Source organism: Bufo gargarizans, chromosome 1 (assembly GCF_014858855.1).
Source record: "Bufo gargarizans isolate SCDJY-AF-19 chromosome 1, ASM1485885v1, whole genome shotgun sequence".
NCBI lineage: Eukaryota > Metazoa > Chordata > Amphibia > Anura > Bufonidae > Bufo > Bufo gargarizans.
Window position 1 is genome coordinate 159486906 of NC_058080.1, and position 144179 is coordinate 159631084.

Consider the following 144179-nt stretch of genomic DNA (forward strand, 5'->3'; position numbering starts at 1 on the left):
TGGCCCCCTGTACCGGCCATCATTCCCCGCCGTGGCCCCCTGTTCCGGCCCTCATTCCCCACCGTGGCCCCCTGTATCACTCCTCATTCCCCGCCGTGGCTCCCTGTACCGGCCCTCATTCCCCGCCGTGCCCCCTGCACGGGCCCTCATTCCCCACCGTGGCCCCCTGTACCGGCCATCATTCCCCGCCGTGGCCCCCTGTTCCGGCCCTCATTCCCCACCGTGGCCCCCTGTTCCGGCCCTCATTCCCCACCGTGGCCCCCTGTATCACTCCTCATTCCCCGCCGTGGCCCCCTGTACCGGCCATCATTCCCCGCCGTGGCCCCCTGTTCCGGCCCTCATTCCCCACCGTGGCCCCCTGTATCACTCCTCATTCCCCGCCGTGGCCCCTGCACGGGCCCTCATTCTCCGCCGTGGCCCCTGTACCGGCCCTCATTCCCCGCTCCGTCCTTGGTCAGCACTCCTGTGCAGTTCGGCTATATCTGAGGGAAGTGTTCGCAGTGACAGGAAATGTGCGAGCGAGAAGGAAGGGGAGGGCGCGGCGCGGCGCCGCGCACACAACAGCCCTGCTGAGACCTCAATGAAACCCAACGTGACCGAGTCAGGAGGATGGACAGGCCCCGCCGGCTGCTGCTGGATGTAGGTACACTATGGCGGTGCAGGGGCCCCTATGCACGGCTACAGCGCCTTCTCATACACTCGTCTCCTTCCTGTGTGTCACGTGTGACGGTGTATGCTGCGGTGCCTCTACTTCCCGGTGAGAGCCGTACACCGTGCAGCCGCATCATGTGATCGGCCGTCACGTGACCGCGGTCTCTCTTTCCCTCTGTATACAACCATCTCTTCCTAACGTGTATTGTAAGAGCGGCTTCTCCCGTCAGGCGGCGCTGTCTGCCACTGTATGGGCTTTCAATTCATTATACTGTATGGTTTCTGTGTGAAGGGTTAATTGCTGATCCTCAGGATAGATCAGTGGTGTCTGGTTGGTGAGGGTCCTGCTCCTGGCACCACCATCAGCTGAAGGAAGAGGCTGCGGTGTACCAGTCAGTGCCACAGCTTACCCTGGGCCAGTGACATCACGTTTATCGGTCACCAGGGGCGCAGCTAAAGGCTCATGGGCACTGGTGCAAGCGTTCCTCAGGATAGGCCATCAATATCAGATCGGTGACTCCTGGCACCATCGCCGATCAGCTGCTTGAAGAGAAAGCGGCACTCGTACAAGCTCTGCCTTCTCTGCTCTGTTTACCTGCTCGCCGCGGCAACCGCAGTGGTGAGCGATGTAGTTACAAGTATGGCGTCCTCATTCACTTCTATGGGACGGCTCTGTGTTCAAGTGAATACTACAGAGGTGAATGAGGATTTTTCACGCAACGCACAAGTGATGCGATAAAACCAATGCTCAGGTACACAGACCCATTGAAATGAATGGGTCCGCGTTCCGTGGGGCACAATGCGTTCGCATAACTCATTGCACCCGCGCGGAATACTTGCTCGTGTGCAAGGGGCCTAAGGCTTGCTCCATGTTATGTTATGGGGCTGAAAACTATCCCTGCATTGTGTTTCATTTTAAAATTTGCGTTCCGCAGCGTCAATAATGTTGTGTTACGGATTTTCTGTATCAGAAAGCTCCATTCAATTCAATGGCAAGTTAAAGGGGTTATCGAGTTCTAAAAATGCCCCCCACAATGCCCGAGCTCCTCCACTCCACGACACCTGCGTCACTCCGGATCCCTGCGCGGCCGCCGCTGGTTAACCCCTTTAATTCTGAAGTAGAAAACGCTGTGGTAAAATGCGCACTGATTTTGTTTGTGATCTCTCTTTCAGATTTTTTTCGCAGTGTTTTCCACTGCAGAATTAATTTCCAATTGAATGGAAAGATTCTTATACAGAAAATCTGGAACAAAATCTGCACCATAATTCACCCCCCAAAAATTGGCAGATTTTGGGCAGAAAATTCCGCCACCTGTGAGGGCACCCTTTTCACACGCGCAAGCGAGATTTACCCAAACTGGTGTAAAGGCAAACAGTCCTAGTTGCCCATAGCAACCAATCAGATTCCACCTTTCATTTTCTAAATGAACTCTGAAATTTGAAAGGTAGAATCTGATTGGTTGCTATGGGCAACTAGGACAGTTTTCCTTTACACCAGTTTTGATGAATCTCCCCCAATGTGTTCAGGAAAAATGGCAGCATGTTCTATATTGTAGGTTTTTCACGTATCCCCGGTTCCATAGAAATGCTTGCGTGAAAAATAGAAGGCGTCCAGATGCAATGTTTTTTTCACTGACGGTTAATAGAAGACGTTGAGCATTATCCTTCAGTTTTTCTGCACATGTGAAAAACACCTCAAAACTGATTGCATCCGCACGGAAAAAACGCACACACAGAATGCAGTCACAGACAAAACCGATTGTACTTGCCTGCAAAACCATCAGTTTTTTCCTGAACAGATCCTGACAACAGCCCGTATGGCTCCTGCGGAGGCCTTGGGGTTTGCAGGGATACTGAAGAAGATATAGTTAGATTGAACTACTAGGGAGAATGTGAGGTTTTATCATTAGGAACAGTATAGGGGCAATCTAGGGTCCATTCACTGGGGATTGCGGATCCGAAAAACATAGCCGACACTTTGAATAGAAATGCCTTTTCTTGTCCGTGTCTGCGGACAAGAATAGGGCATGTTCTATTTTTTTTTTTTTGCGGAACGGAAGTGTGGATGCGGACAGCACTCAGTGTGCTTGTGTGCTGTCCGCATCTTTTGCGGCCCCATTGAAAATGAATAGGTCCGGACCCATTTTGGACGTGTGAATGGACCCTTAGCCTGTAGCCAGGGCTGGAGCAGATCAGAAATGTAGCTGAGCTCAAATGGACTCTGATAACACGTGTCTGTGTTATCTCGTGACAAAAGCCGTTGACATCCATAGAAAAAGACAACATGTTCTTGGCGTTGTTTACTTAACCACTTCAGCCCCGCTAGCTGAAACCCCCTTCATGACCAGAGCACTTTTTACACTTCTGCACTACACTACTTTCACCGTTTATCGCTCGGTCATGCAACTTACCACCCAAATGAATTTTACCTCCTTTTTTTTCTCACTAATAGAGCTTTCATTTGGTGGTATTTTATTGCTGCTGGCATTTTAACTTTTTTTGTTATTAATCGAAATGTAACGATTTTTCACTTTCAGCTGTAAAATTTTGCAAAAAAAACGACATCCATATATAAATTTTTCGCTAAATTTATAGTTCTACATGTCTTTGATAAAAAAAAAAAATGTTTGGGCAAAAAAAAAAAAAATGGTTTGGGTAAAAGTTATAGCGTTTACAAACTAAGGTACAAAAATGTGAATTTCCGCTTTTTGAAACAGCTCTGACTTTCTGAGCACCTGTCATGTTTCCTGAGGTTCTACAATGCCCAAACAGTAGAAAAACCCCACAAATGACCCCATTTCGGAAAATAGACACCCTAAGGTATTCGCTGATGGGCATAGTGAGTTCATAGAACTTTTTATTTTTTGTCACAAGTTAGCGGAAAATGATGATTATTATTTTATTTTATTTTTTTCTTACAAAGTCTCATATTCCACTAACTTGCGACAAAAAATAAAAAATTCTAGGAACTCGCCATGCCCCTCACAGAATACCTTGGGGTGTCTTCTTTCCAAAATGGGGTCACTTGTGGCGTAGTTATACTGCCCTGGCAATTTAGGGGCCCAAATGTGTAAGAAGTACTTTGCAATCAAAATCTGTAAAAAATGACCGGAGAAATCCGAAAGGTGCACTTTGGAATGTGGGTCCCTTTGCCCACCTTGGCTGCAAAAAAGTGTCACACATCTGGTATCGCCGTACTCAGGAGAAGTTGGGGAATGTGTTTTGGGGTGTCATTTTACATATACCCATGCTGGGTGAGAGAAATATCTTGGCAAAAGACAACTTTTCCCATTTTTTTTATACAAAGTTGGCATTTGACCAAGATATTTTTCTCACCCAGCATGGGTATATGTAAAGGTGCCCAAATTCCTTTTAGGAGGGCATTTTTAGACATTTGGATCCCAGACTTCTTCTCACGCTTTAGGGCCCCTAAAAAGCCAGGGCAGTATAAATACCCCACATGTGACCCCACTTTGGAAAGAAGACACCCCAAGGTATTCAATGAGGGGCCTGGCGAGTTCATATAAAAAAAATTTTTCGCATAAGTTAGTGGAAATTGATTTTATTTATTTTTTTATTTATTTTTTCTCACAAAGTCTCACTTTCCGCTAACTTAGGACAAAAATTTAAATCTTTCATGGACTCAATATGCCCCTCAGCAAATACCTTGGGGTGTCTTCTTTCCAAAATGGGGTCAGTTGTGGGGTGTTTGTACTGCCCTGGCATTTGAGGGTCTCCGCAATCATTACATGTATGGCCAGCATTAGGAGTTTCTGCTATTCTCCTTATATTGAGCATACAGGTAATGAGATTTTTTTTTCCGTTCAGCCTCTGGGCTGAAAGAAAAAAATGAACGGCACAGATTTCTTCATTCGCATCGATCAATGTGGATGAAAAAATCTCTGCCAAAAAAAAAAAAAAAGGAGGGGAAAGGCGTCTGCCAGGACATAGGAGCTCCGCCCTACATCCATACCCACTCAGCTCGTATGCCCTGGCAAACCAGATTTCTCCATTCACATCAATCGATGTGGATGAATAAATCATTGCCGGGATTTTTATTTTTTTTTACATACAAAGTGTTTGCCAAAGCATAGGAACGCCGCCACCTCCTCAGCTCGTATGCCTTGGCAAACGTATCTGTTACTGCAGAGGAGAAATCTCGTCTTGCAGCGCCGCATACACCGACTTGCGTGTAATCTGACAGCAGCGCAATGCTTCTGTCAGAATGCACATCAGTGCTGCAGCTAGTCGATCGGTTGGTCCACCTGGAAGGTTAAAAAAAAAAAAAAAGAAGAAAAAACCAGGCCGCAACGCAATAATTTTATTAACTTTGGAACAGAATATATAAACTTTAACTTTTTTAACTGAACATTAACCTTTTTGCTTACTGGTGCTTTTTTTTTTTTTTTTTTACCTTTTATAGAACAAACCTCTCCTTCCTCATGGGTCAATGTGCAAAGCGCAAATCGCCCAAAGATGTGGCGAAGTGCGTTATGCACTTTGTCCCAGGTGAAAGGAGAGGTTTGCAGCAGCTGTGTGAGTGAATGGGCCCTAATAGCCCTGTGTGCCTATCCTGGTGAGATGATCCCTATGCTAATAGTGTACCTGTGAGTGGTATTTCCGGAAACACTCTCCAAAGCATAGGGCAGGGTGGTCAGGACAGTCAGGACAGAAATAGCGGGTGTCACGCCTTATTCCACTCCTGCTACAGACACAACATCTTTTTCGGGGTGACGGTTGGGTTGAGGTACCAGGAACGACATTGGGGAAATTTCGCTCGTGTAGACGGCTAACTACACTGGTGGATGGGGCCACGGAACCTCCTGGGTACAGGAGGTTCTCGATGATCTCTTCCTGAAATTTGAGGAAGGATCCAGTTCTCCCAGCCTTACTGTAGAGAACAAAACTATTATACAGAGCCAATTGAATTAAATATACAGACACCTTCTTATACCAGCGTCTGGTTCTGCGGGAAACTAAATATGGAGACAACATCTGGTCATTGAAGTCCACCCCTCCCATGTGAAGGTTATAGTCGTGGACTGAGAGGGGCTTTTCAATGACACGGGTTGCTCGCTCAATTTGTATTGTCGTGTCTGCGTGAATGGAGGAGAGCATGTAAACGTCACGCTTGTCTCTCCATTTCACCGCGAGCAGTTCTTCGTTACACAGTGGGTCCCTCTGCCTCCTTGCAAGACGGGTGCTAACGAGCCGTTGGGGGAAGCCCGCGAAGACTAGTTCGCGCGGTACCACAGGCGCCAATCCGTTCTAGAAACAAATGCCTAAAGAGGGCCACACTTGTGTAAAAATTGTCCACATAAAGATGGTACCCCTTGCCGAATAAGGGTGACACCAAGTCCCAAACTGTCTTCCCACTGCTCTCCAGGTAGTCAGGGCAACCGACCGGCTCGAGGGTCTGATCTTTTCCCTCATAGATCCGAAATTTGTGGGTATAGCCTGTGGCCCTTTCACAGAGCTTATACAATTTGACCCCATACCGGGCGCGCTTGCTTGGGATGTATTGTTTGAAGCCAAGGCGCCCGGTAAAATGTATCAGGGACTCGTCTACGCAGATGTTTTGCTCTGGGGTATACAAATCTGCAAATTTCAGGTTGAAATGGTCTATGAGGGGCCGAATTTTGTGGAGCCGGTCAAAAGCAGGGTGGCCTCTGGGACGGGAGGTGCTGTTATCACTAAAGTGCAGGAAACGCAGGATGGCCTCAAAACGTGCCCTGGACATAGCAGCAGAGAACATGGGCATGTGATGAATTGGGTTCGTGGACCAATATGACCGCAATTCATGCTTTTTAGTTAGACCCATGTTGAGGAGGAGGCCCAGAAAAGTTTTAATTTCAGAAACTTGGACTGGTTTCCACCGGAAAGGCTGGGCATAAAAGCTTCCCGGGTTAGCGGTGATAAATTGTGTGGCATACCTGTTTGTTTCGGCCACAACTATGTCTAAGAGCTCCGCAGTCAAGAACAGCTCAAAAAATCCCAGGGCCGAACCGATCTGAGCTGTCTCAACCCGAACTCCAGACTGGGCAGTGAAAGGGGGAACTACAGGTGCGGCTGAAGTTGGGGACTGCCAATCAGGGTTTGCCAGCACCTCAGTGATTCTAGGGGGTCTACGGGCCCGTCTTTGCGGTGGCTGCAATGGGGTCACTACTGCTCGTGCCACCGTACCAGCTTCAACTGCCCTTCTGGTGCTCGCTACTTCACCAGGTTGTACGGCAGTGCTGGTACTAGGTCCAGGGAGGGCTGGGCTGCTGGTGTATGCCTCACCACGTAATCCGACAGCACCAGCCCCACTCTGCTGCTCTTGAAGCGGATCCTGCGCAACCTGTGGTCTAGCGACACAGGGCCGGGTACGCCTGGTGCTATCAGGGACCTCAGCCTCCTCGTCCAAACTTTGGGTCAGAGAGCCACTGCTTTCTACAGGTTCGTATTCTGACCCGCTAGATTCATCAGATGAGGGTTCCCATTCCTCATCCGACTGGGTCAGAAGCCTGTAGGCCTCTTCAGAAGAATACCCCCTGTTTGACATGTGGGCAACTAAATTTAGGGGTATTCCCTGAGACTACCCAAGAAAAAAAAGCAAGCCTGTCTTACAAAGGGGAGGCTAGCGAAGTACCGGAGGCCGCTGCGGTTGATAAAAAAATATCAAAACTGATTTTTTTTTTATCGCCGCAGCGCGTGTAAAGTGAATGTGCAGCGATCAAAAAAAAATTTTTTTTGTCACTGCGGTGGGGCGGGTGTGGGCGAACGCACGTGTGGGCGACCGATCAGGCCTGATCGGGCAAACACTGCGTTTTGGGTGGAGGGAGAACTAAAGTGACACTAATACAATTATAGATCTGACTGTGATCAGTTTTGATCACTTCCAGATACTATAAAAGTACAAATGCTGATCAGCGATACGCTAATCAGCGAATAACGGACTGCGGTGCGGTGGGCTGGGCGCTAACTGATCCCTAAACTACCTAACCAAGGGGCCTAAACTATACCTAAAACCTAACGGTCAATACCAGTGAAAAAAAAAGTGACAGTTTGCACTGATCGCTTTTTTCCTTTCACTAGTGATTGACAGGGGCGATCAAAGGGGTGATCAAAGGGTTAATTGTGGTTCAGGGGGGTGATCTGGGGCTAAGTGTGTAGTGTTGGTGTACTCACTGTGTAGCCTGCTCCTCTGCTGGATCCAACCGACGAAAAGAACCAGCAGAGGAGCAGGGCAGCCATATAACAGATCATATTTACTAATATGATCTGCTATCTGGCGCTCTGATTGGATTTTTAAAAAATCATCAGCTTGCCAGCCGCGATCATTGGCTGGCAAGCTGATGACGAATTACTCCTCGACGAAATGCCGGCCCGAACTGCGCGGGCCGGCATAGCGCGTCATCTCGCGAGATGACGCGTATATGCGTCAGTCTGCGCAGCGATGCCGCCTCCGGACCGCACATCTGCGTTAGGCGGTCCGGAGGCGGTTAAAGGGGTTATCCAATACTATAAGGTTTCATTCACACGACTGTATAATTTTATCCGCATCCGTTCCGCATTTTGCGGAATAGATGCGGATCCATTCATTTCTATGGGTGAATAAAATGTGTGGACAACATTCAGTATGTTGTCCGCATCCGTGTTTCCGCATTTCTAGTCTGCAAAAATATGAAGCTTGTCCTACTATTGTCCGCACACATTGGTCCCCAGCCCCATTCAAATCAATGGATCCGCAAATTGTGGATGACATACGGCATGGATTCCGTATGTCATCCTTTTTTTTTCGGATCCGTTTCCGTATTTTTCAAGGTATAAATAATTCTTTATTTTTTTTTTCTTCCATTTTTTGCGGACCGTGAAAAATGGAAGACATACGGAACACAAGCGGAAGTCATTTGTCCGCAAACTGCGGACACGCGATTCCGTTATTTGTGGACCGCAAAACGGAAAGGATTAAACACGGTCGTGTGAATCTACCCTAAGACTAGTTCCACACTGGCGGCATCCTGTTCCGGCGGGGGAACAGCCTGCCGGATCCGTGCTGCCGCTAGTGCACCGTGCCGCCGGCAAACATGCCGAGAGGCGACCGGAATAAAACTACACGTGTATAAACTACAGTTTTTGTAAGAGGCGTATTTTAGTTTGTCAGCAGCAGTATGATGACGTATATATTTGTTGCACTCAGGGGACATCCAAGTGGACCTTTTTGCTGTTTTTCAATTTTTCTACCCTTTATAAGTGCACAGATAAGTGTATTTTGGGGTTCAGGGGTTGTCTAACTTGTTGGAAATTTTCCTCATTTAATAATCGGTGTACCAAACCTGTGACTTCTCATTGTTAAAGCGCACTACGCTCCCATTCGCTTGTATGGGGAGCCGGCTTGGAGGAGTCCTCCAGCCTCCACTTTGTGGGACTCCATTCTCTATATAGGTGCGGGTCCCAGCAGTGGGAGCTGCACCTATAAGACAATAGGGGCATATCCTAGCGCTATGCCCCCATTGTCTATGAGGAGACAACCCCTTTTAAATAGCTTTTGTAATAAAAGGTCTTATAAACAGAGTGGGAAATTAAAGGGAGTCTGTCACCACTATATGACCATATACAGCACTTACATGGCGCTGTAGCACACCTATACAGGATTGTAACGGTACCTTTGTTATTTTCTTTAGACATCCAGAAGCAGGAAAAACCACATTTATTTCATATGTAAACGAGCACTCGCAAGTGCCCAGGGGCGGCATTCAGTGTGTAGGAGCCCAGGCTGCTCTGCCTTTTTAACCGTTACTCCTCCCCCAGCCTCTTCCTTTGCCCGCCCTCCTATTCCCTTGTATCATCCCTAGGTCCGGCCGAGATCCTGCGCCTGCGAACTGTTTCGCTGGGGCATGCACACTGCAATGCCCATTTTGGGTACGGCATCAATTCAACTCGTGCACATGCGCCAGCCGGCGAAGCAGTGCGCAGGTGCAGGATCTCGGCCGGACCTAGGGATGATACAAGGGAATAGGAGGACGGGCAAAGGAAGAGGCTGGGGAGGAGTAATGGTTAAAAAGGCAGAGCAGCCTGGGCACCTACACACTGAACGCCGCCCCTGGGCACTTGCGAGTGCTCATTTGCTTATGAAATAAACATGGTTTTTCCTGCTTCTGGATGTTTATAGAAAATAACAAAGGTACCAATGTATAGAATCATGTATAGGTGTGCTACAGCGCCATGTGGTCATATAGTGGTGACAGACTCCCTTTAAAGACCTGTGCCAGGTCATCCGAGTGAGACCGTGCGTGGCTATAGTAGTGCAAGAAGCAGTAGCGGCACCAGCCATCGGGCCAGCAGTAGTAGCAGCATGCCAAAGTTCTCCCTCATTGCCGTAAGTGACAGATTGTTATTGAGGACAAAAAGGATGACCTTGTGGACTGGATTGCTCCCTTATCTTCTCAGTCACAGCAGAATGATGTCAATGTCACCTCTGAGTCTAAAACTGTGCTTTTGGGCCAGGAGTCTGTGCATTCCTACTGCTTGCGGCACCAGAGAAGTCTTTCATTTGCAAGATCTGTCCTTACTGTCCCCTCCCAGTGGGGTGCTTTATTTTTTCTGTAAGAAGAGCTAACAACACCCCATGTGCTATGGAAGATACTTCAAGATAGTCTCCCTGTTCCATGAGACGGAGGTTCAGGCGGAGTACCTGATGACTATCTGTCTTGGTAGTAGTAGTGGCACTTGTAGCCATGGTGGGGGATTATGGGGGCACTGGTAGGTGCGGTGACATTGGCACTTGGGGCAGATACAGAGGAGGGAATTGTGAGTGGGGGGGGGGGGGGGGGGGGGCAAGGGTGCCCATGAATACACATCACAGTTTGATAACAGCGCCAGGGCGGATGAAGACTATAATGGCGATTATGTGTTGAGCAGGATCTGGCAATCGAGGAAAGTGTTGGCTGAGGTGGCAATAAAAATCTGATCCAATATATGGCCAAAACATATGTATGGCAGAAACATAAAAAACTGCCAGGGCCACACCTGCTTCCAGCTCAGGAATGGGTGATGCTGCTGATACGATTGATGCAGGCTTAAAATATGCCAGACCTAGGACAACCTCAGATGCCACTAGCTCCGTGCGGGCATCTCCTGTATGGCACTTTTTCTTTACAGTGCAGACAAAACCCCTGCCATGTACAATATCTGAAGGATGAAAACAAGCGGTAGGCGTTCAAGCTAGGGTTGAGCGAATTTAATATTTTGAAATTCGTTTTCGGTTTGGGTTGTGGTTTAATGTGAATTGCAGTAACTGATCCGTCCGGTTTCCGTTTTGCTGGAGTCCTTTCCTACATAACAGAAACCGGACGGATCTGTTATGCAGGTCATAGACTTCTATTGTGACGGAATGCCTCGTCATGGAATTGCATTATGGTCCGTGGTAACGTAATCCGTAGCGCAATTCACATTATACCACAACTCGAACCGAAAACTAATTTTAAAATATTAAATTCGCTCATCCCTAGTTTAAACATGGGCACCACGTGGCTCTATTGCAGCCCATAAAGTGGCCTCACCAGATCCAGTGGGAAATTAGAACTGGCCAGCATCCGGTACAAGACTTTCTAGCATCCGCAAGCAGTACAGTGTATTTTTCATGTTCATGATCAGTTACTGCTTCTCACGCTTTTACCCTTCGCCCTCCACTCCGTCTCCAGAAAATGCCTTGCATGAAATACTCAGATGCTTATATCGGAGGGGGAGACAGACAACCCCTTTAAAGTGCATCTTCCTGCCAGTTGTGTATGGTGTTCAGCAAAAATGGCAGGGACATCGTGACTGCCCTGCATTTGGAGGAAATGCATGTTCTGTCCATGGCACATGGGATATATTTAGTGGTGTAAGGCCCCTTGCAGATGAGCGTTATGCTGACATAATGCTGTTAGTGTCATCTAATACATTCCAAAACTGTAAGGGTTACATAGCATCATAAATCAATATACAGGTCCTTCTAAAAAAATTAGCATATTGTGATAAAGTTCATTATTTTCTGTAATGTACTGATAAACATTAGACTTTCATATATTTTAGATTCATTACACACAACTGAAGTAGTTCAAGCCTTTTATTGTTTTAATATTGATGATTTTGGCATACAGCTCAAGAAAACCCAAATTTCCTATCTAAAAAAATTAGCATATTTCATCCGACCAATAAAAGAAAATGGTTTTTAATACAAAAAAAGTCAACCTTCAAATAATTATGTTCAGTTATGCACTCAATACTTGGTCGGGAATCCTTTTGCAGAAATGACTGCTTCAATGCGGCGTGGCATGGAGGCAATCAGCCTGTGGCACTGCTGAGGTGTTATGGAGGCCCAGGATGCTTCGATAGCGGCCTTAAGCTCATCCAGAGTGTTGGGTCTTGCGTCTCTCAACTTTCTCTTCCCAATATCCCACAGATTCTCTATGGGGTTCAGGTCAGGAGAGTTGGCACGCCAATTGAGCACAGTAATACCATGGTCAGTAAACCATTTACCAGTGGTTTTGGCACTGTGAGCAGGTGCCAGGTCGTGCTGAAAAATGAAATCTTCATCTCCATAAAAGATTTTCAGCAGATGGAAGCATGAAGTGCTCCAAAATCTCCTGATAGCTAGCTGCATTGACCCTGCCCTGGATAAAACACAGTGGACCAACACCAGCAGCTGACATGGCACCCCAGACCATCACTGACAGTGGGTACTTGACACTGGACTTCAGGCATTTTGGCATTTCCCTCTCCCCAGTCTTCCTCCAGACTCTGGCACCTTGATTTCCGAATGACATGCAAAATTTGCTTTCATCCGAAAAAAGTACTTTGGACCACTGAGCAACAGTCCACTGCTGCTTCTCTGTAGCCCAGGTCAGGCGCTTCTGCCGCTGTTTCTGGTTCAAAAGTGGCTTGACCTGGGGAATGCGGCACCTGTAGCCCATTTCCTGCACACGCCTGTACACGGTGGCTCTGGATGTTTCTACTCCAGACTCAGTCCACTGTTTCCGCAGGTCCCCCAAGGTCTGGAATCGGTCCTTCTCCACAATCTTCCTCAGGGTCCGGTCACCTCTTCTCGTTGTGCAGCGTTTTCTGCCACACTTTTTCCTTCCCACAGACTTCCCACTGAGGTGCCTTGATACAGCACTCTGGGAACAGCCTATTCGTTCAGAAATTTCTTTCTGTGCCTTACCCTCTTGCTTGAGGGTGTCAATGATGGCCTTCTGGACAGCAGTCAGGTCGGCAGTCTTACCCATGATTGCGGGTTTGAGTAATGAACCAGGCTGGGAGTTTTTAAAAGCCTCAGGAATCTTTTGCAGGTGTTTAGCGTTAATTAGTTGATTCAGATGATTAGGTTAATAGCTCGTTTAGAGAACCTTTTCATGATATGCTAATTTTTAGAGATAGGAATTTTGGGTTTTCATGAGCTGTATGCCAAAATCATCAATATTAAAACAATAAAAGGCTTGAACTACTTCAGTTGTGTGTAATGAATCTAAAATATATGAAAGTCTAATGTTTATCAGTACATTACAGAAAATAATGAACTTTATCACAATATGCTAATTTTTTTAGAAGGACCTGTATTGCTGTGACCCCGTCAGTGCTGGGAAGTCAGGACGGGAGCTGTCCTGCGGACTCGCAGCGTGACATACACTCGTCTGCAAGGGGCCTAACACTTTTTATAAAAGTATTGTGGTTTGCAGAAAATGATGGCCATGTCCAGGAAAGTGTTCTTTTGTTGCTAACAACTACCCTCCTGGACTTACTGTGACAGAGTGGTCTGCCTTTGCATTGCTTTATCTGTGACTCCACCTTGCATACGCTGGAGCATCCGCATGTAAAGCGGTCGATGGTTACATCATTCACAAGACCACACACAGTATGTGTTATTTGGAGCCCTGGCAGTGGCAGAGCTCCAAATAACACATACTGTGTGTGTGGTCTTGTACTCAATCCTTTCAAAGACGCCACCAGATTGGTCAGTAAGGACAACAGCGGCATCCCCCAGATTTTAGAACAAACTTTCACTCTCTTGCAACAAGGGTTGGTAGAAGAATAACCGCTTCCACAACTCGCCTGCCACCCTGTTGTGGACCTGCATGGACAAAATCCTGTGGATGAGAAGCTACCACTGGAGGAGAAGGTGTTAATGGTGCAGGAGGACCCGCTTATGGCCCTGGCCATGACCAGTCGTTGCAGTGGGTGATCGCTATCAAAGCAGAATGAGGGATGTTTTTCTGATGACAAAAAGGATTCAAAATTGTATTACCCCGATTCGGCCGCGGTTTTCTGCTGGAACTAATAGCGCTAGCCTTATTCACTGAATTGAGCTTTTTCTGGAACACTTCACCACCCGGCTACAGGTTTACCTGCCATAACATTGCAATACATGAATGGCTGCACGTAAAAGTAATCTGTAGTCTGTTCCAGCTTGTCATAATGGTTTACCTATTAACTGAAGCAGTGAATGCAATTTAAAGCCCGAAGGTGCATTGTATGTGCTTTCTTGGAATTCAAAAACAGAAGTAATGTCTTTCCTATATCCTTCCCCCTTTATAGTCCACTCTTGACATTCACTTCAAAAGCGCCAGAAAATGTGCAAGTTCGGATTTGGATGCAAATTTCATTGTGACTTTTGATACGGATTTCTGTGTGAATGGCATCCTCCATTGAAATGAATGGAGACCGCTTCAGTAAAGCCATAACTCCTCGTTATTTAGATTGCAGAATGTTGGCTACGTGAGAAGCTGCTCCCATGTCCTATTCAGAGGTCCAGAGCTGCTGGGCAAGGTTTGCACTAAAGAGATGATGACTCACCTGTCTGTCCCATAGGCTGATTCCAATTTGTGCAGGTATAAAGCCTCATTCACACATCAGTGTTTTGGTCAGTGATTGTGAGCCAAAACCAGGACTGGAGCCTCCACAGACATAAGGTATAAGGGAAAGATCTGCACTTGTTCTGTGTTTAGAGCCACACCTGGTTTGGGCTCAAAATCACTGACCAAACACTGATGTGTGAATGAGGCATACAGCTGAAGCCTGCACTCCGTGTATTCAGTGGAGGACATTTGGCACCCGGAGAGGTAAAATACAGAATAGTCTCAGCATGCATGTGGAACCTGCATTCCCTGAATTTAATGGAGGCAAGTTGGCACCAAAAGAGGTAGCATTTAGTGTAGGTTCCTGTCCAAAAGAGATCACCGTGCCGAGGTGGACAGGCACAAATGATTTTGTACATAATGTATTTGCCAATAATTATATTTATTGTGGCTGCAGTAAAAAATTATTTTAGAAATTGAGTATTCTACCGATTTTATTCTTACAATTAATCGAGTAATCTAATAAGAAAAAATGAATTAATAGACTGTTTTCCTTTATAAAAACTCATAAGACCCCTTGCCATCAGTCCCCAACACCCTTCGTTCCCCTCTGTGCGATCAGCCCAAGTGCATCAGTCCCCCCCCCCCCCCCACTCAGATGCCATCAGCTCCGTTTCCCCCCTCCCCCCCCATGGTGATTCTCTGGTTGGAGCCATTCATGGGAGCACTCTGATTGGCACTATACAGAAGGGTGCTCTAGCTGCCATATATGACACAAACTTGCAGTAGTCATAGAAGCACTCTGCACCCTTATTTTTTTATTGTGGGCACCCTGGCTGGCACTATTTATGGGCACCTTTATTTCCTTTCTTGTATTATCCTGGGATCTCGAGGACACGCTCCCTGCAAGCTGGAGCTGCAGCTACCACACAGAGCTTCTGTCCCAGCACCCAGAGCTGTGCCTGTCCATGCAGCCTGCCCTCCTCCTGACACCCGGAGTGCACAGCGTCATTGGTTGCTGACTCTGTGCATTCCGGGCGCTGGCCATAGTCGCGCCCCCACCCCCTCGCTGTCCCCAACTTACCTTTCCAGCAGGGGTGACACCGACACTCCATCGTTCCGCGCTGCTCTGGGCCTGACGTCACACAGCGCGTCAGGTCACGACATGTGTACGTCAGGAGGTCAGTGCAGCGCGGGACCATGGAGTGTCCGGAGGTTCCCTGCTGGAAAGGTGAGTATTGCAGGCTAGCAGGAGACCACGGAGCGGGATTAATAGCAAGCTCTTCACTCCCGCTCTATGGTCACGTGACACAAACGAATCCTCAATGAAAATGTTTTGCATCAAGGATTTTTTTTTCAAATTGCGGTACTTGTTGCAGCCCTAATATAAATAAAATGGTGAGCTTCAAGCGGTAGTCACCTGAAATGGTTTTCACTTCACAGGTGTGCCCTGTCAGGTTTAATAAGTGGGATTTCTTGCCTTATAAATGGGGTTGGGACCATCAGTTGCGTTGTGGAGAAGTCAGGTGGATACACAGCTGATAGTCCTACTGAATAGACTGTTAGCTGCTTTTTTCCTGCTATAATACAAATTCTATAAGTCTATTCAGTAGGACTATCAGCTGTGTATCCACCTGACTTCTCCACAACGCAACTGATGGTCCCAACCCCATTTATAAGGCAAGAAATCCCACTTATTAAACCTGACAGGGCACACCTGTGAAGTGAAAACCATTTCAGGTGACTACCTCTTGAAGCTCATCAAGAGAATGCCAAGAGTGTGCAGAGCAGTAATCGTCACATATTGTATGTACTTCATGACACTGGTAAAATTTAGTTAAAAAAAAAAATCATTTTTATTTATTAAAAAAAATACCAAATTTCCAAAGATTTGGAAAAATTTCCAAGTTTCAATTTCTACCTACAAAAATAGTTATAACTTTACATTCCCCGTATGTCTACTTCATGTTAGGATCATTTTGGGAATTACATTTTATTTTTGGGGGACGTTACAAGGCTTAGGCCTCATGCACACGACCGTTGTGTGCATCCGTGGCCGTTGTGCCGTTTTCCGTGGACCCATTGACTTTCAATGGGTCCGTGGAGAAATCGGAAAATGCACCGTTTTGCAGCTGAGACCGTATTTTTTTGACGGACAACGGTTCACGGACCCATTCAAGTCAATGACACGGACCCATTCAATGAAAGAACACGGATGCACACAAGATTGGCATCCGTGGCCGTAGGTTACTTTCATACAGACGGATCCGAAGATCCGTCTGCATAAAAGCTTTTTCAGAGCTGAGTTTTCACTTTGTGAAAACTCGGATCCGACAGTATATTCTAACACAGAGGCGTTCCCATGGTTATGGGGACGCTTCTAGTAAGAATATACGATGAACTGTGTACATGACTGCCCCCTGCTGCCTGGCAGCACCCGATCTCTTACAGGGGGCTGTGATCCGTACAATTAACCCCTCAGGTGCTGCACCTGAATGGGTTAATTGTGCGTATCATAGCCCCCTGTAAGAGATCCGGGGCTGCCAGGCAGCAGGGGGCAGACCCCCCTCCCTCCCCAGTTTAAATTTCATTGGTGGCCAGTGCATCCCCCCCCCCCCTCCCTCTATTGTAATAATAACATTGGTGGCAGTGTGCGGCCTCCCCTCTCCCCAAGCTCCCCCCCCTCCCCGATCATTGGTGGCAGCGGAGTTCCGATCGGAGTCCCAGTTTAATCGCTGGGGCTCCGATCGGTAACCATGGCAACCCCAGGACGCTACTGCAGTCCTGGTTGCCATGGTTACTTAGCAATAGTAGAAGAATCATACTTACCTGCTGGCTGCTGCGATGTCTGTGTCCGGCCGGGAGCTCCTCCTACTGGTAAGTGACAGCAATGCGCCGCATAGACCTGCATGAGGCCTTAGAAGTAAATCTTGAAATTTCTCAGAACTTTTCAAAAAACCAACTTTTTAAGGACCAGTTCAGGTCTAAAGTAACTTTGTGAGGCTTACATATTAGAAAACACCCCAAAATGACCCCATTCTAGAAACTACACCCCTCAAGGTATTCAAAACTGATGTTACAAACGTTGTTAACCCTTTAGGTGTTCCACAAGAATTAATGGAAAATAGAGATACAATTTCAAAATTTCACTTTTTTGGCAGATTTTCTATTTATTTTTATTTTTTTCCAGTTACAAAGCAAGGGTTAACAGCCAAACAAAACTCAATATTTATAGCCCTAATTTTGTAGTTTACAGACACGCCCCATATGTGGTCGTATACTGCTGTACGGGCACACGGCAGCGCGCAGAATGAAAGGAATGCCATACGGTTTTTGGAAGGCAGATTTTTCTGGACTGTTTTTTTATTTTTTTATTATGAATTTATTTATTATGAAAACACCATACTCCTACAGCTCTGTGGAGTCTGTAAGCCAAATCTATGATTCAGGCTCCTACATTTTATGACTCCGACTCCCTCATAAATCGCCACTAACTTAATAACAGATTTCCTGTAGTAAAATGGTGACATTAGGCTTTTTCTCACCATCATGTAAGGCTACTTAGATTAAATTAATTGAAATACATACTTAGGCTACTTTCACACTAGCGTTTGGGTGTCCGCTTGTGAGTTCCGTTTGAAGGATCTCACAAGCGGCCCCGAACGGATCCGTACAGCCCTAATGCATTCTGAGTGGATGCGGATCCGCTCAGAATGCATCAGTATGGCCCCGTCTGTCCTCCGCTCCGCTCAGCAGGCGGACACCTGAACGCCGTTCTGAACGGATCTAAGCGTTTGCATTATAGGTGCGGATCCGCTCCGAACGCAGGTGTGAAAGTAGCCTTACCTGCTATCTGAGCTCTGGTCCTGTACACTGCCTCCCGTGTGTCTGTCTTCTGGTCCAAGGCTTGTTCACTTCCTTTCCGACATGAGCATGATCATCTTCTCTGCAGCAGCCAATGACTGGATTCAGCGATGACATGTCCACAGCAGATGATCCTACTGGGGACTAATTAAACAAGCCACAGACTGAAATATGGACACGCAAAAGCCGACACTCTGGACCGGAGCAGCAGGGAGTAGTTAAGTATGATTATTTCCATAGCAGAGGCAGGGTGTGGGCACCAATGAAAGGTTACCAAAAAAGGGTAGAACATCCTTGTGATGTCGATGCAGGTTACGTGACTGTGTCATCCATGTATTCTCACCAGGGCCAGATTAACGTAGGGGTGGATGGAGCTGCAGCTCCAGGCCCCTGCGTGAAAATAGGCCCAGCAGCCTGCTAGGCTGCCTCGGCTCGCTGGCGGATCCAGGGGGATCTGGCGGCGCGGCCCTGGTGAAAAGTAGGTGGTGGTGACGTCAGGGCACAGGGAGATGAGCGCTTTCTCAGGACAGCGATGGATACAGATGGCTGTGCTGCAGCTGGGCAGGGGAGGGAGAGGCGTGTCCCTTCCCTGTGTCTCTGATAGGCTGCTGGCTAGTGCCGCCAGCCTATCAGAAGCCGATGCAGGCGGCGCAATGACATCATTGTGCCACCTGAGCCGTACAGCGCGGGACACAGGCCGGAAGAGGCCTGCATCGCATCACTGACATGGAGGTAAGTATAAGTGTTTTTTTTTAATATGTACAATTACAATACTTTTACTGGCACATGATGGGGGGGGGGGGGGCTTTTGTTACTGGCACATGATGGGGGGGCTCTTGTTACTGGCACATGATGGGGGGGTGGCTCTTGTTACTGGCACATGATGGGGGGGGGCGCTCTTGTTACTGGCACATTATTGGTGGACACTATAGGGGCATCTAATGAGGCCGCAGAGAAGGGGTATTTTATATGGAGGGCTCTGTACAGTAGCATTTTATACTGGGACACATTATGGTGGGTACTATGGGGTCATCTACGGGGGGCACTAAGAAGGGGTATTTTATACTTGCAAATTATAGGGGACACTGAGGGCATCTACTGGGGCACTATATATGGGGCATTATGGGAGGCACTAGGAGGAAGGGGGGAGAGGAGCGTTATTGGGGCATTTAGTGGGGGCACTATATAGGGGTATTTTATACTGGCACATAATGGGGGCACTATGGGGTCATTAGCTCACCTGGGGGCATTACAAGGGGGTATTTTTTGCACTGTCACATTATAGGGAAAATTATTTCTACTGGGGGGGCATTATGGGGGGCTTTATCACTCCCCCATGGTATGACCCCCTAGTAGCAGCACCAGTCTCTCTCTGCTCTGCTATCCCTCTGCCCCGTCTTTCTCATTAGGATAAAACACATCAGCTCCGCTGAGCCCTCCGGCCAAGTGTTGAAGTGGCGTCCGAGATCCCCAAGGGCCAAGCCAAGTAATTGTATGTTTTCATGTGAAATATCTTTGTTATACACATATAGGATACACTGTGTCACACAATATACAGTATACCTCTACACTGTGTAGTCTGTTCTATAAGCACCATTGTTTTTGCCCTGTGAGTTCATGCCTGCACCTTTTTTGACACACACACAAATCCTGTATGCGCTGTGAATGGGGATTGCGGTGCATGCGCAGTCTCAGGTTCCTACAGACTCCACATTTGTGTACCGCAATCCCCATTCACCCATTGATGGCACATGCGCAGGATCTCAACACGTCGCTGTCAAGTGAGCCGTTGGTGTCAACCAAAGGAGCGGGCGTGACTTCACATGGGAGAGGTGTTACGGTCAGGAGGGTACAGAGGACCCCCTGCCACACATCTTTTGACATTCTGGGCCCCCATAAGTGTTTACTTAAACATTTTAAATATATATATTTTTTTTAAACTAAGTAAAGGCTAAAGAACAGATTCTATAAAGGTATGCAAGGTATCGATACATCAACATCTATTCAGCTATGCTGGGGATTTCATATACGTAAAACATATGACAGATGCACTTTATTTGTGTTTTAAAAATTTGCTCTGCGTTGCGTTTTCATTTTCTATAAAAAGGCCTAATAAAATCTTCAGCACCAGGCCCATGATGCTCTTAACCCGGCCCTTATTCTCACAATATGTTTATTTGCATGGTGCCTTCAGGAGACCACATGGGCATGATGTGCAAGAACATTAAACGTGTTCAAGAATGACCTGGATGCTTTTCTTAGAAGTGTGGTATATATACCAGTGCCAGTTTTTAATGTAAGAGAACTTCGGAGCTGTCTTACATTTAGACCATTTTCCACACCTAAAACGGTTATAGAAAATGGTAAATGAAACGGGCCTGTCGGCCCTTAACCGCCCGTGATGCACCCACAATTTTAGACCTGGCGTGAGCGGGGACAATGTAGCAGATAGTGGCCATCTGCGCCTGAGATGCGCCTAAGTTAGGCGTATTTCAGTATAGTAAATGACCCCCTATGTGTGTTATATTTTTATTTTTTTCTTGACACATTGTACCACATGTTAACTGTAAATTTGGGATGATATTTTTTACCTTAAAAAAATAAATACATTTGTAATTTAATTTCTCTAAATTGGCATTCACAATGTGTCCACTGTATGTTGGCATCATTTTGTATATGTAATTTTATTTTTTAGACTGTTAGAAGGCTTTTAAGTTTAGTTTTCAAGAAAATCTCCAAAACTGACTTTTTAACAGATTTAGTTCTAAATTGACTTTGAAGGGCTTGCATAATAGAAAAGACCCATAAATGACCCAATAAAAAAAAATAAAAAAAATTTAAATTATTCTAAACTACATTTACAAACTTTGAACACCTTAGTGCTTCCTCAGGAATTTCGCTGCCAGTGGTGTTTGGGCAATTTGCACCTCTGGTAGCCAGGACAAATTTTTGCAGTTTTGACATGTAAAATTATGAAATTTTAAAAATGACCCCCCCCCCCCCATACTCATGTTTTCTGAAAGTAGACAACAAGCACATTGTTAAAATGCCACTCAGCTGTTTATACGCACACGTTCATGCAATTTGGCAGCAAAATACAATTTTTCATAAATATTGCATAAAAGTTATTATTGGCTAAAAGGGTGACTCCAGCTGAAAGTTATGGGGACCACGCATGTTAAATTATAACATGTGCAGAGATCATACATACCACTGGAAAGACCTAAAACCTGGTTTTCAGCAGGAAATATAAAACGTTAGCAACATGTAAAATATATGGATTATAGTCCTTGAAAAGTGCACCCCAAAGCCTAATACAGGAATTTACACACAAAATCTATGTAAAAATAATGAGGTGTGTAAAGCTCATATATACCACAAGTGCATAAACGAATAAGAGCTTGTGCTCTTAAAGGACATCTGTCAGCAGATTTGTACCTATGAAACTCCCTGACCTGTTACATGTGCACTTGGCAGCTGAAGGCATCTGTGTTGGTCCCATGTTCCTATGTGCCCGCATTGCTGACAAAGATGATGTTTTAATATATGCAAATGAGCCTCTAGGAGCAACGGGGGCGTTGCTTTTACACCTAGAGGGTCTGCTCTCTGCAATTGCTGCGTCCTCTCCATTTTGACAGGGCCAGGAGGTGAAAACGTCATCACTGTCTGGACCTGTCAGAGAAAGCAGAGGGTCTAGGAGTAAGGGACCCCATTGCTCCTAGAGGCTCATATGCATATATTAAAACATAATTTTTCTCCTCAAAGCGGGCACATATAAACATAGGACCAACACAGATGCCTTCAGCTGCCAAGTGCACATGTAACAGGTCAGCCAGTGTCACAGGTACAATAAGTACAAATCTGCTGATAGATGCCCTTTAAAAACAGAGCAGCCAGGGGTTGTTGGGTGACTTTAAAGGGAATAGGCATATCATCTCCTTGCTGGGTCAATTATTAGCGGCTGCTAGGATCCTCATAGCCTTTAACTGGAAGAGTCACGGGGCCCCTTCTATCTCCCAGTGGACTGCGAAATGTGATGCGCTTTACAGATTGGAGCAAATTGCTGGGTGGGAATCCAAAAGATCTCAAGTGTTTGAAGCCACATGGTCCCCATGGAAAAAATTTAGAGGTTTCTCGTCCTAATAGTGGTTAGGGCTATACAGTATTTGTATCTGGGTTGTAGGATTTTTCCCCTTCCCCCCCCCCCCCCCCCCTCCCTATCCCCACCCCATTACTCACCATACCGTCTTACTTTCTTTTTTTTTCCTCCTCCCCTCCTTCCCCTATTTTGATGGTACTTAAATATGTTTTCATTTTTGGCTGTACGGCAAGTACCCCAGTGTGGGGTTTATGTATCTTTTGTATTTTCTGCTCATGACTCAGAATAAAAATATTTTGAAACTTAAAAAAAAAAAAAAAACAGAGCAGCCATGCAATATTTGGAAGTCCTCCACAAATGCATTAAAATAAATACTGTACACGGCAAACGGCTACCATGTTACCAAAATCTAAATTTTTTTGAGAGTGCGCAGCACACCAGGTATAAAATTATAACCTAATAATTAAAACGGACACCTGTCATGCCCGTCTCTGACTATTTGTGGAGATCGGCCAGAATAGCAGCACGTCTTTAGTGTTTGTTTTGGAGTCGTGCTGGATCCGCCTCCCATCAGGTGCACTGGGTGGGGTCATTAGTTTAAATGGCTCTCATTTCCAGTGCTCTGAGCGGGTTTTAGAAATCAGTCTGGCCTAGGAAGCAAGCAAGGAAGGTTTTCTGTCCCAGCTCTGTTAAGATAAGTGTGGTTTCTGTTCTTGTTTGCTGTTTTTGTTGTGTTGATATCTTCTCTCCCATCCAGGTTCTGTGCGAGCAGGCTGCTCCTATTTCCCCTTTTCACCATCTCAGGGAAGTTAGGGTGTATTAGCCTAGGCACGAGGACACAGAATTCCTACCACCAAGGTCTGCCTGTGGGCTGAGCAGTGCAGGGAGATTGGTCAGGGATTAGCTAGGAGGTGACCCTTCCCCTGCTTCTCGCTCAGAGCCTGGTTGTTGGTTTTTCTGTGTGTCTGAGTGCTTGTCCGCCGTGACAACACCACCTTATGATAAATAAAATATAGTCTGCAAAAAAACTAAGATGTGAGGAGTTCATACGTGACCCACATGTCTAAAAGTCAATACTGCACGTGTTAGAGTCGAGCAAGACTCATATGTGGCACCCGTAGTATCCACCAAAAAAACCTGGTCATTGTCGGCCACGCTGTAGGTGCGAACATGTTAATACATCAGCCCCAGTTTCTGTACTCGCGGAACTTGAGCCCTATGCCATAGCTAGAGAGTAAGGGCACCATCACACGAGCGGATTCAGTGCGAGTAATCCTCTGCGTGAAAGAGAGCCAAGCCTCGTTCCGGACAGCAGAGACATGGAGCAGTAACATGACTGATAATGCTCCATGCATCTCTGTGATCTTTTTACTACAAAATCACAGTGAGATAGTGGTCACCGTGATTTTGTAGTAAAAAGGTCAGAGGCATGGAGCATTATCAATCATGTTAATGCTCTGTGTCTCTGCTGTCCGGAACGGGGCTTGGCTCTCTTTGACGCAGCAGATTACCCACACTGGATCCGTTCGTGTGAAAGAGCCCTAAGTCTCTGGCCTTATTTCAAAAGAGAGATGCGGAATGAGTCGGGGTCTGTGCAGTGAAAAACTGATGGTTTTGCCTGCAAGTTGACTCTGTTTTGTTTGCGATTGCCTTCAATGTGGCACATTTACTTGGACTGCTTTTTACACTGGTCTTGGTTTCCTCCTTGTGCTGCCATTAGATTTGTCTAATTCTGGTTTTGGTGCACATCCGATCTTGTAGATTGGATGCGGACCCATTCATTTCAATATGCTGTCCACATCCATATGTCTGTTCCGCAGTCCCTCAAAAGAGAGAGAACATTTCCTATTCTTGTCCGTTGAATAAGCATTTTACAATGGGTCCACAGAGAAAACAAATGCAACACAGACGTCATCCATATTTTTTGCGGATCCGCATTTTGCAGACCACAAAATACATAGTCATGTGAATGCACCCTTATTAATGATCACAAATATGGCAGTTTTTCGCCAACATTTAGACCTATTTCCAGGCATAAATGTTAGTAAATTTGACAGGGCCGGAGTCCCAGCACGGGAACTGCCGCTGACACTAATCCCCATTCTACGCTCTTTCTGTTCCGCCCTGGCGCTGAACAGGTTGTGAACCCGGCAGTGCGACTACCGTAAATATTGTTGCACAGCCGGTTAAAAAAGGGACTTGTGACTATTTTATTTTAGTTTAAAAAAAATACCTTAATAAAAGACCCCCATTGTTTGTTTTATGTCAGGATTGCAATAGTTTTACATCCACCTGAAGTAATTTCGAGCAATCGGTGAAGAACAGACTGCATCCGGATGCCATCTATGTGCTGTCAGTTTTTCATTTTTTTTTCCCATTGATCCATTGACTTTAATGGACCGATCCTGCATGAAGAACTGATGAAGGCTTATTTCAAACAAGTGTTTTGCAGATTGACAGAATTCTGACTGGTGTATGCACATGAGCATTGTTTTTCACTGGCCATCTGCCTGGTCAGGAAACATTGCATCTCGTTGTATCTTCCTCCATTTTTCACGCAGGACTGGTCCATTCAAGTAAATGGGTCAATGAAAATAACTGAAGCACACTGAAAGACTGTCCATTTTTCACTGATGGTTGCTGGGAGATGCTGAGTGTTAAGGTGGATTTAGACGGGTTATTTTCGGGCAGATTATAGGGAACTAATATTCTAAACAACGATCTGCTGCCCCGAAACCGTGCAGCTGTATGAGGATAGGCAATCGCAATAGCAACCGCTTATCCTCATACAGTGGAGGAGATCATGCATGTAAATGCAGCTGTCTCCTTCACTGAACAATCAGCTGACTGTCGGGAAGAAAAGCTTCTTTGCCAGCAATCTACTTCTAGATGCCCAGTGTAAATCAGCCTTTATTTTCCAGTTATTTTTTACATGCATGAAAAAAGATATAATCCTTATGGGAAAAACTGAAACCCTGAACACAGTCAAGTAGGTACGCAATTGCAGTCAGTTTTGACTGCGATTGCATTCTGTTGTTCAGTTTTTATCGCGCGGGTGCAATGTGTTTTGCGCGTGATAAAAAACTGAATGTGGTACCCAGACCTGAACTTCTTGACTGAAGTTTGGGTTCAAGGTTGTGTAGATGTAATTATTTTCCCTTATAGCATGGTTATAAGGGAAAATAATAGCATTCTTAATACAGAATGCTTAGTAAATTAGGGCTGGAGGGGTTAAAAAAATAAAATAAATTTAACTCCCCTTAATCCACTTGTTCACGCAGCCCACCTTCTTGTCTTTCTTCAGGACCTGGGTAAAGGACCTTTGATGACCTCACTGCGCTCATCACATGGTCCATCACATAGTGATGGGCCATGTGACAGACCATGTGATGAGCGCCGTGACGTCACCACAGGTAATTTTCCTCCTGCACAGCAAAGAAGAAGACAGAAGATAAGCCGGGCTGCGCGAACAAGTGGATTAAGGGGAGTTTAATATATATATTTTTTTTAAACCCCTCCAGCCCTATTTTAGTAAGCATTCTGTATTAAGAATGCTATTATTTTCCCTTATAACCATGTTATAAGGGAAAATAATATATTGATCGGGTCCCCATCCCGATCATCTCCTAGCAACCATGTGTGAAAATCGCACCGCATCCGCACTTGCTTGCATTCATTTCTATGGCGCCTGCGTTGCGTAAAAAAAACGCAAAAAGTAGAGCATGCTGTGATTTTCATGCAACGCACAAGTAATGCGTGAAAATCACCGCTCATGTGCACAGCCCCATAGAATCAAATGGGTCTTGAATTAAGTGCGGGTGCAATGCATTCACCTCACGTATTGCACCTGCGCAGAAATCTCGCCCGTGTGAAAGGGGCCTAAGACTTTAAGCTAACATCTGGAGGTGGCACTTTAACTGCACAAAAAGTTTTAAAGTGTCAAACTTCAAAAATGCCATAAAAAAAAAAAAAAAGTTAATCCAGCCTAAGGCCTAGTTAACACGTCAGTGATTTCCATCAGTGATTGTGAGGGGGGGCTCAAAAACCCAGAACAAGTTCAGAACTTTCCATTTATACCTCATCTGGTTTTGGCTCACAATAATTGATGGAAATCACTGACCAAACACTGAAAGTGTGAACTAGGCCTAAACCTTCTGTGTCACTGTCTTTAGTGAACACAAATAAAACATGGCTTTTTAGTAAAATATATTCCAGTTTTGAATGATGTTAGGCTTTACCCAGTTTATTAAAAGTTGAGGTGAATTCTGTTGGGATGTTTCTAGAATTTCTCCCATGTGAGCCAGTGTTCCTGATGTTGGCCCTCTGCAGTGGCACAATGCTGGTTAATATCTAACTCCATTTTAGAACTCGTTGGACGTGACTTATGACTCATATGTTACCTGATTGAATTTGACTGAAAACCAGTTTAAGCGGTCCACTCTGGATTTAACAAACCCATGGAGACTATGATCTGATAAGGTTTTTGAAGTTCTGAAGGAACGTTCTAGAATCTGAATGTCTTGTTAGTAGTGCTCTGCATTATCTCAGCACTCCATGCAGTTCAAATGTTACCCAAGATAGGGCGACGTTTCCTAAACTGCTCCATGCATCATTATTTGTTCCTTACCAGTGCTGCAGTAAATCATATACGGTCACAAGGGATGAGCGAATCGACTTTGGATGAAACCTTGCATAATAACTTCAGAAATGAATTTGTATTGTAAAAAAAAAAATTCCCGAACTCTGGTTCGGTTTCAAGTGGTATCTTGGAACCGAACCTCAGTTCGGGAAATGGTTTTTTACAGTACAAATTCATTTCTGAAATTATTATGCGAGGTATTAACTTCAGAGCCAATACATTCTAATACTGTACGGAGCTCCTGCTTCGTACAGTATTGGAACTAAGTTTTATGCAAATCGACTTCGGATGTTTCATCCCAAGTCGATTTGGCTCATCTCGAACAGTCACATCAATGTGTTTTCTCTGGTCTCTGAGAAGATGTCAGATTTTTCTCGGCTGGCTAATTTATGAAAATGACTCCTGATGTGCAGAGAATTTGTCACTCATGAGCACACTAGTGACAGCTGGGACATTACTGACGCTAAAATGTTACACAGGCTTTTGTGGGCATCACGCAAGCATATGTCCGTTTTACCACCAGCAACATGGAGCTTTCAGGGACAGACACCGAACATTATCATTTCTCTATCTGAAATCGCCCATCTTGTTAGCCTTGCATTTTCTTCCAATCCGAATTAATATGGATGCCTTCACATGCGGCAGATTTTGCTGCAGAAAATTTTCGGCGACTGAGAATCAATTCCGGGGTTTGCAGAAATCCATGTGCTTCCTACCAAAATGACCCTGTTCACATGAATGGAACGGACTTTCCGTCGCTGAAAATTTTCTCCACACTGTATTGCAGTTGTGGTCCGGTTCTTGGGCCTCCTGTACACTACCATGGGGCTGCCATGCCTGTGTTACGGTCTGCAAAACACGGGCATCTGCTGTGTGCACTCCACATGGCGGTGTGGACCCGTTGAATTCAGGATGCGATGAAAGAGAGGCTGTGGAGGCACAGACACTGAAGCACATGGAAGGGCTTCCACGTCCGTGTCTCCGCACCACAAAAGATAGGACATTTGCAGACTGATTGAAGTCAATGGGTCCACACCATGATGGTCAGTGCCCGTTTTTTCAGACCCGCAGTGTGCCTCATCATACATTAGGCTTCCCTAGAACAGTCTTATGCCTGGAAACAGGTTTTTTAGGCCAGGCACAATGTTACTAAATTTGCCAGTGCCGGAACATGCTCCACTTTCCTCCATGCCAACTGGCGTAAGACTTAATATAGTCGCACCACTAGCCAACAAAGTTGCAAGTCCCTTGGTAAATGACCCCCAATGTGTACATGCAATTTGGCAAATCTCAATCACTTTTCTTGTACAGTATTACACTGTCATTTACGTGCACGAAAATCTGCACTCTAAAACCACACATACCATAATCTGCAACGTGTGGCGGTACCCATAGGGTACTTTCACACTTGCGGCAGAGGAATCCGGCAGGCAGTTCCGTCGCCAGAACTGCCTGCCGGATCCGGCAAAACTTATGCCAACTGATTGCATTTTAAGACTGATCTGGATCCTGATCTGTCTTAAAAATGCATTGCAAGAACGGATCCGTCATATGGACAAACGGATCCGTTTTGATTTTTATTTTTTATTGTTTCGGTCTGTGCATGCGCAGACCAGATGGATGGATCCGATATTTTGAATGCACTAATACATTCCTATGTAAAAAAATAAAAAAATTCCGGATCTGGTATTCTGGTAAGTGTTCCATTTTTTGGGCCGGAGATAAAACCGTAGCATGCTGCGGTATTATCTCCGTCCTGATCAGTCAAAAAGACTGAACTGAAGACATCCTGATGCATCCTGAACGGATTACTCTCCATTCAGAATGTATTAGGATAAAACTGATCAGTTCTTTTCCGGTATAGAGCCCCTAGGACGGAACTCGGCGCCGGAAAAGAATAACACTAGTGTGAAAGTGCCCTTACTGGTGGGACCAAATATTCAATTTACCACGTTCACATCTGGCAGATTTGTTGCAGAAGCTTCTGAATACATCTGAGGTTCACTCTGCAGCATTTGCAAGGAGTTTCATAAACCCCATTCAGATGTTTGGGACAATTGCAGAAGTTTCTGCAGCAAATCTGCATCGTGTGAACCTACATCTAGTACATATGGGAATCGCAGTATTCAACAGAAATCTAAAAATAGAGGAGTTTTCAGGAATGGCTAAAGACTTCTTGTCAGGTCTCTTGATTCATCTTTATACAAAAAGGGCGATTTATCAAGAATGGTGTTTTCCACATCGGTCTTCATGTAGAGAGAATGTGCTTAAAGGGAACCTGTCACCAGGATTTTGTGTATAGAGCTGAGGACATGGGTTGCTAGATGGCCGCTAGCACATCCGCAATACCCAGTCCCTATAGCTCTGTGTGCTTTTATTGTGTAAAACCCCCCCGATTTGATCCATATGTAAATTAACCTGTGTCCTGTACATGAGATCACTCAGGGACAGGACTCATCTCAGGTTAATTTGCATATGTATCAAATCGTTTTTGTGTTTTTTTTACACAATAAAAGCACACAGAGCTATGGGGACTGGATATTGCGGATGTGCTAGCGGCCATCTAGCAACCCATGTCCTCAGCTCTATACACAAAATCCTGGTGACAGGTTCCCTTTAATGTGCAGAATGAGAATGTGGCCGGCCGCCATGTCATAAATAAAGCGCATCCTCTGACAGTCTGCACACCTAGAATAAAATCTACGCCAGCTCGTAGCCAGAAAACTGGCTTAAATGACGATGGCAAAGGTGGCGTACAAACGGTGCGGGTCAGTTATAAAGACGGGCGTTTTAGAAGCTGGTCTTAATAGGCCCCTGCGGTAGCGGTGGATCTGCCGAAGTTATGCAGAGCCCTGACCTCTAGATAACTTCAGCGTATCCAGTGCCTACGTAGAAAATGATGACGGAGACGGTCTGCCGGTCCCCTTCCACACCACTCCTTTTTTTTTTTTTTTTTTAGACCTGGTGTGAGCAGGGAAAAGTTGCAGATTGCCAACTACGCCAGAAATACACCTAATATAGGTTTATTTCTGATCATAAATGACCCCAGATGTGCACAAACATTTAAGAACCCACAACCTGGGATTTGTCATTTGTGACTTTTCTTATGCTAGTTTTCTGGCATATAGGGTTAATTAAATCTCCCCCCAAAGCTTTTTCTTGGTAGTTTTTGCAGTGTGATCTCTGATTAGAGATGCATTTCTGATAGTATACTGACCTCTAGTGGGGAGAACATAGACTGCATTTAAACACTTTGATAAACGAATTGAGCTATGGAAGTAAAGTGACATGATTACAAACTGCGTGCCGTGTTTCCTGCTGCTTGCATTCTGCAAATCGGAGCCGCTGTGCAGTTGCATTTTATGTTTTCTTGTGGTTTCCGTTTTAGAAGAGTATTGACCTACACTGCTCGTTGTAAAGTCAGAAAAAGATCTGTACATGGCAGGCATATGCCTAAAGCTCTCTTCTGGTATTGATTCTCTAGTATATAAACGCAAAAACACAAAATGCAATCGCACTCTGCAACCAGCACTCTGCCCTGCCTTTATGCTGGATGTTGAATAAGGCATTGGTGTACATTTTGGCCAAAGCATAATAAGCCACTCACCACGTCAAGGTCGCCTTAATGAGTGGTCCCTAACACTAGTTCCTACCTGTTATGGGCTATGACAGCCACACAAAGTCCAGGGAGTGCAGGTACAGCATGCATGCCAAGCACACTCTGCGTGGTGATCTCCAAGCAGTCATGTACACCTGACCAGTTTGTATGCCCTGGAGGCTGGTTTTAAAGTCAGTATAAAACTGAGTCTGCTTTATAGCGCCTACCAGTAGCCATTAGGCTCCAGGAGAAGTATATAGTGGGCTCAGCATGCATGTTGGTACTTGCATCCCTGGATCCGATGAAAGCTGTAATGGCACCGGACGGGGTTAAAAGCAGAGTGTGCTTGGCGTGCATGCTGTACCTGCACTCCCTGGACTTTGCGTGGCTGTCATGGCCCATAACAGGTAGGAACTAGTGTTAGGGACCACTCATTAAGGCGACCTTGACGTGGTGAGTGGCTTATTACGCTTTGGCCAAAATGTACACCAATGCCTTATTCAACATCCAGCAAAAAGGCAGGGCAGAGTGCTGGTTGCAGAGTGCAATTGCATTTTGTGTTTTTGCGTTTGTATCTGTATTTCGCCATAGCAATCTGCACCTGCTAGGGGTTGTGCGGGCTGAATCCCCCATATTCTCTAGTATATGCCTGGATTGCCTTATTTTTTTCACATTTATATTTGCTTTCCTTGTCTTGAAAAGTATCCTGAGATCACCATGATTTGTAAAGTGCACTTATCATTTCAGTCAAGTCAGAAGTTATCACTGGGTGGGAGAGGACTGTGCCAGAGACCCGCTTTCGATCACTACAATAATGGGCTTTGTGCCAACTGCCGTCAGTTCAATTAGGTAGGCCATACGATATACACTCACCTAAAGAATTATTAGGAACACCATACTAATACGGTGTTGGACCCCCTTTTGCCGTCAGAACTGCCTTAAAGGGATTCTGTCACCTCCCTTAAGCCAAAAAACGATTTTAAAGCAGCCATGAAGCACAGCTTACCTGGATTAGGCTGTGCTCTTTTATCTTGAAATCCGTCCAGCAGTTACTGCAAAAAACGACTTTTATTGATATGTAAATGTATCCTGAAGGTGCCCAGAGGGGCGTTTTGTTCCCCTTAGAGAGCCCAGTACCGCCCCTCTTTCAGTGCCCAGCCCGCCTTCCTTGTACTGTCTAACCGCCCCCAGCCTGCCACAGCCTCTCCTCCCCCTCCCTCACGCCGAACGAACTCTCGCACAGGCGCAGTACCCACTGAGGGCTGCGCCTGTGCGATCAGCAGGAGACTGAGGGCAGCAGCTTCATCTTCGTCACTGGGCATGCGCCGAGCCCAGTGACGTCCGATGCTCGCTCTTCCCTGCTGACTGAGGGAAGAGCGAGCATCGGACGTCACTGGGCTCGGCGCATGCCCAGTGACGAAGATGAAGCTGCTGCCCTCAGTCTCCTGCTGATCGCACAGGCGCAGCCCTCAGTGGGTACTGCGCCTGTGCGAGACTTCAAGATATCAATCAAAGTCGTTTTTTGCAGTAACTGCTGGACGGATTGCAAGATAAAAGAGCACAGCCTAATCCAGGTAAGCTGTGCTTCATGGCTGCTTTAAAATCGTTTTTTGGCTTAGGGGAGGTGACAGAATCCCTTTAATGCTACGTGGCATTGATTCAACAAGGTGCTGATAGCATTCTTTAGAAATGTTGGCCCATATTGATAGGATAGCATCTTGCAGTTGATGGAGATTTGAGGGTTGCACATCCAGGGCACGAACCTCCCGTTCCATCACATCCCAAAGATGCTCTATTGGGTTGAGATCTGGTGACTGTGGGGGCCATTTTAGTACAGTGAACTCATTGTCATGTTCAAGAAACCATTTTTCCAGACTTCAACAGTCCAATTTTGGTGAGCTTGTGCAAATTGTAGCCTCTTTTTCCTATTTGTAGTGGAGATGAGTGGTAGCCGGTGGGGTCTTCTGCTGTTGTAGCCCATCCGCCTCAAGGTTGTGCGTGTTGTGGCTTCACAAATACTTTGCTGCATACCTCGGTTGTAACGAGCTGTTATTTCAGTCAACGTTGCTCTTCTATCAGCTTGAATCAGTCGCCCCATTCTCCTCTGACCTCTAGCATCAACAAGGCATTTTCACCCACAGGACTGCCGCATACTGGATGTTTTTCCCTTTTCACACCATTCTTTGTAAACCCTAGAAATGGTTGTGCGTGAAAATCCCAGTAACTGAGCAGATTGTGAAATACTCAGACTGGCCCGTCTGGCACCAACAACCATGCCACGCTCAAAATTGCTAAAATCACCTTTCTTTCCCATTCTGACATTCAGTTTGGAGTTCAGGAGATTGTCTTGACCAGGACCACAACCCTACATGCATTGAAGCAACTGCCATGTGATTGGTTGACTAGATAATCGCATTAATGAGAAATAGAACAGGTGTTCCTAATAATTCTTTAGGTGAGTGTATATCCTATGATCCATATTCGGCTCTCCCACCAGAAGCTGAATGGCTACTGAGAACCGTACCCACTTTCTTTTAGTCATTGGTAGAGGCACAAGAGATGCACATAAATATAAGGTGTAATGGGTGTATTTCCATCTTTAGTGGGTAGATTGGTAATAATGACTCTTCTTTTCTGTTGCAGAGTTCTGGAGAGCTGACCCAGAGTGCAGATGACGACTGTTTACTGGACGCCCCTCTCCTACCTTCACAGAAACTTTATTCTGATATCCGACCATTGTTCTACCCTGTCCCTACAGTCACTGTCACCGTTATTCTTCTACTAATACAGGTACTATTTTATTACATTGCATGCAATTGCTCCTAGACCATGCAAACACAAAGTAGTCTGAAGCTGAGCAGCTGCCTAGCAGTTACTGTGTCCTCTGTAGTAGGTTCACAGAGAGGATCCTCCACGTATCGGACGGCAGAAACTGCTGCGGTTTCTACCCTGGCTTTTCATTATGACCTGCTGTAGGCGTAGCTTCATTGAATGGAGCTAAACTGTGAGCAGGCTCCCGCTGCAGCTTTGTGAGGGGTCCGCATAGTTACCGTGCCAAAATGGACCTATACGTTATTGGCACGGTCTTGAAAACTGCGCAACATAAACCCTAGGCTGCATGCACTGCGTTGCAACCTCCATTGAAGACAGTGGGAGGCCTGGTCTTTGGCACAGAATCGGTGCTGAAAACCCTCCTATCCTTAGAAGACTGCTTCTTTCTGACACCTGGTCGGTCACAGCGCCCGGCCTCCCCCCTCAGTCTTGTCTGACCACGGGTGCGATTAGACGTCCGGCAGGGGGAGCTTGTGCCAGGTGCACCTGGACTTCCAGTCTATATAGCCATGGCAAATCCAGGTGCAGCTGGCAATGAGCGGTAAATTGTGAGTGCTAGCCACGGCTGTGTAATGGCACCTTAATCATCAAACATGGGGATAAGTGAATCGATTTTGTCTTTTTATCAAGAGCTCTTCACTTGTGAGGGGCTTGGTGACTAAGTGCCCACCTGTGTGTTCCGTGGCCATAGATCTAGCCTAGATCTGAATTTGAGCTTTAGCGCTTGCATCGCTACTCGGAGCAGCAGCAGCACAGGGACCAGATTCTCAGGGCCAGGAAAGATGTCTGGGCGTCTCAATCAAAAGGCAGGTGGATACTGCTTCACCTATGGGGACAGCCCCTCACAAGTGAAGAGCTCTTTATCATGAGATAAATCTATTCGCTCACCCCTAGCTCCTCACGTATCCCTCAGAACAGTGCCGAGGCTTGCTTAAAGTGTGAAATGTGACCAGGAATCGGAGAGAAATGCTGGCTGTGCAGAAGCAGGAGTCACCCTGCTGCTCATGTCCTCGAGGATCTGGGTGGTTGTCCTGAGCTTCTATGCATGTGTGTTCACCAGCACTGGACACATTAGGCTGGGGTTCTGAGGGAATCCAAGGTATGTAACAGCAGTATCTAGACATGGGTATGTAACAGTAGTATCTAGACATGGGTACGGAACAGCAGTATCTAGACATGGGTACGGAACAGCAGTATCTAGACATGGGTACGGAACAGCAGTATCTAGACATGGGTACGGAACAGCAGTATCTAGACATGGGTACGGAACAGCAGTATCTAGACATGGGTACGGAACAGCAGTATCTAGACATGGGTACGGAACAGCAGTATCTAGACATGGGTACGGAACAGCAGTATCTAGACATGGGTACGGAACAGCAGTATCTAGACATGGGTACGGAACAGCAGTATCTAGACATGGGTACGGAACAGCAGTATCTAGACATGGGTACGGAACAGCAGTATCTAGACATGGGTACGGAACAGCAGTATCTAGACATGGGTATGTTCACATCTGACTGATAAGCTGCAGAATTTCTGCTTGTAACCTGCAGCAGTAGAGACCCAAAGGTGCATTTTTGTCACCGATTAGCCACAGATTTCGCTCTTTGCATTGGAGAGGGTCATATCCGTAGTGTAAGGGCTCATGCACACGCCCGTATGTATTTTGCGTCCCGCAAAACAGGGATCCGCTAAAAATACGGATGTATTTGTGCCTTACGTATTTTACGGAAAGGAACAGCTGGCCCCGTAATGCAGACAATAGGACATGTTCTATCCTTTTGCGGAACGGACATACGGAAACGGAATGCACACGGAATGCTCTTTTTTTTTTTTTTGGGCGGAACCATTGAAATGCTTCTGCATTCGGTCTGAAAAAAAATAAAAATGAAACGGACACGGGAAGATAATATGTTCGTGTGCATGAGCCTTTAGTTGACAGCTGCAGATTTGAACTCTGCACCACTGTGGAATCTTTCTGCCATGTGTGAACAAGAATTGCTAAAAATTCATTCATTTTGCTGTTCCTGTCCAACGCTGCAGATTTGCCTTATGAAAATCCGTGACAGCATATTATAATAATAATATTAAGAAAATGCATCAGAAAGAACGCCAGACCTGAGCCTCAGATCAACTAAATTAAAAACAGCGTTTTAACCACTTCAGCCCCCCTAGCTTAAACACCCTTAATGACCAGACCACTTTTTACACTTCTGCACTACACTCCTTTCACCGTTTATTGCTCGGTCATGCAACTTACCACCCAAATGAATTTTACCTCCTTTTCTTCTCACTAATAGAGCTTTCATTTAGTTGTATTTCATTGCTGCTGACATACTTTTTTTGTTATTCATCGAAATTTTTGCAAAAAAATGAAATTTTTCACTTTCAGTTGTAATTTCTTTTTTTTAAAACTACATTTCTATGTAATTTTTTTTTTAAATGTATTGTTCTACATGTCTTTGATTTAAAAAAAAAAAATACAATAAGTGTAGGAGTTATAGCGTTTACAAACTATGGTACAAAAATGTGAATTTCCGCTTTTTGAAGCAGCTCTGACTTTCTGAGCACCTGTCATGTTTCCTGAGGTTCTACAATGCCAGGACAGTACAAACACCCCACAAATGACCCCATTTCGGAAAGTAGGCACCCTAAGGTATTCACTGATGGGCATAGTGAGTTCATAGAACTTTTAATTTTTTTTCTTTTTTTTTTTTTTTTCTTACAAAGTCTCATATTCCACTAACTTGTGACAAAAAAATGAAAACTTCCATGAACTCACTGCCCATCACGAAATACCTTGCAGGGCTCCAGATGGCGACCAAAATGGTCTTGTCGCCATTTGCAACTAAACCCGCCACCGCAGCTCTGCCGTTGAACAGCGGCGGGCACAGGAGCTGATAGTTCTCTGCCCCGCCGCCGATGTTCTCCTCAGTCTGAGTCAGTGAGTCACAGCACACAATAGCAGAGCCGCTGGCAGCAGGGAGGGGAGGGGCTCGGGAGGAGTGTAATCTGATCCTAGAGTGGAAGCTGCTTCTGCCAGCCCCTCCCCTCCCCGCCCACCAACCAATCAGAGCTGAGGCAATGCAAGCACTAGCAGCTCTGAGTCACTGACACAAGTACAGGGAGTCAGAAAGAATCGAATGAGTCACAGGTTAAAAGAATCTAAAGATCCGACTTGGTTAGAGACTCATTTGATTCTTTGAACCGTGAGTCAGACTCTAGAATTCTCAGCAGCACAGTGGAGAAGGAGTCTCTCCCTCCCCCTGTGCTGCTTCCGCCCCAATAAGAAGAGAGATGGGAGGAGGAGGAGGGGAGGGGCTGTGGCCACTGCACCACCAATGAAGATAACTGACCTGTAATACAAATACAGGAGACGGGTGCCGGAATCAAATAGCCGGCACCCGACCTCTGTGACAGGGAGCTGCGATGAGCGGCAGTTGAGTTAACCCTTCAGGTTCGGTACCTGAGGGGTTAACTGCGGCTGATCGCAACTCCCTGTCACAAAGGTCGGGTGCCGGCTATTTGAGTCCGGCACCCGCCCCCTGTATTTGTATAAGAAACATTGGTGGCACAGTGCGCCCCCCCCCCCCCCCCCAACACCCCAGTATAAGAAACATTGGTGGCTCAGTGGGAAGTGCCAATGAGGGTTAAAAAAATAATAATACACTCTCCTCCTCCAGTTGATCGCGTAGCTGCCGGTCTCCTGTTCTTTCTTTAGGACCTGTGGTGACGTCACTGAGCTCATCACATGGTCCATTACCATGGCAATGGATCATGTGATGTATCTTGTGATGAGCACAGTGATGTCACCACAGGTCCTTTGACAGGTCCTGAAGAAAGAACAGGAGACGATCAATTGGAGGATGTGAGTTAATCATTTTCTTTTATTTTTTAACCCTCATTGGCACTGCCCACTGTGCCACCAATGTTTATTATATTGGGGGGCGCACTGCGCCACCAATGTTTATAATATTGGGGGGGGCGCACTGCACCACCAATGTTTATTATATTGGGGTGTTGGGGGGGTGCACTGCGCCACCAATGTTTATTATATTGACCTTCTACTATGCATTCTGTATTAAGAATACTATTATTTTCCCTTATAACCATGTTATAAGGGAAAATAATACAGTGAATATACTTTCATCCTAGCAACCATGCATGAAAATCGCACCGCATCCGCACTTGCTTGCAATTTTCACGCAGCCCCATTAACTTCTATGGGGCCTGCGTTGCGTGAAAAACGCACAACATAGAGCATGCTGCGATTTTCATGCAACGCACAAGTGATGTGTGAAAATCACCGCTCATGTGCACAGCCCCATAGAAGTGAACGGGGCCGGATTTAGTGCGGGTGCATTCCGGTATTTTGAATGCCAGATCCGGCACTAATACATTCCTATGGGGAAAATTGCTGGTTCCGGCATTCAGGCAAATCTTCAGTTTTTTTTCGCCGGAGATAAAACCGTAGCATGCTGCGGTTTTATCTTTTGCCTGATCAGTCAAAATGACTGAAATAAAGATATCCTGATGCATCCTGAACGGATTTCTCTCCATTCAGAATGCATGGGGATATGCCTGATCAGTTCTTTTCTGGTATAGAGCCCCTAGTACGGAACTCTATGCCGGAAAAGAAAAACGCTAGTGTGAAAGTACCCTAAAATATTAAGTTTAAATCCCCCCTTTCCCAATTTTACATATAAAATATATAAACAATAAATAAACATATTACACAGCGCTGTCCAAACTATTAAATTATTAAAAAATATCTCCTATGCGGTGAGCATTCAACATTTTTTTTTTTTTTGTCACCTTGTCACCCCAAAAAATAGGATAGGACTGTTCTATTATGGGCCAAATGTTTCATAAAATGCAAAATGCACACAGCTTTTTTTTTTTTTTTTTTTTTTTTCGCAGTATTGAGTATCACAATACTTTTTTATGGTGACGAAAGCGAATCAAAATTTTGGTATCAAAACAACCCTACGTCGATCTGATCGGCGTAGTGTTGTCACGATACCAAAATTTTGATTCGGTTTCGATTTGGCGACTAAAAATTTGATTTGGCTCCTAAATTTTTCAGTTCAGGAGCCAATGGGTACTAGGTATTTTTTTTTGTCTGGAGCACTGCCTTGGGGTGTCTTCTTTCCAAAATGGAGTCACTTGTGGGGTAGTTATACTGCCCCACAATTTTAGGGGCCCTAATGCGTGAGAAGTAGTTTGAAATCCAAATGTGTTAAAAATGCCCTGTGGAATCCTAAAGGTGCTCTTTAGAATTTGTGCCCCTTTGCCCACCTAGGCTGCAAAAAAGTGTCACACATGTGGTATCGCCGTACTCAGAAGAAGTAGGGCAATGTGTTTTAGGGTGTATTTTTACATATCTCCATGAAATATCTCTCTAAAAGTCTTCTACTTCTCCTGAGTATGGCGATACCACATGTGTGACACTTTTTTGCAGTCTAGGTGTGCAAAGGGGCCCAAATTCCTTTTAGAAGGGCATTTTTAGACATTTGGATTCCAGACTTCTTCTCACGCTTTAGGGCCCCTAAAACGCCAGAGCAGTATAAATACCCCACATGTGATCCCATTTTGGAAAGAAGACACCCTTGCATCAGTCTGGCGGCGTTCAGCCTCCACTCCGCTCGCCTCCGGACGGCCAGGCGTGCAGAGGCGTGCGGATCCGTCCAGACTTACAATGTAAGTCAATGGGAACGGATCCGCTTGAAGATGACACCATATGGCTCAATCTTCAAGCGGATCCGTCCCCCATTGACTTTACATTGAAAGTCTGAACGGATCCGCTCAGGCTACTTTCGCACTTAGAAGTTTTTCTAAGTTATTAATGCAGACGGATCTGTACTGAACGGAGCCTCCGTCTGCATTAATATGATCGGATCCGTTCAGAACGGATCCGATCAAGCGCAAGTGTGAAAGTAGCCTTAGCGGAAATAGATTTTATTTTTATTTTTTTTATTTTTTTCTTTTTATTCTTTTTTCTTTTATTTTTCCGCTAAGTTGTGACAAAAAGTTCAATCTTTCATGGCATGGACTCAATATGCCCCTCAGCGAATACCTTGGGGTGTCTTCTTTCCAAAATGGTGTCACATGTGGGGTATTTATACTGCCCTGGCATTTTAGGGGCCCTAAAGCGTGAGAAGTCTGGAATACGAATGTCTAAAAAAAATTTACGCATTTGGATTCCGTGAGGGGTATGGTGAGTTCATGTGAGATTTTATTTTTTGTCACAAGTTAGTGGAAAATGAGACTTTGTAAGAAAAAAATAAATCTATTTCCTCTAACTTGTGCCCAAAAAAAATCTTCTATGAACTCGCCATGCCCCTCAAAAGTGATCTTTTTATAGTGCCGCAGTGATCAGAAAAAAATATATTTCTGTCACTGCGGTGGGGCGGACTGAACGCAAGTGTGCGCACAAGGGCGAACACTGTGTTTTTTTTTTTTTTAGAGCCTATAGAACATGTCCTATTCTTGTCCGCAATTGCGGACAAGAAAAGGCATTTTCTATATAGTTCTGGCAATGTGCGGATCCGCAAAATGCGGAAAGCGCATTGCCGGTGTCCGTGTTTTGTGGATCCGCGGTGTCCGTGTTTTGCGGATCCACAAAACACATACGGACGTCTGAATGGAGCCTTACAGGGGGTGATCAATGACAGGGGGGTGATCACCCCATATAGGCTCCCTGATCACCCCCCTGTCATTGATCACCCCCCTGGAAGGCTCCATTCAGACGTCCGTATGTGTTTTGCGGATCCGCAAAACGCATACGGACATCTGAATGGAGCCTTCCAGGGGGGTGATCAATGACAGGGGGGTGATCAGGGAGTCTATATGGGGTGATCAGGGGGTTAATAAGTGACAGGGGGGGGGGGTGTAGTGTAGTGGTGTTTGGTGCTACTTTACAGAGCTGCCTGTGTCCTCTGGTCGTCAATCCAAGCAAAAGGGACCACCAGAGGACCAGGTAGCAGGTATATTAGACGCTGTTATCAAAAGAGAGTCTAATATACCTTTTTAGGGGTTAAAAAAAGATGATGACGAGATGATGCCCCGGCGCGTCCAGGAGGAATAACGGGGCTGGAGGGGTTAAAAAATATAAAATAAATGTAACTCTCCTTAATCCACTTTTTCGCGCAGCCCGGCTTCTCTTCTTTCTTCTTCTTTGCTGTGCACAGGAAAAGGATCTGTCACTACGCTCATCACATGGTCTGTCACATGATCCATCACCATGGTAAAAGATCGTGTGATACGGACGTCTGAATGGAGCCTTCCAGGGGGGTGATCAATGACAGGGGGGTGATCAGGGAGCCTATATGGGGTGATCACCCCCCTGTCATTGATCACCCCCTGTAAGGCTCCATTCAGACGTCCGTATGTGTTTTGTGGATCCGCAAAACACGGACACCGCGGATCCACAAAACACGGACACCGGCAATGCGCTTTCCGCATTTTGCGGATCCGCACATGTTATAAGGGAAAATAATACAGTCTACACAACACCTAACCCAAACATGCCGATTTTTCTCACGCGCGTGCAAAACGCATTACAATGTTTTGCACTCGCGCGGAAAAATTGCGCATTTTCCTGCAACGCCCGTGTGAAAGAGGCCTATTGTCTTATTGGTGGAGGCAGGCAGCTGAGCTCCCATCACCAATCGCTAGAATTGGAGTGCTCTCGTCTCCCCTTCCAGATGAATGAAGCAGTGGTTGAGCTTGAACGCCACCGCTCCATTCATCTAAGGGACTATCGGAGATAGTGGAGTACTGAACTCCAACAGAGAATGGATGGAGCGGCAACATGCTTCCTCTACTGACTCTACATTCATACCGGGGTACACAGGTTTCCAGCAGTTGTCCTCCACCAAGCACCTATAGCCTATCCTGTGGAAATGCATTTAAATCCTGGGACAAAAGGGTGGTCCATCCTCAGGACATCCCATTAATATCTGATCAATGGGGTCTGACATCCAGCACTGACACGGGATGTGGTGTCATGGACCCACCAATCAGATATTTATGGCCTATTCTGAGAAAAGGACTGGAAATCCCCTTAATTTCTCCCATTTTGATGTCCGTATTTAACCAAACTTCACAACTTTCCTTGTTTATAATGAACACAATCTTGAAAAGGCAGGAGTCTGGAGCATGCATATAGGTTTCGAGAAGAGAGATTGCACTTGGTTACCGTATTTTTCGCCCTATAAGACGCATCGGCCAATAAGACAATCTAGGTTTTAGAGGAGGACAATAAGAAAAAAAAAATATCATTAGACCTCAGCTCACACCCCCAATCAGACCCACAATCAGATCCCAATGTGAATGACCCCCAATCAGACATCAGCTAACAGCCCCAATATAAATAAGAACCCCCCCCCCCCATTAAGACCTTAGATGAGACCCCCATACCTCATATCAGCCCCCGTGCCTCAGATCACACAAAATGAAAAATCCACTTACCTCTCCTGCTCTGGATGCCGCCTCTCCTCAATTCCAGCGCTCTGTCTTTCTCTTCCTGCCGTCGGCTGTGCTGTGACACAGAGCGCCCTCATGCTGTGTGCAGCCACAGCACAGCTGACGGCCAAGGACCAGGAAGCGGTTGGTACAGAGACTTTACCGCTTCCCGGTCCTCTGCTACTAATGAGCACTTTCATAATGGAAGCGCTCATTAGTATTTGCCCATAAGACACAGTGAAATTTTGGGGAAAAAAGTGTGTCTTATGGGGCGAAAAATACGGTAGCTATTCAGAAACACATTGGGTGGAATTGATCATGAGGGGAATATTTGAAGTCCGTTTTGCTTGAGTCTGTGTTGGAGTACTTCGTGCCACATTTATCACATGTCGCATGTTGTTTGATAAATTTGTTTTGTCCTTAAAGGGGTTTTCTGAGACTTGTGTACTGATGACCTATCTTCTGGACCCCTGCAGATCTGCTGTTTGAGACGGTATCGGCACTGCCTTATTTCAGCTTTCTTTAGGCCATGTGATGACGTTCATTGGTCACTTGGCCTTGGTTCTGTGCTTGGTGAGCAGGGAGAGCGCCGGTGCCTTCTCAAACAGCTGATCAGTGGGGTCCCCACTGATCAGATACTGATGACCTATACAGAGGATAGCTCATTGGTATATACGTCTCTGAAAACCCTTTTAAACTTAATACTTTTGTCTAGAAAAGCTACATCATATTTTCTACTCCACCCTTATACTGAAGTGAGGTTGCAACCTGATAAATGTCTGATAAATCTGCAGTGAAGCTCATTAACGTGAGTAACCACGCTCACTTTCCCATTTCAAAGCTGGAGTGAGCGTTGGAAAAATGCAAGAAGTCGCAAAAGCCTCATTTTGCAACTATTTGAAGCCAGAATTCTTGATAGAAGGAATGATAAATCAGGGCCATCAATTTTTTTTAATTTTTTATTTTTTGGGGGGACTTGAGATGCTTTAACACAATGCAGGATAATTAATAACGTCTTTCTTTTTTCAGGTGGCATTTGTAGCTCTGACTTGTGTAGTTGTAGTGTTATGTATATCTAATGGTGAAGAAGACTTATGCAAGCCGTATATAGCACCATTCAATCTGACTACCACTGTGGTCATTGCTAAAGTCAGTCTGTGGCTGCTTTATGTGGTCTATGAGCGTTTCATTCAGCACCAGCACAGCAAAGTGAAAAACCAAGGCTATCTTTCCTTCTACCGGTCAACAAAGTGCATCAAGACCCTACCCCTGATTATCCACTCAACAGGTACGGTGTATAAACTATGAGCGGTATTAATGGTACGCTAAAATACAGTGATCATATATTGTAAAATTGCAGTATTTTTATTTAAGTGTATGTATTTACAGCTATACAATTTATTTTCTAGATGGTTTCATCAGTAGGTTTAAGGAAATGGTGGTTTAAAGGGGTTCTAGTTGAGTTATTGACTGTTAGCCCTTGGAATAGGCACTCAATATCAGGTTGGCAGGGGGCGACTCCTCACAACCCGCCTGTCAACTGTTTTTGCCAGGGGCGTAACTATAGGGGAAGCGGCTGCTTTGGGGCCCTGACCCAGAAGGGGCCCATCCAGGAGAAGGAGGCCTAAAAGATTTTGTCAGGGCCCCCTTACCAGTATTACACAATGAAATTATATACAGTGACAGTATAGATAGTGTATAAAACGGATGGAACAGCTGCCGGCCCTGGTCTGAGGCGATCTTTACTAGCCACAGGAATGGGGGCAGCATGAAAAGAAGGGGTTGCGAAAAAATTACTGGGGGAGGGGGGCCCCATTCAAAAATTTTCTGTGGGGCCCAGTCATTTCTAGCTACGCCACTGGTTTTTACTATGGATTCGGTGTCTGAAACGGGAACTGCACAGCTCGGTCCATTGTGCAGTGGCCAGGGCTGGTTACTGCAGCGCTGCTCCCGTTCACTTCAATACCCATTAATATCACATTCCTGAAGATAGACTAACAGGCCAGCACAACGCCATGACCCTGCGGGGATGATGGGTTGGGCCATTAATGCACTTCCCCTGACGAAGCCATCGGGCAAAACGCGTTGGGTAAGTGAGGGACCCTGGGATGGGTGATTTGACTGTTGGTTACTTATACTAGCGGTGAGGAGCTGTTATGGATTTCTTTCTGGTTCTCCTCTGTATAATTGCCAATATTTTAAATCACGGTGTTTGATACAGCTTAATGTGCAATCTGCAGTGGAGACCAATATACTTTTTCTTTTTCTTTGCACTGCCACTTTAATGTATATGATTATATGCAATTGAATATTATGTGCACACAGTTTTGCTTCTTCCCTGTATATGTAATTGGATATTGGCCTCATCCTGGTTGTCCCTCTTTTATACATTTTTATCCCGCTGTAAAGTGTGGACTCTGTTCTGTGCTTTTAATGGATTTTATTTAATAAAATGTGGTAAGGTGAACAGAAAAGTGTATGGTAAAGTCCTGGAAGGGGTGTATATTCCACCCAGCTTCCTCAACTGGGTGAGGTAAATAAAATCCAGAAGGTTAAAATGGTCTCAGCAATGTGTAGGTTGCTGAGATAGTTTTGTTATGTTTATGGGCTGGATTTTATTGGAGTGGGAGAAGGTAGGATTGGTAGAGGGACCTCCCCAGTCCACCCCATTCTAGGACAGGTTTTCCCCTAGCCTGAGGGATCCCAGCTGAAGACAGCTGGGATCGTCAAGGGGAAATAAAGCATAGTCCAGGCTGTCAGTCTAGGAGAGTGAGGCCTGGAGAAAGTCTGGGAAGATGGCTGCCCTGCGGGCTAGAGAAGCTGATTTCTCTGTGTGACCTGTGTGCAATAGGAGAGCTAGGATCTTCACTGTATTAGCCAGAGCCCAGACGGGCAGGTGTTTATTTCTGTTTGATTTCTGTTTTGTAGTGTTGGTCCTTCACCTTACCCAGTGCATTATAACTGGTGTTGCCTGTATTACCGGAGTGTTATAAATAAAGCAACGTTTGGACTTTAACCCTGTGGTCTGCAAGATAATCTGTCATCGCCGCCCTGCCTGAGAGTGTAACCCCTTACAAAAGATATATATTTTTTGCTTACAATATGGTCGTCTGCAGTTATATGACCTGGGCATACACATTTTTGTTGTAGGTTTTATATTTAATCATTGTGGCTCATATAGGTCATCTTTATAGGTTGCATCAATGCAAGTAGTCTGCAAAATGAGACCTGGTATTCTAGTTTCTAATCATGCATGCGCCTCACAACAGATGCAATAAATCTAACTTTTCAGAATGGAATATGAAGGCAATATAAAGTTGCAGTTTCACACACAGGCACTAGATGGCACACTAACTGCACTGTAATCTAAGGGATCATTTCTGTAGATCTCTCAATCGTGGGCCATGTATAGTACAATTTACACAATTAAGAATGTGTATGATGTCTGGAAAATTAGCTTTCTCGTTTTCACAGCACTTTATAAAGACTGTTCCCAATTTCGATTCCTTATGCCAGGGATGCTCAGCCTGCAGCCCTCCGGCTGTTTCAAAACGACAACTCCCAGCATGCTCTAATAGCTGTAGGCTGTGCACACATGCTGGGAGTTGTAGTTTTGCAACAGCAGTTCTTTATATTTGCCCTTTCTGCACATATTTAAAGGTAAACTACTGAAGTCATTCTTGGTTACTAGCATGTAAGCGAATATAACCATGCTCAAATAAAACTGTTCTGCATTGCTTTATTGGAGCTACCTATGTCTGCATGTTTACAAGGAACATTGCTATTTATTTGGCCATGTGAGCAGAAGTGGACATGTTATACATTTCTCACATGGATAATATCCCCTTTAAAGGAGCAATCTGGATAAAACGAATGCACGGTTATGCCTAGTGCAGGGCATCTGGTGCTCTTTGATGTAGTCATGGTCTCTACTAGGCATAGCATTGGAACAGTCTTGTCTGGATTGCTCAATTAATTGTCTTAGAAGAGTTAGAGCCAATAACTCCTGGGTCCTTCCCTGTCCCTCTGGACATATACAATACTCGCCTGTCCAGGTCCAGCCACTGCTTCATTCCCAGTTGCTTCTGGTCTGTGCGGGTCCAGGGAGGGTCTTGGTTCTGTGACTACCATGGTCAGTCCCTTCAGTTACAGCGGCATGAATCACTGCTGTCATTTGGCGGTCCAACTGCTGTGACTGATTGCTGAGGCCTGTGTCTACAACGGTTACAGAACCAAACTGCTTCCTGGTCCAGCAGGGAAGGAAGCAACTGGAAATGGAGTAGTAGCAAGGCCGCAGACAAGAGTAGGGTTTTTATGTTCAGAGGACATGGCAGGACTCATGGTTTATCAGCTCCAAGAGCAGACAACCCCTTTTAAAATACAGCTCTTGTGACCCCCCCCCCCCACAGTTTCCCCCAAACAGTGCTAGATTAGTACTTGCCTGGCCCTGCTCCCACGTGGTGGTCAACTGTTCCCCACTCCTCTTTTTTCTGATATAGAAGGTACATGTGAGCAGCCATTACAGGGTCCTGCATCTGCAAACTTTTGTATTTGGTCAATGCAGGGAAGAAAGAAATCTGCCCGTCTTTCTGAATCGTCTGACTATGTACAAGCATGTCTGTGTTCTGATGGTTGAGGCCACAGAGAACTGTATGGCAGGCCATATGTGGCCAATTGGCTATTGGTTGTGCACCCCTGCTCTAGAGAATGAATGGGACCTTTAGCTCCCACTGTAAGGATCATGGTTCAATCTTTAATTACATTACACTATGTCTTTTATTCACACACAGCCCTCCATCTTATTTTTGAAGATAGTGTTCCTTCAAACAATTTTTGAGATATTTCGATACTTGGATCCATTTCTCTGTCTGTTTGGTGTCTTCTGTCTGTAGTTTGTAAGTTATTGTTTCCTGTAAATCCCAAAGGAAAGGAAATTGTGAAGACCGTGCTGAGGCGATGTGTGACCTGTCCTGTGTCTCTTTTGACTTTGGCTGTATGTGGGTACTTTCAATGGGAGGAATGTTACTTTTTTCCTTACATTTGTGTCTAGAAGTCCTTATAATGCAGTGTCTCGCCGTATTAGTGCTCTTCTGTCAAGTTTAATCTGGTGAATCTTTACAGCTTTTTGTAGCATTGTTCAGTGTGGTTTTCTGTTTCTGGACAAACATTAGGATACGTCTTCAAGATAATTTTGATGAAAGTAGTATAAAGTTATATTATAATTATATTATAATTGCACACAGAAATTACAGTGGCAAGGCAGATGGTGGTCTGGTGTGTTTGATATGAATGGAACAGCAGATTGAGCAAGCTCGCGCCCTTCTCATTCTTTCTTTATGGGACCTACTGGAGGAAGCCGAGCTTGCTTATCTTTGGCAGTCACGTAGATAATTAATGGACTGGCACAGTGCATGCTTGACCAGCCGCTCCATCCATTTTGGGGTATAGGGTCCCATTTTCCTTATCATTTTCCTTATCAAAGGGGGTCTCCGTGGTCAAGCCCTCACTGATCTGATGGTAATCCATTTTCTTGTGGCTTACAAATACCATGTGAAAGAGGCCTCAGGCTACTCTCACACTGGTGTTTACTCGGTCTGGCAGGCTGTTCCGGCAGGGGAACAGCCTGGCGGATCTGTACTATAGTGTACACCCGTTAGCTGCTGGTAGTCCGCCTGGTGCCATTCACTATAATGGGGAGCTGTGTAGATTCGGCAGCAGGACAAAAACTGTTGTAGAAAATGATAAATGAGACAGGCCTGCCCTCTTCCCCAGCCACGACACACACTTTTCTCGGCACTCGAGCTGCAAAAAGTTGCAGATTTTAATAATAATTCATAATTAATTTTCTTTCAATGTTTCTATTTATCACATTTATCTCCCCTCTTTTTCTACACTTTCAAAAATACTCCCACACCCCTTCACCCAGCAAAGAGCTAGTTATCTCTCCCTCCATCTTACCCACCAATCTGACCTCTTGCACAGATCTGTTTTGTTAACTTAAAAGCTTTCCTTTCAAAACGCACACAGCCAACTCGTGCCCTCTTCTGCTCCCAGCTACTAACCCTTTCTCTGCTTCTCCTAACTTCTGGTAATATATATCCAATTCCTGTCCCTTCCCAGCAAATCCCTACAATCCTATATCCCTCTCACTACCAATCTACTTTTACAAAGTTCTGCAACCCCTTTAACCTGCGGACCCTCCAGCTGCTGTAAAACTGCAACTCCCACCATGCCCAGCTGTAGGCTGTTTTAGCATGCTGGGAGTTGTAGTTTTGAAACAGCTGGAGGGCCGCAGGTTGGACATCCCTGCATTAGGCTATTGTCTGCCTAGAGCCACCATTTTTGGGTAGAACCGTCCAACAATCTAATGTGTTTGGCCGAGGAGAATCGGGAGCTCCCAATGTCGCATGAGAAAGATTGGCGGCCTTGCATTCAACACCAGATCATTTTGTTTATCAGTAAGATAAGCCACTGCTAGAGCTACCTGCTTGGGTCAGTCAGATGTTTTGGTGACATTTAGTGGTCTGTTATACTAGATCTGTTTTGCATGTGCATTAGAAACTTGCTGGGTAAAATAACATCTATAGGGTTCTTTCACATGAGGAGAATTCCTGTCTATAAGGGCCATGCACACCACCATATTTTTGGTCTGCATCCGATCTGCATTTTTTTGGAGGATGGGATGCAGACCCATTTATTTCATTGGGATGTGGACCACACACAGTGTGCTGTCTGGATCAGTATGTCTGTTCCGTGGCACTGCAATTTTTTTTTTAGCATGTACTATTCTTGTCCATTTTGTGGACAAGAATAGGCATTTCTAACAAAGGGTGGGATGTGCTAATCTGCAAAATGCAGAGCACACACAGTCCATATCTATTTATATGGAGCAATCATTATGGTTGCATTGTAGGTATCACATCTCCATTTACACGGGAAGATGTGGTGCTGACAAATTTAAAGTTTTAACATCAACATAAAAGATGCGATCAGTGATAAATTGCCATTTGTTTTATTAGCTGACATGTCAATGATTGGGGGAAAAGCATTCGTATGGAGGGTCTTTGTTCAGCGTGTTCACGTTTCTGGTTTTCCCCAGAAGCATTGTTCTTAACTTATCTCTTTTATTCCTTTCTTTTAGGCAATGCGGCTGTAAATGTGATAATCTCAGTCAGGGATTCCTTTGGTTACAGTGATCTCTATATCTATCTCATCCTGAGTGTCCTCATACTGGAGCTGATCCTATCTGTGATATTCCTCCTCATGTACACAGGTGAGTACATCCGCCACAGACCATCTGTGAAATTCCTTCTCACTGCAGCATTGTAGACCAAGATCAAAAGTGGATTTGCTCAGTGACATCTGCCCTTTTTCGGTTGTTGAGACTTTGTTTTTTCGTGAAAAAAAAAAATTGGGAAAAGGAAACAGGAAGTGTTAACAATTGAAAGCCGATCATTAAAAGTCCTCCATATTTGCTTAGAACTCAAAATATCCAAGAGAGGGCAGGGGAGGAATGCAGGAGGAATGTGCATCCACTGGAAGCCTTTACAAGGCAGGAACCTGGAGTAAGTGGGCATTAAATAATGTAAGGAATCTTCCAGAAATGGGTATAGAACTGCTCGTATGTAGTATTTTATTGTGATCTGTTCCTCTTTTCTTTCCATTGCTGGGCCTTGGTTTTTATTTAATTTATTTTTTGTCCAGAGGCTTTATCTCTTCAACAGAGGTTCGGCCTTCTCCACTATTCCAGGAATGAAGAGTGTTTCCTCCCTCCTGATCAGTCTTTCTTTGATGTACTTATATGCCCTCTCAGGGCTGTTATCTGTCGAGATGAAGATTTCTGCTATTACCTGCTAAGTGTGTGTCCCTCAGGCTCCTTTAAATGGCCAAGAAGCAAGCTTTGCAAAAAGTGTCAACAGATCCAGTGCCATGCTTCTATTGCACACCCAATCATATCCCACTCCCCACTATATTTCTGGGACAGAGTAAATATAGATGTGCTAAAATAAAAGTACCTATGCATTCTAGGAACTGACCTGACCTTCTGATTAAACATCTGAAATGTATTTGTAGCTCACTAGTAGTCCTTAAAGGCTCACTATTGAGAGATGGGCCATTTATTTTTGTCCCTGACCATAAAAGGCCGCATCTCTGGTATAGTGTGATGCTTTTTATTACTGTACTGTACATGCTAGTGAGGTTATTTATTGAGCCTGGACACCCATGATCTAATAATAATCAGCCATAGTCCATCCTGTATCTGCCTCACGTTTATTACATATGATAATATCATCCTTGACTCTTATAATACGGTATTTGCAGAGGAGTTCTTTTTCTGTTGGAAACTGCCGTGATGAACAGTTATTTATTTCTAACTATTTAAGCAATTAAAGGATCAAAGGATATTTTCTCAGTCTAGATCAAACGCTTTGGTTGGGCTTCACAAGGTCTAGTGGGGATATAGGCAGGACTATGATACCTTTTTTATTTTTTATTTAGAACCAATTTATTTATTTTTTAACAGATTTTGTCCTACTTTTCCTTAGTCTAGTGGTTGAATCTGTCAGCCTATTTCACACCGGGTTTATTGGTTGCATCAAAAGAATACTTTTAATGGCAAAAAAAGAATGCCATCTTTTCCGGTGTCCTGTCCATAGATTGATATGGTCTTAGCACATGTCCTTTTGGCATACGTTTTTCTGGTAAACAACTACATACTATCCCACAATAATACCAGCTACTCTCCAGAGATTTCTAATCGCTGGACCAACTTCATTTGGAACAAAGACCCAATTGACTATAATAGGATTCAGCTACTTTCCAGCATAAGTGCTGGCTTCAACCGGATAAAAGCATTGCACACAATAATTTTTGTCTGGCCAAAGCTGGCACTTATGCCAGAAAGTATCTGGATAATGGTCTGACCCGATTAAATTAATGGGGTCTGGTGGTGCACAGCCATGTCCAGCAATGCCGGGTCCGGTAAACTCTGACTGGCTGCTCTTCTGTCCGAACAACCTGTCAGATCAGTTAAACGCAGATGTGATTGAGACAACCCCTTGTAATGTTTTAATGAGACTTTCCACCTTTTTACAACATTCAATGTAACAAATAGTAGATAACTTTATTGGCTGCTTCCAGATATCACAGCTCTGTAGTTTAGGAACAGTCTGCATTCGGTGTGTGTAATCAGTTCACTTATCTTTATTTGGCAGTGTCTCGCCATAGAGGTCTCTATGAAAATTTTATAGATCTACTATCTAATGATATAGACTACACCCAACTATTCCCGATACCAGATTTGGTGGAGCGATCGAAGGACTGTATTCTTCTTTTTTATTTTTTATTCTTGTAGGAGATAAGAGGAGGTGTCAGGCTGCAGCTTTATTCACCTCTCCTTTTTTAAAACAAATACAGCGGCCCCCTCAAGTTACAATATTAATTGGTTCCAGGACGACCATTGTATGTTAAAATCATTGTAAGTTAAGTAATCTGTTCCAAAGCCCCAACATGTCATCCAAGATGAGAGAAAATGAAGATGTAAGAAAAATAAGCAGATAACTAAGACAGATAAAACAAGTCCTTACACATAACAGTGAGGAATAGCTGCTAACTAGCAACTAATAGTTATTTTACCAGAGAAGTGGTCTTGATTGGTTGGATCTGAGTCCGAGACATTGTATGTTGAGTCTGGTTTCAACTTACGATGGGTCCGAAAAGGCCATTGTATGTTGGAAATATTGTATCCTGAGGCCATTGTATCTTGAGGGATCACTGTATATGATTGGCCAAACAGTGTGTATGTTTATGGGAGAGGCAGTAGAAATTGCTTCCAGCAAAGATATATGGCTACTTTTAATGGATGTTTACAAGTTGGTTTCTAAAGTTTACAGAAAATTTCGTTACAATTTAAATTATAAGAGATATTTTTTTTATGTCTGGATTTCCATGGAAATCCAATCGCATTTCAAAATTGGGGGTTCATGCACACGGTTGTGTCTGTGTTTAGTCCGCAAGCAACCGATTTCAAAATACGTATATTTTTCTCACTCCCATCAATAGAAATGACTATTCTCATCTGTAATGCAGACAAGAATAGAACATGATCTAGAATTTGCAGACCGGCCGTGTGGCTCCAAAAAAATACAGATGTACACAGCTTACAAATTGACAGCTTTTGAAATATGAAATAGCTGCTGCCTCTGCTTCCTACAGCATTGTGTGTGTGTGTGTGTGTGTGTGTGTGTGTGTTTTAGGTGTTCATACAGGTAAAAAAACTGCAATTTGTCTGACATGTGAGCACAATCTTCACCTTTCAGTTAATTACTGAGGAAAAGGGATTTGATAAAATAAATTTAGAGAATGTGTTATCAGAGAATGACCTATTGTTTAAATCATGGTTTTAAAATTTATAAGGCATTTATAATTTTTCAAGTCAATATCCATTTTTAACTCCATGGTGACCACCCATGTAACAAAAAACATTTTATTAAATAAAATTCTAATTAAAAGGGCATACTTATTATTTTTTTCCACATATTTGGTATCGTCGCATCTGTAATGACCCATTCACACTATGAAAATATCATGTAAATTATCCTGTATGGTGACCGCCATAAAAAAAAAATGCCCGAATCGCCGCAAAAAACGGAATGGAAAATGATCAAAAAGTGTTATGTACCCCTATATGATACCCAGGAAAACTAGAAGTCGTCCTGCAAAAATCAAGCCCTCCCACAGCTCCACAGAAAGAAAAAGAAAAAAGTTATTGTCTTGGGATGCAGCAATGCAAAAGCATTTTATTCTTTTAAAGAAAAATAGTACTGACTGATGTTATCATGTTATCTATGCCAAAAAAATGAACAGCACAAAATTTATATTGTAAATACTCAGTGGCTGTATTGCTGTTTCCTCCCTCCCAGAAAGAGTTAATAAAAGTTAATCAATCAATCAAGTTATGTGTACCCCAAAATGGCACCATTAAAAACTACAACTTGTCCCGCAACTTGTCCCCATGATACGGCTACACAGGCGGAAAAAAAAAGTTATAGCTCATGAAAGGAGACTATGAAAAAATGGCAAAAAAAAAACGATAGGTCAGTAAGACCCAAAACATGGTCATAAGATGTTAAACAAAAACTTAAAATCCTGCAGTTTTCACACTGGCCACTGAGTGTAATAGGCACCGCTTCTTGGTCTGTAGCGATCACTTTACTGTAGTTATCTGCGTATCTATCTTTGTAATCCTGCCTGTAATGAAATCACCTCTCTGTATAGATAACCCAGGATCCACCATTCATAATAGGTGATTTGAAAACTCTCCCATGGAAGTCAGTGAGTCTCCATTATTTAATTAAAAATATACTAGTTTTACCCCCACCTGTTGATAAAAATCGGTTTTATTTATATGCTAATTCCTTCCTAACGTGCCCAAGGGGCCTTCCCTCCGGCGGTTTGTGCCCAGCCCCGCCCATTATCTCGTAGCCCAGCGCCGCCCCCACTGCTAATTATTCACTCATCGTCGATAGTGCGCCGTATTCTTGCGCACGCGCTCTGGAACCACTGGTTAGCGCCGGCGCAGTGTTCTGGCAGCAGCCTCAGCGAACGAAGTGCGCAGGCGCCAGCTGCCTGCTTTCTTCGCTCGCGGGCACTGATTTGTCGATCCAGGGCACATGTGTGAGATTACGGCGCAGTGTCGGCGACGAGAGGAGTGAATAATTAGCAGTGCGGCGGCACTGGGCTATGAGATAAGGGACGTTAGGCAGGTAATTAGCATATAAACCTATTTTTATCAAAAATGAAAGGGCAGGTGGGGGTAAAACTAATATATTTTTAATTAGATAATGGAGACTGATAGGATGATATAAACAGCTCTATATCGAAAATGTTGCTGACAGAATCCTTTTAATGCTTCCTAAATGCTGTTTAGAACAGCTCGGGCAAGATGGCAGCCCCCATAATTATGTTCAGAAACTAGAATAAAACAAAAAACAAACTGTAATCGGAAAATAAAAACTATTAGAAAAAAGAATTGTGTTATCTGGTTTTGCGGACTGCACAATACAGATGGTCAATTGAATGCCCCCTAATCCACTATTTACAGGGGTTGTGGAATTTAATTAAAAAAAAAACAAAAAAAAATGCTTTAACTAGTAGCTTTTTTTTTAAGGCGCTTTGTTACAAACAGCAGAGGTGACATACCTGGATGAGGCATCTGACCACAGTAGCCAGTCACTCTCCTCAGGAGTCTAAGGCTGAGTTCACACGGGCGAGATTTCCGCCCGGGTGCAATGCGGTAGGTGAACGCATTGCACCTGCACTGAATCCGGCACCATTAATTTCAATGGGTCTGTGTACATGAGCGTTTTTTTTCACGCATCACTTCTGCAATGCTTTAAAATCGCAGCATGCTCTATATTCTGCGTTTGTAACGCAGGACAGGCCCCATAGAAGTGAATGGGGCTGCGTGAAAAACGCATTGCATCCGCAAGCAAGTGCGCGTGCAATGCGTTTTTCACTCATGGTTGCTAAGAGATGTTGTTTGTAAACCTTCAGTTTTTATCACGCGCGTGAAAAACGCATCAAAGCGCATTGCACTCGTGCGGAAAAAACTGAACAACTAAACGCAATTGCAGACAAAACTGACTGAACTTGCTTGCAAAATAGTGCGAGTTTCACTGAACGCACCCTGGTGGCCAGCCCCCCCCTCCCCTGTAGTTAACTCATTTGTAGCCAGTGGGCCCCCCCCTCCCTCCCCTGTAGTTAACTCATTGGTGTCCAGTGGACCCCCTCTCCCTCCCCTGTAGTTAACTTGTTGGTGGCCAGTGGGCCCTCTCCCCTCCCTCCCCCTCCTAATTAAAATCTCCCCCCTATCATTGGTGGCAGTGGAGAGTACCCATCGGAGTCCCAGTTTAATCGCTGGGGCTCCGATCGGTAACCATGCCAACCGGGACGCTACTGCAGTCCCGGTTGCCATGGTTACTTAGCAATTTGTAGAAGCATCATACTTACCTGCGAGCAGCCATGTCTGTGTCCGGCCGGGAGCTCCTCCTACTGTTAAGTGATAGGTCTGTGCGGTGCATGGCCTAAAGATCTGTCACTTACCAGTAGGAGGAGCTCCCGGCCGGACACAGACATCGCAGCTCGCAGGTAAGTATGATGCTTCTACAAATTGCTAAGTAACCATGGCAACCGGGACTGCAGTAGCGTCCCAGTTGCCATGGTTACCGATCGGCGCCCCAGCGATTAAACTGGGACTCCGATCGGTACTCTCCACTGCCACCAATGATAGGGGGGGAGATTTTAATTAGGAGGGGCAGGGAGGGGAAAGGGCCCACTGGCCACTAATGAGTTAACTACAGGGGAGGGAGGGGGGGGGCACTGGCTACAAATGAGTTAACTACAGGGAAGGGAGGGGCGGCTACCAACGAGTTAACTACAGGGGAGGGAGGGGGGGGGCTGGCTACCAACGAGTTAACTACAGGGGAGGGGGGGGCGGCTGCACTGGCCACCAATGAGTTAAAAACAGCAGGGGGCAGTCATGTACACAGTTTTTTAGTATATTCTAACTTGAAGCGTCCCCATCACCATGGGAACGTCTCTGTGTTAGAATATACTGTCTGATCTGAGTTTCACGATGTAACTCATATCCGACAGTATATTCTAACATAGAGGCGTTCCCATGGTGATGGGGACGCTTCAAGTTAAAATATACCATCGGATTGGAGAATACTCCGATCCGATGGTATAAAGGGACTCCTGACTTTACATTAAAAGTCAATGGGGGACGGATCCGCTTGCAATTGCACCTTATTGTGTCAACGTCAAACGGATCCGTCCCCATTGACTTGCATTGTAATTCAGGACGGATCCGTTTGGCTCCGCACGGCCAGGCGGACACCAAAATGACTTTTTTTGTCCGTGGATCCTCCAAAAATCAAGGAAGACCCACGGACGAAAAAACGGTCACGGATCACGGACCAACGGACCGTGAAAAAATACTGTCGTGTGCATGAGGCCTAAAGGTAAGGCTACTCTTTCACACTGACGTTTACTCCTTCCGGCAGGGGAACAGCCTGCCGGATCTGTAACTAGAGTGTACATCCATGAGCTGCTGGAAGCCCATTCACTATAATGGGGAGCAGCGTGGCTCTGGCTGCAGCACAACAAATATGCCAAGAGGCAGCCGGACAAAAACCGCTGCGTAGAACACGGTTGGGGTGATAGAGATGAGGAAAGAGATTTAGGGGGTGCAGTACTGTGGAGAGCCTTGTGTGTGTGAAAACGTGCAGTTTAAGTTTGATTCTATACTATATGGGCAACAAGTGCAATGACTGGCACAGGGCAGAGGCATCTGGGTAGCAGTTAGACAGGTGACCCTGGCTGCTGCATTAAGGATAGATTGGAGAGGGGAAAGTCTGGTGAGGGGGAGGCCAATTAAAAGTGAGCTACAGTAATCGAAGCAGGAATGGATCAGGGCAATAAGTGTTCTTGTTTCCATAGTGAGAAAGGGGAGTATTCTAGGAATATTTTGGAGGTACAGGCGACATAAGTGGGCAAAAGAATAAATATAGGGGGTGAAGGAAAGACCATCATCAAACATAACACTGAGACTCCGGGTGTGCTGGCTAGGCGTGATGATGGTGCCACACAGTGAGAGGGAGATATCAGGTTTAGGTAGGTTAGTAGATGGAGAGAACACAAGAAGTTCAGCTTTTGAAAGATAAAATTTTAGATAGGGGGGAGTACATGATGATAGAGACAGAGGACAAACAGTCACTAGTATTATATTATACTTCAGGGGTGCTGTCAGCGGTTGAAATGTATAGTTTTATGTCATCAGCATAGTTATGGTACTGGAAACCAAATCTGCTGATGGTCTCTCCAATTGTGGCTGTATAGAGAGAAGAGGAGAGGGCCTAGGACTGAACCCTGAGGAACCTCAACAACAAGAGGGAGAGGAGAAGTGGAGCTAGCGAATGATACACTAAAAGAGCGGTCAGAGAGATATGAAGAAAACCAGGAGAGAGCAGTGTTCTTTAGGCCGATACATTTGAGCATTATGAGTAGGAGATGGTGGTCTATTGTGTCAAAAGTTGCAGAGAGGTCAAGGAGATTTTGCTGTCAGGAGGTCATTTGTCACTTTGGTGAGGGCAATTTCTGTAGAATGTAGGGTGTGGAGACCAGATTGTAATGGATCAAGGAGAGAGTGAGCAGAGAGAAGGCGGATGAGGCGAGAGTAGACCAGGTGCTCTAGGAGTTTAGAGATGAAGGGAAGGTTAGAGACTGGTCTGTAGTTTTTTGTGCAGGACAGGTCAAGAGTAATGTTAGGAGTATTTGAAAGAGGAGGGGAAGATACCAAAAGCGAGAGGTTGAAGATTTTTGTTAGGCGAGTGGTGACAGCCAGAGAGAGAGAGAGAGAGTGTCACGGAAGGTGTACAGGAAACAAGACAATGCAAAATGAATATATGACTCACTGGATCCAAAACTAAGGAACAAAAGGGAGACCCCTGCATCAGACCTGGCTCTCTCTCTGTCTGCTCAGCCTATGCGAAAATCCCAATGGTGGATGATCGCATATCCACGTACCTCGACTATATACCACCTGAACACCCTACAATAGTGAGGGGACACGACCACCGGCTCCCTACACTAGACACGGAGGGAGTCAGGGTCACCTCGGATTCAAATAAATGTACAGCACTTATCTTGTAGAAGGCTGGAAAATAAGATCAGCATGCACACACACTCCAGGAAGTTGTATAAGCCGCACACTAATGCATTATGGGGAGGAATTTAAAGGGATGCAATCAGTCCAACTACATGACAGCTGAGAGAGGCTAACGAGATGAGGAACTGAAATTCAAAACAAAGAAAACTCAAGGAGGAGGTTCTGAAAGGCTTCTGTCAGAGCTTCTCAGCTGTCTGTTTGTGACAGAGAGAGAGAGAGAGAAGACTGGAGTAGGTGTGAGGGAGTGGGGTCAGAAGTGCATATGGTAGGATGAGAAGAAGAGAGGAGCCTGGAGACTACTTCCATGACTGGGTCAAACGTGAGCCAGAGGAGATGCTGGATGTTTTTTATTTTCTCAGTGAAGTAGGCGACCAGATGTTTAGCACAGAGGTCTGTGATAGGCAGCTGCACTTTGGGACTGAGGAGAGGGTGAAAAGTGTCAGATTTTTTAGGGTTGTTGGATAGTGAGGAGATCAGGGTGGTAAAGTAGGTCTGTTTGGCAAGCTGGAGGGCAGAGTTATAGGTTGTTAGCATAAACGTCAAACTCCTGTATAGATGGTTAAATAATCCATTGTCAGTTAACTTCCCATCACAGCAGCATGTAATTTGAATGGAAATACTCATGATAGTAGGTCTAGAAATGGGTTAACTGTATGACAGTTCCATAGTTCTCTTGATAGGCCTTCATAAAGATGGCTACAGAAGAGCGCTGGGTCAACAAAGATGGACTCTCTTTGGTCAGATTGATGGTCTGATTGATAAAGTTAAGCAAGACTGCTTGTATATTTTGCTTTCAAAGATGAATGTATTATGATTCAGTATGAATGCTATAGCATCTAATACAAATTGGGCTTGTAGGGTGGGCATTGTGCTATTTTGTTGGAGATAGTATTGCACCACTTCTCTTACCCCGTCTGAGATGTTGGAGTAGAGTGTGGAAACATCTTGTGTTACCCAAATGTACGAGTCTTGCCATTTCACTGCTTAAAGTGGGGTAATCAAGCTTGATTAATCTTTCAAATAGGAAGGTAATTTGATAACATGTTTCTGTAGTAGAATATCCACGTAATGTTACATGTTAACAAGGATATACCAGAGATGATAGGTCTTCCAGGGTAGATGGTAAAAGAGTGCTAGGCTTGAATGATCCTCAATTATATACAGTTGTGTTCAAAATAATAGCAGTCAGACATCACTAACCTGATCAATCACTGTTTTTGGTAGAAATGATATTTCTACATGGCAAATAATTTGCTAGATGTAGTAGAGTACTAGAAACCCAACAGTCATGACATGAATGCTGCTGATTCTGTGTAACTGAATCACTAATTGAAAGGGGCATGTCCAAAAGAATAGCAGTGTGGAGTTCAATGAGTGAGGTCATTCTATTTAAGGAAGGAAGGCAGCAAATGTACATGCTGGTTACAGTGCATTTCTCTCTGAAATTCTGAGGAAAATGGGTTGTTTCAGACATTGTTCAGAAGTACAGCGTACCTTGATTAAAAAGTTGATTGGAGAGGGGAAAACATAAAGAAGTGCAGAAAATGATAGGCTGCTCAGCTAAAATGATTGCAAATGCTTTAACATCGCAACAAAAACCTGAAAGACGTGGAAGAAGCGAAAAACTACCATTCAAATGGATAGAAGAATAGCCAAAATGGCAAGGACCAGGAAGATCAAAAGTCTAAAGTTACCTGTGAGTACTGTTACAATTAGAAGACACCTATGTGAAGCCAAGCTATCTGCAAGAAACCCCCGCAAAGTCCCACTGTTGAAAAAAATACCTTTGCTGAAGAGGTTACAATTTGCCAAAGAGCACATTGACTGGCCTAAAGAGACATTTTGTGCACTGATGAAAGTAAGATTGTTCTATTTGGCTCTAGTGGCCGGAGACAGTTTGTCAGACGACCCCTAAACCCTGAATTTGAGCCTCAGTACACTGTGAAGACAGTGAAGCATGGTGGCGCAAGCATCATGATATGGGGATGTTTCTCATACTAAGGTGTTAAGCCTATTTATCTCATACCAGGGATCATGGATCAGTTTGAATACATCAGAATACTTGAGGAGGTCATGCTGTCTTATGCTGAAGAGGTAATACCCTTGAAATCGGTGTTCCAACAAGACAACGACCCTAAACACACCAGTAAACGTGCAACATCTTGGTTCCAGACCAACAAGATTGACGTTATGGAGTGACCAATCCAATCCCCGGATCTTAATCCAATAGAAAACTTGTGGGGTGACATAAAAAATGCAGTTTCTGAGGCAAAACCAAGAAATAGAGAAGAACTGTGGAATGAAGTCCAATCATCCTGAGCTAGAAACAGTGGTTATACAACTAAATATTAGTTAAGTGATTCAAAGGAAAGCAAAATCTTCAAATATTTTTCAGTTTATATAGTGAATGTTTGCGTTTGAAAAGAAGAATACAAACACAGCTTTTTTCTTTTCATTATTATAGTGGAACAACACAAATTTGCTATATTTTTCTTCATGTTTTGATTTTGAATAGAATGTGTAGTGTTCCTAATGCATTTGTGTGTATGGAAATAAAAGCTATTAGGAAGGCTTTTGAGCTTCATTCACTGCTATTATTTTGAATACAACTGTACTCCTTTTCCTTTTTTTGTCTAAATCTGCTTATCTTCAGCTTCTTTGAGTAGTCAGTAGTTGAATGGTGTCCTCTGTCAATGGATTTTCAGTCAGAGTTTGCTAGTATTCTTCATCCTTAAAGATTTTATGTGCTTCTGCAAGATATTCATCCTTGTCTTGAATTATGACGCCTCCTCCCTTGTCTGAATTCCTAATTAATATTGTCTCATTGGTTTCATGTGGTCGCCTTGGTTTCAAATAAATGACATTTTGTGTATCCTACTGTGGTCGTGGTTTTGCGCTAAGAGGTGTCGGAACAATGCAGGCTACACTTTGCCTGCACCCCCTTCCCCCATCTACAGTATCTATGTTCCTCTGGTGGGTGAGAACCTGACAACATCGGCAGCACCGACCAAATACATCCACACGCCTTCACTAGTGTTGTACCTATGCTTGCACAACACAAAATGGTGAGCATAACCATCCAATTTCAACACCTACGGGTTTATGCATATCGCCCTATGAGTGCCTTTCCCTTTTTTAGTTTTTTCCATATTTAGGTGTTTCAGTTTGTGATGTTTTTATGGTTTGTTGCATTTTGTTTTTGACAAGCAGCCTGCTCTGTGTATGGCGTATTTAATGTCCAAAATATGTGTATTCAGCTAGAAGAGCTGAGAAAGTCATTGCCAGACACTGGCGACTTCTTGTATACCAGGAGATCAGAAAGATTGGGTGAAAATATTCATTGGCGTCAGGAACTCCAACACACATTAAACTGTTGGTTAAACCTACCATTCTCAACTTTAAGTTTATACCACCTACACGGTTAGTAAATGTGGGCTATTTTTTGCAAGTACTACATGTTATACTAACGGTTAGTCAGTTTGACGTGTAATAAAGCTTCAACTTGGATTTACTTTATGCATTTCTCTTATACTGTAGTATTGATTGAATTGAGGGCATTAGAATTAATTGAGCTCACAAATTAAAGGTAAAACAGGAAGTATACAGAATCAATCAACCATCAGATATACAGTACAGACCAAAAGTTTGGACTCGCCTTCTCATTCAAAGAGTTTTCTTTATTTTCATGACTGAAAATGTTAGATTCACACTGAAGGCATCAAAACTATGAATTAACACATGTAGAATTATATACATAACAAAAAAGTGTGAAACAACTGAAAATATGTCATATTCTAGGTTCTTCAAAGTAGCCACCTGTTGCTTTGATTACTGCTTTGCACACTCTTGGCATTCTCTTGATTGAGCTTCAAGAGGTAGTCACCTGAAATGGTCTTCCAACAGTCTTGAAGGAGTTCCCAGAGATGCTTAGCACTTGTTGGCCCTTTTGCCTTCACTCTGCGGTCCAGCTCACCCCAAACCATCTCAATTGGGTTCAGGTCCGGTGACTGTGGAGGCCAGGTCATCTGGCGCAGCACCCCATCACTCTCCTTCATGGTCAAATACCCCTGTAGGTGTGTTTGGGGTCATTGTCCTGTTGAAACATAAATGATGGTCCAACTAAACGCAAACCGGATGGAATAGCATGCCGCTGCAAGATGCTGTGGTAGCCATGCTGGTTCAGTATGCCTTCAATTTTGAATAAATCCCCAACAGTGTCACCAGCAAAGCACCATCACACCTCCTCCATGCTTCACGGTGGGAACCAGACATGTAGAGTCCATCCGTTCACCTTTTCTGCGTCGCACAAAGACACGGTGGTTGGAACCAAAGATCTCAAATTTGGACTCATCAGACCAAAGCACAGATTTCCACTGGTCTAATGTCCATTCCTTGTGTTCTTTAGCCCAAACAAGTCTCTTCTGCTTGTTGCCTGTCCTTAGCAGTGGTTTCCTAGCAGATATTCTACCATGAAGGCCTGATTCACACAGTCTCCTCTTAACAGTTGTTCTAGAGATGTGTCTGCTGCTAGAACTCTGTGTGGCATTGACCTGGTCTCTAATCTGAGCTGCTGTTAACCTGCGATTTCTGAGGCTGGTGACCCAGATGAACTTGTCCTCCGCAGCAGAGGTGACTCTTGGTCTTCCTTTCCTGGGGCGGTCCGCATGTGAGCCAGTTTCTTTGTAGCGCTTGATGGTTTTTGTGACTGTACTTGGGGCCACTTTCAAAGTTTTCCCAATTTTTCGGACTGACTGACCTTAATTTCTTAAAGTAATGATTGCCACTCGTTTTTCTTTACTTGGCTGCTTTTTTCTTGCCATAATACAAATTCAACAGTCTATTCAGTAGGACTATCAGCTGTGTATCCACCTGACTTCTCCACAACGCAACTGATGGTCCCAACCCCATTTATAAGGCAAGAAATCCCACTTATTAAACCTGACAGGGCACACCTGTGAAGTGAAAACCATTTCAGGTGACTACCTCTTGAAGCTCAACAAGAGAATACCAAGAGTGTGCAAAGCAGTAATCAAAGCAAAAGGTGGCTACTTTGAAGAACCTAGAATATGACATATTGTTTCACACTTTTTTGTTATGTATATAATTCCACATGTTAATTCATAGTTTTGATGCCTTCAGTGTGAATCTACAATTTTCATAGTCATGAAAATAAAGAAAACTCTTTGAATGAGGTGTGGCCAAACTTTTGGTCTGTACTGTACATTCCACTGAGACTTGCATGGCTTCACCCATGGCTTCCTAGATTGTATTAAAAAAGGTCTTGTCTACTGACAGATTTCATAACAACTAAACAAAAATTTTGATTTCTTCATTTTTACTCGTGTTTTACCCAAATCCAGGCTGGAAAAAACTATCCTTTCCTTTTAGCTTACTAATATGTGTTTGTCACATGCTCTGTTTTTCACTCTGGGCAGAATAGCATAATGACATATACACTTTAAGGACTGTTTATGGGAGTGGTCATTTTGCAGGACGGATTGGCCATAGACCTTACAGGGAAATTTCCTGGTAGGCCGATGCCCAGGGGGACGCTTGGGTTCTCCTCACATACGCCAGAGGAAGTTTTGGGAGATGTATTTTGTGCTGCTGGGGCAGTATTTTCTGATGGACTGTGGTATTTGGCTCTGTTGGTGTGGTATAATGTGCCACAATGTTATTTCTGGCCCTGGCTTCCATCGATTTGGACAAGAGTACAAAATGGGGCCACTTTTATTATTTCTTCCAGCGTCACTAAGTTCCTAGTCCACCCCTGGTCATTATTGTATGTTGGATTCATTGGCATACTCTTTTAAAAAGGCCCACGTGGACATATTGTTGCTGTCCATCACTATCGACTTGATAAAAAAAATAGACCGCAGACATGGTGCCATAAAGTCCAGTGGATTTGTTAGATTTTACTGATGCAGCTGGCTGATTTTCATATTGACTTGATTGACCTGAAGTGCAGATAGCTGACTGCACTTCAGACCTACAATTTTAATTCTAGACAAAAGCTGACCATACACATTAGTCTTTTTTGTCGGCTAAACCCACAGAGAACAGCAGGTTTGGCTGACACACTAATGGTTGTGGGGAGCTCCTGACTCTTTCCCCACCTTCCCAATTTTGTCGGGAGACAAGGATCGGGCAAAATGAATATTTTCGCACCATACTTTTGTTCTCCTGGGAGATGAGCCACTGCCAATAGTGTCATCTTGAATGTGTAGAAGTATTCTTCTCCATAGAATACACATACACATTCCGCCAAGCCGAACATGTATGCAGAACCCCGGATGGAGTTTGGAGAGATGGCTTTTGGCTTAATGATCATTCAGCCACCAGTTATTGAATGTGTATGGGCAGCTAAAAGGTAACTTGCATTCTAATGGTTATATAATAGTAGGGTCATCAATACAAGCCCTCTTTCTGCAAATTGCTATGTGAGAAACTGGTGACAAAAACATTTTTATTTATTTTTTGCCACACACTCATTATGTGTGTTGGTATCAGGTGCACATTCACATTTTTAAGGCCGGCTTGTTTATAATCTTGCCCACAATTTTAAAACTTTTTTGGGACTCTGAAACTAAATCAGTGGTAGCATCACAAAGCTCTGACAGACTGCTAGACTTCCTAGGATCTTTCCTATATCGTAAGACGGTTACAGCTTATCTTCCATGTCTTCGTGACCCCTATTGTTCTGTCTAATTTTGTTTATTTGTTAGTTTTAAGTCCTCCTTGAATCTTCTCACTTTACTTTGATGTTCTCCCTTTTTCTTGATTGTTTTCAGGTTTTGAACTTTGAAGGTTGCATTTTGTTTTGCAAGTGAAAACCCATCCAAGGCAAAGACTGGTTTTGATTTCTATACAATCCAAACTTCAAAGACTCAGCATTTTCCACTCTTACATCCCTGGTGTTTAAAAGGAGAAGTGATCATCCTTTTTTTTTTTTTCTGATCAGTGTCCTTTACCATTTATTTGGACAAACAGTTCACTAAGTAGATGGCTTTTGTCATTGAAGGTGTTTGATGTTGAGACTCGCCAACGGTCCTTACTGTGGTTGAATGAAAAAAGCTTTCAAAAATTGGGTTTTCACACATGCTTTAAGAGAAGACCCCCCCCCCCCCATTTTATGTTCTTATAAAAGCTGATGTATGTAGTGTAGATAAGTTGTACAGCAAATAAGATTAAACATAGGCTGATAAGATGTAATGGAGAACACCAACATGGCATCCTATTTCATAACACCCATTTTATCCTATGAGTTTGCCTTCAGGGTTGTATAGCATTATTAGATCCTTTGAACCTTCCTATTTATTGGAGACTTGTCTTATTTTGGCTTTGATTCTCCTAAGAATCATGCGCCAGTGTCCTAATTGCTCTTTCTAATTCACTTGTGGTTGGACTTGTTTGTCTATTCATAATGGTTGTGTGTTCAAGAGCTGAACTATGTTTCTGCCTGTGTCTGTAGGATGCCCACTATCTTTTAGTCAGTGTTCTACTGTGCCAGAAAAGCTTTCAGTCTCTTATCTTCCCTCATCTTTGGGACATTAGTGGAGACGAGATGAACTAAAGAAGCTGTACTTAAAGGAAATGTCACCCAAAATTTTGTTTGCCAGTTAAAACCAGATAGCAGCACATCTCCTTTTTTCTTATCTGATTTTATTTTCTGACTTTTTTTTTTTTTATAGATTTTTTTTTTTTTTTTTTTTATTCTGTTTCCTGAACATGATTATGGGTGCAGCCATCTTGCCTGAGCTGTTCTTAACAGCATTTAAGAAAGCTGCTTTTTGGCAGCCGCATGGGCCATAGACATAATATTTAGGAGGGGACCCTATTGACTTCTATGGGAGAGATTTCTAGGCATGCTCTGTGACCTGTGCAGAGGTCATTGTACAAGAAAAGATCCTGTTTGATCTATACATAAAGGTGATATCTCCTTATTACAGGCAGGATTAGAAAGAGCAAACTGCAATAAAGTGATCTGTATAAACCAAGAAGTGGCGCCAATTATTAGATGTAGTGACCAGTGCGAAAACTGCAGGATTTAATAGTTTTTGTCTAAATATAGATATTGACATGGGAAATTTAAAAATAACATAAAAAATTCTTAAAAAAATGTTAAATATAAAAACATGTAGGTCATTTTCTGATGACACATTACCTTACACTTGCCGTTTTTCTTCTGGCAGTGTAATACTGCTGCCAGTCGCCTGATGAAAGAGTGTTTGCTCGTTTATCGGGCAATTGTGATTTTTTAATTGCCTAAAAATCATCCATGTTGCAGGGAGCTCCCCGCATGTAATTGCAACAGTCTCCTCTGCTAGCTAGCAGGCAAACTCTCCCATCCAGACAATCACTTGCTACAATCTTTGATAACTAAAGGTCCCTTTATATGGGATGACACAGCAGGTGATGTTGAGAAGGAACCGTTCCTTCCCAGCAATCGTCTGCTCGTCAGTGAAAAAGACCACTGCATTAACATGCAGCGATCTCCTCCACAGTGTGGGAAGGAGTGATCGCTCGTTGTTTGCTGACAGCAGATTCTGTTTACGGCAAACAATGATTTTTGCGTCCGCACAAATATCTATTACCCAATGAACGAGCCTTTTACTAATTCATCGGGTAATCGGCGGCACCTTTTCACTGCCAGATGAACGCTCATTAGCAATTATCTGGTCGATTCTCGGCCCATGAAGAGAGCACTTAACACATTTTGGAAGTCCTGGAGATTAAGTTATATACTAATCGGACTATATAAAGCTGGTCATACACATTAGTTATATGCCAGCCAGACCCACTGATTTCGGCAAGACCTGCTAACCAGCTAAGGCTACTTTCACAAATGCGTTTTGGTTTCAGGTTTTGAGATCAGGCAGAGGATCTTAAAGCGTGACCAAAACTTTTCCGTTATTATTACACATCTGTATGCATCCGTTCCCTTAGGATGCGGTTTTGTGAAATCAAAATGGAACAAACCGAATCTGTTACTAAAATACAATGAAAGTCAATGGGTGACGGATCCAGTTTTTTATGATCCTAAAAAAAGACGGATGTGTCACCAATGACTTACATGATTTTTGGTGACTGATCCGGTTTGTTGCGTTTCAATGACTGGACACAAAACTGCAGCTTGTAACTGTTTTGTGTCCAGTCACAAAACGGAATACTGATTAATACACTGTTCTTTTGTTGATCCGAGGCTCCATTCCAGCGTTATTTTTTTTCCTTAATATGAAAATTAGACCTTTAGTGCAATAAGGGTGTAACTGTTGCTCTTGATACACTCATGGTATGCTAATTTTTGTGGCCAGCCCCTCCCTGTTGCTCTGATTGACAAGGCCAGGCGGGCAAAGCAGCCAGGGAGAGGATGGGCACAGAAAGTAGCGGAGCTTGGGTGCAACAGGAGCAATAGTAATGCTCTTTTGCATCAAAGGCCAAATTTACACTTTAAGAAAAGTATAACCCTGGAACAGAGACTTGGATCAACAAAACAAAAACAGCATTTTAATCATGCAAACAGTTTAATAGGGAAGTCTCTGGTTAAAGATTCCCTTTAAGACATGTTCTATTGATTTTGTAAGTAGAAAACCTTTTAAAATGTAAAAAAAAATTATGAAACATCATTTAAAAAAATCGGCATGGATTTCAGGAAATGCTGATGATTTTCAAATCTCCTCTAATACTTGTTCAAGAGGACCTGTCGCCAGTAAATCTCACTGGTGCCTTGACTATCCCATCTTTTTTTCTTGCCACCGTTGCCTCCCCCCCCATTCCCAACCAAAGATATGGCCCCCCTTATTTTTGCTGCCTAGTGAGTGACAGCCAGATCTCTTCTCCAGGAGCGGAGTCCTCATCATCCCTCTGATATTTTAAACTCAGTCACATCTTCCAAACCTCTTTTCCCATTCTGCCTTTAAGAATGCCACTAAATCCTTTGGCCATCAGCTTTGATGCGTACCCAATCCAAAAAACATTCATCTTTTACTTCTCGAAGTAGCGAATGTTTTGGGTTGTGGTCGTCATTTCTGTTTCAGGGTCTTCCCTGACAGTGGAACATTTGTCTGCTTGGATTTGTTGATATGGTGCAATCTCTGTATGTTCTTTGTGTGTATGTGTGTGTGACAATGGTTTTAGTGCAGTTGTGTCTATAACATATGCCGGACAGCCTTGAGATCCCATGAATGAACTGTTTGTACAGATGTGATTTGTAGAGTGAGCATTAGTTACCAAGATTACAGTGCTATAAACTGCTTGTTGTTAAGGGGTTTACTAGTTTTTGTGTAAATAAACCTAAATCGTTGTATAATGAAATGTTGTTGGACTTTTTTGCTTTACCTTTTTTTTGTGTTCAATGCATCTAATTTAATTCTTTTTCCTATAGCATTGATCCAGAGAAAGTAAAGAAACCCCTGTGTGGCAGTTGCCAGCTTTTAATGGGAAGAATGTAATTAATGACTTGAATTCAGCCTGTCTGTGCGCTTGATATAATCAGCTGAATTCTGCTTTAGCCAACAGCTCTCTTCTGATCCCCTCCATCCACAGGCATGCCTGGCTCGACCAAGCATACATAAGTAGTGAATGGCGAGAGAGGAGAAACCCACTGCCAGACACCACTTGAGCATCGAGGGAGAGTTGCGCGGTCGCCATACACATAAGGCTGAGTTCACACTTCAGTTATTTGTTCAGTTGTTTCCATCACTTATTGTGAGCCGAAACCAGTAGTGAAGCCTACTCAGAGTTAAGGTATAATGTAAAGATCTGCACGTGTTTTGTGTTTTTGACCCTCATCTGGTTTTGGCTCACAATAACTGAAGTGTGAACTCTGCCTTAGATGGTCGGCCAATCCCACTAAAGTTGACATGTTTGGTAGATATCTAACTAGTATGGTCAACTTAAAGGGGTCATCCCATGATTAATATAAAAAAAAATGACAATCTCTTTATATTAAAGCTAGAACCAGCCCTGTACCTCACATGTCTTTAGAGATCTCCACATTCATTGCTCTGCTAGATTTATATCAAGCTGGCAGCTCAAGGGGAGTGTCTTTTCTGCTGAAGCTCGGAGGGCGTGTCTCAGCTCTCCCTATCACAGCTCAGGAGGCGTGTCTCAGCTCTCCCTATCACAGCTCAGGAGGCAGTTGAAGGATAAAACTGAGCATGTGCGGCCTACTCGGTGAGCTGGACAAAGAAAAAGAATAAAGAGCTGGTAGTGCTATACAGATACATTTTATTGAATAGTTTAGTGGCTATACAAAATTCCTAATTACATGCAATTACAAAAGTATTCAGATCCTGGTGCTGGTTTGAAAACTTTGTAATATATTTCATGAGACAACCCCCTTTTAACAATCAGAATAAGTCTGGGTCAATGACTCATCTGAAGCTTGTTTCTACGGGTATAAAAAAAACTGGTTTTACATATTTTGTTGCAGTATTTATCATGGCACTTATGTTAGTGCCTTAAAGTTTTTTTGTTTTTTTTTAAGTAAAAAATGCTGTGGCCAGATGTCCAGCATTGATGACCTATCCTCACTTGAATGGTATAATAAAGTGTAATTACACTGCACCACTGCTATAATCTAGACTGCGTGCAGTTAAGTGCCCCTTACACGGGCCAAGATTCGCATAGATCATCACTAACGAGCATTCATATTAACACCTTGTTGGTGATGATCTGGCGAATTAAATGTACCGCAGATTACCAGATGAACAAGCGTTACTGTGTAAGGGATCGTTTGTGCGAACACAAAAATCCTAGTTTCCCAACAGCAGATTGTCCTGTGTAAACACGATCTGCTGCTGGGAAACAAGGAGTTGTTATGGGGGAAGCCCAATGGCAGTAGCGATCACTCCGCCCCATCTCTGGAGGAAATAGTTGTATGTCAGTATGCTTCAGTTACAGGAAGGTCACACAGAGGCACACAGCATTATCAATCGTGATGATTCCATGCACTTCCTAAGTCCAGAACGCAGAATCCCTCTCTCACACAGTGTGATTCCCGCAAAGGACAGCTTGTGTGAAAGACCCCTAAAACTTCTGTCTAGAAGTGTTACACAAACTTTCCTTCTCCATCCTTGTACTGGAGGGGGTTTGACTTTTTTGCGACTCTTTAAAAAGTCTGTGATCTGGAGTGAAACGCATTAACCTAGATAACTATGCCCATTTTCCACCCACTTTTTAAAACTGGAGTGTGTGGTGTAAAAGGGCAAAAAGGCACAACATTTTTGCGCAATTACCTATTTTGGGACCAGAATTCAGGCGCACAGGGCATGATAAATTCCCCTTTGTGCTTCAGGTATTTTCCTTTAGGCTTCTTTGAGACCCAAATAAAAATGCATTTTTTAAAATGTAATGAAATAAAAAACAACCAAAAACATAAAAAAATGCTAGAATTGGAATATTATGCTTTCCTTTATAAATGCAAAAAAAAAAAAAAAAAAAACCTCACGTCTTATGGGTTTGCTACCAATGTATCCAATATTGGCTCTCATGCTACAATGTATCAGTGCAGAATAAAGGTTAGCGGTTTAGCACATAGGTTGTTGGCTGTATATTGTTCTTGTAGTCCTTCAGATGTGAAAAGTAGGCCTAAAGCTGGCCATACTCATAAAAGTCAGGTGGACCTGCTGATATCAAGAGGACTAGCCTTTGATTTCTTGTGTAGGGGGGCCTACTGACTTTCCCCCCAACATCAGATGTGAGGAGATAAACGTGCACCAAAGGAGCAGGAAGAAAAGTTTAAAGGCTAAACTTTGCTGTCATTTAGGCCTCTTGCACACAAACGTTGTATGACTGTGGCCGTATTGCGGCCTGCATATGGCGGGTCCACAATACACTGGCACCGGCCTGTGTGCACTCCACATCACGGATGCAGACCCGTTCACAGATTGCGGCCCCATTGCACAGAACAGATGCACGACATTCGTGTGCAAGAGGTCTTAGGCTGAGTTCAGAAACTGAGGAATGTTTCCGTAGTAAATTTGTGAAAAAAAAAATTCATTGGCCTACTTATGGATAATCGATAAAAAGCCTACAAGTACACAGCTTCCTTTGTTTACGCTGCTGTTTTTGTGAGCCGTTTTGATGGCTTTCAGTTGTTTTCATTTTCTTTCACGATTGCATTTAAAGCATCAGACACCCATGTTCTAAAATACAGTGTACAATGGAGTAGATGGGAAGAGACCACCAGCAACTGATCCGATGGTGGCCTGTCTGATTACTTTACAACCTGCTGTTTGATATTCGTGTGCTTCTGTGGGAGAGACATTGTGAGGCTCACAATTCCAGTCATATACTCCGCTCCCAAACAAGCAGGTGGTCTAGATGAACAATGGTGGAAGGCTATGCTGCCATTACAAAGGAAGACAAAGGAGGTTTAATGGGACATCATATATGGGATCATATAGTGGGGAAGTGCTCTGTTGAAACAGTTGTCCTTTTGGGTAAGAATAAGCTGATGCATTGAATGTTTAATGTTTTTGTCACAGATAATTTTTTTTAATTTTTTTTAAGTCCTTCCCTCCAGTTTAAGTATGATCCTATTTGTCTGGTTGGCCCATAAATTGCTTGACTGGCTACTTTCACACTAGCGTTTTTACTGGATCCGGCAGGGTTCAGCAAAAACGCTTCCGTTACTGATCTGCATCCGTTATGAACGGATTCGGTTGTATTATCTTTAACATACCCAAGACTGATCCGTTATGAACTCTATTGAAAGTCAATAGGGGACAGATCCGTGTGTCAGAGAAAACTGATCCGTCCCCATTGACTTGCATTGTAGACCATGCTGGATCCGTCTTGCTCTGCATCCCAGGACGGAAAGCAAACTACAACGTGTTATGGTTTGCTCTCTGGTACGGGAACGCAACGCGTTTTTGAGCATTGTGTTCTGTTCAGTTCAGTTTTGTCCCCATTGACAATGAATAGGGACAAAACTGAAGCGTTTTTTTTTCTGGTATTGAGCCCCTATGATGGATCTCAATACCGGAAAACTAAAACTCTAGTATGAAAGTAGCCCTACCAAGGATTTGGGTTCACTTTGCTCAAAATGTTGCATGGCATAGATTTATAAGAAATCATTTTTGAAAGTGTCCTCTAAATTTTAACTGGAACATTTTAAAAAGGATTGTATTTTTGTTAAATATTTATTGATGTACATGAAGAGTTTGCTGTATAATTGATGCATGTTATCATAATTCCACATATTTAGTATAATTTTCAATTTAACATTATTAAAGGGTCGCCAAATAAAAAAGTCTTAATGCTGGCATCCGCACTAGAAGCTAGAATAATGAGTGATGTGTTCACCTATCGCACTCTCTCTCCTCATTGCCAGAGGCTGGCTCAATAAAAAAAAAAGTCTATGGACCTGTTTTGATTCTGTCTACTACAGTACGGAGAGAGAAAGAGAGCGCTTCTCTCTTCATGCTGGCAATATCTGGGGATCTCAGCAGCCAGATCCTCACTGATCAAAACTCTTGATATCTCACAGCGACATTTAACATTTTTTATATATAAAGTTCAGTGACCCTTTAATTGGCTTTTAGGTCCTGCTACACATGCATAACTAAGACATGGTTTGCATCTGTCTTCACATTTCCATTCTTCTGTACCATTATAGGAAAAGAAACAAATGTGATGACGTGCTGGATCGGTCACATGACAGATTGGGGACCTCCTGTGTGAATGCAGTGGTAGTACTCATGTGTTGGCACTGCTCCGCTAACTTCCATGTGACTGCCAAGTATGGAGCTTGGCTATCTCCTTCAGTCCCATAGCAGTGGTCATGCAAGCACACCACCACTCCATTCACACAGGGAATTTAGGAACCCCCCCCACACACTATTGTGTCCGGTGAAGGTTTTAGTGGTCAGACCAACGTTAATCATACATTTATCACCTATCCTCTGAGGTCCAGTTTAACTACGCTAGGTACATACCCTGTTTTCCCTGGCACCTATGAGAAGGTTCTAGGCATCTGAAAGAGTGGTAGAAGATCTTGATAAATTTCATGTTGAACAAGAAAACCAGTAGTATCTTGTGCAGTTGCCCCTTTACGGGGTGTCCCCCTCCTAATTATCATATGAATAAAACGCATATAAATGCACTGTGCGGCACCTTTCCCTCAGGGCCTCCTGGAGACATGTGCTTATAGATGAATCTGCCCCTACATACATTATATAGAATATAAATAGTTGGGAGTAGGATAACTAACAATTTGAAGATTCATTTGTACTTTGTAATTTTCAAGATCTGGTCCCAATGGACAGGCCATAACACGTAATATATCACTTTGCTTTTCAGTGCGGATATACAAGTTCAATAGAATTATGCCTAGACCAGATATTATTGAAGAGGAGCAAATACATGCATTTAAAAGTCACATCCAACCAGGAATTGGATTCAGGTAACATTTTTTATTATATATATTTCTTATTGCTTGTATAGCACCAACATATTCAACAGTGCTGTACAGCAATGTTCACTATTCACATGAACCCCTGGGCTTATGATCTAAAATGATCAGTATGTTTTTGTAGTTTGGTAGGAAACCAACACAAATAAGGAGAGATCCTAAGAATTCAACTTGCTTATTCCTACAGCTCATATAGGTTTAAGACATGTTATTCACCCCTTGACAACAGGTGTTATACATGTATGGCGCATGTCATCTTTTTAAAGATGGTGCCCGCTCCAGAGCAGGCACCATAAAAAGACCCCTAATCATACACAACTCTGAAAATAACTACATAATCCACACCTCCTAGGTAAACCTAGTCCATAGACCTAACCCCTATATAAATACAGCTCCCCACAAAAACACATTCTTACATTCTCACTTCAGCAAATTACATTTATCATGTAGAATAAGTTAATACAATGTACTTACTAATGTATTGTGATTGTCCATATTGTCTCCTTTGCTGGCTGGATTCATTTTTCCATCACATTATATATTGCTTGTATCCAGGTTTATGATTCCTGCTGCAGCGCAGATGGGAAGTGGCAGGGACCGGAGCTGCTTCACATGTGTGCCTATGCCATGGCCCCGGCCATTACTTTTTCCTATGGGATGCAAGCACGACCACCGGATTTCAGGGTGGTTGTAACCCCTATATACGAGCATTGTATACATTAGAATGTGCTTTGTATTAACTTTCTCTACATGATAACTTTTTTTTTTTTTAACCATTTTAAAAATGCAAAAAATTGCTCCCCATTCTTTGGTACAAGGTGGTGTTGTAGGTGCCTTCATATACAAACAAACTGAAAAAATGGCATGGTGTTAAACAGGCAGGAAGTGCTCAAACCCATATGCAGTTATAGGTTTGAGCACTTCCTGCCTGTTTTACACTATGCCATTTCATAGAGATGCCTGGAGGTGTATTTTAGGGCCATATCAGCCAGTCTTGAGTGGGACTCGCAGACTCCTCCCTCCTCCCATTGCTAGCATGGCTACATGCTGGAGGTAACTGGTGAGTTGTCTGTGAGTTGGACCTCACGCTCCTGTAATTCGCCCACTGGCCCCTGGTATTGCCCATACGGCACAGGTAGGTGAGTGTTAGGACTTGAGCTACTTGAGAAACCTTGATGCAGTGCTCGGGCTCAGACATGTCCTCCATAGTATGATATGTTGGCTAATCTCTCAATTTTAACATAAGTTTAAGGGTTTAGTAAGACCGCAGAGTGCACCTGTCTTTGCAAATATTACATTGTAGGTGCCTTTGCCTAGCCATAGTGCCAGTCCTGCCAGACACAACTGTGGGTAAGAGTTTGTTTGTTTCTGGAAGATTCATCTGGGTTTTACTTTTAACTGTCTCTTCTGCACTTTTTATAAAGCTCTGCACATAAACTGATAATTTGTGACCATGAAGGATTGTTACGTCCACGATTTTCTAAATCCCATAAAGGTTACCAAGGAAACAATGCTCTATGGCATGCTGCAGAAGTTCTTCTCAAGAGTGATAATCATCACAGCATGGAGGTTACCAAGGGGATTGATAAAATCTTAGATTGACCATAAATTTCCAGTCACAACATATGGGACACAGTGTCAGAAAACCATGTAACCTCTCCTTCAGTGTACAACTGCTGGCTTTATGTTCTGTTTGGAATGACAAGAGGTCAAACTGCGTGAATTAATCTTAAGCAATTAGTATACATGAAATGGTGTAAAATAAAGAAAAATGTGGCTACAAGACAGTTTCGATCTTTAAACAATACATAGAACAATCGCAGAATGTTAGTCTCGAAGATCAATATAATGTCCAGACTTTATAACAGACCTGCATGAGGAGGATTTATCAAACTCTGCACTTTAGAATTCTGGCTTCAAAAAGTTGCAAAATATGGTTTTATGACTTTTTGGGTTTATTTGCCCAAAATATTCGCAACATTTTGCCTTCTACACCACTCACTCTAGTTTTGAAATATGGGGTAGGAAAGTGGTCAAGGTTAGCCTGCTAAGCTGATTTAAAAAGGTTTTCCAGTACTTTAGTATTAACGATATATCCTCTAAATAGGTCATCAGTGTCTGATCATGGGGGTCCGACCCCAGACACCCCTGTCAATCAGCAGTGGTGCTTACCTGTTCATAGGCCTATTATGTAATGTTCATTGGCCTATTTGCAGCTCAGTTCCATTCAAGTGAATGGCCTGGGCTGCAATGCCTAGGACCGCTTCTATGCAACGTATGGGACTGTTTTGGCTTGTTTTCTCTCGTGCACCACGCCCTCTTCTAACAGTTGGTCGGCATGAGTTCTGAGAGTTGTACCTCCACCAAACAGAGATTGATTACCTATCCTAAGGATAGGGCATCAATACTGAAGTAAAAAAAAAAATTAGGCCAGATTCATCAACTGCAATTCTTTAAAAGGTCACAAATTATTGTCACAATCTTACTCCAATAATAGGGTGGCATAGAATCTGGAGTAACATCTCTCAAGATAGTGTAGACTTGAAGATGCACCAAATTTATCAAACATTGTGCAAGATTTGATAAATTTGGCACAATTTATGGCAATACAGACTCCCGCAAAACTGACTTGTATATGAGGGATTACTAAGGTGATGAAACAGAATATCGTGCAAAAGTCAATTTATTTCAGTAATGCAAATGAAAATACATTGCATGAATGCAGCTTAAAATTTAGAATTTTGTGAAAAGGTTCAATATTCTTGGCACAAACTTTCACAATCTAGTCAGCTAATTAATCCATACCCCCCTGAGCAAAGGGTACCTGAGATTGCGACTTTGGGGTTTCATAAACTGTAAACCATAATCATCCAAATTATAACAAATAAAGGCTTGAAATATCTCGCTTTGCATGTAATGAGTCTCTCATATGTTGGTTTCACCTTTTAAATTGCATTACTGGGGCGCATGCGCGTAGCCGGAGGAGAAAGACATGCTTCTCTGAGCTCCGTGCCGCGGGCCATGGAAATCCCCTTATAAGCGCCGTCATATCGGCTCCAAAAGCCTTCATATTTTGCAGCAAGTTGTGTGAGGATGTCCCGCCACCGAGGGAAGACGAGGTCGGAGATTACATCGACCCCTTCACAGACTTTGCCTGAACTTTTCAGAAGTGCCGGGAGAACGGCAATGGCGGATCCCTCTCCAGCTCCAGCTAGCCCCGCCTCCTCCACTGCCAGTGGAGCCATCGTGGAGCCTCGAGACCAGCAACCAGGTCAGACAGAACTTTTTGACAACATAGCCGCTCTGTTCCGTACGGAGCTTTCGCAAGCGGTTGCTGAGTTCACACGCCAGATACATGATCTGGGACAACGGGTCTCGGACCTAGAATCCAGGTCTGATGACATAGCGGATGCGCTAGGGGCAGACAGAGCGGACATAGATGCACATGCCGCACAACTAGAGGCACTCAAGCTCAAGATTGAGGATCTTGAGAATAGATCCCGCAGAGGTAATCTCCGGGTGAGAGGTCTGCCGGAGCTGTTTACAGACTTGCCTACCACTATGACGGAACTGTTTACCGCCCTTCTTCCACAAGAAGATCAGAGCCGCCTGAAAATGGACAGAGTCCACAGGGCCTTGGGCAAGCCGCGCTCAAATGACCTTCCCAGGGATGTTATTCTGAAATTTCACCATCCTGAAGTCAGGGATCTGATCCTAATGGCTGCCAGAAACATCCCTGAATTGCCGGGCCTTCCTTCATCTGTGCACCTTTATGCGGATTTGGCGCCATCAACCCTCCGGCGTCGCCGTGAGTTGCGGCCTGTTACCCAAGCATTGCAGAGGGCACAAGTTAAGTACAGATGGGGCTTCCCCTTCACACTCTCCTTCCAGATCAACTCCAGGTCCCATGTGATCCGCTCATTGTCGGAGGGTCTGGAGACCTTACATAGGGTAGGCATACCGCATGACCAGAGAGATGGATCCGACCCGGCTCCCATGCCTCAAAGACCAGCCAGAGTGTGGACCACAGTCGCCCCGTCCACCGGTGCCGCAAGTCGCTCCCCTAGAACCTGACCAGTATGGATCGAGATATCAGGTTTTCCTACAGAACTGAGCTTGTTGTTCTATTGTTTCTAAGGGCTGCTATTATTTCTGTCATGTTGTGCCCTGACTTGTTTGTAAGCTATATCTACTTCCAGGTTGAATGGCATCTCACCGGATTATCCCCACCGGCTGTTTAGCTGATCTTTTTACCCTAATATGGAGTCCAATTCCAGGGGTAAGGCCTAGTGGACTTCCATGTTGCCTCTCCTGAAAAGGTTGATGGAGACGGAGATTCGCGCCATTTTAGGGCGAACTCTCCCCTCATCCAACCTGTTAATGTTAGCTGACTTGAGTCAGTCATTGTTAGACTATGCTTTCTGTGTGATAGTCACCATTTTATTTGTTTTGACGTTTGGTTTTTATGTTATGGATCAATCACTTCACAGTATCGAGAACTTTATAACAGGCGAAGAAGGGTATGCTGGGGTGACTGAACCAGAGAACGCTGCTTTCCTTAGCATACATCAGAACCCCTTAGATGTCAAGGGCCATGTATAAAGTATTGTCACATAATGTAAGGGGCCTAAACTCCCCTAGAAAACGGAAGACGGCACTTACAGTTTATTTGAAACCTAAACCAGACGTTCTCTGTCTTCAGGAGTCCCATTATACTCCAGGGTCTCACCCGAAGTTTTTTCACCCACAGTACTCTAGATTCTTCTCGTCTACCTTCCAGTCAAAAAGCAGGGGTGTTATAACGCTACTGAGAAATTCCTTCCCCATGACAGTTACACAAACAATCCTTGATCCTAATGGGAGATTTGTCATTTTAGTAGGAACATACCAGGAGGAAACTTTATGTTTAGTCAACGTATATGCACCTAATGCGGACCCTATCTCATTTTTTGGGGAGATGGGCTCCATCATTGAGTCACTCACGTTTCATAAAATTATTTGGTGCGGGGACTTTAATTTCACTATCAACCCCATATTGGACCGCTCATCCCCTCCCACCCAAATACGCCCGCGTACTCATGTTATTAAAATTCGCAAGGTTCTTGAATCATTAAATATAGCAGACACATGGAGGGAACATAATGGGTCACAGAGGGGTTACACCTACTACTCGCCCATACATCGAATATACACGCGGATTGATATGATCCTGTCCTCCTCGAGTCTTCTACCATTTCTTTCTTATTCAAGGCATATCCCCTCATCCTGGTCTGACCATGATATGATTTTAGCTGAAATAGACTGTCCTGGCAAAACATCTATACCTTTTCATTGGAGGTTGAACGAGTCTCTACTGTCCCGACCTGAACTAGTTGACAAATTACAAATAGACATTCGTGAATTCTTTACGAATAATAGCACGGTGGACTCTGACCCGCTGAATGTTTGGTTAACCCACAAGGCATTTATGAGGGGGAAACTCATTAGTGCAGCCTCACGCCTGAAACGCGAACGTACTGGGGCTCAGAGAGCGCTAGAAGCTAAACTAGAGAGGCTTGTGAGGGCCCACCAACGCTCTCCATCCCTATATTTATTAAAAGCTATAAGGGACACTAAAGCACAGTTGAACACCATACTCTCCAACAACACGGAGAGGGCATTACGTTGGACAGCTTCATACTATTACCGATATGCCAACAAACCCGACAAAATGCTAGCCTCGCAACTTAAAGCCAAACAGAGACTAAATCAGGTTTTCCAACTACGTTCGACCGCAGGTCAGCTTACTTCTAACCCAGATGTGATCCATCAGATATTCCACTCTTTTTACCAAAAACTTTATTCCACCCCCAGTATCCCCCCTGAACCCCACCTACAAAGCTTCCTCTCCTCGATCCCTATCCCCCGAGTCACTCCAGAGGTTACGTCGTCACTTGGCAGACCGGTCTCTGAGGAGGAAGTGGAAGTAATTATAAAAGACCTGAAACTGGGTAAAGCCCCGGGTCCAGATGGCTTTTCAGCCCTATATTATAAAAAATTTGCTCCATTGCTTTCTACCCATATTGCTAAGTACTGCAACCTCCTCCTACAGGGTCACACCCCTCCAAGAGAATTTTTACAAGCTAACATTACGGTTATTCCCAAACCCAACAAAGACCCTCTAAACCAGGGGTGCACAACGTTTCCTGGTTGGGGGCCACATTGCCAGACTTAACCAATGACGAGGGCCGAAATTAAAATTTAAAGCTGTATTAACAACTGAAATATTGTACTTATGGCATATTGAACAGACATTTTATACCATTAATGTCTAGTTACACTTCCACGACTCCCATCTAATGGGAGAAATACATGAAAAATACATGTGAGCAGCCAGAAGACATAGGCATACATGTCTGTTACCAGATGGTTGGGGGCCGCACAGAATGGTATTAAGGGCCGCATGTGGCCCCCGGGCCGCAGGTTGTGCACCCCTGCTCTAAACCCATCAAATTACAGACCGATTTCCCTCCTTAATCTGGATAATAAAATTTTCACCTCCATACTGGCCAGGAGACTGAACAACATTTTGCCTGATTTAATACATAAGGACCAGGTGGGGTTTATTCCTGAGAGAGAGGCTCCAGACAATATTAGGAAAGTACTGAACCTTGTGCAGGAGGCTAATAGACGCAATTCTCCCCTAGCCCTATTAGCGCTAGATATAGAAAAGGCATTCGATTCGGTCATGTGGGAGTATATAAACAAAGTTCTGATTAAGATGGGCATAACTGGCCCATTTCTTAAAGCGATTGGTTCATTGTACTCTTGCCCTGAAGCAAATCTTAAACTTCTCACCTCTAGCCCCTCCCCTATACGGATCCACAGAGGTACACGACAAGGTTGTCCTTTATCTCCTGCCCTTTTTGCCATAGCAATGGAACCTTTAGCTATTCATATCAGAAACAATCCTGATATTAGCGGAGTGACTATAGGTGGGACGGAGTACAAGCTGAGCCTTTTTGCGGATGATTTGCTGATGTCCATTACAAACCCTTTGGTGTCCCTCCCCAACCTATTACAACTGCTAAAATCCTTCTCAGAAATCTCGGGCCTCAGAATTAATCACAGTAAATCGGAACTTCTTCCCTGCAATGTCCCTTCTCAACAGAAAGACCAACTGACACATAACTTCCCATTCCAGCTTAAATCGCAATACATTTCCTATCTAGGGACATTATTGCCCACCAAACCCGAATTAGTCTATAAATTTAATTTTCCCCCGATGTATACTAAAATCAGACGAGATTTGAAATCCTGGACCTCTCTACCGGTTTCGTGGGTAGGCAAGATTCATATAATTAAAATGGTGGTACTTCCTAGACTCTTGTATTTATTTAGGACCCTCCCCGTCCCGATCCCGTCGACCGACCTGAAATCTCTACAAAAAGACGTCATGAAATTTATATGGGCTAATAAAAGGCCACGTATTTCTAAGTCCACCATGTGTAAACATAAGTCCCAAGGGGGCTTATCTGTGCCGGACTTTTGGAGATACTACAGGGCGGCGAGACTGGCCCAACTCTTTCTAACACAGTTAGATAAGAAAAAACAACCACTATTGGTCTCTTTAGAGATGGCCAACATGGCGCCTTATACTTGGGCAGCCTTGATTTGGATGGTCCCATCCCTGCCGTTGATTGTCCGCACCACGTCCCTTTTATCACATTATTCTTTGTTACTCTGGAGGTCAGTCCGGTTCAAATATAAGCTGCAGTCTACACCATCCCCACTGACCCCATTATTCGGCAATCCGTTGTTTCGTCCAGGCTTACATCCCCTGTCATTCCACTGGTGGGCCAGCAAGAACCTCTGTGTTCTACATAAATTTCTCCGTAGAGGCTCCCTAGAGTCTAAAAGCGATTTTTTGGGGAAGCATTCTCCTCCAGATGGAGAACTTTTTAACGTTAATAGAATATTCTCCTTCTTAAGGTCTCTGGCTGGGTCAGTCCAAAGCCTAGAATTTGCCCCCTTTGAGCGAATGGTCGCATATTCCCTATACAAACAAGGCCTTCTGTCCAGAATATACGGATATCTTGACGCTCACCCAGAAGGGATAAAGCTACCCTATATGTTAGCCTGGGAAAGTGATATGGGCCTTGAATCCTCTGTCCCTACATGGTTCCGAAGATCACAAACACTTACAAAAGGTTCCTGGCAGGTCACTTTGGCGGAAACCTCTATAAAAATTTTACACAGGATGTACATGGTGCCAGCAAGGTTACATCATATGTACCCAGAGGTTTCACAGAAATGCTTTAGGGGATGTGATGCGGATGGTACAATGCTACACATTTGGTGGGGCTGCCCGGTGGTGAGGCGTTTTTGGGACGGGATCTGTTCACTGATTGCTTTGGTCTTAGGTTGTAGGTATTTGGCCACGATTCCTCTGTGTTTATTGGGTGACAAGCCCTCAGGGTTGTCCATGCCCAACTTTAAATTGTCGCAATTTATCTTGCTGGCGGCAAGAATTCACGTCGCTTTCAAGTGGCGCTCGCCTTCAGTTAGCAAACAAGCGGTCATAGATAGGGTTAACAAATTATTTCTTTCTGAAAGGCTCACGGCAATCAGGACAGATACGGTCAATGTCTTTGAGAAGGTCTGGGAACCATGGATGTTGTCATCTTTCGCAGTAGACCTCAGATACACTTTCACGCTGTAAAATGCCTGTGCAAAATTGTATAGTTGTATACTGTACTTACCTGTACCTGAAACGATTGATCCGATTTGTTTGTATGTTTTTTGGTTATTGTTAGATTTTCTCTGACAAAACTTCACCATAATGATCTGTATCACATTATTGATCTGTAATGTGTTCGATACTGTAACTATCTATATTTGAATCACAATTCTTCAAATAAATGATTTTTGAAACTAAATTGCATTACTGAAATAAATGAACTTTGCACGATATTCTAATTTTTCGAGTTTCACCTGTATGTGTAAGAACCAGGGAAGAATGCAACACTGCGCAGATCCAGATCTAAAACTAAAAGGCTTGCTTCATTATACCTAAAAAATCTGCCACATGGACTAAGCATGGATTAATCCCAGGACTTTTTATATGTGTATGTTTCAGACACTATGCAGTGATGAGAATTGCTAAGGGTGCTTTCAGACTTGCGGCACAGTATTCCGTGAGGCAGTTCCCTCGCCCGCCGGATCCGTCAATACGGACGCAAACTGATGGCATTTGTCAGATGGATCCGTCTGACAAATGCATTGAAATACCGCATCAGTCTATCTGGTGGCATTTGCATTTTTAAAGGTCTGCGTTTTGCTGGAACACTTAATGCCGCATCCGGCACTAATACACTTCAATGTAAATTAATGCTGGATCCGCATTCTGGCAAGTGATCAGTATTTTTAGCCCGAGATAACACTGCAGCATGCTGCGGTATTTTCTCCGTCCAAAAAAATGTTAGAGGGACTGAACTGATGCATCCTGAATGGCTAGCTCTCCATTTAGAATGCATTAGGATAAAACTGATTAGTTTTTTCCCGGTATTGGGCCTCTGTGATGGAACTCAATACCGGAAAACAAAAACGCTAGTGTGAAAGTACTCTAAGTCTGGACACTATATTGAACTCCCAAATACTAAGGGGCACATTCATGAAGACCGGTGATTTAGACTTCGATCTTAAGCAGCCACAAATGGTCTGGAGGGCACTCAAATATCTAGCTTTGCAAGGAAACGCCAGGAAATCATTTCTTTAAATCTATATTATTTTTTTTTGAGGTGGACACTGATTTTAATGCAAATATGTATTGAATAAATACCTTTTAGATATCCATATATAAGTTTCCTTGCAACGCCAGATATTTGAGTGCCCTCCAGACCCTTCCAATTGTTTATATTGGCAGGGGATGTGCCGTGGAGTGTGCACCTAATCTGCGGATTTGGAACGGTAGAGCCACTGTAACTACTAACTATGATCTTAAGAAACCCTATAGCTTGCGGTGGATCGCCGAAGTTATGTAGAGGTGCCGGCTCTAAATGTAAGGCGGCTTCATTGCTGTCTTACATTTAGACCATTTTCTACGCCTAAACCTACACTACGCCTACTTTTTCAGACCTGGCATAAGCGGGGAGAAGTTGCAAATTCTGCCGCACCATGGCAATCATTAGAAGAAATAAAACAGTCGCTGGGAATGGAGCTCATGAGGAGATATGAAGTACAGAGAGGATGGACAGGACAGACTGGTAATGTGGGGCTGTGGTAATGGGGACTGCATACAAGTGCTGCTGCTCATTAGCTACACCCCCACCCTCCTCATGTCTCCTCATGAACTCCATTCCTACAGAGAATCAGCTGATGACCATATTAAACTGTATTCAGGATGATAATCCCTGACGAGCAGAGAGGAGGATGAGGAAGCTCTTTACCTCAGTGTTCTGAATTAACTTGTCCTCCTGTGTGAGTAGAACAGGTTTTGTGTATACTAATAGGGCAGCGCCCATTTTATTTATCCTAATGATTGCTCCTCAGACAAAATGAGCCATTATAACTAATGAAAGGTATTTGGGAATGTATTTCTAAGTATAAGTATTTTCAGTAATTTGGTTTTATTAATTCCTGAAGAACACCCTAAAGTAATTGTAGAATATCATATTATGTTAAGATTATGATTAATGCATTGGGACATTGAAACAATCCTGTTATCTTGTCTGTTCATAGTTCATACATCTCATGGTTTGACACCCACCGAATCAGTTATTCACTTATGATCTGGAGATGTATTGTTGTATAATATGGTGTATTTGTTCAGGAGTGTGTCCATTCTCAATCATTTTATTTTTGTTTTATAGGGAAGGAACAAGCCTAGAAGATGTGGTTGAAAAACAGGGAGATACCATAGAATATCTACAGCGTCACAACGCACTGCTTAGTCAACAGCTTCTGGCTCTTACAGCACAGCAGACACAGCAGCAATGCAGAATAGCGGAAAATCAAGGAGCGTGACTCTGACAAAGGGCTCAATCACACGACCATGGTTTGGTTCCGCATCCGAGCCACATTTTTTGCGGCTCGGGTTCGGACCCATTCACTTCAATAGGGCTGCAAAAGATGCGGATAGCATGGGCCATCTGTGCCGTTCCACAAATTGCAGAAGGCACACGGGCGGCATCCGTATTTTGCGATCCGCAATTTGCAGACCGCAAAACACGGCATGGTCGTGTGAATGAGCCCAAAGCCTAATGGTTCGAAGCTACAACGTACTGTGTTATTGACCATCATAAAGTTGACTTTCAAGAGTTATCACAGATGATGCCAGGGGAGAGAAGGGTCAGACAAAGTGGATATTTTTGCTCGATCCTTTTGTTCTCCTCCCTCCCCATTGAGTACACATACCCTTTTGGCCCAACTGTGAAGGAGTATGGAGAGATGGCTGTTATTTGGCCGGCCGTTATTGAATATTTACGGCTGCTCTTACTGACCTCTCCAAAAATCTTATCTTTTTGTGATTTATTGTGGTATTTATTTAAAGGGTATGTCCACAATTGCAACAATTTTTTTTCTTTACTTCCATGCATGTTAAAATAAAAATTTAAACTATTTTGCAAATGGTCTTGATTTTAAAAAATCACATACTGAATGATGACTCCATGGTTAGACTACAAACAAACTCTGTGTTGTCTGACCCTGAAGTCATCCTCCTAATTATATGTAGTGTACTATATGTAATGTATACATATGATAATAAGGATGACTACAGGCTTCAGATGACACAGGGATTGTTTGTAGCCTGCAACCATAATCACTTTATAATTCTTGTCTGTGACCATAGAGACCCATAGAAGCTGTAAGTACAAAATGGTAGGATATTTAATTTTTTTAATCAAGTCGATTTGCAAACTTTGTAAATTTTCTGCTTGAGGTGCATTGGAACATTTCAGAATTGGTTGTAGTTGTATATAGCCTTTAACTTTTTTTTTCCAGTCGATTTTTATATTGACACTTCACTAGACAGAAAATCCATTTGTATGCAATATTTTGTTCAATGGTCTAATAATATGTGCTTGTTACTTTCAATCGATCACAAATCATGAGTATTAATCCACAAAAATAGGAATAGGTTTTCCTGGATAATTTCCAATTGTTGATGGTTATGCTAGACCTAACGTAAAGTCGTATGCATTTTGCTTGATAATTGCCTTTGCCTGTGTTTTTTTAATTTATTTTTTATGCAACTGTGGTTTTCATGTAAATTGCAGCTGATTTTGTTACCCTCATATTAAAGTTGTTATTTTAAAGGGGGTTCTCTGTCCACCAGCATCCTGTCCTAGAATGAGAGCAGGACTGGTTGCTGCCACTTGCATAACCGTCTAGTGGGGTGAAGGGCCTTACTGCACACTATAGTGCCCTACAATAGATGGTAATGATGTGATCCTGCCTATGCTAGGCCATCATGGCAGAGCAGCCTGACAGGAAAACTCCCCAATATGTAGTACATACAAGTTCCAGAGGGTATAGTGAGTAGCGAGGCTTTTCTTTCTAGGCAAAGTGGTAACAACCAAATCTTACATTCTAGGACAGGTTGCTGGTAGCTATGTAAAAGTGTTCTTAAATAACCCCTTTAAGACACAAAAACAATATTATTTGACTACTGAAATGGTCCATCCATATTTTTTCATCCTTAGTTTTATAACAGGGTTGTGTTTTATGTTCTGTTTTTTTTTTTTTTTCCTTTTTAGACTATAATTTAGCCTGTTTTTTGTTTGCTGAGATTTTTAGGTTTTTCTGGTTTGGTCTATACGTATATATACAAACTGTGATTCCCATTTCATGTTTCCTTATATTTTATTTTAATAGTATTTTTTAGTTTTCTGTATTTATTTTTAAGGTTCTACTATTCACATGAAAAAAAAAAAAAAAATAGCTTCTTGCCATGTTAATTTTTGAAGGTATTTTTTGATAAAGCAAACTCTACCTACTGACTTTTGCTAAGGACTTCTGCCTTGCTCTTACATATAGTAATGAATTATCTGGACAGAAGGAATATGTCAATGACATTTACATGATATTATTTGAAATGTAAAATTTGCTGGCTGATCTCTTTCCAGTTACAAATGACTGTTCACCGTACATGTTACAATATATAGAAGGGTATTTGTTAGTTCACACGCCAAAGAGTGGTCCCAAAACTATAACCAACCCGAGGCCATGTTCAGACGGCAAAATGTGCAAAGCGTTTTTTAACTTGCCACAATTTGCGTCAAAATCATTTGAAATGTCTTTCCTTGGATAAAAAATTCTTTTTTTTTCGAGAAGTGCTTACTTGGTATGTTTTTTGCAGCCATTTATGCAGGTGAAAACGCTGTTGAAAAAATATATACCTAAAACTTCTGCATTTCAGCAGCTGATTTCTATAGAAACCAACATACCCTTATTACACTTTATTTGACTTTATGTCAAATAGCTTTACTACTCCTAATGCAATCTCTGCACCATTTGCAGAAGACTTCACATTTAAAGGGCATCTGTCAGCAGATTTGTACCTATGAAACTCCCTGACCTGTTGCATGTGCCCTTGGCAGCTAAAGGCATCTGTGTTGGTCCCATCTTCATTTGTGCCCATATTGCTGAGCAAAATGAAGTTTTAATATATGCAAATGAGCCTCTAGGAGCAACTGCTATGCCCGCTTTAACAGGGCCAGGTGTGATGACTTTTTCACTGCCCGGCCCTGGCAAGCAAAGTGTAGAGGGCGCAGCAGTTGCAGAGAGAGCAGAGCCTGAGCTCATTTCCATATGACATCATTTTCTCTCAGCAATGTGGGCACATATGAACATGGGACCAACACAGATGCCTTCAGCTGCCAAACATGTAACATTTCAACCAGTTTCGTAGGTACAAATACGTGAAGTCAAATAAAAATGCCCTTTAATCATTCTAGAAATCTTCTTGTCAAAGACCTGCATTAAACATCTCTCTTTACCTGCTCTGCTTTTAAGACTGCATAAGAAGTAAATGTTCTGCATCTGATGAATGACTGTATAAAACCTATTTATTCGACCTCTGATCACACACTATGGGACTTATGATGGACAGAGTATGCTGTGGCCCATAATATACTGTGTATACGTGTATGTATGCTTGAAATAATATGCATTTTCCACTGCAGATTGAGCCACTTCATATCGTACATGGAGCTGTGTACATCATTATGTAGTGGTGTGACACTTCTCCACTCTCTTGTATGGCTGGATGTACATTGGGCATGCTCGAGTGTTCTTTTCGTAAGTGTATACGGAAGTACTAACTGGCTATAATAAATGCGTCTTGTGAGGATGATCATGGAGTGAATCTTGTGAAAGCTGCTTGGGTTTATGTGCACTAAAACCCTATTGCAGGGATATTGGATGAGCATAGTATGTTACTACGGTGTTATTACAGGTATTTCCCTTTCAGGTCCCAGAATGACTGTTATCTTCTGTTTCCTACATGCTTAAACTACTGAAGACAGTTGGAAGCCATTTCTGTTAATCCTGGTGTATGTTTTTGTACTGGGACGTATTACTTTTTTTTACCACTTTTGAACAATGTCTTGTGATTAGTACAGTGATGTTCAGTTAATTATAACAAATGCTGCAATATCTTACTTGTCTACTTAATAAAGAAACGGTGACATTGCATCAAATGAGTTGCCTATGCATAGAAAAACATGGTTGCTTTCCTCCAGAAACAATGCCAAACCTGTCCATGGTTCGTCTTGTATTACAGCTTAACAACATTACAGTCCAAGGACAGAAGCTGCTCTTCCACAGACAACAGGCGAGGTTTACGGAGAAAAAACTTGATGTTGCTCATGAACCTGTAATGAATTCTGGACTGTGTGTGTGTGTGTGTGTATAATTATATATAATTACATACACACTGTATTTCCTTCAACATAAGACACACAAGGTTTTAGAGGAGGGAAAACAATATTTTTCCTCAGATCCCCAAAATCAGAGCCCCATGTGTCATCACACCTCAGATCAGATGCCCATCAGACCCCATTTCTTCATCACACCATCACAACTCCATCAGACCTCAGATTAGGCCCACATCCTACATTTGAGACCTAAAAGAAGTAAATGAACTTGCCTCTCCTGATCCATAGGGGGAAGTGCTCACTAGTATTCGCTTCATAAGACGCACTGCAATTTTTACCCACTTTTGGCGGAAAGTGTTTCTTATGGTGTGGGACATATATAATGTTTGTGGGAAAAAATCTGGAAACCCATTCATGCACATTATGCAAGAACGAGGTTATTCTAGCGTTTTGAAAGCTTTTGGCTGCAAGCTAGTAGCCATAACAAAATGTACAGTACGACTAAATAGTGTTTTAAAAAACCCCATCCATGCTCTGCTAAAGTAAATTACAGATTTTTATTTATTTTTTTACATTTCAGCCGTTGCGTAGAAATGGATCAAAATCCACACGATTGTCTTGCATTGTTCTTTATGCAGATTTTGAGACCGATTTACTGCAGAGTCTTCTACATGTGAGAGTGTCCTGAGAGAGGTGATGGGTGAGTAAAAAGGCCCCCTAATTGGCTGAAATCAATATTATACTCGCCCCTTTCTCCGCTGCTGCCCTTTATGCCACTACACGCTTGCAAACTGTAACAGTGACCTGCCATCTATATGGCACATGACCAATGCAGCCATACACTGCCCTCTGCGGTCAGTGATGTACACCTGCAGACTGGTACATCACTGCTGTAGTAAACAAGCAGCGGCAGGAAGACTGGACCAGAGTCGTGGAGAAAGAGGGGAATATAACCTTTTTGATTTTAGCCAAATTGGAGGCTTGTTTGCGAGTTTTTTATTTCTCGGGTGGACAGCCCATTTAAGGTCCCTCTCACATGGCTGATGATCTAGTTCGGTAGAAGTAGAAATCGCCAGAGGGGAACTGATCCCATAGCTTTCTATGGGACTGTTCCTCTACATCCAGTGCATCAGTTATGGTGCCGGATACTCGGCTGCATGCCCTGTTTTTCTGTGCAGATCTGTTCACTAAAGTGCTGTGCACATATATCAGTTGTGTCCTGCTCCGCGCCTGAAATAGCTGGCCTGCCACAACTGGCCTGACTGGTCATCCTTTTGATAGCAGGTAGGTTTGTTAGCTAATGGTAGCACAGTCCTTGTTTTCCTGTACAAAATAATTTTATAAAGGTTTTCTGAAAACAAGATCTGATTCATAAACATTTTTTGCACTATGTAAATTCAGATTTTCATTTCCTACTGTTAAAAAAAAAAAAAAAAAAAATAAATTTTTAATAAAGACTTCTGGTGGATAATGTTTCATGTATCCTGTTTTAAAGGGTTTACAGGTGTACAGGTTAGCTGCAGCATTTATTTAATTTATGCACTTATATAGCGGTGACATATTCCGCAATGCTTTTACAGATGTCCGTATCATGCTGTCCCCCCAGTGGAGCTTACTATCGAAGTTCCCTATCAGTATGTCTATGGAGTGTGTGAGGAAACCCATGCAATCACGGGGAGAACATACAAACCCAATACAGATGTTGTCCTTGGTCGAATTCAAACCCATGACCCCGGCGCTGCAAGGCACCAGTGCTAACCACTGAGCCACCGTGCTGCCCTTTCATTTATGAAAGCTTCCATCAACAGCAATCATTGTATGTAAAGATAAGCAAAGCGAGCTTCGGATTTTACATCCGAAGTCTCTTCATTCAAAACTTTGAAACCAATTTAAAACTTGATACTGAACTCTGCTTCAGTTCCAACTGGTACCTCGGGACCGAAGCTGAGTTTGGTTTCAAATTTTAAAAATCGGTTACCAAAGTTATTCAACGAAGTCACATGCAACTTCGCGAATAACTAACTTCGGCTCATCGGCATGGAGTGCGTCTTGTTTAGTGAATGATAAGAATTATTTTTGTTAATGTACGCTGGTTAAGAGAAAGATTAAAGAGATTTGCTATTTTTGACTGGATGGGGAGGTACTTGCCAGCTATCCTCTGCCTTCAGGAAACACATGGACAAAGATTTGTTAAATGGTTTACATATAAAACATGGATAGGAGCACGATATCATTCAGTATATACATCATATTCAATGGGAGTTTCTATCTTAGTACATAAAGTGAATTTTAAGTATATTTCATGTAAGGCGGATAATTTTGGCAGGTATCTTCTTACAGTGTAGAGTTAATGGTATATTGATGGCAATAGCAAACATATACAGTGGATATAAAAAGTCTACACACCCCTGTTAAAATGTCGGGTTTCTGTGCTGTAAAAAAAAAATGAGACAGATAAATAATTTTAGAACTTTTTCCACCTTTTAATGTAACCTATAAATTGTTCAACTCAATGGAAAAACAAACTGAAATCTTTTAGGTGGAGGGAAGAAAACAAACAAAAAAAATAACGTGGTTGCATAAGTGTGCACACCCTCTTATTACTGGGGATGTAGCTGTGTTCAGAATTAAGCAATCGCATTCAAAATCATCAGTTAGATTATGAGAACTATAGAATTTACAACAAGCGCTGAATGGTAATGTAGAAAACTGTCTACCATTATATAGGTATAAAATGATACCTTACCAATAGTGTTGAGCAAACTTGGGTTTCAAATTCGGCATACAAAGTTCGGGTTATCTAAGAATTCTGTTATGGATTCCGCTACCACAGACCATAAGTTCGCTCATCCCTACTTACTAATCCTCAACACTTCTTGGTTCCCCACCAGTCTCTGCTACCTCGTAACAGCTTTCGGCCAATCACCGGTTCAACAAGTGAATGGCTGTGCTGTAATTTCCTGTGTGTTGAGAGGGAACAGGAGGTGTTTGATCAGGAGTGGCAGGGGATCAGTGAGGTGAGTGTCACTTATTTTACAGTGAGCAGATCCTGTTTTTTTGACAACCTCATTTGAACAATTAGCATTTATCATGTAGACAAAGTTAATATAAGCCTGCTGGATTATAGGTTGGTTGTAACCATGGTAACGAGTAGTATTGAGCGCGAATATTCGTATTGCTAATTTTTATAGCGAATATCGGCACTTCGAGAATTTGCTAATATTTAGAATATAGCGCTATATATTCGTAATCTCGAATATTTGTTTTTTAAACCGTACACATGATCCCTCCCTACTTCTAGCTTGTGGGCCAATGAGAAGGTTGCAATATCGTTGTCAGCGTTTATCAACATCCCTAGCAACCAATAGAAAAGTTGCCTACCCCTTACTGTATAAGAACGTCCCCAGCAGCCATGTTGTGCTGTTTCATGCAGTTGCGTGAGAGAGAGAGAGGAGCGTGATTTCTGTACTTTGCTGAATTGCTATGTCATATTACATTTGATACCTCATATATATAGATATATATATATGTAATCCAGATAGTTAGTGGGAGATGGTCAGTGTAGGTTAGTGAATAGTGTAGCTGATAGGTTCCAGTGTAGGGTGTTGGGTACATTAGTTAGCTCAGTTATATATATATATATATATATATATATATATTGCAATTGCAAGAAAAAGTATGTGGACCCTTTGGAATTATATGGATTTCTGCACAAATTGGTCATAAAATGTGATCTGATCTTCATCTAAGTCACAACAATAGACAATCACAGTCTGCTCAAACTAATAACACACAAATAATTAAATGTTACCATGTTTTTATTGAACACACCATGTAAACATTCACAGTGCAGGTGGAAAAAGTATGTGAACCCTTGGATTTAATAACTGGTTGAACCTCCTTTGGCAGCAATAACTTCAACTAAACGTTTCCTGTAGTTGCAGATCAGACGTGCACAACGGTCAGGAGTAATTCTTGGCCATTCCTCTTTACAGAACTGTTTCAGTTCAGCAATATTCTTGGAATGTCTGGTGTGAATCGCTTTCTTGAGGTCATGCCACAGCATCTCAATCGGGTTGAGGTCAGGACTCTGATTGGGCCACTCCAGAAGGCATATTTTCTTCTGTTTAAGCCATTCTGTTGGTGATTTACTTCTATGCTTTTGTTCATTGTCCTGTTGCAACAGCCATCTTCTGTTGAGCTTCAGCTGGTGGACAGAGGGCCTTAAGTTCTCCTGCAAAATGTCTTGATAAACTTGGGAATTCATTTTTCCTTCGATTATATCAATCCGTCCAGGCCTTGACGCAGCAAAGCAGCGCCAAACCATGATGCCCCCACCACCATACTTCACAGTTGGGATGAGGTTTTGATGTTGGTGTGCTGTGCCTCTTTTTCTCCACACACAGTGTTGTGTGTTTCTTCCAAACAACTCAACTTTGGTTTCATCTGTCCACAGAATATTTTGCAATTACTGCTGTGGCACATCCAGGTGCTCTTGTGCAAACTGTAAACGTGTAGCAATGTTTTTCTTTTTTTTGGACATCAGTGGCTTCCTCTGTGAAATCCTCCCATGAATTCCATTTTGTTTAGTGTTTTACGTATCGTAGATTCGCTAACAGGGATGTTAGCATATGCCAGAGACTTTTGTAACTCTTTGCTGACACTAGGATTCTTCTTCACCTCATTGAGCAGTCTGCACTGTGCTCTTGCAGTTATCTTTACAGGACAGCCACTCCTAGGGAGAGTAGCAGCAGTGCTGAACTTTCTCCATCTATAGACAATTACCGTGGACTAATGAACAGCAAGGCTTTTGGAGATACTTTTATAACCGTTTCCAGCTTTATACAAGTCAACAATTCTTAATCGTAGGTATTCTGAGAGCTTTTGTGCGAGCCATCATTCACATCCGGCAATGCTTCTTGTGAAAAGCAAACCCAGAACTGGTGTGTGTGTTTTTTTATTTTTTATTTTTTTATATAGGGCAGGGCAGCTGTAACCAACACCTCCAATCTCATCTCATTGATTGGACGCCTCACTCCAATTAGCTCTTGGAGATGTCAATAGTCTAGGGGTCCACATACTTTTTCCATCTGCACTGTGAATGTTTACATGGTGTGTTCAATAAAAACATGGTAACATTTAAGCAACATTTTAATTCTTTGTGTGTTATTATTTTAAGCAGACTATGATTGTCTATTGATGTGACGTGTGTGTGTGTGTGTGTATGTGTATATATATATATATATATATATATATATTATATTCATATTCCAGATAGTTAGTGGGAGATAGTGTAGGTAAGTTAGTGAATAGTGTAGCTGTTAGTTAGCTCGGTCATATATATCATCCAGATAGTTAGTTAGTGGGAGATAGTGTAGGTTAGTTAATAGTGAATAGTGTAGCTGATAGGTTCCAGTGCAGGGTGTAGTGTAGGTTAGATAGAGATATAGTATAGTGTAGCCTTTTGCTCTCTGTGGGAAAAAAATTAAAATAAATCTTTTGCTATATTTTAGTGTTACTGGTTTAGGGTTTCATGTACTAGGGAGGGATTATTGTCAGCGTCTTTTGTCTGTGAAAAAAAAAAGGCTTTTCCTGTCTGATTTTGTGTCATTGTCTTAGGGTTTAGTGTTTTCTCTTAAAAACCTTGTGGTCAAATCATGAGTGGATGTGGTCGTGGTAGGGGAGTTGGTGCCAGGAGGGGCAGGCGCAAGTGGCAGGGGCATCTGCCTCATCTGTGATTTAAATATATTTTTTTTGGGTGGTGTGGCAGTCACCCTATTTCATCTCGAGACGCCGAGGCATTTGTGTCATTAGTGACACAAGCCAGTGCGATGGAGTCCTCTGCTCCGGCTATGAGCAGCAGCAGCAGCTCTCTGCCTCCTGCAGGACCAGCCCCCAAGACTCGTCCCTGATGCTGTTTGACAGCGACAGCCAGAGGGACATCTTGGGGGAGGTAATGCAGGAGAGTGAGCTAGAGCTTGGTCTCGATGTTTAGGACCTTTTGGAAGGGAAGGAGGAGGAGGGGGTGCCGCCCATCAGTACTCCAGTGACATACCTTCCAACTAGTGCGGGTGGTTTCGGCCACAGAAACCCCGCACCTTGTCAGACCCAGGCATCAGCGAGTGGACAGCGGAGCTAGGTCAGGGGCTCCCCGTATGCTGTTCCCCTCAGTCAACCACTGGTCGACCTTGGGTCTGATATTACAGAGGATGAAGAGGAGGGTGACCTAGAATGGGTGCCACCTGCCTTGTCAGATGACAGCAGCACTGATGAGGAAGGTAGGCACCCAAGGCAAACGGTGCTCCAGGGAGCCCAGTGGCAGGGGCTCCACTGGTAATTGCGGCAGGAGGTGCCGGCTCCACCTGTGCGCACCGAGCCTGAACAGGCGCAAGCCAGCACCACCCTATCTGACAGGAGGTCTGTGCGTAAGTCACCTGTTTGGGCTTACTTCACCCTGGCAGCAGATGATCAGACAATTGCCATCTGTCCGCTATGCCATGCCAGGGTGAGGAGAGGGAGGTCTGTTGCTTGGCTGGGTACCACTGCCCTTATCCAGCAGAGAGAGGGAGAGTCAATCACTGGCGGGAGTGGGACCAGATGCAGGGTGGTCGCAGCAGTGCGCAGGGGACAGCAGCAGTGCGCAGGGGACGCATTTGAACACACCGGCTCTCCCTTCTCACTAGGCCCAGACTCCTAGTTGTCAGCAAACTCCTCCAAAAATTCTTCCTCCTCCTCATCCTGGTCTTGGTGGAGCAGTGTTGCCTCTTCTTGCTCCACCAAGGCATTCTCCCCAGCATCAAGCAGGCGTTCTAGTGTCCTGCCCAGCAGGAACACTATGGGGAGCACGTCATTGAGGCCAAAATGCTCCCCGCTGATCATTGGTATCTGAGAGGACCAAAAACATTATGGGCGAGGGCCTGCTGCCACTTTGTTGACTCTAGATAAATTCTGCCTGATCGCACATCCCAGTGACATCGATGATCCATTTGGATGTCTGTCCAACTTTTATGCGCCTAACAAGGTGACCACGGGTAACTGGAATCGGTGTTCGATTCCGGAGTGGGAGCCAGGGAAACGGTTACCACATCCAAGGAAGGCAAGCGGGGGGCGCACAAATTGCCCACTCCCGACTCGGGAAGGTAGTGACAATAAATAACAATACAGGACTCGTAAGAGGCCCTGTTATTGGAATGAGTAATAAAAAATTACAGGGAATGTCACTGGTATGTAGGATGAGGAAACGTTATATAGGAGAGGTACCTCAGGTAATGTCACTGTTCGCAGCGTCTACGCAAAAAATACACTGTATGTCAGATATGCGAAGGCCTGCAGGTGAGCTGACCAGTGAAAACATTATGGGCGAGGGCCTGCTGCCGCTTTGTTGACGCTAGATAACTTTTGCCTGATTGCACGTCCCCGTGACGTCGACGATCTATTTGGATGTCAGCCCTATAAAATGTGGAGCAATTTTTCCACAAGGACCTTCTGGTGTAGAACCGTTTTGCTTGTCCTCTCTACGAGATGTATTGGAGATGATAAGTTCTCTTTGTAGTGGGGGTCGAAAAGGGTGAACAACCAGTAATCAGTGTTGTCTAAAATGCGTATACCGTGTGGGTCGCGGGAAAGGCAGCCTAACCTGAAGTCATCCATGTGTGCCAGAGTACCAACAGGCAAGTCCTCGCTGTCGTTAGTGGCGTTGCTAGAGGGGGGCGAGGGGGGGCAATCACCCCCCCATGTTGTTGTTCTTTGCCCCCTGCTGATTCTCCATTATGGAAGCGCTCATTAGTACCAAAGGACCAGGAAGCGGTAAACGCTCTGTACTTACCACTTCCTGGTCCTCGGCTGTGCACAGCGTGAGAGCGCTCTGTGACCTCGCTCTGTGCGCGCCAGTTCAGAGCACAGTCGACTGAGAAGAGAGAAAATTGCAGGCGGCGTCCGTCCAGGAGAAGGAGAGGTAAGTGGTTTTTTATTTTATAAAAAATGTAGCTGCTGGGGGCATAATGGGGGCTAATTGAAGGCATATGGGGGCTAATTGGAGGCATATGGGGGCTAATGATGCATAATGGGGGCTAATGAGAGGCGTCATGGGAGCTAATCAGACTATTAGAGGCATATGGGGGCTATTGAGGCATATGGGCGCTAATAAGAGGCATAATGGGGGCTAATTAGAGACATAATGGGGGCTGAGGTATAATGGCTTATAATGGGGGCTAATGAGGCATAAGGGCTGATATGGGGGCTAATGAAAGGCATGGGGGCTGATATGGGGTGATAAGAGGCATAATGGGGGCTAATAAGAGGAACAATGGGGGCTAATGAGGCATAAGGTCTGATATGGGGGCTAATGAGGCATAAGGGCTGATATGGGGGCTGATATGGGAGTGATGAGAGGCATAATGTGTCTTCCACAGATCCACAATAACAGTGCGCCTGCGCACTGACGAGAGACAGAAAGAAGGGGAAAGAATCCGCGGAAGCAAGCAGAGGACGGCACAGCAGACGACTGAATAGCTTCTTTTGTAAGTAAATTGTTTTATTATAAATGTATGCCTGCATACCGCAATTCTCTCGTATTTTGTAATCTTATTCATATATACTTATTTTGTTTTTGCCCCCCCATTTTTGACTGTGGTATCTTTGTGTCCCCCCTATATATTCTTCCTAGAGTCGCCACTGGCTGCTGTCATCAGGAGGTGAGCTGACCCTGTAAAGATTGTAGGGGAGGGCCTGCTGGTGAGCTGACCATTTAAAAAATTGTGTGGATGAGGGCCTGATGCCGAGCTGACCATGTAAAAAGTTTTGTGGGCGAGGGCCTGATGCCGAGCTGAGCATTTAAAAAACTTTTGTGAATACGGGCCTGCGGCCGAGCTGACCATTTAAAACATTTCGTGGACGAGGGATTGCTACCGAGCTGACCATTTAAAAAAAATTGTGGACGAGAGCCACAGCTCAGTCTGGTCCCTTATGCCCTGACACAGCACTGCGGCGGTGTGCTGTTTGTCACCTAAGCAAATTAGTTTCAGCACGGCCTGTTGCTGCTTCCTCACTGCAGTGCTACATTGCTTCCAGCTACTGACTGATGGCTGACTGGTGGTGCTGCAAGATGATAATTCAGAGGTGGAAGTGGAGGGGTTGAAGGGGGGGTTGAATCCAGTAACGTAGGTGGTGGCAGAAACCCTGATGGAAGTAGGACCCCAAATCCTTGGCGTCAGTAGCGCCAGTGCCTTCCCAGGGTACGACTCGCTCCCGGCCTCCACAACATTCACCAAGTGTGCCGTCAGTAAAATTTTGCGTACCTGGCCAAAAGAGCTTGTAATGTCGCTGCCACCACCGCCTAATGAAAAATTAAACTGAATGAATGTCACTGATATTTAGGATGCACACACGTTATACAGGAGATTTGGCGCTGGTAATGTCGCTGTCACCACCGGCTAATAAAAAATTGCACTGAATAATTGTCGCTGATATTTCTGATGCGCTAACGTTATATTGGAGATGTAGAGCAGGTAATGTCGCTGACTCCAGCAGCAGCAAAAAAAATTGACTAAATGTCACTGATATTTCAGATACGCAAACGTTATACAGGAGATGTCACTGTCCACAGTGGACACCGTCTACGGAAAGAGGACACTGGATGTCAGATATTTTAGGGATGTGCACACTTTAAACAGGAGATTTGGCGTGGATAATTTAACTGTCCGCAGTGGACACCGTCTATTAAAAAATTTAATTTGTCACCGAAACTATTTTGAAGCGCACACATTAAACAGCAGATGTGTGCCTGGTCAGGTCACTTTCAGAAGCGGACACCGTTTATTGAAAAATTTAATTTTATGTCAGAGAAAAATGTTAGAAGTACACACATTACACAGTAGATGTGGGCCTGGTCAGGTCACTGTCAGAATCGGAGACACCAGCTACGGAAAAAGTGCACTGGATGTCACTGACATTTTTGTGATGCGCACACTTTACACAGGGGATGAGGCGCAGATAATTTTACTGTCCGCAGGGGACACCATCTACGGAAAAACTGCACTGGATGTCGCTGATATTTTAGGGATGCGCACACTTTACACAGGAGATGTGGCGTGGATAATTTACCTGTCCGCTGTGGTCTATTACATGGTATTTAGCGCCGGTTGCGCTAAAAATATATATTGCTCCTGTCACGCACAATAGTCCTCAAAAGGACTTTTGGGTCTCTGAAAAGTTTTTTGTATAAAAATCTTCCTATTACACTCTCTACACTGTCTGTCCCTTCCTATGCACAGCTCTCCCTTACACTTAGCAATTTAGCGCAGGTTGCGCTGCAAAAATATATTGCTGCTGTCACATACAATATTAATTGTAATTCAATTATTAATACGTTTCATAAAATAATCACCTGAGTTTGTATTTGTACTTGGCACCATTCACTTTTGTCACTGCTAGAGAAAGGTCCCATTGTGTGGACCGAAATGTCGTTTTGGGGTGAATAAACGCACATTTACTGGAGGCTGTGCCTTGGCATGTTTTATTTATATATATATATATATATATATATATATAACAAATTTTACATTTCTTGTGGGCTTTACAAGGCGTAAACACGGTTGTTGTAACTTCGTTGTGGGAGTACTGGCCAGACCCCAATTGCTGCTACTGTTTGTTTACTACACACTAATTCACATTATATATTTTAAGAAATTCGTGAATGGACATAGATTATTTAAACACATGTCTCGTATACAACATTATAGGCGAATAATGTATGGGATGTTCCCTTATATTTGCTGCTTACTGATATGGTTTTTATTTCTTTTTCCTACAGATTCCTTGCCAGTGGGTATTCTTTTGCATCCCTGCATTTTGAGTTTCTTTTGGGAACCTCAACAATTTCTCGGATTGTGCGTCACACTTGCCATGTCACCTGGCACCAACTCTGAGAGACGGTGATGCCACAGCCCAAGACAGACGATTCGGTTCGGATCGCTGAGGGATTAAATCTTTCGGCGCAGTTTCCCAACTGCATCGGGGCAATGGATGGCAAGCACATTGTGTGAAGAAGCCTCCTCACTCAGGGTCCCGATTCTTCAATTATAAGCAATATTTTTTGGTAGTGCTTATGGCTGTTGCTGACAGTAACTACCGATTTATAATGGTTGATATCGGGGCCTATGGAAGCACAGCAGATGCTTGCATCTTTAGTGCTTCTAGAATGGGTGAGCGGCTTCGTGCCAACCAGCTTGCCCTGCCTGAGTCTAGAAGACTGCCCGGATCTGCTGGTCCGCCGGCTCCATTTGTCATCGTGGCGGATGAAGGGTTTGCATTGACTTCCCATCTTATGTGGCCCTTCCCAAAGCGTGGATTGGATATCAGGAGGCGTATTTTCAACTACTGGTTGACTCATGCCCGTCGGTATGTTGAGTGCGCTTTCGGAATACTCTCTAGCAAATGGAGGGTGTTTTTGTCATCCATACAGATGGATCTGGAGAATGCTACCCTGGTTATTCAAGCTTGTGTTGTTCTACACAACTTCACCAGGATTAATGAGGCTTCCTCTTCTGTTGACATTGAAGATTTTCCTACGTCATCAGGTTTGGGTTTGGAAAGGACCCTGCATAGACGACCTGGGACTGCAAGCATTTCAGTTCGGGAACTCTATGCAGACTACTTTTACAGCCCAAAGGGGTCCTTGCCATGGCAAAGGGACGCTTTTCGTGGCAGTTTTTGAAATCTTCTAGGCTCCTTAGTTTTTTTTTTATTTTGCAGATAGATTATGTACATTCGTGGCCAAAAGTTTTGAGAATTACACAAATATTAGTTTTCACAAAGTTTACTGCTAAACTGTTTTTAGATCTTTGTTTCAGTTGTTTCTGTGATGTAGTGAAATATAATTACTCGCACTTCATACGTTTCAAAGGCTTTTATCGACAATTACATGACATTTATGCAAAGAGTCAGTATTTGCAGTGTTGGCCCTTTTTTTTTTAGGACCTCTGCAATTCGACTGGACATGCTCTCAATCAACTTCTGGGCCAATTCCTGACTGATACCAACCCATTCTTTCATAATCACTTCTTGGAGTTTGTCAGAATTAGTGGGTTTTTGTTTGTCCACCCGCCTCTTGAGGATTGACCACAAGTTCTCAATGGGATTAAGATCTGGGGAGTTTCCAGGCCATGGACCCAAAATGTCAACATTTTGGTCCCCGAGCCACTTAGTTATCACTTTTGCCTTATGGCACGGTTCTCCATCATGCTGGAAAATGCATTGTTCTTCACCAAACTGTTGTTGGATTGTTGGAAGAAGTTACTGTTGGAGGGTGTTTTGGTACCATTCTTTGGCTGTGTTTTTGGGCAAAATTATGAGTGAGCCCACTCCCTTGGATGAGAAGCAACCCTACATATGAATGGTCTCAGGATGCTTTACTGTTGGCATGACACAGGACTGATGGTAGCGCTCACCTTTTCATCTCCGGACAAGCCTTTCTCCTGATGCCCCAAACAATCGGAAAGAGGCTTCATCGGAGAATATGACTTTGCCCAGTCCTCAGCAGTCCATTCACCATATTTTCTGCAGAAGATCAATCTTTTTTTTTTTTTTTGGAGAGAAGTGGCTTCTTTGCTGCCCTTCTTGACACCAGGCCATCTTCCAAAAGTCTTCGCCTCACTGTGTGTGCAGATGCGCTCACACCTGCCTGCTGCCATTCCTGAGCAAGCTCTGCACTGGTGGCTCTCCGATCCCGCAGCTGAATCCTCTTTAGGAGACGATCCTGGCGCTTGCTGGACTTTCTTGGATGCCCTGAAGCCTTCTTAACAAGAATTGAACCTCTTTCCTTGAAGTTCTTGATGATCCTATAAATTGTTGATTAAGGTGCAATCTTAGTAGCCACAATATCCTTGCCTGTGAAGCCATTTTTATGCAACGCAATGATGGCTGCACGCTTTTCTTTGCAGGTCACCATGGTTAACAATGGAAGAACAATGATTTCAAGCATCACCCTCCTTTTAACAGGTCAAGTCTGCCATTTTAACCCAATCAGCCTGACCTAATGATCTCCAGCCTTGTGCTCGTCAACATTCTCACCTGAGTTAATAAGACGATTACTGAAATGATCTCAGCAGGTCCTTTTAATGACAGCAATGAAATGCAGTGGAAAGTTTTTTTTGGGATTAAGTTAATTTTCATGGCAAAGAAGGACTATGCAATTCATCTGATCACTCTTCATAACATTCTGGAGTATATGCAAATTGCTATTATAAAAACTTAAGCAGCAACTTTTACAATTTCCAATATTTATGTAATTCTCAAAACTTTTGGCCACAACTGTACATTTATTGTGGCAGTTGAGTGTAGGGACCCGCAAGAGAATGAGGATCCTTGACGTGGGCTTGCGGGCTGAGGTTTTTTGGCCATAACATAGTTAAAAGTAAATATCAATACTAATGATGTTTTCCACAAAATGTCAACGACATTAACATTGTTAGTATTTAGCATATATGGTACAAAAAATCTTCTAATACCTCATGTTCACATGACCCAAATTCAGATTATGTTAGTCAAAATAAAAATTTGGTTTTCTTGGGAACTGGTGTGCATGTCTATGTGTTGAGGAAATGTGTAGAAGAACTGTAAATATTTGGTGTATTTTAAAAATTAACACAAGCCAATTTAAATTTTAGAATCAAAATTTACATTAAACATGTGGCACTCAAATACAAATCCAAGACCATGACATAAAGGATACACAAACAATAAAGAACAGAAAATAGAACATTTCTGACGATATCACATTACAGCTCAAACTGGTCTTGTGTAAACGAGCCAGGCCCATATGTTGATCATGGCCGTACATGGCCAGGATCAGTGGCCCCAGTTGCCAAAGTGTGCTGGTAAGTTGGCTGACTAACAGGTGGTGTAGGGTCTTGGGACCATTGGTATGGTGGGGGGTGGGGGGGCGGGGGGGGGGGGGGGGAGATGGCCCTTGAGGTGGGTGTAAAGGCTGGTGGTAGCTGCATCCATGCTGCTGAGGGGGAATATTCAAGATTTGCTTGTCTCCCTGGTAAGGGGAGGCATACATTTTTAGAACGAGGGCCAGTGAAGCCACACATTCATGATGCTTGTCGGTAGGGGCCTGCTTCAATAAAGGAGCGAGGCCCCTCAACATTGACTCTTCAATGCCATCACTCCTCCTCTGGGCAAGGAATTAAATGACTCGGGCATCTATCATCTCCCGAGTCGGTTGCCCAGAGGAAGAGTGAGGGACATTGCGGTGACGCCCGGGCTGCGGCTGCTGAACTGGTGATGGGCTCCGCGGAGATAGGGTAGGGTGGGCTGGGCCAGTGATGGCTGGTCAGGCTTCTTAGTGGGCATTGGGGCAGGACTATTTGCCGGGGAAAAGACTGCCGGCGTGTCACTTTGGCCCGTCTCCGAGTCCTCTGGGTCATCCAGACTGTCCACAGTACTGTATTGAAAAATGACATGAAAACATATATTACATCATTTGCTTACTACATTTCAAAAGTACTTAAAGTATAACTGTCATATTTTTTTGGGGGGGAGTATTGGATTGTGGTGATTAATATCTCCTTGGTGGCCCTATTTAAACTTTTCACTGTGTATTCAATTACCCCTTAATTCCACAGTTTAGTTCCCTGTACTGCCTACTTTTACCTGTGCTTAAAATCAGGTTGCTATGCAGGGTCAGTCTATGTGTTGAAGGACTGAGGACGCAGAAGCACACAGCGTGCAAGGTCACATTACTGACAGCCAGGGACTTTAAGTAAATGATTAAAGCCAGGTCCTCCCCAGCAGCTGATAACAGTGCCTGGGCTGTGTGCACTTCTCCCTGTCCCTGCGCTTGGCAGACGCTCCCTCACTCAGCAGACTTGGACAATGCAGGGCCGAAGCAGCGCAGACCAGGGAAGGGAGATCTGCCGTCTGCTCAGTGTATAAATGAAAGCAACATGTGGTAAGAGGACCCCTTTGTGCTCTAGGCGATTAACCCTTTAGGGGGAGGGCTGTGGTTACTGACACTATTGGGGGGCTATTGTTACTGGCTAGTGAGGGCAGGCGGGATTAGCCTCAGGGTGAGGGCAGTGGTGGCCATCTTAACGGAATAGTGAAATTGCAGTTTTATGCAGACTGGTTGCTAAGGGCTGAATCTTATTAAATATGGGGTAAGTCAGTCTAATAGTAACTGATTCTGGAATATCATGTTATTAGTAACTACATATACAGTACAGACCAAAAGTTTAGACACACCTTCTCATTCAAAGAGTTTTCTTTATTTTCATGACTATGAAAATTGTAGATTCACACTGAAGGCATCAAAACTATGAATTAACACATGTGGAATTATATACATAACAAAAAAGTGTGAAACAACTGAAAATATGTCATATTCTAGGTTCTTCAAAGTAGCCACCTTTTGCTTTGATTACTGCTTTGCCCACTCTTGGCATTCTTTTGATGAGCTTCAAGAGGTAGTCACCTGAAATGGTCTTCCAACAGTCTTGAAGGAGTTCCCAGAGATGCTTAGCACTTGTTGGCCCTTTTGCCTTCACTCTGCGCGGTCCAGCTCACCCCAAACCATCTCGATTGGGTTCAGGTCCGGTGACAGTGGAGGCCAGGTCATTTGGCGCAGCACCCCATCACTCTCCCTCATGGTCAAATAGCCCTTACACAGCCTGGAGGTGTGTTTGGGGTCATTGTCCTGTTGAAAAATAAATGATGGTCCAACTAAACGCAAACTGGATGGAATAGCATGCCGCTGCAAGATGCTGTGGTAGCCATGCTGGTTCAGTATCCCTTCAATTTTGAATAAATCCCCAACAGTGTCACCAGCAAAGCACCATCACACCTCCTCCTCCATGCTTCACGGTGGGAACCAGGCATGTAGAGTCCATTCGTTCACCTTTTCTGCGCCGCACAAAGACACGGTGGTTGGAACCAAAGATCTCAAATTTGCACTCATCAGACCAAAGCACAGATTTCCACTGTCCAAACTTCTGCTTGTTGCCTGTCCCTAGCAGTGGTTTCCTAGCAGATATTCTACCATGAAGGCCTGATTCACACAATCTCCTCTTAACAGTTGTTCTAGAGATGTGTCTGCTGCTAGGACTCTATGTGGCATTGACCTGGTCTCTAATCTGAGCTGCTGTTAACCTGCGATTTCTGAGGCTGGTGACTCGGGTGAACTTATCCTCCGCAGCAGAGGTGACTCTTGGCCTTCTTTTCCTGGGGCGGTCCGCATGTGAGACAGTTTCTTTGTAGTGCTTGATGGTTTTTGTGACTGCACTTGGGGACACTTTCAAAGTTTTCCCAATTTTTCGGACTGACTGACCTTCATTTCTTAAAGTAATGATGGCCACTCGTTTTTCTTTACTATGCTGCTTTTTTCTTGCCATAATACAAATTCTAACAGTCTATTCAGTAGGACTATCAGCTGTGTATCCACCTGACTTCTCCACAACGCAACTGATATTCCCAACCCCATTTTTAAGGCAAGAAATCCCACTTATTGAACCTGACAGGGCACACCTGTGAAGTGAAAACCATTTCAGGTAACTACCTCTTGAAGCTCATCAAGAGAATGCCAAGAGTGTGCAAAGCAGTAATCAAAGCAAAAGGTGGCTACTTTGAAGAACCTAGAATATGACATATTTTCAGTTGTTTCACACTTTTTTTGTTATGTATGCAATTCCACATGTGTTAATTCATAGTTTTGATGCCTTCAGTGTGAATCTACAATTTTCATAGTCATGAAAATAAAGAAAACTCTTTGAATGAGAAGGTGTGTCCAAACTTTTGGTCTTTACTGTATGAAAATTGAAATTAGGGTCTAAGTGTTACAGTTATCCTTTTAATGTTTTCTAAATAAAAACAGCTGTGTGTAAACTACATATACGGTGAACATGCATACATCACAGATTTTTTACTAATTTTGGATTATTACCTTCAATGTGAATTTACAAAAAAAACAACAACCTATAAACCTTTTTTTTTTTTTTTGGTCACAATGCTAAATGTGAAACTATTTGTAAAACATTGTTTGGCGTTTGGATCTGTCCAGCACAAAACAAGGTATACACATTCAAGGACCAAAAGCAGTGCTGATATTCTGTCCATCTGTTCTGTATCTGGCCTGCTTCTACCATCCTAACATCCTTATGTAATGAAAACCGAAAAGAACATAATTTCCTGAAAAACAACATGGACCAGGCATCACAATGCCATGGTGGTAGTAGTAGTTACAAATCAGCTGGCCAGGCAACAGGGTTTTTCAAACCTTTTCATATTTATGACCTATTCACAGGATAGGTACACAAGATCATATTGGAGGGGGACCAACAGCCGGCAACCACGACGATCAACTGTATGATGAGACAATGCGTGCAGTGTGCACGGGCCATCTCCCTTCTCGATTTCTGCTCTGATTGCAGACATCTATGTGACTTGATCTTGAAAATAGTTACATAGGTAAAAAAGAGATACAGGAGGTGGCATGTGCGCTCTGCACGTGTCGTCTCATCATACAGCTCATCATCGGTGGTGGCCGGTGTTACTACCCCACAAAAATTATTTGGATCACCTACACAAAGGATAGGTCATCAATAGTACAACGCCACACAACTCTTACATTCTTTACCACTATGGCTAACCAAGATTAGGAACTAATAATAACCTGCAAATAAGGTTTTTGACACAACAAAAATACTTACGGTCTCAAATCCATCACAAAAATTGCAATTGGGCCATGTATAAATATGGCTAGCGGAATTGGTCCCGGCAGCTGTTCCATCGGGTTTTTGTCTGTTTCACTGTAAAGAAATGAAATATACCAATTTTGCTCTAAAAAAATGTAAGCAACAAATATTAAATAATATCAGTACAAATACCAAAGGGAAAATTTAAAGCTAAATCAAGATGATAAATGTCTGAATTGGCAAGATTATACAGCACATGGTACAGTACTGCAGGTGTGTGGATACTAATGCACAATAAGTTCAGGAAGGAGGAGATTAGTCGTGCAAGCCATTTGTACTAAAATTCTTTATAATATGTGATAGTGACAACTATAGGATGCTCAATTACAAAAGGGACACGTGTCACCAAATAAAAAATGCACATATAGGTTAGACATGACTACTGTTTGCTGTACAAGTTTTCCACACAAGTGGCTAGCAATTAGCATAACCTGTGACCTTGAACATCCTGTATATTCATTTTATTGGCACAAGTTCTGGCAGACAGTTTTGCCAAACCAAATGATAGAAATAAAACGGACTCGGACGCAGATGACAAACTGATGTGCCTCTGCATTTTTTAGTGGTCCCATTTTTCGCGGACAAGAATAGGACAGGTTATATTTTTTTGACGGACTGGAACCACGGACCATGGACACGGATAACAAATGGTGGACTATCCGCATTTTCAACGGCTCCATAGAAATGAATGGGTCTGCATCTAAAAATGCTAAAATCAGCGGAACGGATGGGGAAAACAAACAACGGTCGTGTGCATGAGGCCTTACTTGCAGTGCAACATACAGGAAAATCCATTTCACACGTTTAATTTTTTTTATTTTATTATATGCAAAAGTGTCCAAAATAAAAGCTTTTAAAGGAAGTAAAAAAATAAATAAAAACGGGTGACAAATTTTAAAAATCTATAAAAACACATTTTATTACAGAGTAATGGTTTTGGAAGTGCATCTTTTTTTAAAATAAATATACCATATATACCTTATACCAAAAGTGGAGATTTAGCACATAGTACCCTTTTTTTTTAAAGAATATTATTGAATAAAAATTTTCATAAAATGCTAAATTCATCTAAATAAAATTGATACATAAAAGTTAATCTTGTAAGACTAGGTTCACATCTGCCGGAGATAGAATACTGCATGTAGCTGTATTTTCTCTAGCAAAATGCCAGCATTCATGTTGGACACACAGCGAATCCCATTATAGTGAATGGGATCCGTGGCGCACCAGCACCACCAGAACAGAATGCCGGGATCCTAGTGCTAAAGAGAACATAGACGGACTAAGGCCCCTTGTAGATGAGCGTGTCCGGATTAGGTCCGGATGCGTTGCATCTGCGATCAGGGAAAATCGTGCGAGTAGGTACGCAATTGTAGTCATTTTTGACTGCAATTGCGTTCTTATGTTCAGTTTTTAGCGCACGGGTTCAATGAGTTTTGCACGCGCGTGATAAAAAACTGACTGTGGTACCCAGACCCGAACCCAGACTTCTTCACTGAAGTTCGGGTTTGGGTTAGGTGTTCTGTATATTTTATTATTTTCCCTTATAACATGGTTATAAGGGAAAATAATAGCATTCTTAATACAGAATGCTTAGTAAAATGTGGCTTTAGGGGTTAATAAATAAAAAATATATAACTCTCCTCATCCTATTGTTCGCGCAGCCGACATCGTCTTCTTTCTTCTTCTTTCAGGACCTGCAGAAGGACCTTTGATGACGTAATCGCGCTCACTACGTGGTGAGCGTGGTGACATCAGCGCAGGTCCTGCTGAATGAAGATAGAAATCTTCTATCTTCATTCAGCAGGACCTGCGCTGACGTCACAGCACTCACCGCGTGGTAAGCGCGATTACATCATCAAAGGTCCTGAAAGAAGAAGAAAGAAGACGATGCCGGCTGTGCGAACAACAGGATGAGGTGAGTTAATTTATTTTTATTTTTTAACCCCTAAAGCCACATTGTAGTAAGCATTCTGTATTAAGAATGCTATTATTTTCCCTTATAGCCATGATATAAGGGAAAATTATACAGTAAATTTACTTACATCATCTCCTAGCAACCATGCGTGAAAATTGCATGCAATCCGCACCTGCTTGCAGATGCTTGCGATTTTCACGCAGACCCATTCATTTCTATGGCGCCTGCGTTGCGTGAAAAACGCAGAATATAGAACATGCTGTAATTTTCATGCAATGCACAAGTGATGTGTGAACATCACCGCTCATGTGCACAGCCCCATAGAAGTGAATGGGTCCGGATTCAGTGCGGGTGCAATGCGTTCACCTCATGCATTGCACCCGCATGGAATTCCCGTGTGAAAGGGGCCTAAGGGTACCTTGCCAAATAGATCAACTCTTGGCTGGAAATCAGCTTGTAAGTTAGTGGTGGAAAACCTGCGACTCTCCCTCTCTCACATGAGAATTTTTCAACCTCTTTAGAGGAGAACTACAGTCTAAGGCCTCTTTCACACTACTGTATGGCTGTTTCAGTGTTTTAAGGTCCGTTTTTCACGGATCCGTTGTTCCATTTTTTTTGTTTCCATTGTGTTTCCATCTCGGTTCTGTTTTTCCGTTCCGTTTTTCCGTATGGCATATGCAGTATACAGTAATTACATAGAACAAATTGGGCTGGACATAACATTTTCAATAGATGGTTCCGCAAAAAACAGAACGGATACGGAAGACATAGGGATGCATTTCCGTATGCATTCCGGTTTTTTTTGCGGACCCATTGACTTTAATGGAGCCACGGAACGTGATTTGCAGCCAAATATAGGACATGTTCTATCTTTTAACGGAACAGAAAAACGGAAATACGGAAACGGAATGCATACGGAGTACAATCCCTTTTTTTTTGGCGGAAGCATTGAAATGAATGGTTCCGTATACGGAATGCAAAAAACGGCCCGCAAAACGGAAACAAAAACGGTAGTGTGAAAGAGGCCTAAATGATATGTCGTATGCCTGATATGTCAAAGATGCATGTGAGAAGATCTCATTGATGAAGTGTGTGATCTCGGTCCATCACCCATTTCCAGAATGAAATGGCTCTATAGAGCACTTATTGCACACTGATTTATAGATTTCTGTCACTGAAAATCTGGTTCGGCATTGAAGTCAAGCTGTAATTGAGGTGAATGTAAGGGTCCATTTACACGTCCGCAAAATATGTCCGCATCCGGGTGCGGACCTATTCATTTTTAATGGGGACACAAACGATGCGGACAGCACACAGTGTGCTGTCCGCATCCGCACTTCCGTTCTGCAGCCCTGCAAAAAAATAGAACATGTCCTATTCTTGTCCGCAGACACGGACAAGAAAAGGCATTTCTATTATACTGTCAGGCATGTGCTGTCCGCAAAATGCGGTACGCACATGGCCTGTGTCCTTGTTTTACGGATCCGCAATTTGCGGACTGCAAAACAGTTGCGGTTGTGTGAATGGACCCTAAAGCTCTTTGATTAAAATGTCACATTTCCATTAACAGAAATCTGAGTTAGTGCCAAAGGGATTTGAAACTTCTATAGAGCCCATTTTATTCAGAACTCAGTAGTGACCTGAGCTCACAGACTTTAATGTGATCTTCTCACATGTATGTGTATCTATGACCTATCAGAAGACCTGGATATCCTCTTTAAAGGGGTTATCCAAGACTATAAAATGCCCCCCCTCCCCTATATTCCGGGCCCCTCACATTGAATATACTTACCTGGCTCCCCGCGCCACTGCTGGTCCCAGCACCACCGCTGCTGTTTCTCCCCGTGCGCGGATGAAAACATCCGTGATGCTAGACCGGCCTGTCCCCGTCCCCGCCTGCCATTGGCTGCCCCTTGACACAGGGAGAAGCAGCAGCGGCGGTGCGGGGACCAGGAGCGGCCGCAGAGAACTAGGTAAGTATATTCATTGTGAGGGGCCTGGCATGTGGGGGGGCATTTTATAGTCTTGATAACCCCTTTAAGCTATTGGCACATGAGCCAAACTTTCCACTGTGTTCCCCCAACTGGTTAAACTTTTATAATGAAAATAATTTGTGTAGGACAAACTGTATTTATTTTTTTACATTTTTGGGCAAGAAATACAGGAGGACATGCTGCTTGGTATTTAAAGAACCACTCCTGTTTAGTGCCACATAGACTATGATTAAAAATAATGTAGAGGCTCTTTTGTATGCATTTTGTATACCTCTTAGTTGATGTGGCATTTATGGGCTGTCAGCTTGGCTCCTTTCCCTCTTATATTGTTCCCCTAATGCCGCATACATTTCCCATTATGCTTCTGGCTTTGTGTCAAGCAAATCGTCCCTGACAAGTGTCTAATCACAATGTGCTGCTGGCAAACAATAATTCAGTATGGGCAAGAGTGATGGCGTTACTGTGGAGGAGATCACTTCATGTAATAGCAGCGGTCTCCTCTACTGATGAGCAGACGATTGTCGCGAAGGTACGCTTCCTTCCCGACAATCGTCTGCTACATCACTAGCTGTAATACAGCCCATAGAGCGGTCAGTGACATCACAATACACTTGTTCTGCAGCAAATGATAGATAATGACCTAGAACTTCTGTCCCCTAACTAGCGCTGCAGAGTTTGTGTAGTCCTATGTGATACAACTTCAGCCTGTCTTCCCTGCCGCCTGCTTATGATGGGTTTCTCCTTGTCAGACTTTACAAGCAGAAGGCAGGGGAATAGAATAGAATATACTGGAGATGCACCGACAGTATAGAAAGTGTGAGCCTGGGGAGTTTTATACCTCTACAGCTTATAATTGTATAGGCTCGCTGCTCTCCTGCTCCCTTACATAGTACAGAATATGATATCTGCAGTACTGTAGGGACCTATAGAGGAACAAGTAAAGATACCCATTCACATTACCCTAAAATTGATCAAAGCGGATGAATTCAATAAAGACAAATACTCGTAGGTTGAAATTTAACCAATGATGATTGTTTTAGCTGACCGATGACAGACCATCATCGTTTGAAAAGAAGTTGGCTCCACTTAAGAATTTCGTCCAATAGTCAGAACGAAAGATCTTATTTCAAAGAAAGATCATTTTTTTCATGAATGATCTTTCTTACATGAACAATCGTTCGGCCATCGCCCAGTTTCATTGAACGTTTATAGGCAGTGATGCCCAATATGGACTAATATGTGTATGGTCATGTCTGAAAGGATCGTTCACCAGATGTTTGTTCGTTCAACCATCATCCTACTTCTATCTAATATATATGACCACCTTAAAACTTGGTGGGGAAGGGAGGGGTCTGAGAGCTTTAGGGGGGGGAGGATTTGATAGATGATGATGAGATACTGACCTCTTGTCTACACATGGGGGCAAGCCCTGGACTGGTGGTCAGACAGGGGTCACATGGCAAAGCTGTCCATGATTAAAGAGTTTAAAATGAATGGGTGCATCTGAACTAGGATGAAGCAAATTACACTGCTAGAATATTATATGTCGGTGACCTGCTTGGAATTAGACACCCTCTGTAAAAGTATGCCTTTTATTTCTGTATGAAAAGAAAACACTATTAAAACAAATATCTCATTTACACAGTAATTACAAGATATATATATATATAGCCCTAGAGTGAATATGTACAAGTCCATTTACTCAGGCAGTTTCATTTAGATTTATAAGAAATCTATACATGCAGAGTTCGGGTCCATTCACACGTCTGTCTGCGTTTTGCAGATCCGCAAAACACGGACACCGGCAATGTGCATTCTGCATTTTGCGGACCGCACATCGCCGGCACTCTCATAGAAAATGCCTTTTCTTGTCTGCAATTGCGGACAAGAATAGGACATGTTCTATTTTTTTGTGGAACGGAAGTGCGGATCCGGAAATGTGGATGCGGACAGCACATTCCGGCCCCATTAAAAAAGAATGGGTCCGCACCTGTTGCGGAACAAATGTGGACCCATTTTGCGGACGTGTGAATGGACCCTTATCTGGAGTCCTATATGAGCCTATACAATTTTACAATGTAGCAAAAGTGAGATACAGCTATATGAAATAAATTCCCTCTACTTATATACTGTATATGTATTAAATATTGCACTGTGTGAACTATTAAATCCTGTGTACTCCTGGAGAACTGGCATGACTCAAGATGGCATCTTGTAGGTACTGTGCAACATGTATACCCAAATAGTCCAAAACATGGGCTGGAACAATAAGAAGCATTGGTCCATGAAGGCAGAGGAAATCTATAGGCATTGTTTTGCTGAATACTGTACTGTAGAACATGCATGCGCCGGTCTCTTGAAGAAACAACAAGTCCTCATGAATGTATACTCCATTTAATCAGCATTTTTTCCTTGGTTTGTGTAGCCATGATAGCTGCGCCTTTTTGTCATTGAGATGGTTCTTCATGCTGTGAGATGAGAGGTGGAGTAGGTTTTGCTTCAGTTCAATGCTTTCGGCTCTCTTAAACATTGCTGCCCTCTGTCCATCTTCCACACAGGATGACCCCAATTCATGGACATATTTTTATGCACAGAATCGTGTTTTTTTTTATAAATAATACAATGTCCTGTGGTTATATTTCATCTTCTCTGAATTTCCACAGCCTTCCAACCTAAAAAGACATATGAGAATCATTATATATGCATTGTAAGTATGCTCTATAAGGAAATAAAGATGATCTGTTTCACGTAAGTCCTTTGGGGATTCTTATCAGGGTCTGATTGGCCTAGCAGAGCATCCTTCAGCTTTGAACCATAGTAGGCCCCAAAGATCCAGGAGAATAAAAATCATTTGGCTGCCTTTGGAGCCAATCATTTGCCACCAAGATCTATTTCTTTGATTCAAAACCTATTAAACTTTATTGATGATATAAGGGTTGGGCCTCAAGAATAAATTCCTCTGTTGGGCCCAAGGAACCCCAGTCCAACACTTGTTCTTAAGGTCCATTTTTTTCTTATGAAGGTCCATTGCCAACATGCAACTCTTTTTATAATGCTTTATGGTTTAAAATACAACATCATGTATTAAAAATGGAACATTTCCATGAAAAGTCTGAACTTTTCAATAAAGTCCTCAGTCAGATAACATTTTTTTAAAAACTTTTTTACAATATCTATGTTGGTGTATTGGGTTTATTTTGGTCGTGGGGATGTTGGTACAAATCTATGATTTAAAATATCAAGTTTATGTCATTGGCTATATTTTGTGCTATTTATTTTGTTGGCTCTTAGGTCATCTCCTCTAGACTTTCTTTGCCACATTCTTTAAGATACTGCCTTTACAAAGTAGCTGATAAATACAGACAATAGGTCTTAGACAAACAATGATTTCTTTCTGCAGGCTATTTTATTTGGCCTAATGGGGCGGTAAGTTTACAGTGCAAGTTAAATACCCTTATACGCAACTGATACAATGTTGCCCTGCTTCACCTCAGTGGGGGCTGAGGGCAAATATTTTTTGGTTGAAATCAGTCAAATTATCAGGTAACTCATTCATCATCTCTTTCAGAGCTTCAATAGGATTGCGGAAGCCCTTGAGATAGTAATGTTTTAATAGACACAGTATCAGTCAATTAGTGGTCTTGATATTTAACAAACAGAGTACTATCTTTTCGATCCATTGCTATAATGTATCACTTGATCTGGTGCCTAGAGTACTCCACTCACATGATAATGTCACATGCTAATTCTGCTTTCTGAACTAGTGCTGACAGAGTAGAGAGCAGTGATTTGTTATCATGCACAAGGATGTATTTCTTTTTTTTACTTCGGCTGGCCATACACATTAGCTGTTGGCCAGAAGCTTATTCAGCCAACAGCATTCTCTCCCAACTCACCCCCCCCCCCCCCCCCCCATACTCTTGCACACTTGGGTGTTCTCAATAGAAATGGGGAGTAATCTGCTCCCTGATCTTCTCACCCTGAAACCAGCAGTTGAAGGACCCCGTACACATTAAATGGTCAGCTGGTTTGGTCAACGTTAATATGTATGGCCACCTTTACTGTCCACTATGAAAAGCCACCAGAGTACTGCAGTCTAAAATCAGTATCTTACCAATTAGAATTTTTTATTCTGTCACTTGCTCCTTTTTGACAGACAACAAAAATGAACTTTGTTAGCATTGACTGTTGTGTTTAAAAAAAATATAATGAAGAGCAACTGAAACTTGTAAAATTTTTACTGGTAATTAACAGTGAGACTAAACCATTGATTTCACAGATCATTCTTAAATCTAGTCCATAAGCTGTGTCTGGTATTCCAACTCTGTTCTGAGTTGCAATACTAGATGTTGCAAAGTGTGACACTGTTCCTTGGTAAAAAGCAGTCCTTTCTAATCTCAGCAAGCCCTTTAAACAAGGAGTTGTCCCATTATAATACCTTATCCCCTATACACAGGATAGGGGACAAGTGTCTGATCGGCAGGAGTCTGAACACTGGGGTCCCCTACCAATCACGAGAATGGGGTCCTGTGTTCCCCCGTTTGAATGGAGCTGCAGACAAACCTGTGTCCTTCACGCCATTCAACTCTGTGAGTGGTGGAGATAGACGAGTTCAAGCGCTTGACTATCTCTGGCAGCCACAAAGACCTGAATGGAGCATGGTGTTTGTCCGCTGCTCCATTCAGCACTTTGTGATGGCCTGAGATTGCTAAATTCAAGCCTTTGGCTATCTCCGGCAGCCTCATAGAGCTAAATAGAGTGGCAGCGCATATGCTTGTCTGCTGCTTCAATCAAACAGGAGACCATGGGACCCAGTTCTCCTGAAAGGCTCCGGCTCCAGCGGTCTGACCCCCACTGATCATTACACGGAGTTGATTTTCTGGCATGATTCTGTCCTTTTTAAATACTGCTTATTTTTTTTACACATTGCTTTATTTTTATTTTTTTAAATGAAGATTTGATTATTTCATCATGTATTTTTGAGTATATAAGTGGTGGTGTATGTTGGAATGGGTCTTAGCTTCATAAGTCCAAGCCCTCTGGAATGCCTTCCTTGATGACCTCCCTCTCTCTACTCAGTCCTACCTTGTGATTAATGTGCTCATAAGCTCTGGCATCGAACATGTTCCCAAAATTGATCTTTTTACAACTGAACACATGCTGGGAGAATGTACCATGCTAATTTGTCTTGGGATAATTTGGAGATAAAGATCTGACTTATTTCACAACAATTATTTAGCCATTCCTTCTTGGCTAAATAACATATTTCACTTTGAATGATGATCGAACACGGCATAAACTTTTACATCTGGTGTAAAGAGGGAAAAAATATCTTTCTGTGGGTGAAGGAAACTCTAGATATCATGTTACTATGTTGTTGGGGAGCTGATCTAAAAATATTTTGTGCTTTTCTGATCTCTATCTCCAGACCTAGTTCATTAGTGTAAAACACTGTCAGTTCACTGAGATCTCTTTAAGGGCTGGAGCATTTCTTACAGTCAGGGCCGGTGCAAGGATTTGTGCCAACACAAGCGAAGCTACATTTTGGTGCCCCCCCCCCCCCCCCACGCTTCTCCTCTCTGCTTCAAACAATGGCTGGTATAAGGACCATATTTTTCGCCCTCTAAGACACACCTAGGTTTTAGAGGAGGATAATAAGAAAAAAATATTTTCCATTACACCTCAGGTCAGACCAGCAATCAGACCCCCAATGTTAATCAGACCTCAGCTCACAGCCCCAATCAGACCCCCAATGTTAATCAGACCTCAGATCAGAACCCCATGTCAGACATCAGCCCCCAGCCATCAGTCCCCCATGTCACATTTCTCCCCCTCCATGTCACATTTTTCCGCCCTCCCCCAGGGTGCGCCCTAAGGCGGCCGCTTGGTCTGCCTTATGGTAGCACCGGCCCTGCTTACAGTTGTATGTGTTTATGGGGAAGGTGGTTCATGAGTAGTATTTCTATCACCTTGTTGTCACATGTTTTCCAGGCATGTGAATAGCAACGTTACCTTACCAGTTCCATGTGAGTGTGATATGGGTGCATTATTGCGCCCGTATTACAGAAACAAGTCCCAGCCTGACTGGCGGTCTAATGACCTAAACTATCAGCATCTTTAAGATCTATGTTCCTGTTAGTTTGGGTCATTAAACCTGCAGACAGGGTTGGACTTGTTTTTGTAATACAGGCACAGATAGGCATCCATATTACACTTTAGTTAAACTGGCATAAGTAGGCAAATTTTCAGCAAAAAGCTGTGTAATCTTTAGGAAAATTTCTTCAGACTGTACTTTGTTTTGAATTTTTAGAGCAGAATCTGCAAATGAATACACTGCATGTGAAGTTCCTTTAGAGCCCTTACACAGCCCATTACAGTAGGCAGTTATCAGGATTGATCCATACATGCCTGATAATTGCCTGCTTGTCAGAGGAGGTGAGAGCAGCATATACATGCAGCAATCACCTCTGCTCTATGGGGACAAGAGATCACTGCTGCGATTGCCCATCCTCATTAATTCTGTGCAGCAGATTGCTCTTTAGTTCTGCTGCCAAGAAGTTAAGCTTTAGAAGACCACATCAGCTATGCCTTCACCCAATGAACAAGCTTTTGCTCGTTCATCGGGTGATTGGCAGCACCTTTACACAGGGCAGTTATCCGGAATGAGCATACCTAGAAATTTTCCTTCCTTATAATTGCCCCTATCATTGGCCCATGTAAATGGGCCTTTAGTCTTTCCTTTGTACTTTTCATTGTTGGATATTGTGGATAAATTGTGTATGTAAGACTACCCAATTATATTAGAGCCCTGACAGTTTTCAGACACCAAGAAGTTTTGACTTTGACGTCTGCTGGGGTTCCAATATTCTTGGCAGCAAAAATAATGTAGACTGCACTTTCTGTCAAAATCACTTTAAGGGCTCATTCACACGACCGCGTGAAGCCCGTGCCCGTATTGCGTGCCGCATTTGTGGATCCGTAATACACGTGTCCCATTCAGTGGCCATTCCGCATCGCAGATGCGGACCCATTCATTTCTAATGGGTCTGCAAATCCGGAGATGCGGAATGGTGTGGAACGGAACCATGGAACGGAACACTATGGAGTGCTTTCTGAGGTTCCGTTCCGCGCTTCCGCACGGCAAAAAGATCTTTTTGCGGAATGGAGGGATCGCGGACCCATTCAAGTGAATGGGGCTGCGATCCTTATGCGGCTGCCACACGGCAGGTGCCCGTGCTTAGCGGCCCGCAATTTGCGGTCCACAGCACGGGCACAGGCTTCACATGGTCTTGTGAACACCCCTAAATCTGATGGACCATGTGTCTGGAGTCAAGAAAGATAGCTGTAAGCTGAATGTGTATGGGCGTCATTATGTTTAACACTTCCTTTTATAATATCACAATGTGTTATCAGTGGCTTTACACAGGAATGCAGGTGAACCTTGTACGTATTATCATGATGAACATTAGAAAACTAGAATAAGTCCAGTCTTTATACATCTGTAGATGTTTGACTTGCTGTGTTTGGAACGCAATCCCAGATTTTCCTCGCAGAGGTTGCAGACTGTAGTATTTTTGCAGTCTGCTCCTCATAACCTGTTTACGTCTGTCATGTGGACGCCTCATTATTTCTATTGTGCGTGTTCATCTAACTGGTAAATGTGCAAATGATGCTCAGTTTGTAAGCCTGTGTAAAACGATGGCAGGATTAGATGTCTGGGACAATACCACCACTTAACAACCTCTGTGACAAGGTGCTGGTATTTATGTGCTCCTGACCTGCCCACATTCATCATTTGGAGCCTTTTCCTGAGCTCAGACTTCCCAGGAGTCCAATTTTACTTAATCATGTGGTTCTTTTGTCATGTGGACATGTTCCCATTAGGGATTAGAATGAATCCACCAACTCAACTTCAATTCAGAAACCAAACCGCACTGAAGTTTGGGCGTCTGTAAGGGTCAGAATGATGGCCTTAGGTTCCTGTGAAGGTACATTATAAATGGATGCCTTAAAAATAAAAGCTGAATTTCAATGTATTATTAAGTACCCCATTTGGCGCTGGAACTATTGGTATCATCCTGTTTTCGTATTTGTGTGACCCTGTCCTCATTCAATTTATAAACTCCGAATTGAATGAGGATTCCTCTTTAGTTAGATAATAAATGTTCTCATTTTCACTAGGTTGGGAATTAACATTATATCTCTTCTCCAATCCTTACATTGCATTTAGGGTGGTTTCACAATTTTTTTTTTGTAAAATTCCATCATTTTTGAGCCACTGAGCAACAGTTGAGTAATGGTTAGTTTTTATATTTCTGACAAACTTTTTAAACTCATGGACAACCCCTTTAAAGAGGACCTTTCATTACAATAAAAGAAAAATCTAAACTAAGTATGCTGACATGGAGAGCAGCGCCCAGGGACCTACCTGCACTTACTATTATCCCTGGGCGCCGCTCCGTTCTCTCGGTATAGGCTCCGGTATCTTCAGATTTTCGGCTCAACTGGGAGGAGCCTGCTCTTGTTCTCCTGGGCGTCTCCCAATCGCAGCACTCAGCTCATAGCCTGGGAGAAAAAAACCTCTCAGGCTGTGAGCTGAGCGCTGCGATTGGCCAGCGCTACAGCCTGGGAGAGGGAGACGCCCAGGAGAACAAGAGCAGGCTCCTCCCAGTTGAGCCAAAAATCTGAAGATACCGGAGCCTATACAGAGAGAACAGAGCGGCGCCCAGGGATAATAGTAAGTGCAAGGAGATCCCTGGGTGCCGCTCTCCATGTCTGTATACTAAGTTTAGATTTTTTTATCGTAATGAAAGGTCCTCTTTAAGTAAATGTTAAACTCATGGACAACCCCTTTAAGTAAATGCACTAACGTGAAACGTTTTTAAGAGACGCTTCCCATTAAAAACTATAGTGGTAAATATGTCATGTTTTAAAACCCTTGTGGTCATAAACAGTTAAAGGGGTTGTCTCATTTCAGCAAATAGCATTTATCATGTAGAGAAAGTTAATAATAGGCACTTACTAATGTATTTGTATTATCCATATTGCCTACTTGCTGGCTTGATTCCTTTTTCCATCACATTATACACTGCCCGTATCCAGGGGTTATGGCCACCGCTGTATCGCAGATACGAGTGGCTGGAGAAGAATCTGCTGCGCATGTGTGCCTGTGTATGCTTCCACGGTCCCAGCCACCAAAGAGGCTGGTGCATTTTCCTATAGTGTGCAAGCACAACCACCACTGCTGGTTGTAACCCCTGGATATGAGTGGTGTATAATGTAATGGAAAAATAAATCAAGCCAGCAAAGGAAGCAATATGGACAATCACAATACATTAGTAAGTGCCTTGTATTAACTTTCTCTACATGATAAATCCCATTTGCTGAAGTGACACAACTCATTTTATATCAGGACATTGCTCTTATGCTACAATCGGACTGGCCTAAAAGGCTAGCATTGTACATAATGCATTAGTGAAGATCCTGTTGTTGCTGCACTTTGAACCCAGGCTGACTATCTTGTTGTAGTATTAATCAGCCTGAATAATTACCTATCTAATATTAGAGCAAACAAGCCCTCTATTGTTATCTTCACTTTTTTTTTTTTATCACATTCACTTTATCACAATTTACAGAGGACCTGTCACCTCTTCTGACATGTCAGTTTTAGGCTGGATTCACATGAGGGAGAATAGCAAATCAATGCATTGAACTCACTCATGTGAAACCAGCCTAAGAGACATGTCAGGAGAAATAACAGGTCTTCTTTTAATGGGATTTTTTTTAGATTAAGGCTCCTTTCACACTAGCGTTCGTCGGTCCGCTCGTGAGCTCCGTTTGAAGGAGCTCACGAGCGGACCCGAACGCCTCCGTCCAGCCCTGATGCAGTCTGAATGGAGCGGATCCGCTCAGACTGCATCAGTCTGGCGGCGTTCAGCCTCCGCTCGCCTCCGCACGGACAGGCGGACAGCTGAACGCTGCTTGCAGCGTTCAGCTGTCCGCCTGGCCGTGCGGAGGCGAGCGGATCCGTTCAGACTTACAATGTAAGTCAATGGGAACGGATCCGCTTGAAGATGTCACCATATGGCTCAATCTTCAAGCGGATCCGTCCCCCATTGACTTTACATTGAAAGTCTGAACGGATCCGCTCAGGCTGCTTTCACACTTAGAATTTTTTCTAAGTTATTAATGCAGACGGATCCGTACTGAACGGAGCCTCCGTCTGCATTAATATGATCGGATCCGTTCAGAACGGATCCGATCGAACGCTAGTGTGAAAGTAGCCTAAGCCAAAGTCTTGGCAATAGCTCATTGGGGGAGATTTGTCAAGATCAAGGTCTTCGTCCCTTGCGCACTGGAGTAAGATGCGCCTAATTAATTAAGAGGCTGGTACCTCTTAATAAATAAGGTGAATCTCTAGCAGTCCATGCCCCAGAAACTCTGGTGTAGGCTCTCCCCTCCCCCTTACACTAATTGTACCTCTTAATAAATAAGGTGAATCTCTAGCAGTCCATGCCCCAGAAACTCTGGTGTAGGCTCTCCCCTCCCCCTTACACTAATTGTACCTCTTAATAAATAAGGTGAATCTCTAGCAGTCCATGCCCCAGAAACTCTGGTGTAGGCTCTCTCCTCCCCTCTTACACTAATTGTACCTCTTTTCTTGACACGAGCAAGAAACTCAAAAAGTCACAAATTTGGGTGAAAATAGGTTGCGCACCATAATTCAAAACCTTTAAACGCCACTATAGTGGCAGAACATTTTTGATAAATGTCCCTCATTGTGTTATTTATTACTAAAATGGAAATCTGTGTACTAGCCAAATGTTTTGAAATGTCATTACATATTTGAACTCTGGCCATCACGGTAATGTAATAGATGTAGCAAAACTGAATTTATCAGTAAAAGGGTTTCTCTGGACATTTTTGTTTTAATGGAAATATATTCTCCTCCATTAATCCTGTCCTGGCTCGGCACAACAATAATGTCATAAAAGGCACACTCAGCCAATCACTGGCTGAGGCGGGTCACCACTGAGGCCATTGATTGGCTGATTTGGCCTTTTCTTGGTATTTCCAGCACATTGAGCTGTGACGGGAAGTGGGAAGCATCAGAGACCGAAGCAGTATTGGAAAGTCAGTGGAAAGCAATCTGTGGAGGTGAATAATGCTTCTTTTCAATTTTTTAAAACAAATGATGTGCCCCTAAAACCTCTTAACTTTTACAAGTCAAATAAATTTTGCATCATTCATGATGTCTGAAGTTATCTTCACGACCAAGGGCCATGCATTAAGAACAGTTTTTTAGTTCAGTTATTTTGGTCATTGATTTCCATCAGTGATTGTGAGCCAAAACCAGATTGGAGCCTCCACAGACATTAGGTATAAGGCCTCATGTACACGACCGTTCCGTTTTTTGTGGTCCCCAAACCGCGGATGCACAAAAAATAGAAGCCGCCCGTGTGCCTCCCGCAATTTGTGGAACCGAAAGGGCAGCCCATTGTAGAAATGCCTATTCTTGTCCGCAAAACGGACAAGAAAAGGACATGCTATTTTTTTTGCGGGGCAACGGAACGGTGCAATGGATGCAGACAGCACACGGAGTGCGGCCCCACTCCATTGAAGTGATTGGGGACGCATCTGAGGACCCAAACAAGGCCGTGTGCATGAGGCCTAAGGGAAAGATCTATAACTGTTCTGTGTTTAGAGCCGCACCTGGTTTTGGCTCACAATCACTGATGGAAATCACTGACCGAACACTGACGTGTGAATGAGGCACTATATGATGTTTGTAGAGCAATTCAAATGGATGTGAATTGTCATATAAGAAAAAGTTCATAGAGCGTACTAGTTAATCTTTTTACATATAAAATATTGCGTGCAATAGGATGTAAATTATAAAGCATTCTGCTGACATAATATTACTGCTGGAAAATTATCGCTCCCAAAAATCTCCACTTAAAGGGAACCTGTCACCAGTTTTATGGTGTCCTAACTAAGGGCAACATAAATAAGTGACTGATTCTCTTAGCAAAATGCTGGGTCACTTTCTTTAATTGACCCAGTCAAGCAGGTGGGCAGGGGAGTGGCTATAGCTCTGAATTAAATATACGTTGGACTCAATGACATCACGCTGGACTCAAATCAGATCATTAGCATGCGGCATGTGGCATCTTTGTGTGTATATTATGAGGTAACCCTCTGTCACACCAGTAAGTGAATACATCTAAGGTACTTTTTAGTAGTTAATGATTGTATATAATTAGTTAGATTATAATTAAATATCCACATGACAGGTTCCCTTTAAGTTTAGCTGAGGGGAAAAGAGGCAGCTGTAAGACTTCTCTGGTACCATCCATCTTAGGTAGAAGACAAAATCATGCAATCTATTTTCCCCCATGTGGGCTGGGAGCCCCCGTGCTCATTCTACTGTCATCATATTTAGCTAAAAATGTTGGTTTTATACCAGCATCAAGTTTAGTCTATGGGTGGCTTCATATCACTAATATTACTGTCTATGGATGAAAACATTTTCTAGAATTGTCGTATCCGGCTGCATAACATTAATGTAATTAAGAATGAGCGAAGCGATTTTGGATGTTTCATCCGAAGTCGATTCACTCATCCCTAAATGTGACCTTAATATAGATTACGGTGACACTACTGGATCAATGAATTGTACTCTTGCCTATGTAATACTGGGCTCCGAGAGCTTCAACATTTATTACGTAGATGTACATACTGAATGTGGAAGTAGCGTACGGGCCATTACAGATTACCTTAGAGAATACATATGCTTCTGTTTAAATGAAACTTCAAGTAATCAAATAATCTAATTAAAAGCAGGTCGTAACCTCTCTTATTCAAATTGGCAAATACCATAGGCCTGATATATATTCATTAGTGTTGAACGCGAATATTCGAATAGCGAATTTTAATCGCAAATATCGTCACTTCGAGAATTCGCGAATATTTATAATATAGCGCTATATATTCGTAAAATTTGTAAAATCTAATTTTCATTTTATTTATTTTTTAAACACAGTATACATCAGGTGATCATCCCTCCCTTCTTCTAGCTTGTGATGAAGAAGGCTTTGTCACAGCTTAGCAACATCCCTAGCAACCAATAGAAAAGTTGCCTACCCCTTACTATATAAGAACCTCCCCAGCAGCTATTTTCTAAAGTTTATTGCAATTATGAAGGAGACAGCAGCGTCTTTGCTGTGCTCTGTGCGTTGTTGTATTACATTAGACAGTTAACTTATATATATATATATATATATATATAATTCAGATAGTTATGGGGAGATATTCAGTGTAGTTTAGATAGTGATATAGTGTAGCTGTAGAAGCCGATGCTGGCGGATTGACCCCTTCTATGCCGCGATCAGCACTGACCGCGGCATAGAGGGGATTTGCGGCGGGTGAGGGAGCCCATCGAGTCCCCGAACTGCTGTGGTGTGGACCCGATGGGTGAGAAGGCAGCCTGATGCCATGCAGAGGCTGCCCAATGCCTGGCATGGCATCAGGACCTGCCTTCTATGGGTGCCCAGGAGATCCAGCCTCAGGCTGTGTCTCCTAGGCAACCTGTTAGTGTATGACTCAATGTAATACATTAACAGGCAATGCATTACAATACAGATGTATTGTAATGCATTGCAGAGGGGATAAGACCCCCAAAAGTTAAAGGGAACCTGTCACCTGGATTTTGTGTATAGAGCTGAGCATATGGGTTGCTAGATGGCCGCTAGCACATCCGCAATACCCAGTCTCCATAGCTATGTGTGCTTTTATTGTGTAAAAAAACCAATTTGATACATATGCAAATTAACCTTAGATGAGTCCTGTACGTGAGATAAGTAAGGGACAGGACTCATCTCAGGTTAATTTGCATATGTATCAAATAGTTTTTTTTACACAATAAAAGCACACAGAGCTATGGGGACTGGGTATTGCGGATGTGCTAGCGGCCAGCTAGCAACCCATGTCCTTAGTTCTATACACAAAATCCCGGTGACAGGTTCCCTTTAAGTCCCAGAGTGGGACAAAAAAAAAAGTCAAAAGTAAAAAAAAGAAAAAAAACGCCCCTTTCCACTGATTTTGTATTAGAAAATAGAAAAAAATAAAAAAACACACACATATTAGGTATCGCCACGTCCGTAACGACCGTCTCTATAAATATATCACATAATTCACCCCGTCCGATAAACACCATAAAAGAAATAAGAACTGTTTAAAAAAAGCTATTTTTGTCACCTTACATCACAAAAAGTGCAACACCAAGCGATAAAAAAGGCATATGCCTCCCAAAATGGTCCTAAAAAAAAAAGTCACCTCATCCCGCAGAACAGAGCCCCTATATAAAAAAATCGCACAAAAATTTTTAAAAAATATAGCTCTCAGAACATGGAGACACTAAAACATAATTTTTGTTTCAAAAATGCAATTACTGTGTTAAAGTGAAATAAATAAAAAAAGTGGACATATTGCCACGTCCGTAACAATCAGCTCTATAAAAATATCACATGACTTAACCCCTCTGGTAAACACAGTAAAAAAAATTATTTAAAAACAATGCCAAAAAAAGCAATTTTTTGTCACCTTACATCACAAAAATTGCAACACTGAGCGATCAAAAAGGCGTATGGCCCCTTGACAATCGGTCAAAAAATAAAAAAACTCTGTCTCTCAGACTATGGAGAAACTAATACATAATTTATTTTTGTTTCAAAAATTTTATTATTGTGTAAAACTTAAATAAATAAGAGAAAGTATACATATTAGGTATTGCAACGTCCATAACGTCCTGCCCTATATAAAAATTTCATATGGACTGACCCCTGAACGCTTTAAAAATAAATAAGTAAAAACAGTGCCAAAACCACCATTTTTTTTGGTCACCTTGCCTCATAAAGTGTAATAATGAATAATCAAAAAATCATATGTACCCAAAAATGGTACCAATAAAAACGTCATCTCTTCCTGCAAAACATGAGCCCCTGCACAAGACGATCGGAAGAAAATTTTTAAAAAATATGGCGTTCAGAAAATGGAGACACAAAAACATTTTTTTTTTCAAAAATTCTTTATTATTGCTGTTTCACACGAGCAGATGCCGTGCGTGACATCCGCTCCGTGAATGACAGCCAAGACCCGATGCAGACTGCAGAGGCACGGAGCATTAACATGATTGATAATGCTCCGTGCCTCTCTGTGATCTCTTTACTACGAAATCACGGTGAGATAAAGTTGTCATTGTGATTTCGTAGTAAAGAGGTCACAGAGAGGCACGGAGCATTATCAGTCATGTTACTGCTCCGTGCTTCTGCAGTCTGCATCGGGTCTTGCCTTGTCATTCACGGAGCAGATGTCACGCACGGCATCCGCTCGTGTGAACCAGCCCTTATGTAAAACTGAAACAAACAAACAAACAAACAAAGTAGACATTTTTGATATCACCGTGTCCGTAACAACCTGCTCTATAACAATAGCACATGATCTAACCTGTCAGATGAACGTTATAAAAAATAAAAACAGTGCCAAAACAGCCATTTTTTGGTTACCTTGCCTCACAAAAAACGTAACATAGAGCAATTAAAAATCATATGTACTCGAAAATAGTACCAATAAAACTGTCACCTTTTACCCTAGTTTCCAAAATGGGGTCACTTTTGGGCGTTTCTACTGAAGGGATGCATAAGGGGGGCTTCAAGTGGGACATGGTGTCTAAAAACCAGTCCAGCAAAATTTTGCCTTCCAAAAACCATGCAGCAGTCTTTCCTTCTGCTCCCTGCCGTGCGCCCTTACATCAGTTTACGATCACATGTGGGGTGTTTCTGTAAACCTCAGAATCAGGGTAATAAATGTTGAGTTTTGTTTGGCTGTTAACCCTCGATGTGTTAAAGGAAAAAATGGATTAAAATGGAAAATCTGCCAAAAAAGTGAAATTTTGAAATTGAATTTCCATTTTCCTTTAATTCTTGTGGAACACCTAAAGGGTTAGCAAAGTTTGTAAAATCTGTTTTAAGTAACTTGAGGGGTGTAGTTTCTACAATGGGGTCATTTATGGGGGGTTTCTATTATGTAAGCCTCACAAAGTGACTTCAGACCTGAACTGGTCCTTAAATAGTGAGTTTTGGAAATTTTCAAAAATGTATTTTAGAATTGCTTCTAAAATGCTAAGCCTTCTAATGTCCCCAAAAAATACAATGACATTTACAAAATGATGCAAACATAAAGTAGATATATGGGGAATGTTAAGTAATAAATATTTTATGAGGTATCACTTTCTGTTTTAAAAGCTGAGAAATTGCTAATTATTTAATTTTTTTTGTCAGATTGGGATTTTTTTTTATAAATAAAGGTGAAATATATTGACCCAAATTTATGACTGTCGTGAATTACAATGTGTCAATAGAAATCAATCTCAAAATGGCTTGGATAAATAAAAGCGTTCCAAAGTTATTACCATATAAAGTGACCCATGTCAGATTTTCAAAAAATGGCCTGGGCAGGAAGGTGAAAACTAGCCCGTGGTAGAAGGGGTTAATATTTTTGTGTGTATTCATGTTTGTATACAATTATACTGTTTAAAGAGAGGGCCAGGAAATAGGAAAGATTCACTCCTTTAGGGCTTGTTCACACGACAATGCCGTTTTTTGCGGTCCGCAAATTGTGTATCTGCAAAACATGGATGCCGCCCGTGTGCCTTCCGCAATTTGCGGAACGGAACAGGAGGCCCATTAAAGAAATGCCTATTCTTGTCCGGACAAGAATAGGACAGGACTCATCATTTTTGCGGGGCCACAGGACAAAGCAACAGATGCAGACAGCACACAGAGTGCTGTCCACATCTTTTGCGGACCAATTGAAATTAATGGTTCCGTATATGGACCGTATGCAGAACGCAGAAAACGGCCCGTATACGGAACGCAAAATACGTTTGTGTGGACGAGCCCTTAAACTGCATTAAAAGTCATGTGTGAAACCCACCCTGAGGGCGGTTCCACACATAATGTTTTGGGATGTTTTTGCAGTACTCATTTTATTCTTGTCACTGTAATACTCTGCAAATTCACAGTATTGCATCAGAAACACTTAAACATGTCATTTTTTTATAGGAATATAATGAACGCTCCACAAATGTCAGAAGGAACCCTCAAAGTGATTGACTTTCCAGGAAAATTAATATAAAGCTTCATGCACATGACAGAGTTTTACTTCTGAGCTGTAGGTAGTACTTGTGCCATAGTATAACATCATATTATGGAACAATTCTCCCATAGAAGCAATGTTTTTTTTTAAAGTATGGCTATTCTCTTGCTTTTTCATGTGTATTTAGCTCATTTTCCATTTAGTGCTATTAGAGGATGGCCACATGGTCAGGATTCCTGATGCAGTTTTGGAAACCAAATCAGTAGTGCATCATAAAAGGAGAGAAAGTATGAAGGGAAGATATGACTTCTCTTTTTTTTATTTTTTTTTATTCACTACTGTTTTTGGTTTCCAAAACTGCATCAGAAACCTGATTGTGTGGCTGCACCCTCACTGTATAGTACACATTTTCTGTTGGAAAATAGACCTTAAAGGGGTGGACCACTTTCTGACTAATTGTGACCAATGTTTATGTAAAATAACTGTATCGCAATTGATAATATAGCCATTGTTGATATTCTGTACCGTTTGATATATTTAATAAGCCTTGTCCTCTTGTTAGGTAAATCTTTTGTGTTGTCAACACAGAGGTCCTGTCATTAAGATGGCTGCTGATGGAGGGTCATGTGACCAGACAGATCACCTCCATATTGTGTTCTCTAGCGCAGGTGCTGTGTATCTTAATAAACTCCCACCATTTTAAGAGCAGAAAACCCAGGGTCAATGTATTTGAGCAGAAGAGACGTCACATGGAGATGATTTGCCTAGTCAAATAACCCTTCATCAGCAGCCATCTTATGGACAGGATCTCTGTATGGACAGGCACAAAGACTTGGCCAACAAGGGGTAATACCTTGTGAAATATAGAAAATAACATTAGTAAGCGCCATATAATCATCTTACAAACGCAATTGTCAACAGTAACCAGAAAGTGGACAACCTCTTTAATCATTGAGACCTACGTCCAGTAAAATAGATGAACATTAGTCAATACTCGGGAACAAAGATGACGCTACAACATATCCTGGCCAACTACTGCTTGATGTAGACCGTTCTCACCAGCAACCACCAGATTTACAAGAAACTTCTAGAAACTGTACAGGCATAGGGTAGCGATTTCAAAACCTTGACTAGTGTGAAAACAACCCTTTGGTAGTAGGTGTTAACTAAAGCTTGTATAAATACCTCAGGGGAAGGGTACTCTGGAATGGAGAGGCATACACCTTTTCAGGAAACAGTTGTGTCTGTGGGGTCTTCTTCGTTGACCTTGGTTTACTGAAATAAAATATGAAAATTCTTAATTTATGATTTCACCAAAGATGAACAAATATGCAATATTAATTTGACACATTGTGATTGTCTGTCCTGCGCTTTGGGGTCATATTCATTATTATTATTATTATCAACTGATCTATAGTCAAGTATTTGGAGCATTGACACACTTTCCCACATTTCATTAATATTACATTTAGCACTAAGACCTGGCCCCCTAAGGGGTGCAGACTGGGTGGTATTGGTTGGCATGCTGGGCACTGGAATAATAAAGGCTTCCATCTTATTGATATTGAATTCTTCCATTAATCGTTTTCAGCAACACTGTCCCTAACACATGAGTGTTTGCCATGTCTCTCCCTATGCTCAGCTCATAGGACAATGGCGGAGACCGCAGAGGATGAGGGTTTTATAGGGCTGTGACAATCCATGATATCTGCGGTTTGGCTGGCTTAGGCTACTTTCACACTAGCGCTTTTTTGCGGATCCATCATGGATCTGCAAAAACACTTCCGTTACAATAATACAACCGCATGCATCCGTCATGAACGGATCTGGTTGTATTATGTCTTCTATAGCCATGACGGATCCGTCCTGAACACCATTGAATGTCAATGGGGGATCTATTCTATTGTGACGGATCCGTCCCCATTGCCTTACATTGTGTGCCAGGACAGATCCGTTTGGCTCAGTTTCGTCAGGAAGACAGCAAAACGCTGCAGGCAGCATTTTGGTGTCTGCATCCAGAGCGAAATGGTGACTGATCGGAGGCAAACTGATGCGTTCTGAGCAGATCCTTTTCCATTCAGAATGCATTAGGGCAAAACTGATCCATTTTGGACCGCCTGTGAGAGCCCTGAACGGATCTCACAAACGGAAAGCCAAAACGCTAGTCTGAAAGTAGGCTTAACTGCATTTTGGGAGATCTCATGTTCTCGAGCTTGTCTCCTTTACACTTAGTTTCGCTTTGTAACACGTGCAGCCGCCATTTTAGGAAAACTGATTCATTGCCACAAAGCGCAAGGAAATTCGGATCCGTTGCGATTCGAAGTTTTCCTAAACTTCGGACCGCATTTCTCTTTGAATGCTTTGCTCAACACTAGTGATGTGTATAGTTTGTGTTCATCTGCGTCACTATATTATTACTTGTATGAATGCTTTCAACAGTCTAGAACAGGGATCAGCAACCTTCGGCACTCCAGCTGCTGTGAAACTACAACTCCCAGCATGCAAACATGCTCAGCTGCTCTTCTAACTCCCATGGAACTGAATGAAGCATTCTGGGAGTAGTAATTTCTGAACAGCTGGAGGTTGCTGATCCCTGGTCTCCAATATAGCATGAATGAACCGATGACATTTATTGATATTTTCCCCAAACACACTTACAATGGTCTCTGATTGCATCCATTTCTCACATTTTTAGAAAAATCTTTTTGTATGTAAGTAGAAAAGCAGAAACATAAGAGTAATTGACTCTTCTACTGATCAGCAACCATGAGTTAAATGGTCCAGAGGGAACTCTTTCAGATAGTTTCATTTGCATTCTCTTTTTAAAGCATTGTGGGGCGATTGCATTTGGACAAAAGATCTTTCCTTGGACAATTACCAGAATTTCTGGCCATTGCATAGAGAATAGCTAGTAACGAATGGTGGTAAAATGGTCACATCTGTTTGTGGTAATTGTAACTGAAATCGAATGTTTACCTATAGCCTTGCACAGTGTTAAACATGGAATAACTCATGCATGGTAAACTAATTTGCCCTACCTCTGGAACATTTCAAATGGCCAAGATTGGGCTTTTTCAGATTAGTGTAAACAGGTGCACTGCCACCAGAGGTCCATGCACACATGCCAGCATTTATATTCAAATAGGGGGCATAGGGCAATAATCAGGTTACAAAGTCTTAACAGAAAGGACTGAATTCAGTTTATTACATACAAGTATATACATTTTAATGAGAATTGTCAAAAGGCTTTTTGCCTAATTTCTTATGTCATTGTGGTCAAGATAAATGAGGCCATACAAGACTTCTTGTTTTATAGTACACGGTTCTTTGGTGGTACAAGAATCCATCAGATATCTAAGTTGATCATAGAATCTGAAATATAAAAGTGAAATTACCTATGATAGATTGCTAGCCAAATATGCTGGGCTTAGAGACCAGGACGCTTTTATGTTTTTTTTTATGCCTGCTGTTTGTTCACTTTTCAACATAGTTTTTTTTTTTTAAAGAGGACCTTTTATGGGTCCAGACATTATAAACTAAGTATCAGGAAACGTAGGGCATAGTGCAGGGATCTAACTGCAATTACGGTTTTTCTGGGCTCCGCTCCGTTCGCCAGCTGTGGCCCCCGTTGTATTCTCCCACCTGGCATGCTAATTTTAGCCAGGGAGAAGGTGAGTTTGTTTTCTCTCCCTGGCGGTGACGCTCTCTGCTGCCACTGGACAGCGCTACAGCCAGGGAGAAGGAGACGCCACGGAGAAAGACTCAGTCTCCTCCTCATTGCAACAATGATACAATTTGCATATCAGGCGGGAGAATACAACGGGGGCCACAACGGGTGAATGGAGCAGCGCCCAGAAAAATAGTAAGTGCAGTTAGATCCCTGCACTATGCCCTACATATCCTGATACTACTATAGTTTATAATGTTTGGACCATGAAAGGTCCTCTTTAAGCATTTTTAAGGTTGCAATGACCTAGTACGCTGTCCTTCCTGACAGTGTAGGACATAACCCTTAGGTTCCTCACCACTTGCAATCTGGATCCCCCTACTGGGTAGACAAACCTAGACATGGCTCTTTGGTTGGCAGTCTAGGCAGATGAAGGATCACTTACAAGTCTCCCTAAATTAAGCTTACTTATGTGCACTTTTACTGGGCCACACTACCTTGTCATAAAGACATTTCCCCTGATTTGCATTTACATAGAAACATTGAAGATTGACGTCAGAAAAAGACCAACTAGTCTGCCCCTATTTTATTACCTGTCTTAGGATAGACACGTGTTTATCTCAGGCATGTTTAAATTCACTTACTGTAGATTTTCCAACCACATCTGATGGGAGTTTGGGCCTCAACTAATTTATGGCATTAACAGATTGAAGTGCTATCATTTGATTCACTGAATTTAGGAATTGCCTGAATGTCCACGTGGTCAACACTCAACCGGAAGCAGCTGATTGGCAGCTCCCATTGATATCAAATTCATATGTCATTAGTGTTAATCACTGTAAAATTGCTTTACAGAGATTTTGATGTTTTATGTATATAAAATGTAATTATTGTAAAATAAAAAAGTATCTTTTTAGGACCTTTGGAGGACATTTATTATGGTATTTATGCCACTATTGTGGCATAAAAAAAAAATTTGAATTTTGGTGCACGCCATATTTGCAGCAAAATTTGCAACTTTTCCCCCTGTCCCCACACTCAGAAGTGGCGAGAAGAGGGGTCGTGGCCAGCCGGCCAGACACATTTATTCGCATTCATGCCAGAATGGCGTGAAATAAGACAGAAATCTATAACAGTTAGGAGGCTGCAGTAGATTTTAGTCTGTTGCACGGCCAGAAGGAGGATGCACAAAATCTATGAGAAGAATGCTCCTCTGCATAAATTTGGAGCCCTCTCCGGCAGGCGATGAAAATGCCGATCTTGATAAATGCCTCCCTTTGTTTTTCTATTCCTAGACTGGGTACAATTATAGCAAACTCTCCATTGTGAGAAGTAACAAGACTTATGGGTTTTTGGCCTGTGGATGTAGGATATTACCAATAACTGACAGAAGACAGAACTGATTCCTGATATTATATCTAGGGCAGCGTCTGAGGGACTGTACTTGTGTCATGTACCATCCCATCAGGCTATCCGTTTTGCCCAGTGTTTTCCTTTTGTTTCCACACAAAGAGATTCATATACAGATATTTTCTAGCATTAGAGGTCTCTACCTACCTAATCTTTTTGATTCACTCTTATGTGGAAAAAACATAGTGACAGTCATGTAGTTACTAGTGACTACCCCTATAGACACTGTCCCCAGGGCATGGGGGATGGGGTCAACCTGTACTTGATGACACCAGTCAAGCAGGTCACTTGGACATTGTAGATTATGTGGTTCCTAGCTATAGTGCCATTCTTGTTTGAATTTCACACAAAAATTTGTAGGCACCACAAATGCAATCAGACCTATTTTTACTACAGGCCTTTAGCTAGCACCCATGAGATATATCACCTGGTTAAAAGCTGTTTCTCCCAACTCCTCCATAAACCAAGCATGCATGTTTTTTTCAATGGAGCGAGGGCAATAAGTCACTGCCAGCCACATTTTCCTGTGGGAACAAAGGATGGGGCATGTTGAAATCCAGCATAGCCAATCCTTCATTCTCCTGAGATCTGATGTTGGGATGAACTGGCAGACTACTCATACATAAAAGATTCCCACACTCCAAAAACATGCTGATGGGCAATCTAGACTGTGAGCTCCTCTGAGGAGAGCAAGTTATGGTAATGATGACGTCTTTAATGCTTTGTGGAATATGTTTCTTCTATGTAAGGAAGAAAAATAAATGTCCAATAGGTGCAATCTTTGGGATTTGCTCCTATCTCAAGAATGGGGCCTCGCCATGAAAGGAAAGCACACATCACATGCGTGGCATCCTCTACATTCACTGCTACAGTGCTTTCTTGAAAATAGCTGAGGAAGTGCACTTGGTTGTTTTTGGAAGTCCTACAGCAGTAAATGGATAGGAAGCCACACATATACCCTCCACCCCTATATTAACTGCTATGGGACTTCCAAAAATAACCAAACCAGCACTTGGCTATTTTCAAAAGTCCCATAGTAGTGAATGGAGGATGGCTGCGCATGTTCAGCTTAATCTCCTTTCACTTAGCGTTCTATTCTTGAGATTTGACCTGCCCCATAGGTCAACTATTAGACATTTATAGCATAGCCTGTCAATATGCCATAAATATTCCAGATTGGGATAACCCCTTTAACACACAACCAAACACTATCAGAAACATATACAAAACAGCATTATCTATATTTTACATTGTGATACCGAATATCAAATGTCATCATAAATTAGGTTTTTCAAAGGGTATTGGTGCTAACAAATATTTTTCAGTACAACACAAAACACTGAGTAATGTATCCCTATGGAGTTTTTTTTACACTTTATGGATGACCAACATCTTCTTTTCTGCCTTTCACTACCAAGTATGAATAGAAATGTGCATTGGATAGTTATAAACCTCCCCTGGGCCTTCTCTGTAAACTGTAAGAAGGTGCAATAGATCTTTATTGACCAGGTGGGCTGCAGTATATGGACAGGGTCTTCTTTGAGCTGCTGATTTAAATCTATGCTGATTTCTTGCTATTGTGCCGAGCCCCTGTCACCATTTTATATGCATTTGTGTTCTACTGAACCTTTGTTAGGAGACAGGCTGTACTTTACTTATCATAGAGAACAGTCTTGTAATCTTCTATAAACTCCTACCTCCAAGCTCATTCAGAGTGCAGTCATTGTACTGAGCCACTGTATATAAGGGATATCACTAATATATAGCATGGATGTAAGACTGGCTTAAATGCTTCATATGCTTCCACCATAGTTTTGTCTTGCGTGCTATACAATGTACATACATAGCAGTGCTGAATATGTCATTTACTGTTAAATTTGTTCATCAGTTCTATTGAAGACCAGATAATATCACCATGGTTTACTGCATTTACAAACTCAGCCCCACTACATCTATACCTTACATTATTGAGGAGAAAGTCATTGATGTACTAATCCAATTGGACAGAACTACTTGTTCAGTGTAGCTCATATTTTGTACCGGTACGTTTCATGTGGTTAGGTAGTGTGCGGTTGTCCAAGATGGTTACAGGTAGATATGGATCATTATTTTGACTATGTGCATTTTCCTGTATTGGTTTCCTAAGAAGTCTAGCTGACCTACCTATTTATAAAACCAGCAGAGGGGTCTTCTATACCTACACGTTAGATGAATCTGTTTTGTCAGGGTTGTCATAAAAAAATAGATGTGCATAGGGGTATTTTCACACAATACTACTGGCATAAAAAAACACATATCAGTGCCAGAATTAATACTCCTATGCAGGGTCGGACTGGCTCACCAGAGTACCAGAGGATCCACTGGTGGGCCCAAGCTCATACACAATAATGGACCCCTAATAATATCTATCTATCTATCTATCTTCTTTCCTCATAGGTTTCAACATTGTATGATGTTCTGATTTTTTCCTACATCATATAAAGCTACATTTTGCCATATTTTCGTTATAGTCTGAAAGGATTATACATTAAATATGTAATTAACAGCATAATGCCTCTAACGCCTTTCTATAAAATTATGATGGCAATGAAAACTATAGTAGGTAGCATACTATGAATCTATGTAACTGGTCCATTCTATGTAAATTTAGTATCCAGAAGCAAAATATATACGGTATCTATAAAACCAGCAATGGAATAAACTCTACTGAATGTAGCAAAGCTATATATAAAATAAAAATTTATAATAATTTGCAGACACAAAATCTATACATCACTGTTCAGTCATTCAGTTAGTTTTTTTTTTCAAAAGCAATGAATGTACAGATGAATGATACATAGATACTGGTGACTTATCTTTAAAAAAAATGTAAAAGTTTCAAATACAAAAAGGAATGATTCAAAGTAAAAAAAAAAAATCATAGATAAGGAGAAATAAAAAAATAAATAAAAATTTAATAGTTTTCTTACCTGGTCTCTGTCCATGAATAAAGAGCAGACCCATCAGAATAATAAATAGAATGTAAAATAATTTCTGAAATTTCATTTTTCCTTTTGGGGAGAGAATCCCTGTGAGAGGTTGGGCTGATGTATCAATTCCTTGAAGCTGCTTTCAACTAACTCGGCTCAGAGTGAGGTGTTTGCTGCCTATCCCTGCAAGGTTAATGATCACAGGAGACAAGGTTAAAGTGCCTCCCACTTTGCCTTTCCCTCTCAACAAGACTTGGGCTCTTACTGCTGGCTGTCTCCTGGTTGCTCTAGATAAGTACTACTTCTAGAATAAAAGTCAACAGTACGTAGCTGCTACCAATGTATATGGTTCAAGAAACAAAGAGAGGTCTTCCCTTTAAATACCACCCATCCAGGGAGACCTTTGCAAAGTAATTCATGAAGTTCTTAAATTTGCAACTGTTTAAACTTTGCATGGCCCATATTGGTCCCATATGCAGCACAGCAATGGAAATGACAGGAAGTCCCTTCTATTGTCCCAACGTTGAAAGAATCCCGGAGCACACACTTAAAACCCCAAAATGCTTTGTGAGGTAACTTACTGCTCCAGTGATTTATCGTTTACTGACTAGCTGCAAAGTGGCATCCATTGAAAACCTGTGGACTGCTAAGCCTAATGCCACAGCATTGTGCGTTTGAATGGGAGTTGGGTCCAGGCTATGCTGAGCTGAATGGTGGATTCACTGACCCAATGATGGTGTTTTCCTTTTAGATTGACATTTTCCAACCATCTACAAAAAGAAACTATTTTGTTCTAAGGCTTGGAAAGTATCTCTTGACAACAAAGGTGAAGCAAGAGCGGTTATTGGGCTCTCACTTTGTCATATATCATCACAAGTGCATGTGTAGGCTGTTTAGATGACACAGATGCAGGTGCTCTGGGTCTGTTTACACTGTTTTGTCCCCCCACAGGACGTTCAAGTAGGCAGTGATTCAAAGGCAAATGGCCTTGCAGGCATTCACATTACAATCTAGTAGGTTTCCGATGCTTTCAGTAAAGAACACAATGGCTGTACGGTTATATACAATTTAATTATGATGGCAGCATTGGACTTTTTGTGCTGCGCTTGGCAATTATGGAACAGAGTCTCCACGGTCTGTTCAAAAAGCGTCAAAAACTAAGTTAGGTGCACTAAATGTCAGCAGATCCCTAAAAAGTAGAAGCATCACAGAAAATAAAATCACGTAAAGTGACATTTCCCTGTAGTCTATCCTTGCCTAAAACAGTTGCGCCCGGGGCTCATATGTTAAATAAAAACCTGAAGACGACCTAGATGTATAGTATGGCATGCCTGTCTATGTTGATCTTGATTTATACACTACTTTAAAAGTTTCTCTCTTAGATTTGAATGGGCCTTAGGCATTCCGAGTGAATGTACTTTGAATGGTCAGCCCACAAATTTGCTTTGATTTTTATTTGGAAAAATGCCTGTCCTTTATAGACAATGCAAGAATAATAAAGAAAGTTGCAAATGAAAAGGTTGCATGGATTTTTATGGGAGCATCACGCTGTCCATCGCCATTTATTGATATCAGATATTTTTGTAGATGATGTGTCCAGTTAACACATTAATATGTAGAGGTAATACACTGACGAGAAAATGGGTAACAATGTTTTGAACTTTTGACTTTCAGGATCCATATCTCACCATCCACTACAGCTTCGAACGTGAGACTACCATCATTTTATAGACAACCATCTTGGTTATCTCATACATAAATTGGACGTGCATCTAGTTAACATATGATTAGTTATGCAGATTCTTGTCATGCAACTGCATTGTTACTGCTTTGCTCCTTCTTGTATACTACAAATTACAACTTGTTCTCACATTCTCTAATAGCTCAGTGTTTTGTTAGGTTGATTCCCAAAGGAAAGGTCACTGGTTCAAATCCAGGAGCAGCCATTAGGAAGATTTCCCAAGAAAAGAGAAACAGCATTATCCAGCTCATCGATAAAGGTATCTCAGCCAAGAAAATTGCCAAACAGTTGGAATAATATGAAATGAAGTCTGCCCATCCATTCCAAAGCCAAGAGGTGGACGTCCAGGCAAAATATTGTAATCAACAAGTTGGCTCATCACAAGGTCAATCAGTTCTGGCGTGACAAGCACGGCAGTGGAGGTGGTTCGTATGCTTTGTAATAGTGACATCATAGATGTCCATGCAAACACTGTGCAAAGCGCATTACACAAGTCTGGAATGGTGGCCCGAAAAAAGGTGAAGAAGTCTTGACTTCAATTTTGTCATAAGAAGCGTCAGCTTGAGTTTGCAAAAAAGTACGAACAGTGGACAGTAAAATATTGGATTGATTTGGAGCGGGTGATTTGGAGCGATGAGACGAAAGTGTAAATGGGTCAGGAAGAAACAAGGGAAAAAGGGGATAACAGATCGAGAAATTGAATGAACTGTCAAGTTTGGTGGAGGAAGCCTGATGATATGGGATTGTTTCACAGCCAAAGGTGTTGGATTCTTGTCCAGGATCGATGGTGGTCTCAATGCTGAGCTATATGTGAGTATCCTACAAGACGAGTTACTTCGTACACTTTATCAAGTTTGAAAAGGACAACACAGTGTTCCAGCAGAACAACGACGCAAAGTATACGTCGAGATTGGCGAATTAATGGTTCAATGACTATGAAGTAAAGGTGCTGGATTGGCCCCCACAGTTCCCAGACCTCAACCCAATCGAACACTTGTGGGTAGAGTTTAAGAAAAAGCTATATTCGTACCCAAGTGAGTTGACCAGTATGCACCAACATTGGGAATGTGTAGAAGAAACCTGGGAACAGATTTCGGTTGAGAAATGCTTGAATCTGATCGAGAGCATGCCCAGAAGGAGTTAGGCAGTGTTGAAAGCCAAAGGTGGATTTACAAAATACTAACAAAATATTAAAAATGTCAATTTAGAATTTTAGGAGCAAAACAATAACAATGCAATTATGTGACAAAAATCTGCATAAGTAATCATATGCTAAATAGTTGCAAGTCCAACTTATGTATGAGATAGCCAAGATGATTGTCTCATGTTCAAAGCTGTAGTGGATGGTGAGATCTGGAGCCCGAAAGCCAAAAGTTCAAAACATTGTTACCCTTTTACTCGTCAGTGTAAGTGCCTGACACCCAGTCCATCATGGGCAGTAAAAATAAAATAAAATTCAACTTGTATTAAGGGGTTCATACATATAAGAGCAAATTCTGCTGAACGCAACGATTTCGGTGGAGCCAAATGTCCGATGTTGTAAGGATCAGACATGTTGAATCTCAACATTCCTGTTCCTTTGTGTTCACAGAACATAAGTCACCGTCAGAGCTGTCTTGAAGTTGTTTACTCCTCTTTTCTCATTCAGAAATGAGCATTTATGAGTATGGAGGACTCAGAAGCAATAGCCATTGACTGATGACTATTCAAAATATATGGGCACTTTAAGCCTCAACAGTAGATTTAGGCAAGGGACTAGCTTCATATGCCTAAGATTGGCAGCCATTCGTGCTAAAACTTCTAGTACACATTCAATAACTGTAAGACGAACGATTAGCTATTACTTCCAACCCCCTCCCTGCTTCTCCATACACGTGTATGTATATTCTATAGGGAGAGCGATGAAAGCTGCTGTCAGACACCTCTGACGGTGGTGTATCTCCCAAGGATATTTATTTTGCCCAATCCTGGAATCTGAAGCTTCCCACACACTAGTGTGTCGGCCAAACCCTCTGTTCTCTGTGGATTTGGCTGACAAAAGACTAATGTGTATGACCAGCTTTAAAGAGCATCTGCCAGCGGGATTAACCCAATTATATCAGGCGTACTGCCTGGCAGGATTGATACTGCTATCTGTCTTTTGAAAATTGGTTGCAGCATTACTGAAAAATAAAGAGTTTTGATCATTATGCAAATGAGGGATTCAGTGCGCTGAAGTGGATGGCCAGCACTGGAAAGATGAGATGCAGTGATGGGCCTTGGCCCTGCCCTTTTGTGCACCAAGGCCCTAATTTGCATAAGGAATAAAAGTATCTTTTCACAAGTAGGTATGATTAATCAGATGGATTAACTCTACCAGGCTTTATGTTTGGTTTAATAGGGTTGATGCTGCTGATAGGTGCTCTTTAAATTAGTAGGCTCTTTAAAAAATATTGGTCAATTTTAGTTTCTGCAACTATAGTCTAATCTCCTTCACTCTTAGAAAATCACATAAACAGATAAATGATCGTGTATATGATAAAATGTAATTGATCGATTGTAATCATTTTTTACCCTATAATTAGGACAGAATTGCTAGTAAATCATAAATTCTAATCTGTATTGATAATATATTACTTCAGGTGACTGAAGTAGTGTGTACATATGATCTATACAGAGAGAGATAAAGGATGGAGCCAAAAAGAGATCATCTTAGAGAAAGAGGTAATAGATCATGTGTGTGGACCCAAATATCGTTGCTTGCCGGCAGCAGATTGGGCTGTGTAAACAGCATCTGCTGCCTGCAAACAACTAGTCAGTACGGGGACAAGCAATGGCATTAGCGATCGCTTCTCCCCATACTGTGGAGGAGATCACTGCATGTAAATGTAACGGTCTCCTCCACTAACGAGTAGGCGCTTGCCGGGAAGGAACTCTTCCTTTCCAGCAACCCACTGCTGTATTGTGCCGTCTTAAGGGACCTTTGCACCCTCCCAAAGAGTAAGCATGCATACATGTAAAATCCCAGAATGAAGCTGACAATTAGGCCTTTTGCACACGAACGTTGTGTGCCCGTGGCTGTTGTGTGGATCCGCAATCATGGAGATGCGGAACGGAAGCACTATGGAGTGCTTCCGTGGTGTTTCTGTCCGTGCCTCCTCATTGCAAAAAAATAGAACTTATTCTATTTTTTTGCGGTGCAGACGGATCACGGACCCATTCAAGTTAATTGGGTCTCGATCCGTCCCGGCCGCTGCACGGACGTTGCCCGTGCATTGGGGACTGCAAATTGCTGTCCCCAATGCACGGAACGGATGCACAACGTTCGTGTGCAAGATGTCTGCTGAAGTAGACAGACACTGGTGCCCCATCCCAACCAAATGCAGTGTACACAGTATGAGCCACGTTATCTGCTATTCACTAGTGATATATACTTGTATAGGACAATTTTGCCATGTGCTGGATTTGTCTGCAATAATTCATTATTGTCCAAGCAAATGATTACACTCTAAAATGAGAATCACATTATAGGTGTGCTTCTTCCTGTGGTTCTTTTTTGTTGTACTATTGAAATAAAACTATAACTACTATAACTACTAAATAAAATCTATTTTACTGTTATAAAAAAACCTTCTTGAACAGAAAATCTATCAAACTGAAATTCAAATAGTCAAGCAATTTGAGTATAATAAATATTACAAAATGTTCATTGACATGAAACTCCACTGCTTAAATAGGCAATAAGTGACTAAGCAACCACTGGAAAGGGTTATCCAACTATCTGCCAATAAGCTAATGTGTATCCATGAGGGCAACTCTACTGCCAGACTCTAAGGCATTAAGAGAAACCAGTCATTTCAATATATACGGTATGTACATACAGTACGTATGCAAAAAAAGTGTTTAATACTGTACCTTTAAATGCTGTGGATAGAGGATAAGTTGTCTTAAAGAGGTTGTCAAATCTCAGACAATGGGGGAATCACTAGGATATGCCCCCATTGTCTTATAGGTGCAGGTCCCACCGCTGGGACCCGCACCTATTTCGAGAACGGAACCCCGAAAGTGGTGGAGTGCGCACTGCACATGAGCAGCTGCCCTCCATTCCACTGGCTCAGCTATTTCCATCGGGCCCATAGAAGTGAATGGGAGCGGTGGCTAGTCATGCGCAGTGTGCTCTGATTTACTTCAATGGGGACAGCGATTGGTGGTGGCTGGACCGGAGTCCTCCAACCACCACCTTGCGGCGCTCCATTCCCGATATAGGTGGAGGTCCCTGCGGTGGGACCTGCACCTATCAGACAATGGAGGCATATCCAAGCGATATGCCCTATTGTCTGACATGAGACAACCCTTTAATTGGCTGTGCCCTTCTGAATATGGCTCTGAAGACATATTATCCCACACTCTATAATTAATGGGGGGTTACACAATAGTATGCCCCAAAAGCATCTGAGCATTGCTGCCCCTTCATGCAGCTGATATTGGATAGATCATCAATAGAGATGAACAAAGTTATGAAAAATTAGATTTGTCTGCTTTGCCAAATTTCACAAAGAAATTGATATGTGATGAATTACTTTGTCACGAAGCGCATTCCTTTGTATGTAGCAGGTGCAATGACTAGTAACGGCGATTGTGCCGGCCCCATCTAGGACCGTCTTTAACGCAGGGCAAAAGAGGCATCTGCCCTGGGCCCAGTTGCTCCCGGGGGGCCCGAAGCAGCTGCCTCTTGAGCCCCGCTGGCCACTGGTGAGGTGGGAACGGCAGCAGGGCACAGGGAGATGAGCGCTTCCATTGTGGAAGCTCTCATCATCATAGTCATCTGTGTCGCAGTACTCAGGAAAGTGATACAGATGGAAGTGCTGCGGCTGGTCAGGAGAGGGAGAGGCGATGACGTCATTGCGCCACTTGAGCTGTACAGCGTGGGACACAGGCCGGAAGAGGCCTGCATCACATCGCTTCCAGCCTGATTGGAGGTAAGTATAAATGTTTATTTTTTTTTATATGGTACTACTACTGGCACATGATTGGGGGGCATCTATGGGGGCACCTGTTACTGGCACATGGTTGGGGGCATCTATGGGGGCACCTGTTACTGGCACATGATTGGGGGGCATCTATGGGGGCACTTGTTACTGGCACATGATTGGGGGCATCTATGGGGGCACCTGTTACTGGCACATGATTGGGGGGCATCTATGGGGGCACTTGTTACTGGCACGTGATTGGGGGCATCTATGGGGTAACTTGTTACTGGCACATTATTGGGGGCATCTATGGGGCACTTGTTATTGGCACATGATTGGGGGCATCTATGGGGGTACTTGTTACTGGCACATGATTGGGGGGCATCTATGGGGTACTTGTTACTGGCACATGATTGGTGGGCATCTATGTGGCACTTGTTACTGGCACATGATTGGGGGACTTTATGGGGCACTTGTTACTGGCACATTATTGGGGGGCATCTATGGGGGCACATCTTACTGGCACATTATTGGGGCACTGTGGGGGCATCTATTAGGGAACTTCTTACTGGCACATTATTGGTGGCACTTTTTACTAGCACATTATTGTGTGGTACTATGGGGGCATCTATGGGGGCACTTGTTACTGGCACATTATTGGGGGAACTATGGTGGCATCTACTGAGGCCACAAAGAAGGGGTATTTTATATGGGGGGTCTGTATCGGGGTATTTTATACTGGGGCACATTATGGTGGGTACTATGTGGAAAGGGAGAGAGGAGTACTATGGGCTCATCTATGGGGGGCACTAAGAAGGGGTATTTTATACTTGCAAATTATGGGGGACACTGAGGGCATCTACTGGGGCACTATATATGAGGAATTTTATACTGGTACATTATGGGGGCCACTAGGAAGAAGGGGGAGAGGAGCACTATGGGGCATTTACTGGGGGCACTATATAGAGGTATTTTATAGTGACACATTATGGGGGCACTATGGGGACATTAGCTCAACTGGGGGCATTAAAAGGGGGTATTTTTTGCACTGGCACAAATTTTAAGGAGAATTATTACTACTGGGGGGCATTATGGTGGGCTTTATTACTACCGAGGGTCTATGGGGAACATGATTACTAATATGGGCACTATGGGAGCATTAGAACTTCCTGGGCACAGTGGGGACATGTTGGGGGCACTGTAGGAGCACTATTACTACCATGTGTGCTCTAGCAGAGAATTATTCCTATTGGTGGGACTTTTGTAAGCACTATTACTGTGGGGGCACCTTGGCACAGTATAAGCTTACCACAATAATATTTGGGAGACGTTATGTTTACGCTATTAGTGTCAGGGGCACTATTTGCTGGGCGTAGTTATTTTAGGGAACTGTGTGTCAATATTTATTGAAGGGCACCTTCTGCATGGTACTAGTATTAACAGGGGGTTTATCTGTTTCTGCAGTATAGAATTGGGGGGCACAGCGGCACAGTATTGGGGGTGGTAGGATGATTTGTCCAGAAGATCAGAGGATGATGGAAAAGTAGTAAACTAAGATTTAGTTTGTCAAACTGCAGAGACGAGAAATGGCTGAAAAATGGTGGTCTGGTCTGAAGGTCTGAAAGGAGAAGATGAGGAAAGAGAACATCTACATCAAAGAGACATCACTGGATATAAGAGTTATGTGGCGCTGTATTACCCTATATGTAGGGGTGGATGCAGGGGTTAGTAGTACAGTACTATCTGCACATTGTAAAAAAAAAAAGTAATCTGCAAAATACTATATATTTGTGTCAGAGGTTGTGCTTTTTTAATTTTTGTAATAATGATATAGCCATTTTTTTTTATACTTTTGTGCTGATTCCTTTTTTTTTTTTTATATATTCACCAGAACCACAACAGCTAAACGTAGTAGTTCTGGTGTCTATAGCATGTCTCTGCAAGCTTTTTAATGTAAACACTGCCTTTTCAGAAAAAAAAAGGCAGTATTCACATTACTGCCAATGAACATCTCTAGTGGCCACTCACCATTATTAAACTTTACGGTGTATTTTTGTTTTTTTGCGTGTGTGTTGTAGTGGAGGGCGTGATTGCATGCTAGGGAGTGGGAAGGTCGGATCCAGGGGGCCCAAGTAAATTCTTGCCCAAGGTCCAATCAATATTAAAGACTTCCCTGCTCCCATCATTGAACCCTTAAGATGCCATGTTCATTGCTGATCGCGGCATCTTAGGCTACAATTTTGGCCTTTATTGGGGTTAATCAGGGTAAACACATTCATTTGCTCACTTAGAGGCCATCATGGCCATCTTGATTGAAGACACCACATAAAAATCTTGCACTGATGTCGTCACCATACCCAGCCAGCACGCTGGCATGGTGATGTCATACATCACCCTGCGCTAGATTTTTCTTGGTTTCTCCAATCAAGATGGCCACGGTGGCACGCACATGGATGAAGTATGCTTTTTTTTGCCACCATTTCAGGAAAAAAAGAATTGTTACCACCAAGCGCGAGGACATTCGGTATAGCTGCGAATCAAAATTTAGCTGAAATTCTGATTGAAGTCAATGGCTTTGATTCACTCAACACTAGTCATCAATATTTAAGTCCTGAAAAAAACCTTTTAAAGTTACAAAGTAAAATAATGCTC

General features: G+C 43.0%; 2 protein-coding genes across 2 annotated transcripts; one reads left to right on the forward strand and one right to left on the reverse strand.

Moving 5' to 3' along the window:
• Positions 1-423: 423 nt before the first annotated feature.
• On the forward strand, positions 424-87791 carry TMEM192 (transmembrane protein 192). Its single transcript, XM_044299890.1, has 6 exons — positions 424-639; positions 33312-33458; positions 42999-43257; positions 49111-49242; positions 73006-73108; positions 83968-87791. The coding sequence occupies exons 1-6, from the start codon at positions 610-612 to the stop codon at positions 84119-84121; spliced, it is 825 nt and encodes a 274-aa protein (XP_044155825.1). The 5' UTR covers positions 424-609; the 3' UTR covers positions 84122-87791.
• Positions 87792-112135: 24344 nt separating this feature from the next.
• Positions 112136-134913, reverse strand: APELA (apelin receptor early endogenous ligand). Its single transcript, XM_044276830.1, has 3 exons — positions 134838-134913; positions 127977-128066; positions 112136-112309 (listed from the first exon to the last, which is right to left on the reverse strand). Exons 1-2 carry the CDS (start codon positions 134911-134913, stop codon positions 127978-127980), a joined length of 165 nt encoding a protein of 54 aa, XP_044132765.1. The 3' UTR covers positions 112136-112309; position 127977.
• Positions 134914-144179: the final 9266 nt, after the last annotated feature.

Coding starts and splice junctions, on each gene's coding strand:
- TMEM192 (XM_044299890.1), top strand. CDS start 610: ATGGACAGGCCCCGCCGGCTGCTGCTGGAT. Junction 49,243..73,005: donor ATTCCTCCTCATGTACACAG/GTGAGTACATCC, acceptor TTTGCTTTTCAG/TGCGGATATACAAGTTCAAT. Junction 73,109..83,967: donor CAACCAGGAATTGGATTCAG/GTAACATTTTTT, acceptor TTTGTTTTATAG/GGAAGGAACAAGCCTAGAAG.
- APELA (XM_044276830.1), bottom strand. CDS start 134,913: ATGAAATTTCAGAAATTATTTTACATTCTATTTATTATTCTGATGGGT. Junction 128,067..134,837: donor TATTCATGGACAGAGACCAG/GTAAGAAAACTA, acceptor ATTTTATTTCAG/TAAACCAAGGTCAACGAAGA.